General features: G+C 42.4%; 1 protein-coding gene across 2 annotated transcripts; it reads left to right on the top strand.

Annotated features, from left to right (window-relative positions):
* The first annotated feature begins 39,378 nt into the window (after window positions 1-39,378).
* LOC135548814 (gamma-aminobutyric acid receptor subunit gamma-2) lies at window positions 39,379-106,219 on the top strand. 2 transcript variants are annotated; one of them, XM_064978759.1, is made up of 10 exons: window positions 39,379-39,791; window positions 46,567-46,709; window positions 50,893-50,960; window positions 61,318-61,538; window positions 62,149-62,231; window positions 63,974-64,111; window positions 92,377-92,529; window positions 96,801-97,006; window positions 101,258-101,281; window positions 103,841-106,219. In XM_064978759.1, the coding sequence occupies exons 1-10, from the start codon at window positions 39,676-39,678 to the stop codon at window positions 104,117-104,119; spliced, it is 1,431 nt and encodes a 476-aa protein (XP_064834831.1). In that variant the 5' UTR covers window positions 39,379-39,675; the 3' UTR covers window positions 104,120-106,219. The 2 variants fall into 2 exon arrangements, with proteins under 2 accessions (XP_064834831.1, XP_064834829.1); XM_064978757.1 differs by having other exon boundaries at window positions 103,838-106,219.
* The last annotated feature ends 34,073 nt before the right edge of the window (window positions 106,220-140,292 follow it).

Genomic DNA, 140,292 nt, shown 5'->3' with positions numbered 1-140,292 from the left:
TAACCCAATGCTGTGTCGGATTAACCCACTGCTGTGTTGGATTAACCCCAATGCTGTGTTGGATTAACCCCAATGCTGTGTTGGATTAACCCAATGCTGTGTTGGATTAACCCACTGCTGTGTTGGATTAACCCAATGCTGTGTTGGATTAACCCAATGCTGTGTTGGATTAACCCAATGCTGTGTTGGATTAACCCAATGCTGTGTTGGATTAACCCAATGCTGTGTTGGATTAACCCAATGCTGTGTTGGATTAACCCACTGCTGTGTTGGATTAACCCACTGCTGTGTTGGATTAACCCAATGCTGTGTTAGATTAACCCAATGCTGTGTTGGATTAACCCACTGCTGTGTTGGATTAACCCAATGCTGTGTCGGATTAACCCACTGCTGTGTCGGATTAACCCACTGCTGTTTTGGATTAACCCACTGCTGTCTTGGATTAACCCAATGCTGTGTTGGATTAACCCACTGCTGTGTTGGATTAACCCAATGCTGTGTCGGATTAACCCACTGCTGTGTCGGATTAACCCACTGCTGTGTTGGATTAACCCCAATGCTGTGTTGGATTAACCCCAATGCTGTGTTGGATTAACCCAATGCTGTGTTGGATTAACCCACTGCTGTGTTGGATTAACCCAATGCTGTGTTGGATTAACCCAATGCTGTGTTGGATTAACCCAATGCTGTGTTGGATTAACCCAATGCTGTGTTGGATTAACCCAATGCTGTGTTGGATTAACCCACTGCTGTGTTGGATTAACCCAATGCTGTGTTGGATCTCTGTGAAATAACTTAATTTAAAGTTATATGTGATTTGGTTTTTGTAGATACATTTCAATGTTGTTAACACACAGTAACCAAAAACCTGTTCTAATTTGCATATTTATACAGAGTTTGCAGCAAACTTTGTTTGCCACAAAGTTTCCCATAATTGATTGCCAGAAGTTCACAAGTTGCCGCAAATATATTGCAACAGCTTGCTGCAAATTTGCCAAAGGTTTGCCACAGCTGTTTGCCAGAAGTCTGTTCTTTTTTAATCAGTAAGGGAAGTAGAATCGTAATATAATTATCATCATAGTACATTACAGTAGATATACAGTACCAGTCAAAAGTTTGGCCACACCTACTCATTCAAGGGTTTTTCTTAATTTTTACTATTTTCTACAATGTAGAATAATAGTGAAGACATCACAACTCTGAAAAAACATATGGATTCATGTAGAAACCCAAAAAGTGTGAAACGAATCAAAACATATGTTTATATTTGAGATTCTTCAAAGTAGCCAACCTTTGCCTTGATGACAGCTTTGCACACTCTTGGCATTCTCTCAACTAGCTTGCATTTCAATTAACAGGTGTGCCTTGTTCAAAGTTAATTTGTGACAAGGTATGGGTGGTATACAGAAGATAGCCCCATTTGGTTCTACGGGTTCAATCCAAGTTTGGAGCCCGTTCTGCCATTCACATTACCTGAAGGCGGCACAGCCTTCCCCGAAACGACTGCCTCAGGGAGTGAGTACGGCGTCGGATCTCTCTACCATTCCCGCAGAGTACCATGACCTCCTGGAGGTTTTCAGCAATGCTCGTGCTACCTCCCTTCCCCCTACATTGTCCTTACTATTGTGCTATTGACCTCCAGGGCACCACACCGCCTCGAGGTCGGCTGTATTCCCTGTCTGGTCCTGAGACCAAGGCCATGGAGGAGTACATCGAGGACTCTCTGGCTGTTGGGAGCGTTCATTCTTCTGCCTCTCCTGCTGGAGCAGGATTCTTCTTTGTGGGAAAAGGGACAAAACCCTGCGTCCATGCATTGATTACCGGGGCCTCAATGACATTACGATCAAAAATCGGCACCCTCTACCACTTCCCTCCTCGGCTTTCAAACCTCTCCAGAGGGCTACCATCTTTTCCAAATTGAACCTTCAGAATGCCTACCACCTTGTGCGGATACGTGAAGGAGACGAGTGGAAGATGGCTTTCAACACTGCCAGTGGACACTATGAGTACCACCAACAGGCCGTCTGTCTTCCAGGCGCTGGCCAACGATGTGCTCTGGGACATGTTGAATCGATGACATCCTGGTTTTCTCTCGTTCAGCCCAGGAACACATTCTCCATGTTCGACAGGTCCCTTCAGCGCCTCCTGGAAAATCAGTTGTTTGTAAAAGCTGAGAAGTGCAAGTTCCACTGCTCCAATTTCTCTATTCTGGGATACATCATCGCTGAAGGGAATGTTCAGATGGATCTGGAAAAGGTGAGAGCGGTGGTGAATTCGCCCCAGCCCACGTCCAGTGTGCAGCTACAACGGTTTCTGGGGTTTGCTAATATCTACCGTGTCTGCATCTGGGTCTTGCCCTGTATACATGTTAAGTTAATATACGGGGCGGCAGGGTCGCCTAGTGGTTAGGGCGTTGGACTAGTAACCGGAAGGTTGTGAGTTCAAACCCCCGAGCTGACAAGGTACAAATCTGTCACTCTGCCCCTGAACAGGCAGTTAACCCACTGTTCCCAGGCCGTCATTGAAAATAAGAATGTGTTCTTAACAGACTTGCCTGGTTAAATAAAGGTAAAAAATAAATGACTTTAACAGAACTAAATAAATCTAATTCCATTTCAAATTATCAGCATGGAAATGAAGGACATAGCAAAGACTGGATATTTCCCAATATTTTTATGTAGCTGCACCAACACTTTTTTGCCCACTACATGATTCCATATGTGTTATTTCATAGTTGTGATGTCTTCCCTATTATTCTACAATGTAGAAAATAGTAAAAATAAAGAAATATGAATGAGTAGGTGTGTCCAAACTTTTGACTGGTACTTTATATACTGTACATGCAGTATATCATACTATAGTATACAAGCCAATTTAAAATCTATAGTTTTACCAAACAGATAAGTCATTATCAATTAAGAAATGCCAGATTAAGTCATAGCAAAATGATCTGTTTACAGTTTTGTGCTTAGAGTTGTGAAGATATACAACATACTAGTGAAGACTGCACCAAAGTGATTAAAAAAAGTTAAGGTATGTATAGAAAAGAAACAAAAAAAAGTATACACCATAATGTTACTTCAATACAAAGCAAACATACAATACCCTAACATTTTCACATTATTAGAGGATCCTATAATATAGTCTATATAGCAGTAATCTCAGCGGGTTGGGAAAGCCTTTCCAATCCAGTATAAATGTGTTAGGGGTCTAAATAGTGAGATGCCCCAAGGGTGTTATCATGGCAATAATGCTACAGTACATACCACACAAAATGAAATGCTGGACGCGGATGTCCCGGGCAGTGCAAGACAGCAGCATTAACCTAAGAGCAGCTCTACAGTGGTTGTTGCATTAGAGATAATGTTAGTCAGACAATAGATGCTGGGAAAGCCACCGTGACAGGTTCCCTCTAAATGGACTTGCCATTACTTGGTTGAACTTTGCAGCGCATAATGATCAAATAATGAAGCAAAAAGTTGCCAACAGCAAGACTCGATAGTTTGGCGGAGAGGGGAGGAGAGGGGAGGATGGGGATTCATCCGCCAGGCCATAATGATGTCATCAGCAGATTGTATGTCCTTGGTGCCTCTCATTAGAATGCATAGACCCTCTCTCACTCTGGTCCCAGTGCTTTGTTCTTGAAGTTGTCACCCGGGTCAACCTGACCGCAGGCAGATCTCATTGATCCTCTACTCAAACAACTCATCTGTTTCAACTTCCGTAATTGACTTTTGTCTCTCTGGAGAGGGAGGGGGGTTGGAGAGAGGGAGAGGAACGGAGAAGAGGGTGAGATGAAAAATGTAAATAGAGAAAAGGAAGGAATCCGTGTGCTGCAACCTGCCGTTGACTTCACATCCTGTTCAAAGAGTACTTACTTACTGTTGACTTTTTGTTACCCTTTGTGCGAGAAAAAAGAGAAGCTTGTGAGATCATGGATGTTTTTTATGTGTATGTGTGCGTGCATGGCTGTGTGTGTTGTATAATGCTAATTTGTTATTTTCCCGCGATTCTGTGTGGAAAATCACTCTGGTTTTGATGTTCCATTTATGTAACCAACTATGTGGATAGGATTAGGAGTAGGCTGGGTGTGCATGGATGATGACCACTCATTTGGCTGTCGTGTACAGGAACGCTGAGAGATGGAGATAGGCGGAAGACCTTGGCATCACACCGCCCCTGCCTCCTTTGTGTCTGCATGTGGCGGATATCACAGGCATCCATCCTCAGGGAACGATATGACACATCCATTGCTTAATTTGAGCCGTATCCTGCCGGAACAGGATCTGCCACCTCTCCGTTTTGGACTGTTCCGTTCCGGAACCTATTTGGCCGTATCTGGTACCTCTCCTAGCATGAAAATAATTGTCACTTTTTGCAATGTAAAAAAGATAATAAACACTATCAAAGTTCATTCGAGGTGCCTCTTAGTTAATTCTCCTGCCACAGAGGATAAATTGCTTATTTTAAAAGTAGCCTAGCTGTGGAGTGTGGCCCAAGAACAAGGCACAGTCTACAGTCGGGAAAAATCTGTCAGTCAACAAACAGCATGCAGATATAACTGGCCGTGTTTAAAATTATATTTAAAATAGCCTTCCTTGTGGGAAAACACAGTTCGGAAAGCAAATGGCTTCCGCTGAAAAGAGAAGACTATAATCTGTCAGCTGTAGGCTACCCAAATATTGTTGTACAAAGTAAAACAAGAGTGAGAGAGGCTTTTGGCATGAGCGCATAGGCCATCACCAGCTAGCGAGCTGCGCATCATTGGGTGTGTCAGTGAAACTGGAAAGCATTTTAAGGACTATCATTTCCTTCTCATATTGTAGCATACAATATGTCTCTCCACACACCTAGGCCTCGGCTATTGATGGATTCAAGCCAAGGTCGTTTTCATTGATCTCAGAATCTCTGTTTGTCCGTGTCAAAGTAGCCTGTCATTTCAATAATTTGTGCGGTATTATGGTGTTTTCAACACAACTGGGACCTCTGAAATAAAAGAGGTGGAATCATGACGTCAGACGTCTTCAGGTCTGAAGGTCGACGCTTTGGAAAGAGGCCAGAGTTCCCCACTTGGAATTCCGAGTTGGATGACCGTTCAAAACACATTTTCCCAGTTGCAGCTTGTTTCATCCCGATTTCCCAGTTATCGTGAACACACTGATATTGGAAGTCAGAGATTTTCCAGCTCAGAGTTTCCAGTTGTTTTGAAAGCCCTATTAACGAAGGTTATGCCAAAATCTCCAGTTACGTAAAATGGCGCAGAATTACATGAAATGCGTTTATTAAAAGGACATACATTTTCAAAAGCATGTGGTGATGTCTTCACGATTATTATACAATGTAGTAAATAGTAAAAACAAAGAAAAACCCTGGAATGAGTAGGTGTGTCCAAACTTTTGACTGTTACCATATTTGGGGCGGCAGGGTAGCCTAGTGGTTAGAGCGTTGGACTAGTAACCGAAAGGTTGCAAGTTCAAACCCCCGAGCTGACAAGGTACAAATCTGTCGTTCTGCCCCTGAACAGGCAGTTAACCCACTGTTCTTTGGCCGTCATTGAAAATAAGAATTTGTTCTTAACTGACTTTCCTAGTAAAATAGAGGAAAAAAAAAAGATTGCTATTTTCATTGCATTGTTGGGAAAGAGATCTCGAGGTAAGAATTTCCACTGTACTGTTTAAAACCAGTTGTATCCTGTACAGATGGCGAGTAAACTTGATACAAAAAACAATGGGAATGGTCATTCTGTCATCCAGGACCAGAAATATATTATTTTTGTGAGCTGCTAGACCTATGCTGTGTGTTTACAGACCATTATATAACAGAGGTTACGTAACATAATTAGAAATTCATTTTTTTTAGGATCATTGCATTACATTCATTTATTTTCCTTGTGCCAGCTGTGAATCCACAATTCTGACGTCTTGACCCCTTTCCTTGTGAACATACATCTCTAAGACAGAACAGTAAATGTTAGTGCTTTATCCCATTGAATTGCAAGTGTAAGCGATCATGCGGATAAATAACGAATTTTCACAGTAATTGGGGCACTTTGGATACTGTGTAAAACTGTAAAATAGCACCATTTCCTTTTTTTAATGAGGCTATTAGAACAATGCTGAACATGTTAGAGTTAAAGCTTTGAATACTGCACTGGGTTTGTATGTGAGTGACCAATGCCTTAAACATGAGGGTTGTCCCACCCTCAGGGCGATACATTCGTAGAATTAGGAATTAGAATACTAGCAATAATAGTAATTAAATAGGATCTCTTTGGATATCTGACTCAGCTGGCGGGCAGTCAGCATGGGAAACGGTCCTTGGCCCAGTGCATTTGTCCAGCCTGGATCTTTAGCATGGCAGGCATGTCTGGTGCCAAAGAGCTCTATTTTCATGTCATGTGACCAAAGCACAGCTTCCAATCAAGGTGCCAATGCCTTTTCACAAACTCCAGGCGTTTACATTTGTTGGATGACAACAAATCAAATCAATAAAGCTTTATTTATATAGCACATTTCAGACATGGAATGCAACATAATGTGATTCACAGGGGGAAAAATGAATAAAAACATAAATATTTACTACACAACAAACATAAGAGGATTTTTAAAACTAAAGAATAACAAAAACTGAACGACTAAAAAAAGCTAAGCTAAAAAGGTATGTTTTAAGATCTATTTGAAATATATCTACAGTTTCGGCCACCCTCAGGTTGTCTGGCATGCTGTTTCAGAGGCTGGGGGCATAGTAACGAACGGCTGCCTCTCCATGCCTCTTGGTCCTGGGCTTTGGGATACTTAAAAGGCCAGTGCCAGAGGACCTCGGACATGGGACTTACTGGGTACATAACTCAAAAGCATGTCTGACATGATTGGGGTTCAACAATTGTGGATTGATTTAAAAACCAATAGAATAATCTTAAAAATGATTCTAAAACTCAGCCAGTGCAGAGACTTTAAAACCAGTGTAATGTGTGATCTCCGTCTGGTCTTGGTCAGTACCTGTGCTTCAGCATTCTGTGTGTTTTGCAGTTGATCAATAGCTTTCCTGGGTAGAACAGACAGGAGAGCGTTACAGTAGTCAAGCTTACTTGTAATAAAAGCATGAACGAGTCTCTCTGCATCCGCCTGAGAGAGAAACGGCCGCAGCTTGACGGTGTTCCTCAGGTGGTAAAAAGCTATTCTGGTCACATTCCTAATGTGTGAGTTCAGAATCTCAAATAACACACTATGATATTTACCTGGTGTTTTATCTTTATTTCTCGTGAATTCAAATGTGCGGCCAGATTATCTCAACAATATGTACCTCGGTCTTGTCTTGTTTTGTTTTAGCTGGAGGAAGTTGTGAGCCACCCAAGTATATAAATCACTAACACAGTCTAATAATTTATCCATGGAGCAAAATTCCTCAGGTGACACGGAAATGTAAAGTTCTGTATCGTGAAAATCAATAATGTGCTTTCTGATAACACTGCCGAGGGGTAACATACTATATAAACTGAACAGTATCAGACTCAAAATAAAACATTGTGGAACATGCAATGTATTGTGTGATATGCATTTTCCCTGAGTCATGTTCACCAAGGGTGACAAAAAACTCTCAAATAAATAGGTCCTAAACCAATTCAGAACTGGACCGGAGAGGCCAACCCAACTCTCCAGTCTGGCCAGAAAGACATCATTGTCGCTAGTGCTGAATGCAGCACTTAAATCCAAGAACAGAGAGCTGTTTGGCGTCTGTGTTGACTCTAAGAACATTTATCACTTTAACTAAGGTTGTCTCTGTGCTGGGCCCGAAAACCAGATTGGACTTTTTCAAAAATACAATTGGCACTTATAAAAATCATTTAGCTGTTTGAAAACCAATTTCTCCAGAATTTCGCTTAAGAATGGAAGGTTGGAGATTAGCCGAAAATTGCTAAAAGGTGAATAATCTAAATGATTTTTCTTCAAAAGGGGTTTCACGATAGCAGCTTTCAGTGCAGTGGGGAAAGTGCCAGTGAACAGGTAGTGATTATTAACAGCTTGCACTTCTTTAGATGTGCAATTAAAAACTGTTTTGAAGAAGGTGGTGGGGAAAGGATCGAGAAGGCAGGTAGAAGATTTAAGTTGTGATATCACTTTCCTCAGCATGTCTGTGTGTCAACCAGGGAAAATAAATCCATAGTGCCTTTGCTTGGTAGGCTGGGCACATGTCATCAAACTTCTCGTCAGGTCTTGCTTGACTGATACCCTAAAAAACTGTTCATTTTATGTGATTATGCCAAGTTGCTCTCTCAGCATATCATAATGGACCTGCAACTTTGACTATCTCTGCCTCCTCTCTGCCGTTCTACAATTTCTCTGTAATTGATTTGTTTCCTCACTCATCCAAATGGACTTCGCCTTTTTCGACTTTACTGGAGCTTTAGCATCAAGGGTTGCCCTTAATTTGCTATAAAAATGATCAACTAAATCCTCACAAGAGGATGGCAGAATAGGTGATGGAGTATTGTTCATACACTAAATAAAATCTGTAGCAACTTCAGAGGTAAGATAGCGTTTAATAATAATGCGTTTCCTATTACCCTTTGATATGGGCAACAAGGTAGTAGAAAATATACAGTGTTGATCAGATAAAGCAAAATCAACAATATAGGTTGGGCAATAGAAATCCCCTTGGTAATAACCAGGTCCAGGTTATGGCCGTTGGTATGGTACGTTGGGAGTCGGGAAGCAAGTACAGGGAGTGCAAATGTAATAATAAATAGAACATAGTACAAACAAGGAACACGAAATGTGTACATACATGAAACAGAAACAGAGTCAATAATGCCTGAGGAAAGAACCAAGGGGAGTGACAGATATTGGGGAGGTCATTGGGGAAGGTGATGGAGTCCAGGTGAGTGTCATGAGGCGCAAGTGCGCGAAACGATGGTGGCAGGTGTGTGTAATGATGATACAACTCTCGACGTTGAGCGCCAGAGCGGGAGTAAACGTGACACCGCGGTTATGGGTGGGCCCAGTAACTTGTTGGATAAAGTCCATAGAGTTTAAAATATGAATAACTTCAATTGCCTTGGAGTCAGTCGCTTTGCCAACATGAATATTAAAATTGATTTCATCATAGTTCTCTAAGAGTTTAGAGGAATCAGTAAAGAAAGTAGGGCTGTGCTTATGTGGCCTATACAGGGTTATGGCCAGCACTGGTGGCTTATAATTAAACAGTATAGAATGATGTTCAGAAGACACAAAGTCACCAAATGAAATGTCCTTACAGCTGAGAGCAATAGTAAAAAAATAGAGGCTGCCCCCCCCACTCCTTTTCCCTTTATTGATAGAGTATGAAAAGCTGTAGTCCAGGGGGAGGCTTCGATAATGATAATAATGGCTTCAATGATGACTCCTTGTTGTCCCCAGTACACCTGGCCATGCTGCTGCTCCAGTTTCAACTGTTCTACCTGCGGCTATGGAACCCTGACCTGTTCACTGTGATTACTATTATCTGACCATGCTGGTCATTTATGAATATTTGAACATCTTGGCCATGTTCTGTTATAATCTCCACCTGGCACAGCCAGACTGGCCACCCCTCATAGCCTGGTTCCTCTCTAGATTTCTTCCTATGTTTTGGCCTTTCTAGGGAGTTTTTCCTCGCCACTGTGCTTCTACACCTGCATTGCTTGCTGTTTGGGGTTTTAGGCTGGGTTTCTGTACAGCACATTGATATATCAGCTGATGTAAGAAGGGCTATATAAATACATTTGATTTGAATAAGAGCGGCACTACAGTCTGGAGACAGCCATGTTTAAGTGAGAAACATGCAATCAACTTTCGGCGCAGTAATGAGGCCCTTCATGAGAAAGGTTTTACTAGAGATCGCTCTAACATTTAAAAGTGATATATTCAACAAGTGTGGGCCACTCTGCCCCTGCTGGATCTGCTTAGAGGGAACCAATGGAATAACAACCACATTATGAATGTTGCAACCACGTTTTAGGAAGTGATAGATCACAGTTTGTATAAACTCACTAGAAGGTGGAGTTAATTAGGAAGTTTTGGTTGGGGGCAGGAGGGGGAAAAGGGGAGCAGGAAGCTGACTAGTGGTGGATATTCAGCAGCCTGATGGTCTAGTTGTAGATGCTATTGGCCAGTCTTACAGTTTTTGCCATGATGCTCCTATACTGCCCGCATCTGATTGATAGAAATGGGGAGAACAGGCCATGGCTTGGGTGGCTGGGGTCACTGATTATCTTCTTGGCTTTCCTGTGACATCTGGTATTGTAGGTGTCTTCGGGGGCAGGCAGTGTGCTCCCAGTGGTGCGTTCGACTGAGTGTATCACCCTCTGTAGCAGCTTGCGGTCCATGGCGGTGGAGTTGCCATTCCAGGCTGTGATGCAGTCCATCAGTTTGCTCTTGATGGTGATCCTGAAGAACCCTGTGAGGGTCCCTGGGGACAGGACACATTTCTTCAGCATCCTGAGGTTGAAGAGTCGCTGTCGTTATGTCTTCAACACGGTGTCCGTGTGGTTTGACCATTTCAGCTATTCAGAGGGGTGAACGCCGAGGAACTTAATACCTGGCACCACACCGTCAGAGGGCCAACTCCTCCCTGAAGGCTGTACCGTCCTTGGTTGGTAATCAAGCCTACTACTGTCATTATGTCAGCAAACTTGATGATGGAGTTGGAACTGTGTGAGGCCATGCAGTCATGGGTATACAGGGAGTACAGGGTTGGACAGAGGACACACCCTTGTGGGGCCCCGTGTTGAGAATCAGTGTCAAGGAGGTAATGTTGCCTATCTTCAACACCTGGGGGCGGCCCTTCAGGAAGTCCAGGACCCAGTGGCATAGGGAGGAGTTCAGTCCCAGGGCAGTGCACTTTGTGGTGAGCTTAGAGTGCACTATGATATTGAAGGCCGAGCTGTAGTCGATGAACAGCATCCCCACATATGCATTATATTTGTCCAGGTGGATGAGGACAATGTGCAATGGCGATTGTCATCTCCCTGTGTTTCTGATATTTTCACCTGCTTCAAGATGTCCACTATCATCCCCCTGCCCAAGAAAGGGAAAGTAACTGAACCTTGCTCCACTGATCCCTCATCTACTGGGTGTGCAGATGTGTATTCCAGCCCAGAAATCTCAAACCTGATTATCAACTCATTAGTATTGAAACAGGTGTGTTGGCCTGCTCCAGGGTTGGCCTGCTCCAATTATAATAGGTTCATATACTGAACAAAAACATAAATGCAACATGTAAAGTGTTGTTCCCATGTTTTATGATCTGAAATTGCTCTCAAAATGTGTGCACAAATCACTGTTAGTGAGCATTTCTCATTTGCTAAAATAATTCATCCCCCTGATAGATGTGGCATATCAAGAAGATGATTAAACAGCCTGATCATTACACAAGTGCACCTTGTGCTGGGGACAATAAAAGGCCACTCTAAAATGTGCAGTTTTGTCACAACACAATTCCACAAATATCTCAAGTTTTGAGGGAGCATGTACTTTGCATGATGACTGCAAGAATGTCCACCTGAGCTGTTGCCAGAGAATTTAATGTTAATTTCTGTCTAACATAAGCCGCCTCCAATTTGGCAGTATGTCCAATCGGTCTCACAACTGCAGACCACATGTAACCACGTCAGCTCAAGACCTCCACATCCGGCTTCTTCACCTGCGGCATCGTCTGAGACAAGCCTCCCGGACAGCTGATGAATCTGTGGGTTTGCACAACCGAAGGATTTCTGCACAAACTACTAGAAACCATCCCAGGAAAGCTCATCTACGTGCTCGTTGTCCTCACCTGTGTCTTGACCTGACCACAGTTCGACATCGTAACCACCTTCAGTGGGCAAATGTTCACCTTCGATGGCCACTAGCTCGCTGGAGAAGTGTGCTCTTCATGGATTAATCCCGGGTTTGAACTGTACCGGGCAGATGGCAGACAGCATCGTGTGGGTGAGCGGTTTGCAATGTCAGCGTTGTGAACAGAGAGCCACATGGTGACGGTTAGGTTAGTATATGGGCAAGCATGCTACGGACAACGAACAGCTGCATTTTATTGATGGCAATTTTAATGCACAGAAATACTGCCGCCGCCATCACCTCATGTTTCCGCATGATAATGCAAGGCCAAATGTCGCAGGGATCTGTACACAATTTCTGGAAGCTGAACATGTCCCAGTTCTTCCATGGCCTGAATATTCACCAGTATACGGTCCAGAGCATCCCATGTACGGGATGCTCTGGATCGACGTGTACAGCAGCGTGTTCCAGTTTCCGTCAATATCCAGCACCTTCGCACAGCCATTGAAGAGGAGTAAAAATGTCCTTAACAAGTCTCATAATATGTTGCACAAACTCCCTTTCTGTGCAACAATCATGTTTAACATGATTTTTGAATGACTACCTCATCTCTATACCCCACACATACAATTATCTGTAAGGTTGTTTAGTCGAGCAGTGAATTTCAAACACAGGTTCAACCACAAAGACCAGGAGGTTTTCCAATGCCTCGCACAGAAGTAGTTGCCAGAGAGGAAGGAAAATGCTCAGGGATTTCACCATGAGGCCAATGGTGACTTTAAAACATTTACAGAGTTTAATGGCTATGATAGGAGATAGCTGAGGATGGATCAGCAACATTCTAGTTAGTCCACAATACTAACCTAATTGACAGAGTGAAAAGAAGGAAGCCTCTCAGAATAAAAAATATTCCAAAACGTGTATCCTGTTTACAATAAGGCACCAAAGTAATACTGCAAAAAATGTGGCAAATCAATGACCTTTTGTCCTGAATACAAAGTGTTATGTTTGGGGCAAGTCCAATACAATGAATTACTGAGTACCACTCTCCATATTTTCAAGCATAGTGGTGGCTGCATTATGTTATGGGTATGCATGTAATCATTAAGGACGGGGGAGTTTTTCAGGATGACATTTTTTTATGGAATGGCTCGAAGTAGAGACAAAATCCTAGAGGAAAACCTTGTTTAGTCTGCTTTGTACCAGATACTGGGAGATGAATTCACCTTTCAGCAAGACAACCTAAAACACAATGCCAAATTGACACTGGAATTGCTAACCAAGAAGACAGTGAATGTCCCTGAGTGGTTGAGTTACAATTTTGACTCATCAATTTGCAAACATTTCTAAAAAAAAAACATTTTAATTTTGTCATTATTGGGTATCGTGTGCAGATGGGTGAAATATTTTTAATCAATTTTCAATTCAAGCTGTAACACAGCAAAATGTGGAAAGAATCAAGGGGTGTGAATATTTTCTGAAGACACTGTATAACGCATGTCATATAGGATATACCCTTAGTCTCTTTGGACATTCATTGGGACCCCTCACTCTTCATCTGCAAGCAGGCTTTCACAGCTTTCCATATCTGAGGACAGAAAACATTACAAAGAAACAATATATGCTGCTATTATCTCTCCGTCCTCAAAGTTGAACCCTCTAGAGACTTGAACTGGATAATCTTTTTATAATTTCCTCCCACAAAAGTACCTGCCCTGTGCAGTAGCCTATACTGTCCCTTTAACTGACAGCTGGAGCTGCAATGTCACCCTCTTCCATGGCTGATATCTCAAAATGCATTTGGAGCCCATTTCTATTTTACAATGATCACATTAAGAAAGCTAGCTAGTACAACGTTAGCTAGCTGATTACATTTACTTCACTTAGCTAAACAGTGTGTAAAGCTAGCTAGCTAACTAGCAGCTTAGTTGAGTTAGCCTACAAAGTGGCCTACATAATGTTTTTACATGCATTTACTTACTTGAATAGGCACTCCCACTGCCTCCATTTTCTGTGCCCCTTCAAAAACTAAATAATGAGCAATCTTCACAATGTTTTTTTGTGCTAACAATGTAAAACCTGCAGCCATGCAGACGAATGGAGACAAGGAAAAAAGGTGTGTTTATCACCACAGCGGTTTAGAACGTGTTGTGACGTTTGACTTTACCAACGTAATCCACTTTCAATTTCAATAAACATAAATCGCAGACCGTCGGCCACACTTGATAACTTGAAAAATAGCATTTGAAACTAGCATAGGCAACAACTACCCGGACGGAAAACAGTGGCGCACATAACACTCAGAACCCCTTCTGCGGTCATGTGGGGGAGGGTTCTGGAAATGTAACAACCAGTCGACATCTTTCCGCGGACCATTCAAACTGACGTGGTTTTGGAGGTGTGGCAATGCGAGACTATCTCAATATGACATTCTACCTGTGGACTCAGGGCATGAAAGCCTTCCTTATTTTTTTGTTGAAGCACTGAAGCTCCAGTTGATTCAGAACACACCTTTTCTCCTTCTTCTTTTGAAGATGCAGGAACTTGGCTGGGGTTTATAAATTAGATGTAAATGAAATGTCCTCAATCACATGTCATTGACCTGTGTGCTCTGCTGCAGGCAACCCTTTACACACTTGCCTGTTTATGTTGATGTTATTGTTTTTTCTTCCCCCACAGACCTTTTCTTCATCTGTTTATTTACATTGTTTGATCTGGCTCACAGCTCGAGCACCCCTGACGTGACGACAGCCACTGAAAGAGTCCGACTTGGAATCTTCAAGTCTTTATCGTGAAGCAAAAATCACATTTAGTTTGGTTGTCCTTTGACTTTGTGTGTGACGCTGCACACACTGTTAGAATACTGATGGCTGACTTTGAGAAGGATGCCAGTCCATATTGATTCATACCATTGCAGTTGGGTGACATCAACTCTCATAAATATTCAAATTTCAGCCGTATGACCAAACCGTTCCAACACTATTTGAGAAATGGACAAATACTGTCGTTGAGTATTACTCAGAATGCCTGGCGACCATTCCCCCTCTCTTCCACAGTTTATTACCTTTAGTGAAGGCTATGCTTTACACTGCCAAATAAAAGAAACGTCGTAAGAGTGAAGTAACAAATAAAGAGGGGGAAAAAAGGCAAGTTGATGTAACAAAATGAATAGAGAGGGGGAGAAATAGGGAGAGAGAGAAATAGCAAAAAAGGAGGCCAGAAAAAGAGACAGAGTGCAAGATTGAGTTTAAAAGAGTGTGAGTGCGAGAGAATGAGAAAAAGAGACGAAAGAGAAAGAGGGAGCAAGAGAGAGAGAGAGGGGGGGGGGCGTGGAAGAAAGAGTGGAAGAGAGAGGGAAAGAGAGGAGGAGAGAATCTCAGCAAACGCTCAATAATTCATCAGCTCATCTCACTGCAGTAAAGCCAGCAGGGGGAGTTGTTGTAATATTTGGTGGTGTGTGAAGCAATGCGTCAGGCAGGCAGACACGTACAGTCAGAGACAGCCGAGCTCCATCAATCCAGTCAATATTACCAAGCGCAGCAAGGGACTGTCAACTCAGAGGAGTTCTGTGGCAGTAAATTAACCAGGCCGTCACTGACTGTCGTAGCTCACTGGAGGTGTGCAGCCCATCTTGGCCCACAGCTCCATGAAATGTTTCCTGCACTTGGAAGGCACTGACATTTTGCCTGCTATAGTTCTCTGGTCTCACAGGTGAGACTAGCTGAGAGTCTGAGCTGAGGTGTCTTTTATGCAGAGCTGTGGTGAAGGATAGCTTGGCAGTATGGATATCTGCTTGTTTGAGTTGCAGGGCCGAGTTTGCCTCTGAGCTCATATGATGTGTAATTTCTTCACCCATGGTTTAGAGGAAATAGATGATATATTAATACTGCATACTGTAATGAATGACATATATCTGTGTTGTTGTTTCTTTCGGAATCATAACAAAAACATTATGCCCTGGGGTGGTTATTGTGGGGTGATATGAAGTCTTATTTTCTATTGCATTAATAACACATGCCCAGTCTCAGGGACTCTGCTGCAACCAGGGACTCTGCTGCTATTGCTCACTGACACTACAGCGGCAGAAGTAGATTTTTCAGCACTGAATAATGTCCCACTGCCATGTCCCAAAGGCATAATGATCACTGACATTGCTGCTTTCAACTCGATTCCAACTAAATTCAGGTCATAGGGTTTACATTGGTAAAATGTTAGCTCTAAATATTTCATTATCGCTATGAAACCTGTGAGGAGGAGACACAAATAGCCGAGTGGTGTGACGGGGAGATAACGATCTGTAAATGCATGTGTCAAAGCTGAAATGGAGCACAAGGCTTCATTTTTAAGCTTTACCAACACAGACTAGGCAGCAGAGTGTGTACTGTGGGTCCGCTGGGGCCAGACTACGGTGGGTTAGCTGCTGATTGACAGGGGATCAGATACGCCCCTGACAGGGGAGGCGAGGGCAGCGCTATCTCATGGCCCCCTCTGTTGACACGCCGCCTGTTCCCACCCAGCCCACGGAGCCGGAGATGCTAAATGCTGCACTCAACGCTGGAGTACGAGTAGTGGAGGCAAAGAGGCGGAAATATTCTAATCCAGGTTTGAACGCTCTCCATAAAAGTTCTTACCTAAATCTATTATGCTCAAGTGAGAGGGTTTCCTTTCCACTAAATTTAATCATATGGCCGAGTAATTGTTTTTTTTCCAACGGAAAAAAGGGCCCCCTGACCGAGACAGTAGACAGCTGAGGGTTAGGCTAAGGTGTGGACCAATTAAAATAAGTGCATCTAATGCGGAGAGAAACGCTGCATATCTCAGCCAGAGCACTTTTCAACCAGACAGAGATATTGTAAATTAGGCTTAATGCATATTTGATTAACTCATAAATAACCCAATACAGCACAAATCAGAAGTTAATACACATTGTTGCCAGGGTGCATTATTTGTCATTCGTTCTGGCCAAGTACAAAAAATGACTGTGCAGCTCCAGATGTATGACTCAAACCTTCACAGTGTGAAGCTGAAATGTACCTTTACATGTGGGCATAAAAGGGGTGGTGCATAATTGAAAATCTTTCAAATCAACATTTTGGCAGAATTTCATTTGTAAGCATTGTGCAAATGATCAGTTCTGACTCTAACAAATGGAGTCTGCCATTTATTTCTTTACTGTATCAGTACATGAATTGAAGATGAATAGAACACACTGCTAGAAAAAAAAAGGTTCTAGATAGAACCAAAAAGGGTTTCATCACTTGCTTCATATATGGCATATATGACACAAATGGTTCTATACCCCCAGGTGTTCTTCTTCAACAGAACACTTCATATAGAACACTTGGGTTCCATATGAAACCAATTTTGGTTCTATATAGAAAACGAAGGACGCCATAAAATATATGAAGTAAGCAGAGAACCCTTTTTGGTTCTATCCAAAACCTTTTTCCTAAGAGTGCAGTGTTCACTCACATTGTAAAGCAATAAACACAAATGTAATATCAATGCTCTGTGCCTCAGAAGCCTTGACATGGACTATGCAGTTACTCAGGCACACTCCGTTAGGTGGACAGAGTCTAAATCTGAACACATGCATCACATGCCGCCTAAGGCACTTCTCCAAAATTAGACCCAACATTGTCTCGGCTTGCCAGGTGATACATGGTGGCCTGGGGTAAGGCGGCAGGCATAATAAAGACACTCATCGTGACATATCTTCAACAACGTCAAGTGCATATCTTCTCCAAAGTCAAGTTTGAGATGTGTCAAAGAATTATTAAAGTACAAACCAGTTTGTGACCCCTGGCCTTCTCAAGAGCAAAAAAAAATCAGTCAACCTCTGTCATCTAGACGTCTAGACTGTCCATTCTCTACTGGGCCAACTAGTGTATTCAGGAGCCTGGAGGTGTATCTAAGGTCATGTCAGAGCCAGTCCTGACGTGTTCCACTTCTTCGCACCGGCACTGTAGCCAGTGATGCAGTGTTGACAGTTGGCAGGTGAAGCGAAGCCCAGGGGTTGAGGCCTCAACAAGCCAGCTTTAGCTGTACTTCTCGCATGGGGTCTTTGAAGGCCGCTGAGCACGAGGCCTAACCTTTCCCCACCTCCTGCTGCTGCACCCCCAGGGATAAAGAGCCCTTGTTACACACAGCCTAGCACATGGAGCAGCAGAGACCGAGAGAGACATACAGTATACTGCATATTTACCTAAGATGACACAGGGCCATACTTAACATTCTGGATTTAGCACTAACCCATTCCATTTAACTCTCTGTTTTGTAAAAAATATATATATATATATCTGTGATATTCTTAATTAAGTGTTCTGCGTCATGGTGATGAGTAAGTCAAATAGTTGGCTTGGCAGGTAAGAAATTAAGTAATTTTGTCTGCCACCACAAAAAGAACACAACAGCTGATTATTACCTTAGCTCAAAACCCAAATCATTCCAATATGTTGTGAAACATACAAATATACATCCAACCTTGCAATTCATGAATTGAGTCCTCAAGGCGGTCTAAATTGCACTGATTAAAAAGTCACATGAAAGATTATTAGAAATGCAATTTGATATTCAAAAATCAGAAATATTAAATTGTGCAGTCTCTAACAATCAGGTACTAATCCATGAATTGCAATACATCTCTTCATCTTCCAGAATTCACAAATGTATGTGGTACAACCTCCAGACATATGAGGGTGATTTTGCAATGATGGGCCGTCTTAGATTTTTAAGAGAAAATGTGCATTTAGATTTTTTTTCTCCACATCCATTTTTTTCTTTCTTCAACTCCATTAAGTGGAGACGAATATAACCTTAAACTTTTTTTTCCAGCTTTCAATATGTTTTCTGATTTAATTTCCAAAACCATTTCATGTCTGGATTTCACTTTTTTGCTGTGTTTTGGTCCTGTCTCACACCCAGACTTTTGACATTCTGCTATGTACCCCACTTGCAAAATTCTTGATAAATAGATATTTAATGCACCTGTTTTTTTTTAAATTGTCAAATAAATGGAAATGATATACGTATTGAATGTGCATAAGCCATTTGTTACTTTTTTTACTCCAAAAACAGTGGTCTCTAAGTATTGTGTCAATGCCACCACGACAAGCCAATTACACGATAATAACCTTTTATCAAAAGTTTGTGTACTTGGTTACCATTAATATGAATAGTGACATGGATGTCATGAAGGGAAATAAAACAATTTGCTGCCAGGATATGTCGTGGAAATTTCCTCTATTTACCAAATCATGAGAGCAAACCATACACAAGTCAGAGTTAGTTATCAAAGTCCATCTTTAATTATATGAGCTCTATCACAACCCTGTGACTCTCAGATCAATTCAGTTTCTATCAATGAATTCTCTGAGAGTCCCTTCCACATTTCAACTGAGATCCTTTATAGCAAAGACACACACAGGATAAGACAGCATCGGCATAATTCATTGTTCAGCTTTGTCTCCTTTCTCAAACTCAGAACCATAAACCAATCCTTCCATATCAACAATCATATATCTAATCCATCCTATCTTGACAAGATCACAGAGACACACTGACTGGCACACAGACATTGTGGAGCCAAGAGATACACGCTTGACCTCTCCCCTCTCTCCGGCCCAAGCAACTTAGTCTTGACATAGAACAGATACTGCAACCCAGCCACAGTATTATACAAAAATAACATTCTGATGAGAAGTAACTTACAAACATATGATGAATATAATCCTGGGATTTGCTATGGAACCTACGGAGTCCAAAGGACTCTCTGGCATGCCGGATTGGGCGTTAAGGATGTGGCAGCGTTTTTCTGCGTTTGTGGGGCTCACAAACTTTTACCGCAAGTTCATCAAGAACTTGCAGCTCCTCTCTCTTTTCAATGCAAGGTTTTTGTGGGGAAGAGAATCTTACCTGATTGACTATACCTATGTTACCACCTAATTCTGATTATTCCCCAACAGATATCATAGCAAAATAAAGGTAAATAAGACCATTGTACATCATTAACAAATAGACTATAATTTCTTTAAATTATGTTTTAATTCTGTGTATTTAGGATACATTGTATGGTAGCTGTTCAAGTAGAGTTGGCATGCTGGAATCCCTGCTATTTATTACCAAATGCCATAAGAATGTAATTCCCACCACATAATAAACTGTAATGTTAAGGACAGAATTTGGTGGTAATGGCAAAATGTATTTTTTCATACATTTTTACTTATCTTAAGATCTGAAAAGACACACAAATGACATATACAATCATGGTTATGTTGAAATTGAACACTTAATTGCTAAATAAGACCATCACATTTTGTAATATGTTAGGATGATTGAGTGATTTTAATATCTATCTATGTGACTTACTACCTCCACTATATATATATATATATATATATATATATATATATATATATATATGAACACGCTAAAATAAGACATCCATTTTGTAATATGTTAGGGTCCTGTCCTGACTAGTGGTATATATATATATATATATATATATATATACACTACCGTTTAAAAGTTTGGGGTCACTTAGAAATCTTGTTTTTGAAATAAAAACACTTTTTTGTCCATTCAAATAACATCAAATTGATCAGAAATACAAAGTAGACATTGTTAATGTTGTAAATGACCAATGAAGCTGGAAACGGCATATTTTTTATGGAAAAATGGTCTTTCAAAAAGAAGGACATTTCTAAGTGACCCCAAACTTTTGAACTGTTGTGTATATATAAAAGTTTGTGGACACCCCTTCAAATTTGTGTATTTGGCAGTTTCAGCCACACCCGCTGCTGAAGTTGTATAAAATTGAGCACATAGGCATGCAATCTCCATAGACAAACACTGGCAGTACTATAGCAATAATGAAGAGCTCAGTGACTTTCAACGTGGCACCGTCATAGGATGCAACCTTTCCAGCAAGTCAGTTTGTCAAATTTCTACCCTTGTAGAGCTGCCGTGGTCAACTGTAAGTGATGTTATTGTGAAGTTGAAATGTCTTGGAGCAACATTGGCTCAGCCACAAAGTGTTAGGCCACACAAGCTCACAGAACGGGACCTCCGAGTGCTGAAGTGCGAAACGCATAAAAATTGTCTGTACTCAGTTGCAACACTCACTACCGAGTTCCAAACTGCCCCTGGAAGCAATGTCAGCAAAATCACTGTTTGTTGGGAGCTTCATGAAATGGGTTTCCATGGCAAAGCAGCTGTACACAAGCATAAGATCCCCATGTGCAATGCCAAGCGTCAGCTGGAGTGGTGTAAAGCTAGCCGCCACAGAACTCTGGAGCAGTGGAAATGTGTTCACTGGAGTGATGAATCACGCTTCACCATCATTCCGATGGATGAATCTGGGTTTGGCGGATGCCAGGAGAAATCTACCTACTAAAATACAGAGTGCCAACTGTAAAGTTTGGTGGAGGAATAATGCTCTGGGGCAATATTTCATGGTTCGTTAGTTCCAGTGAAGGGAAATCAAAACACTGCAGCATACAATGACATTCTAGACAATTCTGTGCTTCCAACTTTGTGGTAACAGTTTTGGGGAAGGCCCTTTGCTTTTTCAGCATGACAATAACCCCATGCACAAAGCAAGGTCCTTACATAATAAATGGTTTGTTGAGATTGGTGTGGAAGAACTTGACTGGTCTGTTCTCACCTCAACCCCATCGAACACCTTTGTAATGAATCGGAACAAATGGTCTGGTCTAAATCTTCAATAAAATTAAACATGTACAACTGTGACATTTAATGGTATTTTTTACTTTGGTTGTTTAATATGAAATATAATTTCCACCACACTCTGTTGAATGGTATTTTTCATTGGTTGTTATATATGAAATGTAATTTCCACCACACTCTGTCATTACCACAATATAAAACCATTACCAACACAGTACATATTTTTGAGGCAAAGTGTTAAATTACAATTGATATTGATGATTTTTACCATGTGTGAACATTATAATATGAGGTTCACTTGTTCAAGATATTTCCTCAAAGAACGTAAAATATTAAGATTTTGATGTGATAAATACATGTTTCTCAGTATCATCAAAGGCATTTATGGACATTTAGACATTTAACATTGAATACATATAATTAAGAAAACGTCCAAATTGTAAAAATAATAAAAATTTCAAAAAACTGGTGAAATGTTATATAAAATACCTTAGGCACAAGTTATGTAATTTCCTTTTCAACTAAAATAGCTAATTTTAGGACGTGGTGGCAATAACATTTCCCCTCAAGGTATTTGGGGGAACTGATAAACATCTTTATATTATTAAATAGCATGGTTTCAGCCACTATTAAATCTTGTTTCCAGACAGTGAAGAAAATAGTTTGTTAGATAAAAAGCCATTTCAAGAGGTTTCATTTTCAAAAACATTTAACTTCTAATTGTGCTGTATTCGCAAAATCAACCATAAATACATCTACAGTGCCCTCAGAAAGTAGGCATTGTATGTATTCCACACTTTGTTGCATTGGAAAACCTCCCTGGTCTTTGTGGTTCAATCTGTGTTTAAAATTCACTGCTCGACTGATGGTGGGGTACAGAGATGAGGTAGTCATTCAAAAATCATGTTAACATTATTATTGCATACAGAGTGAGTCCATGCACTGTATTATGTGACATGTTAAGGACACTTTTTACTCCTGAACTTATTTAGGCTTGTCATACATAACAAAGGTGTTGAATACTAATTGACTCAAGACATTTCAGATTTTAATTTTAATACATTTCTTAAAATTCAGAAAAACATAATTCCACTTTGACATTCACAGTATTGTGTGTAGGCCTGTGACACACAATCTCAATTGAATCTATTTTAAATTCAGGCTGTAGCTGTAACGGCGTTCTTCGTTTGTTGAAAGAGATTCGGACCGAAATGCAGCGTGGTGGTTACTCATGTCTTTAATGTAAAAGATAGAGATACATGAAATAACTTAAATAAATACAACACAACAAACGGAACGTGAAAACTAATTACAGCCTATCTGGTGAACACTACACAGAGACAGGAACAATCACCCACGAAATACAAAGTGAAACCCAGGCTACCTAAATACGGTTCCCAATCAGAGACAACGAGAATCACCTCAGGCAGCCAAGCCTCAGGCAGCCAAGCCTATGCAACACCCCTACTCAGCCGCAATCCCTATAACTACAAAACCCCAATACGAAATACAACAACATAAACCCATGTCACACCCTGGCCTGACCAACTAATTTAACGAAAACACAAAATACTAAGACCAAGGCGTGACAGAACCCCCCCCCCTAAGGTGCGGACTCCCGGACGCACCTCAAATCCATAGGGAGGGTCCGGGTGGGCGTCTGTCCATGGTGGCGGTTCCGGCTCGGGACGTGGACCCCACTCCATAAATGTCATAGTTCCTCCCCTTCGCGTCCTGGGATAATCCACCCTCGCCGCCGACCATGGCCTAATAGTCCTCACCCAGAACCCCACTGAACTGAGGAGCAGCTCGTGACTGAGGGGCAGCTCGGGACTGAGGGGCAGCTCGGGACTGAGGGGAAGCTCGGGATTGTGTAGTTTAGAGTGTGTAGACTTAGAGTGATTATCTTAATTTACCGAGGTTAGCTAGCCAGCTATTTGTCGTCCTTAACGTAGGAGATGCTGCTAGCTAGCTAGCCAACAGCTAGCCAACCTCTACCGAATAGAACTTTAACTAACTTCCGCTTCGCTCCACAGGTAGTATCACATTTTCATTTCACTTCATTACAGTACAACGGTTTGATTTGTTTGATCGTAGCTAGCTAGCTACATAGCCGTCTTTGTATCTAAGACAATTGTGTAGTCTAGAGCGATTTTCTAGGTTAGCTAGCCAGCTATTGTCGTTCTTTTAACGTAACGTAACGCAATCAACACTGCTAGCTAGCCAGCTAGCCCCCGAATAGCAGCACTGTAGAAACTATTACAGTACAACGGTTTGATTTGTTTGATCGTAGCTAGCTAGCTACATAGCCGTCTTTGTATCTAAGACAATTGTGTAGTCTAGAGCGATTTTCTAGGTTAGCTAGCCAGCTATTGTCGTTCTTTTAACGTAACGTAACGCAATCAACACTGCTAGCTAGCCAGCTAGCCCCCGAATAGCAGCACTGTAGAAACTATTACACTCGACGGAACGACTTGATTAGTGTAGTGTCAACATCGCAGCCACTGCCAGCTAGCCTACAAAGTCAACAACGCAGCCACTGCCAGCTATCCTACTCCAGCAGTACTGTATCATTTCAATCATTTTAGTCAATAAGATTCTTGCTACGTAAGCTTAACTTTCCGAACATTCGAGACGTGTAGTCCACTTGTCATTCCAATCTCCTTTGCATTAGCGTAGCCTCTTCTGTAGCCTGTCAACTATGTGTCTATCTATCCCTGTTCTCTCCTCTCTGCACAGACCATACAAACGCTCCACACCGCGTGGCCGCGGCCACCCTAATCTGGTGGTCCCAGCGCGCACAACCCACGTGGAGTTCCAGGTCTCCGGTAGCCTCTGGAATTGCCGATCTGCGGCCAACAAGGCAGAGTTCATCTCAGCCTATGCCTCCCTCCAGTCCCTCGACTTCTTGGCACTGACGGAAACATGGATCACCACAGATAACACTGCTACTCCTACTGCTCTCTCTTCGTCCGCCCACGTGTTCTCGCACACCCCGAGAGCTTCTGGTCAGCGGGGTGGTGGCACCGGGATCCTCATCTCTCCCAAGTGGTTATTCTCTCTTTCTCCCCTTACCCATCTGTCTATCGCCTCCTTTGAATTCCATGCTGTCACAGTTACCAGCCCTTTCAAGCTTAACATCCTTATCATTTATCGCCCTCCAGGTTCCCTCGGAGAGTTCATCAATGAGCTTGATGCCTTGATAAGCTCCTTTCCTGAGGACGGCTCACCTCTCACAGTCCTGGGCGACTTTAACCTCCCCACGTCTACCTTTGACTCATTCCTCTCTGCCTCCTTCTTTCCACTCCTCTCCTCTTTTGACCTCACCCTCACACCTTCCCCCCCTACTCACAAGGCAGGCAATACGCTCCACCTCATCTTTACTAGATGCTGTTCTTCCACTAACCTCATTGCAACTCCCCTCCAAGTCTCCGACCACTACCTTGTATCCTTTTCCCTCTCGCTCTCATCCAACACTTCCCACACTGCCCCTACTCGGATGGTATCGCGCCGTCCCAACCTTCGCTCTCTCTCCCCCGCTACTCTCTCCTCTTCCATCCTATCATCTCTTCCCTCTGCTCATACCTTCTCCAACCTATCTCCTGATTCTGCCTCCTCAACCCTCCTCTCTTCCCTTTCTGCATCCTTTGACTCTCTATGTCCCCTATCCTCCAGGCCGGCTCGGTCCTCCCCTCCCGCTCCGTGGCTCGACGACTCATTGCGAGCTCAAAGAACAGAGCTCCGGGCAGCCGAGCGGAAATGGAGGAAAACTCGCCTCCCTGCGGACCTGGCATCCTTTCACTCCCTCCTCTCTACATTTTCCTCCTCTGTCTCTGCTGCTAAAGCCACTTTCTACCACTCTAAATTCCAAGCATCTGCCTCTAACCCTAGGAAGCTCTTTGCCACCTTCTCCTCCCTCCTGAATCCTCCTCCCACCCCCCTCCTCCCTCCCTGCAGATGACTTCGTCAACCATTTTGAAAAGAAGGTCGACGACATCCGATCCTCGTTTAAGTCAAACGACGCCGCTGGTTCTGCTCACACTGCCCTACCCTGTGCTCTGACCTCTTTCTCCCCTCTCTCTCCAGATGAAATCTCGCTTCTTGTGACGGCCGGCCGCCCAACAACCTGCCCGCTTGACCCTATCCCCTCCTCTCTTCTCCAGACCATTTCCGGAGACCTTCTCTCTTACCTCACCTCGCTCATCAACTCATCCCTGACCGCTGGCTACGTCCCTTCCGTCTTCAAGAGAGCGAGAGTTGCACCCCTTCTGAAAAAACCTACACTCAATCCCTCCGATATCAACAACTACAGACCAGTATCCATTCTTTCTTTTCTCTCCAAAACTCTTGAACGTGCCGTCCTTGGCCAGCTCTCCCGCTATCTCTCTCAGAATGACCTTCTTGATCCAAATCAGTCAGGTTTCAAGACTAGTCATTCAACTGAGACTGCTCTTCTCTGTATCACGGAGGCGCTCCGCACTGCTAAAACTAACTCTCTCTCCTCTGCTCTCATCCTTCTAGACCTATCGGCTGCCTTCGATACTGTGAACCATCAGATCCTCCTCTCCACCCTCTCCGAGTTGGGCATCTCCGGTGCGGCCCACGCGTGGATTGCGTCCTACCTGACAGGTCGCTCCTACCAGGTGGCGTGGCGAGAATCTGTCTCCTCGCCACGCGCTCTCACCACTGGTGTCCCCCAGGGCTCTGTTCTAGGCCCTCTCCTATTCTCGCTATACACCAAGTCACTTGGCTCTGTCATAACCTCACATGGTCTCTCCTATCATTGCTATGCAGACGACACACAATTAATCTTCTCCTTTCCCCCTTCTGATGACCAGGTGGCGAATCGCATCTCTGCATGTCTGGCAGTCATATCAGTGTGGATGACGGATCACCACCTCAAGCTGAACCTCGGCAAGACGGAGCTGCTCTTCCTCCCGGGGAAGGACTGCCCGTTCCATGATCTCGCCATCACGGTTGACAACTCCATTGTGTCCTCCTCCCAGAGCGCTAAGAACCTTGGCGTGATCCTGGACAACACCCTGTCGTTCTCAACCAACATCATGGCGGTGGCCCGTTCCTGTAGGTTCATGCTCTACAACATCCGCAGAGTACGACCCTGCCTCACACAGGAAGCGGCGCAGGTCCTAATCCAGGCACTTGTCATCTCCCGTCTGGATTACTGCAACTCGCTGTTGGCTGGGCTCCCTGCCTGTGCCATTAAACCCCTACAACTCATCCAGAACGCTGCAGCCCGTCTGGTGTTCAACCTTCCCAAGTTCTCTCACGTCACCCCGCTCCTCCGCTCTCTCCACTGGCTTCCAGTTGAAGCTCGCATCCGCTACAAGACCATGGTGCTTGCCTACGGAGCTGTGAGGGGAACGGCACCGCAGTACCTCCAGGCTCTGATCAGGCCCTACACCCAAACAAGGGCACTGCGTTCATCCACCTCTGGCCTGCTCGCCTCCCTACCACTGAGGAAGTACAGTTCCCGCTCAGCCCAGTCAAAACTGTTCGCTGCTCTGGCCCCCCAATGGTGGAACAAACTCCCTCACGACGCCAGGACAGCGGAGTCAATCACCACCTTCCGGAGACACCTGAAACCCCACCTCTTCAAGGAATACCTAGGATAGGATAAGTAATCCTTCTCACCCCCCTTAAATGATTTAGATGCACTATTGTAAAGTGGCTGTTCCACTGGATGTCAGAAGGTGAATTCACCAATTTGTAAGTCGCTCTGGATAAGAGCGTCTGCTAAATGACTTAAATGTAAATGTAAATGACTGAGGGGCAGCTCGGGACTGAGGGGCAGCTCGGGACTGAGGGGCAGCCCGGAACTGAGGGGCAGCCCAGTACTGAGAGAAAGCCCAGCACTGAGAGGAAGCTCAGTACTGAGATGAAGCTCAGGCAGGTAGCAGGCTCCGGTAGATCCTGGCTGGCTGGAGGATCTGGAAGATTCTGGTTGACTAGCAGATCTGGAAGATTCTGGTTGACTGGCAGATCTGGAAGAGACTAGTTGACTGGCGGATCTGGAAGAATCTGGTTGACTAGCGGATCTCGAAGAGTCTGGTTGACTAGCGGATCTCAAAGAGTCTGGTTGACTGGCAGATCTGGAAGAGTCTGGCTGACTGGCAGATCTGGAAGAGTCTGGCTGACTGGCAGATCTGGAAGAGTCTGGCTGACTGGCGGATCCTGGCATGCTCCATGCAGACTGGCAGCTCTAGCTGCTCCATGCAGACTGCCAGCTCTTGCTGCTCCATGCAGCCTGACAGCTCAGGCTGCTCCATGCAGACTGGCAGCTCTGGCTGCTCCATGCAGACTGGCAGCTCTGGCTGCTCCATGCAGACTGGCAGCTCTGGTTGCTCCATGCAGACTGGCTGCTCCATGCAGACTGACAGCTCTAGCTGCTCCATGCAGACTGGCAGCTCTAGCTGCTCCATGCAGACTGGCAGCTCTAGCTGCTCCATGCAGACTGCCAGCTCTTGCAGCTCCATGCAGCCTGACAGCTCAGGCTGCTCCATGCAGACTGGCAGCTCTGGCTGCTCCATGCAGACTGGCAGCTCTGGCTGCTCCATGCAGACTGGCAGCTCTGGCTGCTCCATGCAGACTGGCAGCTCTGGCTGCTCCATGCAGACTGGCAGCTCTGGCTGCGCTAAACGGGCAGGAGACTCCGGCAACGCTGTAGAGGCGGAAGGCTTCGACAGCGCTGAACAGGCGGGAGGCTCCGGCAGCGCAGGAGAGGAGGAAGGCTCCGGCAGCGCTAAACAGGCGGGAGACTCCAGCAGCGCTGTAGAGGAGGAAGGCTTCGACAGCGCTGAACAGGCGGGAGGCTCCGGCAGCGCAGGAGAGGCGAGGCGCACTGTAGGCCTGATGCGTGGTGCTGGCACTGGTGGTACTGGGCCGAGGACACGCACAGGAAGCCTGGTGCGGGGAGCTGCCACCGGAGGGCTGGTGTGTGGAGGTGGCACAGGATGGGCTAGACCGTGAAGGCGCACTGAAGATCTTGAGAGCAGTGTTGGCACAGGACGTGCAAGGCTAAGGATGTTCACAGGAGGCCTGGTGCGTGAGGCTGGCACCAACTTCACCAGCTGACTAACACGTACCTCAGGACGAGTATGGAGCGCTGACCCAGGTGCCATTAAATCCCACATTCAGTCGGGCGAAATCCATGCAAAAAGCACCAACACAGCAACTCCCTCATTTCTCTCTCCTCCAATTTCCCCATTAACTCCTTCACAGTCTCTGCTTTGCTCACCACCAACACCGGTTCTGGTCTCCTCCTTGGCTCCTCACGATAAACAGGGAGAGTGAGCTCAGGTCTGACTCCTGACTCTGCCACACTCTCCCTGAGCCCCCCCCCCCCAATAATTTTTTGGGGCTGACTCTTGGGCTTCCATCTGCGTCGCCGCGCTGCCTCCTCATACCGGCGCCTCTCAGCTCCCGCCGCCTCCAGTTCTTCTTTGGGGCGGCGATATTCTCCAGGCTGATTCCAGGGTCCTTCTCCGAACAATTTCTCCTCCCAATTCCAGAAGTCCTGTGATCGCTGTTGCTGCCTTTGTTGCTTCTCCTGTGGCTCCTGCCCGTTGACATGCTGCTCGGTCCGTGTGTGGTGGGTGATTCTGTAACGGCGTTCTTCGTTTGTTGAAAGAGAGTCGGACCAAAATGCAGCGTGGTGGTTACTCATGTCTTCAATGTAAAAGATAGCGATACATGAAATAACTTAAATAAATACAAAACAACAAACGGAACGTGAAAACTAATTACAGCCTATCTGGTGAACACTACACAGAGACAGGAACAATCACCCACGAAATACAAAGTGAAACCCAGGCTACCTAAATACGGTTCCCAATCAGAGACAACGAGAATCACCTGACTCTGATTGAGAACCGCCTCAGGCAGTCAAGCCTATGCAACACCCCTACTCAGCCGCAATCCCAATAACTACAAAACCCCAATACGAAATACAACAACATAAACCCATGTCACACCCTGGCCTGACCAACTAATTTAACGAAAACACAAAATACTAAGACCAAGGCGTGACAGTAGCACAACAAAATATGGGAAAAGTCAAGAGCTTTTTAATACGTTCTTTATTTCATCATTTGACTTGACACGCTTTTCATTAAATGCTTTCTTCAAGTATTATTTTGACATAGCAGCTAAACTTTAGGATAGATCTCTATATTCAGCAGTAGAAACAGTTGTAAAGGTTATTTATCACATTTTTCCACTGGTGACGACAAGTGCACTCACCTTTATCCCCTTAGTCAGGGAGAAAATGTTGGACACTCAAAAAAGCTGGATGAATGAACAATTGTTGGCTGAGTAACTATTGCTGTCTGTATTCACAGTGAGAGAAATCTATGGGTTTGGGTTAAACAAGAGTTATATAACTGCTTGATGAGAATGCAGAAAAGGCTTGGGATCTACCAAACATCTCTTGGGCAATAAATTGGATTTTCATCACATTTCTGCAGCGTTGAGAAATACTGAACACAGAGGTATGTGTCATCCTCTTATTTCAGGGGCTGGTTGCCACACAGGTTGGTTGTCACAATGCTCATAACTCAACATTTGGAGGGTGCTGTGAATGGTGTGTGCCCACAGATCAGCCATGTTGGTCATGCATGTCAATTTGGATAAATATTGCTGCAGAATTATTTTCCTGTTTGGAGACATGCCGTGTTTTTCAAAGATACTGTATTGTATCAGCTCAACCCAGGGACAGCAGTGATCTGCGGACCGTTTTGTGGTGTTCTGACTTCTATGAAGGACATGCCGTGTTTTTCAAAGATACTCTATTGCATCAGCTCAACCCAGGGACAGCAGTGATCTGCGGACCGTTTTGTGGTGTTCTGACTTCTATGAAGGACACATTTTATTGTTATTAATTAAATGAGACACAAACAATTGCAGGCTCTACAAATTGAATTCCTCACCATTATCTCAATGGCTTTGATGGCACATTCTGTCTTTGTACTGATTGTGGTAACATTTCAAGGCTAAATGACTTTATGATTGTCCCTCATGCATTTCCAGGCATTGGGCTCCATTTGTCATTAAAATCCAAAGCAGATGACAGTGTATGTGGCTAAATGTTTGCTGGCTATAAAAACCCAGTTACTGGCATGGGTAGAATTCATCCTCACTATTACATAAACATTAGGAAAGATCAGGGACTCATTATTTCATTTTGGCGTCATCCTACAGAATGGTGCGAAGGGTTGGAGATCATGGCTTCACAAGCCAAGAGAAATCTAACTTTTCAATGATTTTTGATGGCAGGATGCGATGTGTGAACAAGAACAAACTGTTATAGTTTCTGGAATAAATAATAGCCATTTCTGAGAGCCTTTCGATATCATCCTGTCCCACTATCAGAGGGGGTCAAGAGGTTAGTGGAGGCATGGGAGAAGAGTGGGGAAAACTAAATAATTCACCATAACTTGGCAGAGCAATACCATCTCAGAGATTGCTGCTCCAAGAAACCTGAAATGAGTCACGCTGCTCTCGAGAACTACTCTGCTGTTTTGTCGTGAATAACAACTAGGCCATACATACATGGGCACCTCATGTTCACCTCAAGAAATAGAAACATTATTATTTGACTTTAGTTTGATTTTGTCACGTTCTGACCTTTATTCCCTTTGTTTTGTATTTATTTAGCATGGTCAGGGCGCGAGTTGGGTGGGCAGTCTATGTTTGATTTTCTATGATTTTGGATTTCTACGTTTCGGCCTAGTATGGTTCTCAATCAGAGGCAGGTGTCATTAGTTGTCTCTGATTGAGAATCATACTTAGGTAGCCTGGGTTGCACTGTTTGTTTGTGGGTGATTGTCTATGTTAGTGGCTTGTGTCAGCACAGGTCTCATTTGTAGCTTCCGGTCGTATTTGGTTGATTGTTTTTTTGTTACTCTTTTGTATAGTGTTCAGTGTTCTCTTCATTAAAATTCACTATGAACACATACCACGCCGCATATTGGTCCTCTGATCCTTCTCGCCTATCCTCTTCAGATGAAGAGGAGGAAGACCGTGACAGATTTAGTTAGTTGATTAGAGACATTTACAGGGAAATGACCCTAAACCTCACTGGAACATGGCTCATTTTCTTCCATAGTAAACAGAAGTTGAAGTTATATGAATTATTTTGGGCTCTCGAACCTGAGAGCAGAAAGAGAGCAGAAATTGCATTGTACTGTCAAAGTCACTGTTTTGTGTTGGTCTTGGGTATAGTCTCTATTTAAATCTGTTTGTTTTTTCTATCAGGTCTAATTGGCCCAGTCTCGGTACTTGAATGAAGCAAATACTGTACGTGGATATGAAGTTATACCTCGCATTTTCTCACTTGGTAAAAGAGTGTTGATCTTTGCAATAATCACGTATTCTTGGCAGGGGAAGTCATTTTTTTTTTAAATATCAACAGACTCCTATTTTTTACCATTTGATTAGTAACTCTTCTCATTTACATATTTATCCACATCAAACATATCTTGCTGCATGTGATGAAAGGGCAATTTAGTTCAGAGGATTATTTAGTATTATTTATGGAGGCGTAAATACTTTTGGATGACAATTCAAATAAAAGATTCATGCTGGCATCTTATTAGAAAATTAGATTGGCGTTTCATCAAGCAAACAGTTTAGTTTATGTTTCGTCATTTAGGAGAGAGTGTGGATAAAAACAAGAACACGAGGAGTTGAAGATTTAAACTCGTAATCAGAGAAATCCATAGGGTGTCGAGGAGTTTGCAATCTGCCGGAAGATATGCTAATCTTGATTATACAGACCATGAATGATCGGGAGGGAAAAAGCACTTTGACGACATCCTAAAGCAACATCCTAAAGCAGCTGAATCTTTTGACAACAGAATACTGTTTGTGTGTGTTGATATTACTTATACTGTATATCAGATTCCATCTTTGATTAATTAAGGGTTGGTGTAGGACTGAAAAGGCCTGCTATAGACACAGTTATTTTTTTGTTTATAATATTCTAGTCACCGAGACTATAAAACGTTAATGTGGCTAATCACCTGTTCCCCATCTGTAATTTCCTTTTGGGTATAGCTAAAAAGCCTCACATACAAGGCAATAGTTATGATGTCTATTTGAATTGCTACCTCCCTACAGAGATGCCCCGCAAATAATATCTAAGCCGGAAGGAGAAACTCAACATGATCTACCTTAGGGAGGAGAGATTTTACCTGCTTAATTTAAGCAGCACAAATACTGTATCAGAGCAGCAATTAAATCATCCTGCTGACGTCTCTCATAATCACAGCAAAGAAAGAGATAGAGAGGTTAGAAATAGCAACGCAGGCGCCCCCACTGCTCACAGTCCAAAAGGAAGAGCTGCCAGCCTTGCAGAAAGAGACATAACGTAGCTTTAGTGTGCTAACAAGATGTGCAATTTTTCATTCAACTCCAGTTTAGGAACTTTTTTGGTCATCAACCTCTCATGGCATGATTGTGTTCTTATGACTACAGTACGATCCTTGTTGTGATAGGCTACTTGGCAATTTCCAGTGGCCTAGTGGCCTCAATGTTATAAATGAACAGTAAAACATGATATTATATTATTTTGAAAATTGTGTGTTTATTTTACCTTTATTTAACTAGGCAAGTCAGTTAAGAACATATTCTTATTTTCAATGACGACCTAGGAACAGTGGGTTAACTGACTTGTTCAGGGGCAGAACGACAAGATTTGTACCTTGTCAGCTTGGGGATTTGAACTTGCAACCTTTCGGTCACTAGTCCAGCTCGAACCACTAGGCTACCCTGCCGCCCCAGGGTTTATGTCAAACGGCTTTTATTTTATTTCAGTCTATAAAATGCAACATTAGGATGCAAACTCAAACTTTCACCTCTGAAATGTATATCTTCTTTTTTAAGCCCATAACCATGTTTGTGAGACTTTCATTTCAAAGTAGATCTGTTTAAGACTGTCAAGAAGAGATGCATTGAATTTATTTAGTTTGGATAGGTTGGACCAGAGCAATACATCAACCTAGATATAGGGTGGTGTAAATACACTTCCTGGGTATCATGATATGGGTTAACAGTCTTGGGAGCAGGTTTGTTTGTGTGGCACTGCCAAACTACTCTAGGTGCAGAGACTTAAAACTGTAGCCCAGTTTGCTGTCTATGCCCGAAACAGGCAGAACTCTGTGGCAGAAAAACAAATGGAATATGTACTTTTTACCTGATGGTTAGGAAACAAGTACATATTCCTCTTGATTTTATCTCAAATTTTAGTGCCTCCATTGGCGGCCCAAAAACATAAATAGTTTTTGAAAACCAACATAAAAAATGTGACATGTCGTGATCTGCAATTTTAAAGGCGGTTGATATGTTCAGAGATGAGTTTTCATAACCCGGACTGCTCAAAGATTTTGAGGTAAACTCTGTCTGACAGACAATGCATGGTCTAGTATCTCTAATGGCTCCATAAGTCCATGTACATAAGAAAGCACTCACTGGAGACAAATATGTCTGCTCCTCTCTTACCAATGGTAATTCTGGCTTTACCTTACTTTTTAAAACAATGCTCTGACTTGAACAAACTTAGTTGTGTATACAGAGCATTCGGAAAGAATTCAGACCCCTTTACTTTTCCCACATTTTGTTATTACAACCTTATTCTAAAAGGGTTTGAATTCATTTTTTCCCTCACCAATCTACACACAATACCCCATAATTACAAAACGAAAACTGTTTTTTAGACATTTATGCAAAAAATACCTTAGTTACATAAATATTCAGACCCTTTCCAATGAGACTCGAAATTGAGCTCAGGTGCATCCTGTTTCCATTGATCATCATTCAGATGTTTCTATAACTTAGTTGGATTCCATCTGTGATAAATTCAATAGATTGTACATGATTTGGAAAGGCAAACACCTGTCTATATAAGGTCCCACAGTTGACTGTGCATGTTGGAGCAAAAACCAAGCCATGAGGTCGAAGCAATTGTCAGTAGAACTCCGAGACAGGATTGTGTTGAGACACAGATCTGTGGAAGGTTACCTAAAATGTCTGCAGTATTGAAGGTCCCCAAGAACACAGTGGCCTCCATTGTTCTTAAATGGAAGAAGTTTGGAACCACCAAACTACAGAGTAAATGATTCAGAACCGATTACCCTCATTACAATGATCTAAGTATATCCGCCTGAATGGCTAGTGGTGTAACCTAAGTGTGGCATCTTCGCAATGGATTCAAACTGCACAGTCTCCAAAATGGCAGCCTATCAAAGATGCATAAGAATCCCTTTAAAAGAATGCCCTTAAAAATACATGATACAAGAAAGAAAGAAAAAAACGTTTTAAATATTGGTGATGCACTTAACATGGTAGGTTAGGAACACTAATGCAGCAGGTCACTAATGCAGCTATGACTGGTGTTCAAAGATGCACATTGAACAGGAACAACAACCGAACACAACAATTGACCAATTCCTTCAGTTAATCTAGTCAATAGACTGTGAAGGGGTGGTGTAGCTAAGAGGAGGCTGAAATGTAAAGTGGTTGTTGCTGAGGTGCATATCTAGGTGAGTATTAGGGAGAGAGTACAGGGAGGCACTCTTCGGAGGGAGCCCAGGGAGAGAATCCAGGGAGGGAGTACAGCACAGGTGTATGCGTGACAGGACAGATGAATGCGTGTGGAGGGAGCATTTCCTGAATCACTCTCCTTCTGTGACCGTTGAACCAACTCTTTCACCATGCAACCTGCCTCTCTTAAAATCCAAAATAACCTGTGCTTGACTTGACTGAGTGCCCAGACAGTGTTACGAGGTAAATCCTATCTTGGTCCATCTTCAATGGTTATTGTGTGCTATGCAACTGCAGTTGGCCTGTTTAAACCACTGTAACTACAATCACTCGTGTTCATTGAAAGGACACAGTTACAGTTGTGTGCATTGATTTTCATACACATATACACACGTGCTAGTGTTACATAAAAGGTAGCTGTCAAAGTGCATAAGAGGTTACTTTTCCCTAAATATTGAATGAATTAAAATGAGCAGCAATGACCGCTGGAAAATAAGCATCTAATCAACATCCAACCAAATCAATATCTCTGTATCATCTTTGGGGATTAGCAGTGACCTGAGCAGTGTCCATGACAGTACCAATGACATGGTGGCCTGCCTGGGAGAGTGATGCTGATGCATCAGTCCCTGGGGTACGTGCTATTATGGATGTTTTCAGATGAACAACAGACTATAGAGACTAGGTCCATGTGAGCAGTCAGCCAGACTCACATTAGCATACTGGTGCCTTATTATATTGCGTTTAATGATGACAAATAGAGAGGGCTCTGACGACCTCAGAACATGGAGGCTGGGTATAGGAAGGAGTGGTTGAGACTGTACTAATACTTTTTAGACAAAGACCACAGTGGAAGTGAGTTATGCCGTGGCTGATTCTACTGAAGCTGATAAAGAATTAAGTCTATCAGTGATCTGTACAAAGGATGTTTCCCCCACTATGCAAATTAAACAAATGTTCCTATTTATACATTCATGTATAAATAGGGCCCATGTAGATAATTAATTAATCCCTCTGATATATGAAAATGCAAACAATGTATGTGACCAACTATTGGAATTCGTGCTCCACCAGTATGGTACACAGATTAGTTGACAGAAAATTGACATAAAGCCCTAGAATCTGTAAGTAAAATCCAGCAATCATTCCAAGCTGTTGTAAAGCTCTTTGTTCATCATGTCTGTTCATGTGAGGTGACCAGGAGAGCTATGTCATTTATATAACACCGAACTAAACAAGAAGAGTTGAATTAATCTGTAGACAACTGATTGATAAAGCCCTCAACCTGGGCTGTGTACTCAGGTTGTGTAATCTGCCTCCCCTCAAGAAATAAATACACAGGCTCATACCGGTATTATCTGGTTTGTTCTGTTGTTCCAGGTGACATTAAATGCTTATGGACTTTACACCCACTAGTTGTAAATGTATTATAATTAGCCTCCAACAGAAGTTTTATTCTACACAGGTTCAAAGCTAAGTATAGACTTCTTCACTCTCCATTGGATGTCAGTGTACCATGTGTTGGCTACGGGCTAAAGGGGTCATTGCGAGAATATAAAGTAACAACGACAGTAGGAGATGAATAATAATGCTGTCCTCTGTCTTCTTTGCCCTTGTAGATCAAACCAAGACCTCCCCTCTGCACATCGCAGAGCTCTTTCACTGTACCACATATAATCTACAAAGACCTCTTTTACAGATGTAACTATGTATTTAGTCCAAAAACAAATGGAACAATGAAGAATTATATTGCACTGGTACCATTCAATTGTATTTATCTGGGGTTATGATGTGTAAAAGAATTCAGAATCTCCCTTCTTTTTTAAAGTCATCGAATAGAAACACAATGGAATGTGTAGGAACAAAACAGATCCAGTGGTGTTATATGGCCGGCGTTGCTGGGGAACATGAGGCTTGCCTGAGACTAGATTCTGTATTTAATTAAATCCCAATTATTTTCCAGGTCAGTGCAAAAAGCACACGTTTGCTGGGTTATATAAACATGGGCATGTGAGGTTTTTGTTATCATCGCTCTAAATGTAGTTCCTCACCAGTGTAGATATGTGGGTGGCGATGAGACTGAAACGTCTAGCTTTTCCACGTGTCGCATGCAGTACATTGCTTGTGAATCTGATAACTTAAGCATCAGGCGCAGCTGAGAAATTGGGTTCGAAACCATTCATGTGGCGATAAAAAAATATGACAGCATACTCTCTTTCTTTTCAATAAAGGTGCTTGTTGAAGATATTATTGTAGACCTGGTGAACCAGCATTCAAATTTCCCACAGATAATTATATCACTCCAAGCTTCAATTGTTACAAACGAGTACATGGTTTTGATTAATAAACCAAGGCACCTCACTATCTATGCATGACACAGGCAGCTGGTAAGGCTAGCCATTCAATAGGATGAATTTTAACCACTGATTTGTCATTGCTAATATGTATATGGGTTGTTGCAAGGAGACTGGATCCTGATGTGTATCTGAATGAAACAGTATTTACTATGCAACGTGGAATTGATACATGCAAACAGTTAATCACCGCTATCCTCATAGGACACTCAGCGATGCGTGTCTGTTGTTGTGTATGCGTGTGGGCTAAGTGTTCAGAGGGATTTTGGCAAGCATCCCATTAAAAGATGTAGACTACTGGATACATCTGTGCCTGTTGAATTCAGATGAGAAAGATTATCTTTTTTGTGACAAAGATTTTGTGACAATGTTTGTTTTCAATTCAGCATATTTTCTTCTTTGGAAACACTGAGCATGTTAGTGCTGGGCAAAAGTATTTGTTTTGTGAAGGGAAAACATAAGACAAACCCGAGGGCAGCACATGACATCAGGGTCAAATGTCATGTGTTGTCTCATGGTGGAGGCTATGCATTTGGTTGATTTAAATACACACCTTGTACTTTAATTGAAGCAATTTCCCATGGAATACATTCTAGAAATCTATGCTACTGGATATGCTGCTTAGATGTGCCAATGTTCCACAAATTAATTTATGCATATAGTGTACTGTACATATTCTTCCAAGGAGCACAATGCTGCTTTAGATCAGAGCCAAAGTGCCAACCCTCAAAGGACTGCTAAGCACATGTGATGCCTTTGATGACATCACAAACTTGCAGACACTTCTCAAACACATTTTTTGAACTTTTTTTTGTGGGGGGGGGGGGATCTTCCCCCAGGTATGAGTAAATGGGGACTGACCATTTAGGTATAACTGTCTCCCATCAGATACTTTGTCAGACAAATTATATTATCTGATTTTATGTTATAGTAAATTACCCAAGGTGACCTCAGAATGAATTACAGCAAATAAGAATAAGAACATTAATCCCTGTGTTAAACACATTTGGAGACTCTAAAAGAGAGCAGTGAACACCACAGTGTTCATACATTACAGCGAACAAGACAGTTGTTAAAATAGCACTGAGCTACAAACCTCCAGGACCAAATACACTATTAGAAAAAAGGGTTCCAAAAAGGTTATTCGGCTGTTCCCATAGGAAAACCCTTTTTGATCCAGGTAAAACCCTGTTTGGTTCTAATAAGAACCATTTTGGGTTCAATGTAGAACATGGACTCCAAAAGGGTTCTACTTGGAACCAAAAGGGCTCTACTAGGAACCAACAAGGGTTATTCAAGAGGGTTCTCATTAAGGGACAGCCGAAGAACACGTTTAGGTTCTACATAGCACCTTTTTTTCTAAATGTGTAACCTGTATCAAGCACCTTGACAACTAAAACGTGTCATACATTTTCTTACCTATGGAAATATACCCATTTGCAAAAAAAAACATTGTCATAGTCTAGCTTCCATTTTGAAGATTAATAAAATAAAATAAAATCTTAATTTCACAACCATCGTAACGTAATTCTTGATAATAGGTTTGCAATCGCAAGCGGAAACCTGGGGGGGAGCTGTCCGTGGTGCTGAAAGCAAAACCGTAGGGGATCTGTACATGGTGGCAACGAGTCGCGTAGGCTATAGCCTAGATTACATTTTCAGCTCAGTAAAATACATGTTGCTACCATTGTTTACTATGTGAAAGATTTAGCTATAGCATACTTCTTACCGCCATATCAGCTGTTTGCTGAATCTATTTAGTACCACCCAATTGAATACACGTCTGTCGGACGCTCAAACCTGCCAAACTAAACATTTTATGCGGCATTTCTAGTCTAGCAAAATAGCAACCAAAACGATTTAGGGTGCATATTTTAAGGATAGTAGCAAGCTAAGGTTTATGTTCATCTCTCCACATATCTTCTTCCGCGCGATGAAACCACGCATGTGTTGATCTGTGCTGCAGCAACGTGCATCCGTTCCTCTTTGACCCCAGAGTTAATCTGCATTCAGACTGACGATCCAATATAATTCTCAGATTTGGGATATTAGGCTATTCCGGAACCGTTGTATTTATGTAGTTGTTACTATTATTTCGTATGATCGGTCAAGCTTGCTTCGATTCAATCAGTTTTGTGACCGTTTTCCTAAACACTGCAGCAGGTCTACAATTTCCCAAACCGAATGCTAACGCGAGCCGCTTATGCTATTCGCGTAATGTATCACCGTGAGGATAGACAGTGAATAAGGGGACCCGTCCATCTGCAATAAAAGAAGAGGAAAAGAAGATGGTGATAATGGCTCCTAAAAATGTAGCATCTAAATGTTCGACAGCGATGGTGAATGCTTCCTTCCCTGTGAAGCTATTTCTCTGGGTGTTTTTATTCGCTCATCTTCCTACAAGGTAAGGCTTTTATTAAAATGCAGACACCAGATACATGTATGGCCGGGCGAATATGTTTTTTTTTGCTTCCTAGAATGAGAGCCCAGCCCAGTTATTTCAATATGTTATGTTTTCTCGAATCTTCGTCTTATGCTTTCTCTCAGACACGATCATACACTGTCGCTTATTCTAGGGGCTTGTTACAGAACCAGAACTCGTTTAGTTAGGCTACGTGTCAACCATTGTTTTCACACATTGTAATGATATGTTAACAGGTTGGTTAGGTAGTGTTGGTCCCGCCATACGAGTTCACTGTAATGTTTAACGTGATTCCAATAGAGCCGTTTCTGGGGAGGATCTGCAGGATGTCCATTATTTCCATGGGTGTATTCGCTGTAGAAGGAATATAATCACGGTTCTGTGGGCTACTGGGCAATGCTATTCAGATCTGAATAATATTTAAAGCCATTGCCATGAACAAATATGTATTAAATAGCATACTATATCTATATATTGAACCATTGTAAATGTAAGCTACTTTTTGCATGTACTGTGTACCCTAATTGCACATGTGAAGACCTGGTGAAGGCATAGTCTATTGATGTATGTTCCTTATGTTCCAAGATCCAAAGCATCACCATTCCCAGCATGTTTTTAAGGTGATGGACTGTGACTACGACCACCCTGATGTCTTAACGTTTGAGAATATTATACTGATTCACTGCCAACTCCTGAATCTGTGGAAAGAAAATGCTCAGTTGACTTGTCACGAAAAGGCAGCCATTTGCACCAAGAGAATATGAACACTTGAGAAGGAAGCAGATGGTTTAAGGGCTCACATCGCTTCTGTCTTGTGTGCTCCTTGAGGGTGAGAAATGGAGGGTGATAGATCAGTGTTCATTCAATCACCATCGTGGAAAATGTGACCATGGAGCTCTCTGGCCCAGATTAAAATGTCTGCACTGTGTGCGCAATTGTATTCACACATATTTCAGCCTTTATTAACGTGATTCAACCCTAATTTAAAAGGATTCTGTGGTTAAGAGTTCCGAAATGTACAGTAGGATCTGTATATGCATCTGGGTACTTTGGTTATGTCATATCACAGATCACATGAGCATGTTAATTAGATGCGTGACATGTAATGAACACCTTGATTGCGGCTCATGTTTATCAAAGAAAGACACCGTAAAGATGCATTCTAGTTAGTAAATTCTAGGAGGAATACTTACATGTTACATACATAGACACCTGTGAAAGAACAACACTGTATTGGCTGTCAAGGCTAGGTACAACATAAGGTTTGGCCTGTCCCTGCAAAAGGCATAGGGATTTTATTTTGACACATTTATTTGAAGGGTATAGTTGCTACTACAATTTCCTTACTAGCTATTTGAATTTCAATACTGACTATGACCTATGAAACCACTGTTAGGATCAATAAGATATTCATAACAATAAGATACTCATACAGTAAGATACTCATAACAATAACAAACTTCCGATCCAACTATTTGGTTTACAGTATACTGGGCCATGCTCCACGACCACCCATAGTTCACTGTTGGTAGAATCGGCACCCAGGGGAAACAAATGCCCTCTGATGTAATCCCCAGGAAGTATCTGTAAACCCAGGAAATGCCAAGGCCTTGCCAGCATGAAGTAGTGTCACAATGAGAGACTACATGTAGCCTAGTGGCCCTCCCTTGGACCCCACCCCACCCAGGCATTTTGTGTTGTGATGTCTCTGATTTCAAAAGGCCAATAGATCATCACAGGTCAGGTAATCTGTGTTGAGTGGATTATCACAATATGATTATTAAGCCATGCCCTTACAGTGCTGGATTAAGGTGGGCCCTAGGCCAGAGGCATAGAAAACAATAGGTGTATTAAGCTGTATCACGTTGGTGTGCCTTATCAAATAAATGTGTCGTGTTTGATACATTATGCAACCATTTCAGGCAATCACACTGTTCCTACACCATGTACTAACTAGATGGTCAAGTCAGAGCTCCAGTACAGCAAAAACTCAGCATGGCGCTACTGTCAAAATATCTATTGTTAATTTGCTCCTCTCAATGTGTCCTCTCGCTGTATACTCTCTTTCATCTCACTTGACATAGTCAACAATGCTGGATGTATGTTGGACAGGTTGAATAGCCTTTTGTTAAAGATGACAACAATACACAACTACAGTATGGCATATGGAGGACATTTGTCAATGGGCTAATAGGAACCAAGGGCTTAAGTCAAGTAAGTCACTGTATGGGCATGCCAGAACCAATGCCCTGGGTTGGAGCCCATGTTGCCCATTGTGTTAAACTGGCCCTGATCATAGCATCTGTTGCTATCAGAATGTCTATGTTATAATGACCTACAGGTGTCTCACGTCTCTACAGGGCAAAACTTCAATGAAGTGGCTGGCTCTTTCTGTTTTCTTTGATGGGAGGAATTGGAGATAGAAAGGCCTGTAGGTTTGGCCATGCACATCTATTTATGTGCTTTGGGTATGTCTGCCTTATTTTGGGAACACATTTTTACAATTGTTCACAAAATATTAAGAGATGAAGCTTCTCTCTCCCTGGTTGAAAGCATTTATATGTGAAGAATGTAATGTCATATATAGGTAATGTAATGTAATATATAGGTAATGTAATATATAGGTAATGTAATGTCATCTAATGTATAGGTAAAACCTTTACTTCTCCGCCATGACTCAGAGTTTGTTCTCTCAGATACCCATGGGGGAAATGTGAGGACAATTTTAGATTCTGGGATACGACTGTGATTTGGGTCTCAGTGTTGAACTGATAACACATGTAGCCAGGACCTTCCAGTCAGTATTAAAATAATCCTGAAGTAGGACCATAGGGATTTATATATGCTTTTACATTAGACACTTCATTTTCCTGGTGCATAAGATACCGCTGACTGTGAGGTATCTCAGGATGGTCACTGCTGTGTTAGCCTGCGGGTAGTGTTTTACAATGATCCTGAAAGACACTGAATACGGGCCGCTGGTCCTATTCTTAATCCTAAAAAGCAAGTTTATTTTCAAAGGGCACAGGGCATAAGCCTACTGTAGTGGGTAAACTGAGGATGATACTGGGAAAAGCATTTATATAACCTACTTCCTTAAATTCCCACCTGCATGACACTTAATGTGTAGGGAATTACAGTAGGCCTACGTAGTCCCATCTTTCAATTGAACTGTTCTGTTTTAACCTATCAGCTTTCAGGCCTTCCAGGATTCTGCTATCACTTTTGTTTTGTTTCAGAATTCCCTGCATGTTATGGGAGGGCTTGCACATTCTACCCGTCACTGTACTATTTCCATAAAAAAATCTGTTAGTCACAATATTATCGCAGAAAACTGACAAAAATAAAGCTTGCAATTTCAACCAATCGCCGCACATTTACAGCAGAACATGGTTCAATCAAGCGACTCGTCAACAAACGTTTTCCTTCATCAACGCATTTTTTGCGACAAATTGGACAAAACCATTGCATATTTCCATGCAAAAATGTCAGAATTGCTGCAGCAAAAACATTTTTGCCCGCAAATATCACAAAAAATCCCAGAGAAATCCTGGAGGGACTGAGCTTCAGTGTGTTATTGGATTTTGTCTTGGATTTGCCATCTTCTGCTAGCTAGTTGTCACGTTCTGACCTTAGTTCCTTTGTTTTGTCTTTGTTTTAGTCTGGTTAGGGCGTGAGTTGGGGTGGGCAGTCTATGTTCCTTTTTCTATAATTTGGGATTTCTGTGTTTGGCCTGGTATGGTTCTCAATCAGAGGCAGCTGTCAATCGTTGTCCCTGATTGAGAACCATACATAGGTAGCCTGGTTTCACTTTTGAGTTGTGCATGATTATTTCCTGTTTAGTGTTTTTGTCATTCACCTTACGGGACTGTTTGTTTGTTATTTAGTGTTTTGTTCAGTGTTCTAGTACTTAATTAAAAGCTATGCACACTTACCACGGTGCGCATTAGTCCTCCGATCCTTCCTACTACTCCTCTTCGTCAGTTCCCTCACAAACCTATGTATAAGTCTTCTGGTGCTTTTTTCTTATCTGAACTGTTTATACAAATGAAACCAAGCGTCTTGTGCCTCTCAAATTGGCCTAATCTGCCCTAGGTTTTATATCATCATTGTTTATTTAGTTATTTAACCTTTATTTGTCCAGGTTAGTCTCATTGAGAACATCTCTTTTTCATTTTTTTTTATTGTTGGTAAAAAAATCCTCATGTTTCTAATCGGTCTGATTCCATTTAGTTAGGATCATCTGAGTCCACGAATATCGCTGCTGCAAGAGGTGAGCTAATCAGGGCAGGCCACCACAGGTCAGTTGATCTGTCACTAATAGCTCTGTGTCCTCAGGACAGGGCACCGGGTGGGAAGCCATTTTACAAAATCTCTGCTAAACTGCAATCTCACTCTCCATGAAATGAACAAACATAGGCATTTTCACCTTGCTCCACCAGGGATATCCTAGTACCTTCACTATAGCAATAACACAGAAAGTGGTATGAGGACCTCCATTAAGGCAGTTTGTGTTATTGTATTTCATTAAGATTGTGCTAGCTAGCATAATGAGTCTTCATTAGGTGTAATGATTGTAAGAATGGCGACTAGTGATTGCCTAGTGTCTTGTGTGTGGTTGGCTGCATGGGAAGAGAGTTCGGAGGGCCGTGCCAGCATTAGCCACAGTCACAAACACAGGGAAATGATAGTTTACGGAAATGTGACATACTATCAACAGGGAAGCAGGGATTTTTCAACATGATAGTATTATGCTCAAGAGACCATTTTAAGTATACATCGAAATTACCACCGCCTTTTTGTGACATTTGAAATTATGGTTTAGTCACTGATTTGGGTGTCATAAATGTATATTGGTATTTGATTAATTATTGGTTCTGATAAACATTTAATCAGGCAGCATATTTAACAGTACTCAAGTAACCTGCATTTTCAAATACATCCTAAATGGTTTCACGAAGACCGTGTTTCACATGCTGACATTTGAGTTCTCTTTTCATCATATGATGCAACCACCGTAAAGGACAATTTAAACATTTGAGTATACAATAGGAAACAGCCCTCTTGTGGTTAGCTAGGCCCTTCTCAATAGAGGTAGCTACAATAACATTAGTGCACTCCAGTGCACTCCAGCATCACACTCTAGCTTGGACATATGATGGGCCTCCCTTTACCAAATGAACCACTGATACTTCAAATCTGTCTGAGGTACATGCACAGATTTCTCTGTCACCCAGCCACTTCTGGAGGACTTCCATTGACAGCACAGAGTTCTGTTAAAACCGAGCAACAGCACCTGAACGCCATTGGCTCAACTCTGTAGTAGATTAAAACCCACAGATCTAAAATGTTCATTCTATTTCAACGTACATTCTAGTTCTATGATTTGAATCAGATCCATTTACAGTGTCCAAGATAGCCCAAAAAGATCCAAGCCGTCCTGAATCCATCTATGACGTTTTAATGTGAGGGTGGTGACGCCATATAGGAATATTGAGCACTTAACGCTGCCTGAGGAAGACTGGTAGTCAAAACTCGATATCCTGCACCATACCTAAGTACATGAAAAAGCCATTAGAGAGATATGTGATGTGTGTCTTTTGTTTTTGCACCATGGAAACATTTTTCCAAGCTCAAAAGCCTCTCTGCTCAAAGGGCTTCCGGTGGCTGGCTGTTCTCAAGGTTGTTTTATTATATATCCCTCAGATTCCATGGTTACTGAGTTGGGGTGAGCTCTGGAGCTGTGAGTTTTGATACAATCTATATCCTTCATATTCCATCGTATTGTGCCATTGGCAGTAACAACCTCCCAGAACCCACAATCTGTGTTTGTTAGGCTGATCACACACTTCATGGCAGTTTGTTGCCGTTAGCACTTCTAGATCAAGCTCATCTGTGGTGTACTCCAATGCACCATTATTAGCCTATGCATGTATCCAGCCTCAGTTTCCCAGACCCATTGCAAAACACCTTTTATTCTGCATGCAATTCAGTTAGCTGACTCTTGGCTGAGTGAAGCAAACGTTTATTGTTGATTGTTGAGACATCTTAATGCATTGAGATGTTTTACAGATGTGAGCCAAGTCACAAGACTGACCCTTCTGCTTGAGCACTGAAAAGAGGGCAGCAAACCAAAGAATCCTTTTACAAAATCTCGCAAATGAACACTGTCTGTACCTTGCATTTCGTCAGGGTTCTGGAAGGGTTTTGATAACGGAATTATCTCTCCCCAAACTGGGTTTTTGGGGACTACGGGCACTCTTGGTTGTCTTTACAAAATCTCAGAAGTGGAACAACAGATCAAATGTTTGTACCTTGCATTTATTCAATGTTTTATGAAAGGGTTTTGGTAACGGAACGTTCTCACGTCCAGTTTTTTCCCACAACTGTGTTTTTGGGGACTGTGGCACTATTCATTGCCGTCATCCTCAGTTCCAGCTGCGCTGTGGGACTGGTGTCAGTTTGTGAGGACGTTCATGTAGGGCAACACATAGAGATCAGTGGCAATCAGCAGGAGTTCTGCCCTTTTATTCCGTTTCTGGCTTGTCCTTTGATTTCAACCAGAGGGAAGTGCACATTTGTAAGAACGGAGCCTAAACGCATAGCAAGCTTAGCCTGGCGTGATGTCGTGGTCTTTGCTGTGCTGATGTTGTGGAAAGTTTCTGATTTTCCCTCTTTTCATTTGACCTCGCTGCTTATAGTGCTGGTGGAAAAATAATTTATTCATATTTCCTCTGTTCCCATTTTCTCTCCTCAGCTCCATCCAGACTGAAAACGACGATGATGAAGTGACAAACAAAACTTGGGTGTTGACTCCCAAAGTGTACGAGAGCGATGTCACCAACATCCTAAACAGCCTACTAGATGGCTACGATAACAAACTGCGACCAGATATAGGAGGTAGGTGTCATATCAACGCACATTGATTGGCTGCTGCTGCTGCTATGGCTGCCCTCCCCGTTACCAATCTCCATTCTCATCAACATCGTCAACACAAGCTAATGAGGGAAGAACAGACACCATCATCACTGATAGCATCGTCAAAGACAGCCTTCTCATTTCAATGAGCCTATTCAGACTACAGACCATAGGCCCACCACAGTATGACTCATGTAGCATTGTTATGCAGAGGCAGCGTCAGCTGTGAAACCTGGACGGGCTGGTAATGCATCATAGGCCTATTAGCATTGTCCGTCACTGCACTGCTGTGGGCCAAGTATAGAGCCAGTGAAGTAGCTTTCTCTCCCTTCACTTTGACTGGCAGCTGGGCTCAGCTCCCATGTTCAGACAGAGAATGCATATATACGGGTGTAAGATCTTAATTTGACCCGTATCGTCGCAGGAAAATTATTCTGCAGCGACAGGATTTGAATGTTTAGTCCATAATGTTGCATGATCAGTGGTTAGGCTACGAGCTGACCAAAATTAGGCTACGAGAAAAGTGCAATAATGTTAATGCAACTGTGCGTTAGTGTAGGTGTTCAGTGAATTTGTGTATATATATATAACAGAGTGATCAATTAAGATCCTACATCTGTAGCTGTAGTATATCTACACTCTTAGAAAAAAATAGTTCTAAAAGGTTTCTTCGGCTGTCCCCATAGCAGAAACCTTTTTGGTTCCATGTAGAACCCTTTTTGGTTCAAGTTATAACCTTTTTGGGTTCCATGTAGAACCCTCTGTAGAAAGGGTGGATCCCAAAAGGGTTTTACCTGTAACCATAAAGGGTTATTCAAAGGGTGCCCTTAAAGGTTCTAGATAGCACTTTTGTGTACTGAGGCAGCCGCCACCATCTTACCATCAAACATGATCTGATTTTGCACCCTGTCATGTTCTCCCATACTGTCAGAGTTACACAGATACAGTGGTGGAAAAAGTAACCAATTTTCATACTTAAGTACAAGTAAAGATACCTTAATAGAAAATGACTCAAGTAAAAGTGAAAGTCACCATTAAAATACTACTTGAGTAAAAGTAAAAAAATATTTGATTTAAAATAATAAAATATTTGATTTAAAATAATACCCGTATCAAAAGTAAAAGTATAAATAATTTCAAATTCCTTATGTTAAGCAAACCAGACCGCACAATTTTCTTGTTTTTGTTTTATTTACGGATAGCCAGGGGGAAATTTACAACAAAGCCTGTGGGTTTAGTGTGTCCGCCAGATCAGAGGCAGTTGGAATGCTAGCACATACCCATAGACTTCCAGTCATTGTGCTAACGCTAGTTAGTCATTTCTCTAGCGCTAGTCAGCAACTTCCTTCAAACTGCACACGGAGACATAAAAATGGTCTCCACCAGTTCATCTGACTCTGGGGAAGTAGATAAAGGGCTTCATTGCCAAAATCCCGAAGTATCCCTTTAAGTACTTGAAACCACTGCACAGATACAGTGGGTTATAATTAGCTAACAACAACCAAGAGCGCTTTTTCTCCTCCAAGCACTGAAAACTGGGATTTGGATTCATTGCAGATTGTGCCACAGTTCTTTTGAAGTCCATTTTGCAGCTCATTCAATTGTAATGCTGCTGCAGTCTATGTATAGCAATAGAGCAAACAAGAGAGGTGGACGGGAAAGATATTTTCCTTTCCTCGATTTATGATATCACAAGGGCACAGGCTGGATTGTCGTTATGGGTGAAAATAAATGGTGTGGTTCATGGAGTGCAGGTATAAACAAGATATAATATGGAACCATCCTGGAGTGAAATGAAATCAGACATCCAAATGGACGTACTGATAGTTTGCTTCATTTATATTGTTTTGCTTCGGGCTTTACACGTCATTGCACCTTTGATGAGTATTCCCAGGATGTAGAAGTATAAGTTTGTTTATATAACCACATTAATGTTATCATTCTAAAAAGTGGTGGGGAATGTCTTTATTTAATTTAGTGTGCCACCATATTTTGAGTGTTTTTCAAAGACTCTCTCTCTCTCTCTCTATATATATATATATATATATAATACTGCTCAAAAAACACTAAAATAACACATCCTAGATCTGAATGAATGAAATGTTCTTATTAAATACTTTTTTCTTTACATAGTTGAACGTGCTGACAAATCACACAAAAATGATCAATGGAAATCAAATCTATCAACCCATGGAGGTCTGGATTTGGAGTAACACTCAAAATTAAAGTGGAAAACCACACTACAGGCTGATCCAACTTTGATGTAATGTCCTTAAAACAAGTCAAAATGAGGCTCAGTAGTGTGTATGGCCTCCACGTGCCTGTATGACCTCCCTACAATGCCTGGGCATGCTCCTGATGAGGTGGCGGATGGTCTCCTGAGGGATCTCCTCCCAGACCTGGACTAAAGCATCCGCCGACTCCTGGACAGTCTGTGGTGCAACGTGGCGTTGGTGGATGGAGCGAGACATGATGTCCCAGATGTGCTCAATTGGATTCAGGTCTGGGGAACGGGCGGGCCAGTCCATAGCATCAATGCCTTCCTCTTGCAGGAACTGCTGACACACTCCAGTCACATGAGGTCTAGCATTGTCTTGCATTAGGAGGAACCCAGCACCAACCGCACCAGCATATGGTCTCACAAGGGGTCTGAGGATCTCATCTCGGTACCTAATGGCAGTCAGGCTACCTCTGGCGAGCACATGGAGGGCTGTGCGGCCCACCAAAGAAATGCCACATGACTGACCCACTGCCAAACCGGCAGGGTAGCCTAGTGGTTAGAGCGTTGGACTAGTAACCGGAAGGTTGCGAGTTCAAACCCCCGAGCTGACAAGGTACAAATCTGTCGTTCTGCCCCTGAACAGGCAGTTAACCCACTGTTCCCAGGCCGTCATTGAAAATAAGAATTTGTTCTTAACTGACTTGCCTGGTTAAATAAAGGTAAATGAAAAATAAATAAAAACCGGTCATGCTGGAGGATGTTGCAGGCAGCAGAACGTTCTCCACAGCGTCTCCAGACTCTGTCACGTCTGTCACATGCTCAGTGTGAACCTGCTTTCATATGTGAAGAGCACAGGGCACCAATCTTGGTGTTCTCTGGCAAATGCCAAACGTCCTGCACGGTGTTGGGCTGTAAGCACAACCCCCACCTGTGGACGTCGGGCCCTCATACCACCCTCATGGAGTCTGTTTCTGACCGTTTGAGCAGACACATGCACATTCGTGGCCTGCTGGAGGTCATTTTGCAGGGCTCTGGCAGTGCTCCGCCTGCTCCTCCTTGCACAAAGGCGGAGGTAGCGGTCCTGCTGCTGGGTTGTTGCCCTCCTACGGCCTCCTCCACGTCTCCTGATGTACTGGCCTGTCTCCTGGTAGCGCCTCCATGCTCTGGACACTACGCTGACAGACACAGCAAACCTTCTTGCCACTGCTCGCATTGATGCCCCATCCTGGATGAGCTGCACTACCTGAGCCACTTATGTGGGTTGTAGACTCCGTCTCATGCTACCACTAGAGTGAAAGCACCGCCAGCATTCAAAAGTGACCAAAACATCAGCCAGGAAGCATAGGAACTGAGAAGTGGTCTGTGGTCACCACCTGCAGAACCACCCCTTTATTGGGGGTGTCTTGCTAATTGCCTATAATTTCCACCTGTTGTCTATTCCATTTGCACAACAGCATGTGCAATTTATTGTCAATCAGTGTTGCTTCCTCAGTGGACAGTTTAATTTCACAGAAGTGTGATTGAATTGGAGTTCACATTGTGTTGTTTAAGTGTTCCCTTTATTTTTTTGAGCAGTGTATATGAGAGAGAGAGAGAGAGAGAGAGAGAGAGAGAGAGAGAGAGAGAGAGAGAGAGAGAGAGAGAGAGAGAGAGAGAGAGAGAGAGAGAGAGAGAGAGAGAGAGAGAGAGAGAGAGAGTAGGTAGGTAGGTAGGTAGGTAGGTAGAGCATTCAGTTCAGGGTATGGTAAAGTTTATTTTCAGCACCATGGGCAGCTAACACCATACCATAATTTCAAACTCATACACACTAACTGCTACAGCACCACAAGCTAAATAGCCTTGACGTAAGATAGACAGAAAGATAGACATCAACAACACCTAAACACAGAATACCCGTATCGTTCATCGAATGTGCATCATTACACTTGTTTTTTCTTCTTTCAGTCAAACCAACCGTGATCCACACAGACATGTTTGTGAACAGTATCGGCCCAGTAAATGCTATCAATATGGTGAGTATACTCGTCCTCTCTCTCAAATTGCACTCTGATGCTACAGTAATATTTTATCTCGGTAGCTGGTGAATTGTTTTTGTTTATCGTCTCATCATTGCACTTCGATACATTTGATACATTTGGTGTCAATGAATGACATAATTGTGTTGTGCGTGTGTTGCTTTCATGTCATAACTTGAGGTGTAGCATACATAAAACTTGAGATAATATGTCCTCATTCCTGCTCAAGGTAAAATCATGGCTTTTGTTGCATTTCCTTGGCTATGGTTGTCGGATAAACATATAGAATTAAATGGAGTAGGCCCATACAAACTTGACGGAATAAGCTATTTGTTGCTATTTGTAGACGGAGTACAGGCATTAAGCTGGGCTGTAAAAATAGGACAGGATGGGTATGGCTTGAAGAGCTTGTACTCTAACTGAAATCCCTACTGAGGATCATATTTCATTGTAATTCTGCACAACAATCTCTCATCTCCATCATCGGCGAGCACCAGGCCACAGAAAGTCTTAACACAAGTGTGGCTCTTTTACTCTCATCACAGGGTTAAGTCAATGTCTTGATCTCCTGTTAATCACCTTGAGGCTGTGTATGTGTGCGTTGTGTGTTTGTGTGCATGCACATGCATGTGTGAAGACCACATTGATTACTGTACATTTCGAGGTAATCAGTGCTGTAGGTACGTACACATTAAATCACATGGCTGTTGTTGAGGACATTGTGGTGAGGATACAAGCTTTTCTAAAGAGAAGAGGATAATGGGTCGACTGATGATGCAGGGGTGTCTCAAAGCATGAACATAATGGTGAATAGTATGGTATGCACTAGGACTACTCACTCTGCCAGAGCTCTTAGGATCGTCCGTTTGGAGCGAGGCCTGCTTGGGTGGGTTGTCAGTTGAAATGTCCTGTACAAAGATAGTTTCAATGTTTTTGTTGTCATATGAATGCTTTCTTCCAGGTTCATTCTCGACAATGCAACAACAATAATAAATAATAAAATAAGAATATCAACATAAAGTAAATGGCTAGTAGAATAGAATAGACATTGTAGCACAAGTATAATTACAGGAAGACACCATTTATAGTCCAATATTTACACGTGTCAGGGGGGATTGGGTGAAAAAGGTTTAAATTGTACGGTATTAGTAATAGTAAATAAGAGTCTGATGGCTGTAGTTGTGATGTGTGTGTAACATGCATGTATATATGGGTGTGTGCGTGAGTGAGTGCATGTGAGTGCATGTGTGCTAAGGTGGTCAGTCCAGTTCAAGTGTTTAGCAGTCTGATGGCTTGTAGATAGAAACTGTCTCTCAGCCTGTTGGTATCAGACCTCATGCTCCAATATCGTCTGATTGGTGGTAAGGGAGTGAAGAGCTCATGGCTGGGGTGTGTCGGGTCTTTGATGATGTTGGGGGACTTCCCAACACACTGTTTCGAGTAGCTGTCCTGAATGGGTTAGAACACATCCCCAGTGATGTACAGGACCATCTTCACCACCCATACCAGACCGTGATGCAACTGGTCAGGACGCTCTCCATGGTGCAGCTGTAGTATTTGGAGAGGACCAGTGGCGGCATGCCACATTTCTTCAGCTGTCTTAGGAAGTAGAGGCGCTGTTGCGCTATGAGAGAAAAATGACAAGATTATGTTATAATGCATTGAATAGCTACGACGAGTACTCTCTCACCTGTGTCTATGGGACTGAGTTGGGCCTCTGGGGGCTTGCGCTGACAATTGAGTTACAGCCTGCATTCCATAGACAAGATGTGGTGGGTATAACCGAGATTGCGATAGCCTAGGAGCAGAACAATCCCTCATTGTTCCTCTTCATTCTTGTATTTGGGAAACTAAACCGGATGGGGTTAAAACAACACCATGTGCAGATAAGCACGAGATGAACCCAAAGTGGCATATGATGCCCCATGATCTGCGTGGGAGGGGTGGAACCAGCCATGACTAAGCATTCTTAGTGTCAGCTATATAAGAACCCGGATTGCTCTGTAAAGTTTAAGCTCTCTGCAACACACACTTTGGAGTGTGTGGTCGACCAGCTACATTATTGCAATAATTTATCAATATTAAATAAAGATGATTTTTTAAATAATTGACAAAGTCTCAGTATACATGACTTTCACGGTTTTGCCCTCTTGACAAAAGTGGTGGTGTTGTTGGTCCATGTTAAGTGGATGCAGAGGAACTTAAAACTGCTGACTCTCTCTACTGCAGTCCCGTTGATGTGGATCGGGGCGTGTTCCCTGCTCTGCTTCCTGATGTCAACAATCGACTCCTTTGTTTAGCTGATGTTGAAGGAGAGGTTGTTGTCCTGGCACCAAAAGCCAGTTCACTTACCTCCCCCCTATAGGCTGACTTGTCATTATTGGTTATCAGACCTACAACCATGTTGTCGTCAGCAACCTGTCATGGGTGAACAGGGAGTACAGCAGAGGGCTGAGGACACACCCCTGGGGGCCCCTGTGTTAAGAGTTAGTGTGGAGGAGGTGTTGTTGCAATCCTCACAGCCTGTTGTGTTCCCATCAGGAAGATCCAGTTGCAGTGTCCAGACCCAGGGGTCAGAGCTTGGTGTGGAGCTTAGACGGAAGAATAGTGTTACATGCCGAACTGTAGTCATTGAACAGCATTCTCACATAGGTGTTTGTCTTCTCCAGATGTGTTAGGGCTGTGTGAATAGCAATGGAAATGGCATCTTCCATGGATCTGTTGGAGCAGTGGGCAAATTGGAGTGGGTCCAGTGTGCCTGGCATGCTGGCCCTGATGTGGGCCATGACCAGCCTATCAAAACACTTTATGGTGACAGCAGTAAGTGCGACAGGGCGATAGTCATTTAGGCATGTCACCTAGGTTTTCTTGGGCACTGGGACAGGGGCAGGTTTAAGATGTCCGAGAAGACGCCAGCCAGCTGGTCATCACACACTTTGAAGACGCGGCAAAGGATACCATCTGGGCTGGAGGCTTTGTGAATATTTACTCTTTTGAGAGCGAAAGCACCTTGTTGTCCAGAGCAGCGAGAGTCTTCCTGGATTGCTCAATATTGTCTGCCTCAAAGCGAGCATAGAATGTGATAAACGGGTCTGGGAGGGAAGGTTTGGTGGGCACCACACAGCTGGATTTGCCTTTGTAATCCGTGATAGCCTGTAGTCCTTGCCACATGCGTCGTGAGTCTGACTTGTCGGACATCGATTCAAGTTTGAGTTTGTATTGTTTTTTTGCATCTCTAATGGATTTGTTGACCTCGTACCTGGTTGCCTTGTACATTTTGCGTGCCAGCGAGTCATCAGGGTTCGTTCTGATGACATTGAATGCTGCCTTACGGGCTCTCAGCATGGTACGGATTTCTCTGTTCATCCAGGGTTTTTGGTTGGGGTATGTCCGGATTATTGCGAGTACAACATCATCAACACATTCCCTAATGAAGCCTGTGACTGATTATGTATTGTATATTCCTCAATGTTGATAGATGAGTCCTGGGTGGATGAATCTTACAATTAGTATTCTCAAAACAGTCCTGAAGCATTGAGTCTGCCTTCTCCGTCCAGCATCTCAATATTCTTTGTGTTGGTGACTAATACTTAGGAACAGGAACAGAGAGACGTGACCTGATTGGCCAAAGTGGGGGCGGGGGATGGCTTTGTACACATCACGCATGTTTGCGTACACATGGTCCAGCACATTGTTTCCTCTCAAAGGGCAGGATACAGTTGGTGATACTTTGGAAACATTTGTTTTCAATTTGCTTGACTAAAATCTCCCGCGGCAATAAAGACTGCTTCCAGGTTATACATCTAGTTTTGTGTTTAATGTGTCAATGTATAGTTCATGTACATGAATAATCAATTCATTTAATTACTGTTTTACCTTAGCCATGGAATCCCTTGTTTGATATGAGACGGACCTGTTTTTTAAGCAGACGTTTTTCCAACCTAAGTGTCATACGGAATCTGGGCAAGCCCCTTGCCATTTGATTGACAGCCAGCAAGCAGCACCACAAGCGGTGTGTTTTCCCTTTATGAGACAGACAGCCTACAGTATTCGACCTAATAACTATCAGTAGTTAAAACAAATATTTTCAAGAAAGAAACATGTTAGCCGAACAGGTAATGTAGAGGTTATGCATAATACACCACATTACCAAAAGTATGTGGACACTTGTTTGTCAAACATCTCTTTCCAAAATCATGGGCATTAATACGGTTTTGGTCCCCCATTTGCTGCTATAACAGCCTCTACTCTACTGGGCAGGCATTCCAATAGTTGTTGGACACATTGCTGCAGGGACTTGCTTCCATTCAGCCACAAGAGCATTAGTGAAGTCGGGCACTGATGTTGGGCGATTAGGCCTGGCTCGCAGTCGGCGTTCCAATTCATCCCAAAGGTGTTCGATGGGTTTGAGGTCAGGGCTCTTTGCAAGCCAGTCAAGTTCTTCCACACCAATCTCGACAAACCCTTTCTCTATGGACCTTGCTTTGTTCACGGGGGCATTGTCATGCTGAGACAGGAAAGGGCCTTCTCCAAACGGTTGCCACAAATTTGGAACCACAGAATCGTCTACTGCCAATGTTTGTCGATGGAGATTGCATTGCTGTCTGCTCGATGTTATATACCTGTCAGCAATGGGTGTGGATGAAATATCTGAATTTGAAAGGGGTCCACATACTTTTGTATATATAGTCTATGTTTTCATTCCAAATGTAGAGTATTGTTTATGAACACGTATTTATATATTGACGTATATTTTACACCAACAATTGTTGTGTATAGAATGCTTCTTTGCTAAATAAAGTAGCTTATTCTTAAAAAAATAAATGCTACAAAGTATGTGATATAAATGTTATACTGATGTACAGGATCAGCAATGCAGGATGGACTGGATTGATTTCTGAGGCTTCATGTACAGTAGGCCTCAATATCCTGACTGTTTGATTATACTTGTTTTTTAGACTGTGAAAGACCATTAGCTCTGAGACATAGATCAGGCTGGGGTGGAATGAGATGGACCCCCCTACTGTGTTGAGAGACAGAGGTGGGAAAGGGAGCAAATTTGAGCTCCCTCTTGGCAAGGCTCAAATGAAAAGGCATGAGAGCCATGTCATTGGCTTTGGGCTGTCTGTTGATTTATATCTTTTTTTATATAGCCTATTGAATTGGCATACGTGTGTTCTGGGTAACAGAGTTGCTTTTTATCTCATTTATGACTCTTTGGTGTGGATTTTGGCTTTATTGTTGGGCTAAGCTTTGTAGAATATGTAATGCCTCTATGCCCTCTCACACACACACAAGTCCCCAGATTTTTCTCTACCCGCACATCACTTTTGAACCTCAGGGCTCTACCGTTCCATAAAACATAATGAAAAAAAATAAAACTGTCAAATATTAATCAAATAAGATACCCCCTCTCTGCCCATCTCTATATTCTCTTTCGCTTTCCCTCTTTTTCTGCCTTTCTCTCTCTCCTCTCACGCTCTCTCTCTCTCTCTCTCTCTCTCTCTCTCTCTCACACTCAATAACACACACACACACACACACACACACACACACACACACACACACACACACACACACACACACACACACACACACACACACACACACACACTGCTCTCCCCTTTCTTCAGTGCTCTATTGAATACCCTTCATATACAGTACCTTCAGAAAGTATTCACACCCCTTGACTTTATCCACATTTGGCTGTGTATGAATTTAAAATGGATAAGATTTAGATTTTTTTTTGTCACAGGTTTACACACAATACTCCAAAAAGTCATAGTGGAATTGTGATTGTAGATTTTTTTTAAATGAAAAGCTGAAATGTCTTGAGTCAATAAGTATTCAGGAGTAAAAATAGCTTAACAAGTCACGTAATATGTTGCATGGACTCTGTGTGCAATATAGTGTTCAACATGATTTTTGAATGATTACCTCATCTCTGTACCCCACACATACAATTATCTGTAAGGTCCCTCAGTCGAGCAGTGAATTTAAAACACAGATTCAACCACAAAGACCAGGGAAGTTTTCCAATGCCTCTCAAAGAAGGGCCCCTGTTGGTAGATGGGTTTAAAAAAGCAGACATTGAATATCCCTTTGAGCATGGGGAAGTTATAAATTACACTTTGGATTGTGTATCAGTACACCCAGTCACTACAAAGATACAGTCATCTTTCCTAACCCAGTTGCCAGAGAGGAAGAAACCCTCTGAGGGACTTGACCATGAGGCCAAAGGTGACTTTAAAACAGTTACAGTTTAATGGCTGTGCTAGGAGAAAATTGAGGATGGATCAACGACATTGTAGTAACTCCACAATACTAACCTAAATTGCAGAGTGAAAAGATGGAAGCCTGTACAGAATAAAAATGTTCAAAAACATGCATGCATCCTGTTTGCAACAAGGCACTAAAGTAATAATACAACAAATGTGGCAAAGCAATTAACTTTTAGTCCTGAATAAAAACGTGTTATGTTTGGGGCACATCCAATACAATACATTACTGAGTACCACTCTATATTTTCAAGCATAGTGGTGGCTGCATCATGTTATGGGTATAATTATAATTGTTAAGGACTGGGGTGTATTCCAGGGTAAAAAAAATCTATTGAATGGAGCTAAGCACAGGCAAAAAGAATCCTAGAGGAAAACTGGTACAGTATACTTTCCACCAGACACTGGGAGATGAATTCACCTTTCAGCAGGACAACAATCTAAAACACAAGGCCAAATATACACTGGAGTTTCTTACTCAGAAGACAGTGAATGTTGCTGAGTGGCCGAGTTACAGTTTTGACTTAAATCTGCCTGAAATTGGTTGTCTAGCAATGATCAACAACCAATATTACATTGTTTGAAGAATTTTGAAAAGAATAACGGGCAAATGTTGCAAAATCCAGGTGTGGAATGCTCTTAGAGACTTACCCAGAAAGAAACACAGCTGTAATTGTTGCCAAAGGTGCTTCTAAAAAAGTATTGACACAGGGGTGTGAATACTTACGGTACCAGTCAAAAGTTTGGACACACCTACTTAATACAGCGTTTTCCTTATTTTTACTATGTTCTACATTGTAGAATAATAGTGAAGACATCAAAACTACGAAATAACACATATGGAATCCTGCAGTAACCTAAAAAAGTCTTAAACAAATCAAAATATATTTTATATTTGAGATTCTTCAAAGAAGCCACCCTCTGCCTTGATGACAGCTTTGCACACACTTGGCATTCTCTCAACCAGATTCATGAGGTACTCACCTAGAAAGCATTTCAATTAACAGGCGTGCCTTGTTAAAGTTAATTTGTGGAATTTCTTTCCTTCTTATTAATGCGTTTGAGCCAATCAGTAGTGTTGTGACAAGGTAGGGGTGGTATACAAAAGATAGCCTTATTTGGTATAAGACCAAGTCTAGATTATGACAAGAACAGCTCAAATAAGCAAAGAGAAATGACAGTCCATCATTACTTTAAGACATGAAGGTCAGTCAATACAGAACCTTTCAAGAACTTTTACATTTTCTTCAAGTGCACTTGCAAAAACCATCAAGTGCTATGATGTAGCTGGCTCTCATGAGGACCACCACAGGAAAGGAGGACCCAGACCCTGCTGCAGAGGATAAGTTCATTCGAGTTAACTGCACCTCAGTTTGCAGCTCAAAAGAAACCACTAATAAAGGACACCAATAAGAAGAATAGACTTGTTTAGGCTAAGAAACACAAGCAATGGACATTCGGCCGGTGGAAATCTGTCCTTTTGTCTGATGAGTACGAATTAGAGATTTTTGGTTCTAGCTGCCAGATGATCTCAGCATGTGTGGTTCCCACCGTGAAGCATGGATGAGGTGTGATGGTGTGGTCGTGCTTTGCTGGTGACACTGTGATTTATTTCGAATTCGAGGCACACTTAACCAGCATGGCTACCACAGCATTCTGCAGCGATACGCCATCACATCTGGTTTGCACTTAGTGGGACTATCATTTATTTTTCAACAGGACAATGACAAAAAACACACCTCCAGGCTGTGTAAGGGCTATCTGACCAGGAAGGATGGAGTGCTGCATCAGATGACCTGGCCTCCACAATCACCCGACCTCAACCCAATTGAGATGATTTGGGATGAGTTGGATCGCAGAGTGAAGGAAAATTAGCCAACAGGTGCTCAGCATATGTAGAAACTTCTTCAAGACTGTTGGAAAAGCATTCCTCTTGAAGCTGCTTGAGAGAATGCCAAGTGTGTGCAAAACTGTCATCAAGGCAAAGGGTGGCTACTTTGAAGAATCTCAATTATAAAATAGATTTTTATTTGTTTAACACTTTTGCTTACTACATGATTCCATATGTGTTATTTCATAGTTTTGATGTCTTCACTATTTGTCTACAATGTAAAAAATAAAGAACAACCATTGAATATTTTTTAACCTTTATTTTACTAGGCAAGTCAGTTAAAAACAAATTCTTATTTACAATGACGGCCTAGGAAAAGTGTGTTAACTGCCTGTTCAGGGCAGAACGACAGATTTGTACCTTGTCAGCTCAGGGATTTGAACCTTCAACCTTCCGATTACTAGTCCAACTCTCTAACCACTAGGCTACCCTGCTGCCTAGTGAATGAGTAGGTGTGTCCAAACTTTTGACTGGTCCTGTATGCACATTAGACATTTCTATAGATATGTTACATTTCCAAAATGTATGGGATATTATGGGATTTTGTGTGTAGATGGGTGATAACAGAAATATGTTAAATCCATTTTGAATTCAGGCTGTATCAAAACAACATTTTGAATAAGTCAAGGGGTATGATTACTTTCTGAAGGCCCTGCATGGATGTAACTGACAAAATAAAGGAAACACTTGTGTAAATTAAGGATTCAATGTATATTGAAAGCAGGTTTTTCCACACAGGTATGGTTCCTGAGTTAATTAGGCAATTAAAATCCCATCATGCTTAGGATCATGAAGAGTTCTCAGTGACTTTGAAAGAGGGGTCTCAAAGGCTTATAGGGGTGTTCAAGGGTGTGTGTGTGTGTGTGTGTGTCTCGGTCACCAGATCTCAACCCAATTTAGATTCCGGGGTGGATCTGAGACAGACTTTTTCCACAACCATCAACAAAACATAAAATTATGGAATTTCTCATTGAAGAATGGTGTCTCATCCCTCCAATAGATTTCCAAACACGTGTAGAATCTATGCCAGGGCGCATTGATGCTGTCCTGGCAGCTTGTGGTGGCCCCAAGCCAGGAGGATGAGAATGAGGGGAGGAGGAGAGAGAAGGACTGGAGGAGTTGTGAGAAGCGGAGGATGTTACCTGTATTTCCCTAGCCCTGTTGAATGGGAGACAGTGATCACTGCAGAAAACACTTTTCAGGGAGGTTATGAGGCTAGATAATGTTACTGCTTTACAATGGAAAGTTAAGATCACTTTATTTGTCAATTGCACACAAGATCCAACCGAAATGTGACTTTCACTTTTAAACCAACCCCTCCGAAAGACACACACAGGTTTTGGAGAGATCCAGTGGGCTGCCACACTGGGCACCCAGGGAGCTGTTATTGTGGGGGCTTAAGCGCCTTACTCAAGGGCACAACAGCAGGCAATGACTTCTAGGATTTGATACCCTCTGGTTGCCAGCTCACTTCCCAACAGATTTTTTCCTGTCAGACTCAGAATTCAAACTGGCAAGCCTCCAGTTGCTGGCTCGCTAAGCTACCTGCCACCCCAGGGAAGCCATTCTTTGCCCCGTTAAACATTTCAATTTCAGGTTGAGATGGTCCAGTTCAGCACCACTATTTCATCAGGACAAAGGATTCATGGCCTGAAAGGAAGCCATTTTTCTTAGAGAAAGTGCTCTTCCAACATATGGCAGGCAGCATTACGCTTCAATGTCGTTGTCAAACTGCCCCCAGAAGAAACGGTTTTGGTGGAACCTGGAGAGTGATTTGTAGTAACAGTTCTGGATGACTCTCGTTCCTGTTCAGGGTCTCAGGGCACTCGAATCTAGTTAAGGATCCCAGGGTGCTCAATGGTCATGTTTTTATTTCAACACAGACATTAACATGTATATAAAGGATGACTGTGGATGGAATTCATTCAAAACTGCCATAGTGATGGGCTTTGTGTCTTTTGGCACAAAGCCCAATAGTTTATGAACTACTGCCTGTGCACGTCGTTCTGATTCTGAAATGGGATACATCTACCAGTGAGGGTTGTCTACATTGTGGTAGTAGCAGGTTGTTACAGTAGCAAAAACATTCTCTGATCTCATTTGGCCTTAGGAGAAATAGCTACTGCGTAATACCGCGATGCCGGTTTGATTGAATCGAGCCTGTGTTGTTGTTCTTTTTCCGCAGGAGTATACCATCGACATCTTTTTTGCCCAGACGTGGTATGACCGGAGATTGAAGTTCAACAGTACCATGAAGGTCCTGCGTCTCAACAGCAACATGGTGGGCAAGATCTGGATCCCCGACACCTTCTTTCGCAACTCCAAGAAGGCCGACGCCCACTGGATCACCACGCCCAATCGCATGCTTCGGATCTGGAACGATGGACGGATACTTTACACACTGCGGTGAGATTTCCAATGAAGAATCACCGATGGATGACCCTGACACAAATGAGGGAACAGAGACTGTTTCCAGTTGACTGTATCTGACAGGCGGTAGTTCTCTATCGGCACTGGTTGAGCTTTGGACCACGTTAATTATCCTAATTTGGTGCCCCCGGTTAAGGAAGAAGAGTAGCTTCAGCCTGGCAGTACTGATGTGGTCTAGTCTAGAGAATGCAGTGGTCTAGGATGAACGGTATCTACTATCTAGCTAGATAACTCTCTCTCTCATACTGTCTAATTAGTGGAGGAATTATGCTGGACTGTACTCCTCAACCCAGCTGTGATTGATGTTCTCCCAGAATGCAACCACAGTTCATTAATTCGTTAGGGAACTCCAACCTCATCAATGGCTAATTGTATCGTCCTAATGCTGAATAGAATGATACATGACAAAAGTGGATGGATGAGTAATGTCATTATTGCCCATTTTGTCATTTAGAAGGTTTAATGAGCCTGACTTTCAAGTCCACTGAATGGTAGAAATCAGACAGGATTTGTTACAAAACAGAGGTATGACGCTTTGTTGACAACCCCAACCAGCACAGTAAGTGGTGTGTCTTTCTGTTTGCAGGTTGACTATTGATGCCGAGTGCCAGCTTAAACTGAACAACTTTCCAATGGATGAGCACTCCTGTCCCCTGGAGTTTTCAAGCTGTGAGTCTGGCCATATGCTTTCCACTACCCCACCGTCTCGCTCACTCTCTCTCTTGCTCACACACACTCTATATATCTCTCTGCATGGCGTCCACATGCCCACTTCCAACTGCAACAGCAGTGGCAGCCAAGAACAAGCACCATGCCATGCTGATGAAGACATCAGCACAGTGGACATAATGCTCCCATGTTTTTTCCCCACCTTTTTACTATTGTGAGAAAGGGGGAAAGGAAAGAGACAGCAGTACATTTTGAGAAGGGAGAAGCGATACGTTTTTACATTGACCTCCAAACCGTAGAAGTTTAGATCCAGTGCAGTAGCAGTGGTGGAAAAATTATTCAATTGTTGTACTTGAGTAAAAGTAAAGATACCTTAATAGTAAATAAGTAAAAGTGAAAGTCACCCAGTAAAAAACTGCTTGAGTAAACGTGTAATTTAGAAGGTTTAAAGTATTTGGTTTTAAATATGCTTAAGTATCAAAAGTAAAAGTATAAATCATTTCTTATTCCTTATATCAAGTCAACCAGACGACACAATTTTCTTGTTTTTTACATTTATGTATAGCCAAGGGCACACTCCAACACTCGGACATCATTTGCAAATGAAGCATTTGTCTTTAGTGAGTCCGCCAGATCAGAGGCAGTGGGGATGACCAGGGATGTTCTCTTGATAAGTCTGTGAATTGGAACATTTCCCTGTGCTGCTAAGCATTCAAAATGTAACGAGTACTTTTGGGTGTCAGGGAAAATGTATGGAGTAAAAAGTACATCATTTTCTTTAGGAATATAGTGAAGTAAAAGTAAAAGTTGTCAAAAATATGAATGGTAAAGTACAGATACTCAAAAAAACAGCTTAAGTAGTACTTTAAAGTATTTTTACTTCAGTACTTTACACCGCTATACAGTAGCCAGGCAGGCAGGGTTGGTGAGAGAGACCACAGCCAGAGAAATCAATGTTCCTCATGAGGAGCTGGTGGGGATGGGGTTCGTGGTAATGAGCCTGTAAGTGAGCTACAGATGCACTATGGGACGGTCTTGGGAGAGAGAGAGAGACGTTCCTAAATAGCTCCAGGGCAACAAGAAAGAGAAATGAGAGTTGAAGCCCTAAAAACAGAAGAGAAAAACACATTTAAAATTGATGAAAGCCACAGATGATTCCAGTGGCTGAAATCAGTTTGAAGTGCATTAGCTTCCCTCAGTTGCAGCACACGATGCATATTTTTTTCAGCACGCACTGAGAAAGAGTGCCACATTCACTGCAACCATTTTGTAATGTATCCTGAAAGCATAGCCATGGAAGCATCTTTGGAAGGATAGAATGGCCTTAATGTGGACAGCAGATAAAGACCTTCAAACCTTCAAACCTATGTGTTTAAACATTTAAAAACCCACTACAGCTTGCACTTGGGAAAGTTGAGATGCATTAAATCACCCCATTTAGCATGATGTAGCCCTATGCATTGTTGTTTTCTTCTCTGGACAGAAATCAACAAAGACTTGACTCAAGGTCAGTCGCTATTAGTGTCCAGTCACTATTTAGGATTGCACCGTATGATGTTACTGAATATTCATTGTCCACTTTACATTACAGTGGCCTTAAACCTAATAACCATTGGAGTGTGACAGAAATACATCGTGTAACACATCACCTGTGCAACACATTTTAATATGGGATGAATTCAGTCATAGACCACCAGGTAGTAATGTCCAGAGCTAACGGTCAACCCCTCCCCCCTGTTCAGATGGCTACCCCAGAGAGGAGATAGTGTACAAGTGGAAGAGGAGCTCCGTGGAGGTGGGAGACATCCGCTCCTGGAGGCTCTACCAGTTCTCCTTTGTTGGCCTGAGGAACACCTCCGAGATCGTTAGGACCGTGTCAGGTAATGGTCTCGTTCCTTTTCTCTTTCTCTTTCACTCTGTCTCTCTGAGCTTCCCTGTTCTGAATGTGCTGTGGTTTACCCAAGGAGCCCCCCTTTCTGGCGCATGCAGAGTGCATGATATGTGCACCCTGGTGAATTACTAGGCACCGAGTATTTTAACAGAGGAAAACATCCGCATTATTTTAGGAGACGGTCTGATCCAGAGCGACTCACAGCAGTGAGTGCATACATATTCGTATTTTGTTTTGTGTTGGTCCCCCATGGGAATCAAACCCACGACATTGGCAAGTGCCACGATCTACCTACTGAGCCACACAGGACATTTTGCATGCACACATTGTCTGTTGGCGCATTCCGCTAGAAACAAAGCAGGAAATGAATTAACCTGAGGAAAATGGCTCCTCGGCAGCTAAAGTTTATCAGATGCTGTTTTTAGTTGTTGAATGCTTGATATATGTGGCGGTGTGTTAAGAGGCTTGTATAGAAATGCGTGGATTGGTTGGGTAGTCACTGTGATATTCTTTGGTGTACAGCCTGACAGGGAGCTTTACCTTTGGCCCACACAAAATGGCTGACAAGTTTCCTCTAAAAGGCCAAACCTAAATAGTGACAGTCATGAAGATATAATGCCATTTTAGCAGTTATTTCCCCTAAATGGCAGCTACAGAAGAAGAAGTGATAACCAGAGGAAACACAATCTGTTACAATTATCATGAAACATGGCAAGAATCTTTTTGGCTTCTGGGGGGAGGGAATGCAAATTAAGAAAGATCTTAAAAAGATACTCCATTTATTTAGATGTTTCGCTTAAATGGATATTGATCACGCAGAATGGATCTATATTTCATCTGTTTAGGACTATCTCCCTGGCCTAAAGAAACAGACGTGATTGTATCAGACATGCTTTAGTAGAGCAATTAGGTCTTACATTTTCTTCAGATTACATCTCTGTATATTTCGAAGGCAATTGTTGTTGTACTGAAAGGTACACATGTTGCTATGCTCTAAGACACTTCCGGTTAGTTTTCCATTTACTGCAAAGGGGACATGAAGTACCATTTGAATTACACATATGATTGTTAGGCTACACTCTTAGAAACCTAAACGGGTTCTTCGGCTGTCCCCATAGGATAACCTTTTGAATAACCCTTTTTGGCTCCAAAAGGGTTCTCCTATGGGGACAGCCGGAGAACCCTTTTGGAACCCTTTTTTCGAAGAGTGTACAGATGTTAGATGGCCTATTCATTTCTCAAAAACTCTGTGCCGTGGTCCTAGCTAGTGTTGTGAAAGATGAACTGAATGTCTTTGATGACAACAGATCCAACTCCTTTCGGCATATAGCCGTTATCAGGGAGTTCTGTTTTGAGGCACTCTTTTAAGTAGCCTGTATATCATGTCAACTATTGTAAAGTGGCTGTTCCACTGGATGTCATAAGGTGAATTCACCAATTTGTAAGTCGCTCTGGATAAGAGCGTCTGCCAAATGACTTAAATGTATGTAACTATTGCATGTATAGATAGTGAAATGTAACCCGAACTGTTGAAAGTGTAAAGCTGTGTATGGAGGAGATAAACTGAATGGGCAACCACAGTCATTCAGACCTGTCAGTGTCTGCATGCAGTGTGACAACCTGGCACACCTCATTTTCGTAGATTAAAAACAAATAATAAATGACAAAGCAGCGCTCTATATCTACCATGCGCAGCTGCTCCGACAGCTGTTGCCTTTTATATTCACATGCTAGCCTCAGATCCCTGGGATAACACTTTCTCTGAAGTCAGTGAACAAAACAGAGGTACGATACAATGTCTTGGAAAGTCACTCACTGTCGATGCAACTGAGAGGTAATTACATTGATTGGAAATAGTATACCGTAATCAGACTGAGTTTACTTTCAAGCAATAGATGCTGTGTGGGGGAGGACTAAGTGGAAAGTATCTGTCTATTCTTTTGACGTATTGGTTAGATAAACAAAATAGGTGTTCTGTTACATAACAAGGGAAAGTGAATGCCCCTGTTGTAATGGTGTTGTCCATTGTGGAGTTTGCCTTTGTAAGATTCTGGAACACACCATCTGGTGAAAATGTATTCAGTGGTAGCAGAGGAGGGATCATGCCCTTGCACTCTGTATTTTAACTACCGTTCCATTTGTGCTGATATGGGAAATGTTGACTACTGGTAGGGCATTAGGTATATTGTACATTCAGTGCACATAGCTGGAGTTTTATTTTAAGTTTGGCCATAAGCACATAAAGGCATTAGAGTCACTTGATTAGCGTGATTTTTGAGTTCTCTACCGGTTGTCAAATAGGTCAGTTAAGGGGAGCACAAGGACACAGAGAAACAAGATGTTTGTTTCTTACTAAGGTTTGCTTTATAAGGAGGCTGTGTCTGCTTTGATTTGGTGTTCATCCTCTGGCAATGTCAACAAACTTAGACCTTTACTATGTCACATCACATCAAGTCCCCTCGAGGGCCACCAGTCTACCTGCGGATCCCTACGTCCCCCTCAGACAGTGTCCTGATCTAGCCCCCTGCTGTTGTCCATTGCTGCTGACAACTAAGGAACTAGCTTTACACGGGCAAGCAGTCCGAGAATGAGAACCAGACAACACACTAGAGGATTTGTCTGTAAGTCATTGCAGTGTCTGCCTCCATACTTGGGTAACCTTAATACAAACTCAACCTTTTAGTCACTGGGTTAAGCCGTGGGTCCAGTGCTGCTAAACAGGCTGTTTCAGAAATCAATGATGGAGAGGTGGGGGCGGGGGGTGAGCAGAAAGAAAAAGTTGTTTGGGAGCAAGTTGTCAGACATTGTTGTTTTCTTCCATTTGATTTGTCCCATGCCAAACACAAGCATTCATTTCTGAGCATTTGCGTTGACCCATTTAGTCCCATTGGTCACCATAGTGAGAGAACATGTTTCGTTGTACTTTACAGGCTCCAGAGAAGATAAAGTTGTACTTATCAACAAATAAGTCCTATACTATGCATTATTAAGGTTATCACAATCAAAAAGCTGCAGTTTTACAGACTAATTTGGCACCGCAAGTCACTATTCAACAGCTTAAAAAATAAATAAATTGTTGACATTTAAAAAATATTTTCTTTGTAAATACAATGTTTAAAGGGTCTAGTTTACATACGGGCCTTCGTGTTCAATAAATTATGAAAATATAATTGTTGCCAATGGGAAAATACAGTGGCTCTAATTTATTATATGCAGTATATTTAATCATAGCAAATTCTAAAAAAATTGAAGCTGGGTTATGGATATACAGTATATTTAATCATAGCAGATTATTTTTATTTTTTTATGTTGGGTTACGGATATACTTGATCAAGATGATGTTACAGATGATTGTACCATTAACCATTTGCCTTTACTTTTGTTTAAATCAGTGGTTTTGACCATGTATAGACCCATAAACTGATCTTGGGTAATAACTAGACACATATTTACTGTAATGTCAATAGGTTTCTTTAGTGTCTTTTGCACAATGTTAGATCTTGCTGAATAGCCACAGGTGTAAACCTGGTTCGTATGGGTTTTGGGGGCTGAGATATGTAGATTGTAGATTGAGTTCAAGCTCAGGCGCAGACTTTGTAGGTAAGTAACTTGGAGCTGAAATACAAGTGTAGACCTGATTTGTATGAATATTGGGGCTGAAATGCAAGAGTACTCCTATTTTTATGACAATTGAGGATGACATGTCACAGTTGACCTGTTTTTTTGTATATTTGTTGTATCAATATTGGGTTGGACGTGCAAGTGTACACCTGGTCTGTAAGAATACTAGGGTAAACCTCTTCTATATGAGTGTTCCCATGGATTTACCTGGTTTATATGAGTAATGGGGTTTAGTGATACACAAGGCTCATACAGGTAAAGGGTCTGGATGGATGTCTATGGGACATGTGTTATACCACCGTGCTATGAGTTATCTATAAAATGATTAGCGTATACAGGTCGGAGGTCACGGGACTAAGATATGCAAATAACAGGATTAGGATGTGCAGCAAATAGCTGAATAGATGAATTGGAAAACCGTTGTTTAAACAGAGCCCGGGTTGGAGCTATACTCTCAACCGTGAAAAGAATCAGCTGCATCCGGCAAGATGAATCATAGTATGGTTTTAAACAGAGTAGCTGATGGTTAATTTGTTATGTATTTGTGTGTGTGTTTTTTTGGGGGCGAGTGCTATTCTTAGAGTGACCTTTTAGATGCTGTGGCGTGCAGCTCTGTTGTCAGTGTGCGTCAGTCTGTGTGATTTAGCTGGAGTCAAAAAAGCCTCGGGACACATCATCATCCTCCTCCGATTATGGAGCCCCACAGTTTGCAGATGAAATCCGGAGGCATTGTGGATGAAAGGAAGTGGTCGGGTCGAAGGGTGAGGGACGAGGGACAAGCACAGCACACAGGGCATAACGCCGCCCGCCCGCCTGGTTAATGCGTCATTGTTCTCTCCCCTCTTTAGCCCTTCAGTCCTGCAATGGGGGCCCGGCAAAGAAACAAACAAAACCCAAATACCAACACGGGATGTTTTCTGAGGCAATCCCCACTTAGGGTGAAGAGACAAACCTTGTGGAAATATAGTGACTGTGGTGGGGAGAGGTTTGGGAATCATCCCAGGGGCTCTGTGGTAATGGCCTTGCACCAGGTTCGATAGGAGTAATCAAAAGCAGATTAAGGAGAGAAGGTGCCAGGCTGTTAAAGAAGATGACCAAGAAGAAGTGAAAGCTCAAAGTTGCCATTCACAGGGCAGTGGAATGAATGAAGTAGAAATAAAAGAACATATTCCTGCCAACAGATATTTCCACGTGGAACACAAGTGCATAAACTATACTTACAGTACATCTACACTATTTGAGGTTCTCCTTTCCAGATAAAAACATTTACTCAGCGATGGCAGTAATGTGCTTAGCACATTTATCTATTTAGCATATTTATTTGCCTTTAATCTGGTAAAAAATCACATCAAATCAAATGTTATTGGTCACATACACATGGTTAGCAGATGTTAATGTGAGTGTAGCGAAATGCTTGTGCTTTTAGTTCCGACAGGGCAGTAATATCTAACAAGTAATCTAACAATTCCCCAACAACTACCAAGTACACACAAATCTAAAGGGGTGAATGAGAATATATACATATAAGTATATGGATGAGCGATGGCCGAGCGGTATAGGCAAGGTGCAATAGATGGTATAAAATACTGTATATGCATGTGATATGAGTAATGTAAGATATGTAAACATTATTAAAGTGGCAATATTTAAAGTGGCATTGTTTATAGTAACTAGTGATACATTTATTAAAGTGCCCAGTGTGTAACGTTCTGAGTGTGGTGGGTGAGAAGTCAGGCGCAGGAAGCAGAGAGTTCAGGGGAGTGCTACTTTAATGCACAAAAAAAACGGCGAACATAAGCCAACCCCACGAAAACACAGGGCGTATAAACAAACAAATGTCCCAAACAGGGGGACTTAAACTGTCCAGCAAAACCCACGAAATGGGAAAACACGTAACCCACAGACGTGCACACAAGTTACACAAAACTGAAGGTCACAATAATTAATCCCGCACAAGGAACCAGGCGGGCCGGCTGACTAATAAAGCCTCACTAATTATACCCAACTCAAAACAGGTGCACTCAATAAACACATAAGGAGGGGGAGGAAATAATCAGTGGCAGCTAGTAGGCCGGCGACGACGACCGCCGTGCGCCACCCGAACGGGAAGGGGAGCCGCCTTCGGTCTGAGTCGTGACAGTACCCCCCCCTTGACGCGCGGCTCCCGCAGCGCGCCGACACCGGCCTCGAGGTCGACCCGATGGACGAGGCGCAGGGCGATCCGGATGGAGGCGATGGAAATCCCTCAACATTGACGGATCCAAAATGTCCCCCACCGGTACCCAGCACCTCTCCTCCGGACCGTACCCCTCCCAGTCCACGACGTACTGCAGGCCCCTCACCCGGCATCTCGAGTCCAGAATGGCCCGTATCGTATACGCCGGGGACCCCTTGATGTCCAGAGGGGGAGGAGGGACCTCCGGCACCTCACCGTCCTGTAGGGGACCAGCTACCACCGGCCTGAGGAGAGACACATGAAGCGAGGGGTTAATACGATAATAGGAAGGGAGTTGTAATCGATAACACACCTCGTTTATTCTCCTCAGGACTTTGAAAGGCCCTACACACTGCGGCCCAAGCTTCCGGCAGGGCAAGCGGAGGGGCAGGTTTCGGGTCGAGAGCCAGACCCTGTCCCCCGGTACAAACACGGGGGCCTCACTGCGGTGGCGGTCAGCACTCCTTTTCTGCCGTCCACTAGCTTGTTGAAGGGATTCCTGGACGGCCCTCCAGGTCTCTTTGGAGCGCTGCACCCATTCCTCCACCGCAGGAGCCTCGGTCTGGCTCGGATGCCACGGTGCCAGGACCGGCTGGTACCCCAACACACGCTAAAAGGGGGACTCATTAGTAGAGGAGTGGCGTAGTGAGTTCTGGGCCATTTCGGCCCAGGGGATGTATCTCGCCCACTCCCCTGGCCGGTCCTGGCAGTACGACCACAGAAACCTACCCACCTCGTGGTTTACTCTCTCCACCTGCCCATTACTTTCGGGGTGATAACCGGAGGTCAGGCTGACCAAGACCCCCAGACTCTCCATGAACGCCCTCCATACTCGGGACGTGAACTGGGGGCCCCTATCAGAAATGATGTCCTCTGGCACCCCGTAGTGCCGGAAGACGTGGGTGAATAATGCCTCCGCAGTCTGTAGGGCTGTAGGGATACCGGGCATCGGAAGGAGACGGCAGGACTTAGAGAACCGATCCACAATCATCAGAACCGTGGTGTTCCCCTGAGACGGGGGAAGATCGGTCAGGAAATCTACGGATAGATGTGACCATGGCCGTTGTGGAACGTGGAGGGGTTGTAACTTCCCTCTAGGAAGGTGCCTAGGAACCTTACTCTGGGGGCATACCGAACAGGAGGAGACATAAACCTTAACGTCCCTAGCCAAGGTAGGCCACCAATACCTCTCCTTAAGGCTCCCCACTGTCCTACTCACCCCAGGGTGACCCGAGGAGGGTAGGACATGAGCCCACCGAATCAGTTGGTCCCGAACACCAAGCAGCACGTACTTCCGCCCCGCCGGACACTGAGGAGGCGCGGGATCAGCCCGTAACGCCCGCTCGATGTCCGAGTCCACCTCCCATACCACTGGTGCTATCAGCCTTGAGGCGGGAAGGATGGGAGTAGGTTCGGTGGACCTATCCTCCGTGTCGTAAAGGCGGGACAGTGCGTCCGCCTTCACGTTCTGGGAGCCCGGTCTATATGATAAAGTGAATCGGAATCGGGTGAAAAATATGGCCCACCTTGACTGACGCGGGTTCAGTCTCCTAGCTGCCCGAATATACTCCAGATTTTGGTGGTCGGTCCAGATGAGAAAGGGGTGCTTAGCCCCCTCAAGCCAGTGTCTCCACACCTTCAGAGCCCTGACCAGCGCTAGCAACTCCCGGTCCCCCACATCATAGTTACGCTCCGCTGGGCTGAGCTTCCTCGAGAAGAAAGCGCAGGTGCGGAGTTTTGGTGGCGTACCCGAGCGCTGTGATAGCACGGCACCCACCCCAGCCTCGGACGCGTCCACCTCCACTATGAATGCTAGAGAGGGGTCCGGATGCGCCAACACGGTTGCATCCGTGAACAGCACCTTCAACTTGTTGAAAGCTCTGTCCGCCTCTGCTGACCACCGCAACCGCACCGGGCCCCCCTTCAGCAGTGAGGTAATTGGAGCCGCTATCTGGCCAAAACCCCGGATAAACCTCAGGTAGTAGTTGGCAAAACCTAAAAACCGCTGCACCTCTTTTACCGTTGTCGGAGTCGGCCAATTACGCACGGCCTTACTGTGGACACCCTCCATCTCCATCCCTGAGGTGGAAATGCGATAACCCAGAAATGAGGCGGCTCGTTTGGAGAACACACACTTCTCAGCCTTGACGTATAGGTCATGCTCCAGCAGTCTACCAAGCACCTTGCGTACCAGAGACACATGTGCGGCGTGAGTGGCTGAGTAGATCAGAATGTCATCGATATAAACAACCACTCCCTGCCCGTGCAGGTCCCTGAGAATCTTGTCTACAAAGGATTGGAAAACGGCTGGAGCATTCTTAAACCCATACGGCATGACGCAGTACTCATAGTGGCCCGATGTGGTACTAAATGCGGTTTTCCACTCGTCTCCCTTCCGAATATGCACCAGGCTATACGCGCTCCTGAGATCCAATTTTGTGAAGAACTGCACTCCCTGAAATGATTCCACTGCCGTAGCAATGAGAGGTAGTGGGTAGCTGAACCCCACTGTGAAGGCATTTAGACCTCTATAATCAATACACGGACACAAACCTCCCTCCTTTTTCTTCACAAAAAAAGAAACTTGAGGAGATGGGTGAGATGGAGGACCGAATGTACCCCTGTCCCAGAGACTCCGTGATATATGTCTCCATAGCCAACGTCTCCTCTTGGGACAATGGGTACACGTGACTCTTGGGAAGCGCAGCGTTTATCTGGAGATCTATCGCACAATCCCTTCCCGGTCGATGTGGTGGTAATTTAGTCGCCTTCTTTTTACTAAAAGCGATTGCCAAATCGGCATACTCGGGGGGAATGCACAACGTGGGACCCTGGTCTGGACTCTCCACCGATGTGGCACCGACGGAAACTCCCAGACACCTTCCAGAACACTCCTCTGACCACCCCTGGAGAACCCCCGTCTCCACGAAATTTTAGGATTGTGCCGGGCCAGCCAGGGAATCGCTAGCACCACTGGAAACGCAGGCGAATCAATAATATAGAGACTGATACGCTCCCTATGATTCCCCTGCGTTACCATGTCCAATGGAACCGTGGTCTCCCTGACCACCCCTGACCCTAATGGCTGGCTATCTCGGGAGTGCACAGGAAAGGGAGAATCTATCGGCACAAGCGGAACACCTAATTTAATAGCGAGTCCGCGATCCATAAAGTTCCCAGCTGCGCCTGAATCGACTAGCGCCCTATGCTGGGAAGAGGGGAAAAATTTAAGATAAAAAATCAAGACAAACATGTGACCAACAGGGGGTTCTGGGTGAGTTTGGTGCTGACTCACCTGTGGTGATCGAGAAATGTTCCGCCTGCCATCTCGACTCCCAGACGGACCCCCACCAGCACCTATCGGCCGTGTGTCCCCTCCGACCACAGCTGGTGCAGAGGGAGCCTCCTCCTCCGGTACCCCTCGGCACAGCGCCTCCCAACTCCATCGGAACAGGAGTGGAGGTGCTGGGTGGTGGAACACAAAGGACCCTCACCGAACGCCCGCGGGCAGCCAGCAGATTGTCCAGTTGGATGGACATGTCAATCAGCTCATCCAGGGAAAGAGCGGTGTCCCGACACGCTAGCTCCCTGCGGACGTCCTCCCGGAGACTACACCGATCGATAGTGGTCGATAAGGGCCCTGTCGTTCCACCCAGATCCTGCTGCCAAGTTCCGGAACTCAAACGCGTAATCGTGGGCGCTCCTCTTCTCCTGCCGGAGATGGAATAGTCGTTCTCCCGTCGCTCGGCCATCTGGAGGGTGGTCAAACACGGCGCGGAAGCGGCGGGAAAACTCTGGGTAGTGCTCCTTCGCTGAGTCTGGGCCATTCTAGACTGCGTTCGCCCACTCCAGAGCACGACCCGTGAGGCAGGAGATGAGGACACTCACCCTCTCCGCTCCCGAGGGAGTGGGTCTGACGGTGGCCAGGTACAGTTCCAGCTGGAGTAAGAACCCCTGCCGCTCCATCATAGTCCCTCGGGAGCGTGAGACGGAGGGTGCTGGAGTCGGGAGATGGGGAGTCCTGAGGGGGGGGAGCCGAAGTTGGAGAGAGGAGACCACTTCTCTCCCATCGGTCCATTCTCTCGGTCCATAGCCGTTCCAATCCGATGGAGAACGGTGGTATGATGTAGAACCCTTTCCTCCATCGATGGGAGGGGATTGGCTGTTGCTCCTGCTGACTCCATTCCTCAGCGTGCAGGATTCTGTAACATTCTGAGTGTAGTGGGTGAGAAGTCAGGCGCAGGAAGCAGAGAGTTCAGGGGAGTGCTAATTTAATGCAGAAAAAAACGGCGAACATAAGCCAACCCCACGAAAACACAGGGCGTATAAACAAACAAACGCCCCAAACAGGGGGACTTAAACTGTCCAGCAAAACCCACAAAAAGGGAAAACACGTAACCCACAGACGTGCACACAAGTTACACAAAACAGAAGGTCACAATAATTAATCCCGCACAAGGAACCAGACGACTAATAAAGCCTCACTAATTATACCCAACTCAAAACAGGTGCAGTCAATAAACACATAAGGAGGGGGAGGAAATAATCAGTGGCAGCTAGTAGGCCAGCGACGACGACCGTCGAGCGTCACCTGAACGGGAAGGGGAGCCACCTTCGATCGGAGTCGTGACACAGTGATTGGGTGATTGGGTCTCAATGTAGCCTCTCTGAGTTAGTGATTTCTGTTTAGCAGTCTGATGGCCTTGAGATTGAAAAACAGCTTCTATCTCTCGGTCCCAGCTTTGATGCACCTGTAGTGACCTCGCCTGTACCCGGCCTGCACCTGTACTGACTTTCCACCTTCTCCACTGCTGTCCCTTCGATGTGGATAGGGGGGTGCTCCCTCTGCTGTTTCCTGAAGTCCATGATCATCTCCTTTGTTTTGTTGATGTTGAGTGAGAGTTTTTTTCCTGACACCACACTCCATGTGCCCTCACCTGCTTCCTGTCTCGTCGTTGTTGGTGTTCAGGCCCACTACTGTTGTGTCATCTGCATACTTGGTGATAGAGTTGGAGGCGTGCATGGCCACACAGTCATGGGTGAACAGGGAGTACAGGAGAGGGCTGAGCACACACCCTTGTGGGTCCCCAGTGTTGAGGGTCAGTGAAGTGGAGATGTTGTTTCCTACCTTCACCACCTGGGGGCGGCCCGTCAGAAGTCCAGGACTCATGTACCCTTGTGTTAAAAGGGTTAGGAAGGATACACACTGTATGCAGTGCATTGGAAAGTATTCAGACCCCTTCCCTTTTTCCACATTTTGTTACGTTACAGCCGTATTCTAAAATTGATTAAATCGTTTTTTTCCCTCATCAATCTACACACAATACCCCATAATGACAAAGCAAAAACAGTTTTTTTATGTTTGCAAAAAAAAATGAAATATCACATTTTCATAGGTATTCAGACCTTTTACTCATTACTTTGTTGAAGCACCTTTAGCAGTGATTACAGCATCGAGTCTTCTTGGGTATAACGCTACAAGCTTGGCACACCTGTGTTTGGGTATTTAACATTCTTCTCTGCAGATCTTCTCAACGACTGTCAGGTTGGATGAGGAGCATCGCTGCACAGCTATTTACAGGTCTCTCCAGAGATTTTCGATCCGGTTCACGCAAGAACATTCAGAGACTTGTCCCGAAGCCAGGCATGCATTGTCTTGTCTGTGTGCTTAGGGTCGTTGTCCTGTTGGAAGGTGAGCGCTTTGGAGCAGCTTTTCCTCAAGGGTCTCTCTGTACTTAGCTCTGTTATTCTTTCCCTTGATCCTGACTAGTCTCCCAGTCCCTGCCGCTGAAAAACATCACCACAGCATGATGCTGCAACCATCATGCTTCACCGTAGGGGTGGTGCCAGGTTTCCTCCAGACGTGACGCTTGGCATTCAGGCCAACTATTTCAATCTTGGTTTCATCAGACCAGAGAATCTTGTTTCTCATGGTCTGAGAGTCCTTTAGGTGCCTTTTGGCAAACTCTAAGTGGGCTGTCATACATTTTACTGAGGAGTGGCTTCAGTCAGGCCAGTCTACCATAAAGGCCTGATTGGTGGAATGCTGCAGACATGATTGTCCTTCTGGAAGATTCTCCCATATCCCCAGAGGAATTCTAGAGCCATCAGGTTCTTGGTCACCTCCCTGACCAAGGCCCTTCTCCCCTGATTGCTCAGTTTGGCCGTTAGGCTAGCTCTAGGTGGTTCCAAACTTCTTCAATTTAAGAATGATGGAGGCCACTGTGTTCTTGGGGACCTTCAATGCTGCAGAAATGTTTTGGTACCTATTCCCAGTTTTGTTCCTCAACACAATCCTGTCTCGGTGCTCTACCGACAATTCCTCCGACCTCATGACTTGGTTTTTGCTCTGACATGCACTGTCAACATTGGGACCTTATATAGACAGGTGTGTGACTTTCCAAATCATGTCCAATCAATTTAATTTACCACAGGTGGACTCTCTAGGATGATCAATGGAAACAGGATGCACCTGAGCTCAATTTCGAGTCTCATAACAAAAGGTCTGAATACTTATGCAAATGAGATATTTATTTTTAAAATTTGCAATAAATTTGCAAAAAAATCTAAATGCCTTTTTTCGCTTCGTCATCATGGGGTATGGTGTGTAGTGTCACGTTCGTTGTAAAGAGGAGACCAAATCTCAGCGTGATTAGAATACATTTTTCTTTAATGAAAAGGAAGAACACTTAACAAACTTAACTTACAAAAACAACAAAACGAACGTGAAGCTATAATAAACCGAGTGCAGACACAGGCAAGTATACATAGACAATAACCCACAAAATACCCAGGGAATATGGCTACCTAAAAATGGTCCCCAATCAGAGACAACGATAAACAGCTTCCTCTGATTGAGAACCAATCTAGGCAACCATAGACATAAAAACACCTAGACTCGAAACAACCCCATGAACATACAAAAACCCTAGACAGGACAAAACACATATCACCCTCGTCACACCCTGACCTAACCAAAATAATAAAGAAAACAAAGAATACTAAGGTCAGGGTGTGACATGTAGATTGCTGAGTAAATGTTTTATTTAACCCATTTTATAATAAGGCTGTAACATAACAAAATGTTTTTAAAAAAGTCAAGGGGTCTGAATACTCTCCGAAGGCACTGTATGTATTTTTTAAAAATTGATGTAGTTCTGTTCTTGTCTATTAATGTTCTGTATTATGTCATGTTTCATGTTTTATGTGGACCCCAGAAAGAGTTGCTGCTGCTTTTGCAAAAGCTAATGGGGATCCTAATAAAATACCAATACCAAACTCATATTCATTATATAAATAAGCATGTTTTATTTTGTCTGGCTTGCCATTCCAAATAAAGTGAAAAAGGGAAGAGTTCTGAATACTTTCCGAACGTACTGCATAATCAATTTACCAAGGCGGAACAGCTGTGCTTCAAAAGGAGCAGGTCTCTGAACCTCTGTCTTCCTCCTGGGTGATGCCAGTGATGAGAAGAGTAGATGAGTGGGAGTGGAGACTGAGGCTGTGATTCAGACACAATCCTCTCTGCTGAGTAAAATACCTCCCTATTACATCCAGCTTGTGACAGTCTAATAAGCCTATAATTAACACCTGGACATTGATGCTCCTGATAAACCAAAGAAGAGATTGAATTGGGAAAATAACCGCTTTGTTTTCCTCACTATTGACTTACACCTGCATATCAGGAGCTCCTGTAGCGCCAGAGGGGGGATATCGTGAAACAGAGAGTAAAGGGAATAGTGAAATAGAGAGAGAGTGGAACAGGGAGCGGGGGGGGGGCTTGAGAGAAACAAACAAATTCAAATTTGAAATTCCAAACAGTTTTGACTTTCCACTGATTCTCTCCCTCATTTTCTGAAGTGCAACCGCAGCATCCTGCCTCGACGCGAGTCAGAGAGGTAAACTAGGACACAGGAATACATTGAGCAGAAATGAAATCATTTGTGAGTGTGGGACATTTTGAGGCTGCGTGACAGTTGTTTGTTGCTGGCGCGAGATGGAGGCTGCGAGGCGAGATGGGTATAGTGTATAAACAGGCCAGGCTGTTAGGGAGCTGCTGGTTGGCCCGCTCCCCAGTGTCTTCTGGTGCAGTCTGCAAGGCAAGCCTGCCATGATGCCACATCCTTGCATATCATTATCTTAGCTGGGAGAGCTGCACTGGGGACCATCAGGGGGCTAGACTAGCCCAGCCAGCACACACTTTAATATCACTTCATGTAGCAAGGCTCATGCCACACAAACCTGAGATTACACCTCTCTAAGCCATCATTTGGCTGATTCAGAAGTGAATAATGAAAGAAATATAAAACAGAACATGCAACAATTTCAACGATTTTACTGAAATTCATTAGGCCATAATGACTGGTGAGGGCAGCAGCCATGGGGAGCCAGGCCCAGCCAATCAGAATGAGTCTTTCCCTACAATAGGACAGAAATGCTCCTCAGTTTCATCAGCTGCCGAGGTGGCTGGTCTCAGACGATTCTGCAGGTGAAGAAGCCAGATGTGGAGGTCTTGGGCTGGCGTGGTTACACGTGGTCTGAGGTTGTGAGGCCATTTGGACGTACTGACAAATTCTCTGAAACAACGTTGGAAGCAGCTTATGGAAGAGAAATAAACATTGAATTATCTGGCAACAGCTCTGATGGACATTCCTGCAGTCAGCAGGCCATTTGCATGCTCCCTCAAAACTTGAGACTTCTGTGGAATTGTGTTGTGACAAAACTGCACTTTTTAGAGTGTCATTTTATTGTCCCCGGCACAAGGTGTACCTGTGTAATGATCATGCTGTTTAATCAGCTTCTTGATATGCCACACTTATCAGGTGGATGGATTATCTTGGCAATGAAAAATGCTCACTAACAGGCACAAAATTTGAGAAAAATAAAAAATTTCTGGCATGTTTTGTTTCAGCTCATGAAACATGGCACCAACACTTTACACGTTGCGTTAATATTTTTCAGTATATTTGTCAACTAATTTTCAATTCACGGTTGCGTTCAAAATAGAAACTGACAATATTCATACTATTACCTGTGCAAATCACCTTTTCTCCTGGACTTTACTATTGGGAAAAGTGTGAAACGATGTCACAAAAGAATCGGGGCAGTCATCAGAAATCGTAGATATAAAAGTTTGATAACACTTTATTTGAAGCATCATAAAACCATGTCATAATATGTCACAACAGCTGACATGACTTGTCATAATCACTCCTAATATTGTCATAACACTGTCATGACAAATATTTAGACATTTAGACCTATTTAGACCTATACTGGCTACCCCACAAGGCAAGTCATACCATTATACCATAGCCTACATGTAAACAGTATGTTTGTTATATAATATTTTTTCTTGACAGTGTCATAACGTGTATTTACTTAGTCCAATTAAAGTGACACGGGATGGTCATAATGCTTCTTAACAGTGTCATAACGTGTATTTACTTAGTCCAAGGAAAGTGACACAGGGTGGTCATAATGCTTCTTAATAGTGTCATACAGTGTATATACTTAGTTCAAGTAAAGTCACACATGAAGGTTATAATGCTTCATGACTGTGGCATAAAGTGTATTTAGCTAGTCCAGGTAATGTTGCACAGTATGGCTATGGTCATAACACTTTAATGCCTTTCTATGGCACAGTCCTGAATCTACACTAACATAAATTGACATAATGTTAACAGCATGACTGTTAAACAGGTGTTTACAGCATAAAAATAAAACATGTAATGATTTCAGTTAAATAACAATGTTTACAAATGGCAGTTGTTTCCCTGTGTAAACTTTATTCAAAACTAAAATCTATGTTTTAAGTGAGAATAGGCATTGGTCTGAAGTGGAGAAAGAAAGGAAATTCACATGAGCACCACAAGGCCTATTCCACCCATGCTCTACCAAGGTTTTCCAGCACACAGCTTTCACCAACTCCAGTAGCTAGTGGCAAAGTAGCTAAAAAGTAGTAAGTAGTTGCAATTAGCTAAAAGGATCAAGTTTTCCATAATGAGATTGGAAAACTGAACCTTTGGGTTACTAGACTTTTGTGTGATGTGCCCACCCTTCCTTCCTTCCTCCCAACCAACCACCCTTGTTTATGCCTTAAGTAGCCTTCTGTCTTAAGTAACCATACCAAAGGTAATATAACTACTAATTTCAGTGTCCCGGATTTACATTTACTATGCTACGTCTAGTCTATGGGATCAGGCTGCAACACAGCATGTTGCGCATGCAGTGATTTTGATGTTGCTGTTTTACACTGGTGCACTTTGTGCAGGCTCCTGACTACTTTTTACTTGTGCATGGTTACTTCAGATTTTCTGTGAACACAGTGAACAGTATCTTGACACTGTGTTGACCAGTCACATGTTTGGATTATAAGAATGACTAGAGAGCAGAAGAAATAGTTTATGTCGGAGCTGGAATTTATTCTACACATGTTTGAAATAGTGATGCTGTCAGTCAAGTCTGCACAACTGAGGTTCTGTTTACGTGTGCATTTGGGGTTCAGCCGTTTACTATGTGGTTCATAACTAGCTTACCGTTTCTTAACAAAACTATGTACTTTCTTGACTATGGTTTGAGTGGTCTTGGTTGTTCTTCGAGGAAATGTAGCGTAGCAAACTGCAGTGTTTGACCTGTCTGAAATCTGGCTACCTCATCTTACCGTGCTTAGCTTGGTCTGTGCAATGCAAATGAACGTGAGTAGCATGGCAGCTTCCCAAAGTCTGGTGGTTTTAAACTTAATGCTTTGTGTAAGAAAGTAAAATCTATTGTGGTGCATACACTGGCCAGACACATTAGCTAATGTTCCAATCCTATAATGGATAAGGTTACTCATAGCAGCCAATGACGTTCACAAGTTTATTTGTACATATTTGTTTGTGCTCCAATTACACACAAGTGTCTAGATCAGCAGTTTACACAACGTTAGCTCTCATCTGACTGGTATAACGTTCCATTAGCTAGCTAATCAAAACAAAAACCCTTCATTGGCTAGTTACCTTTATTTGCCTGTGTGTTAACTAGCAAGCTTTCAACTGACTACTGTTAGTGAGGTACATAAGCTATCTGCTAGGCTTTGTACAATCAAGTTAAGGTTAGCTACGTAAAATTAGCTACCTAGTTAATCAAAATATCTGTTTGCCTTTATTGATTCACCTAAGCTTGAATGCCACCATATAGCCAGATATTAACAGTGGCCTAGGTTTGTTCGCATACACTTCTTATGACTGGCAGTGGCATGGTTGTGCAAGCAGCTGTGTTGTTGCCGAGCAACCAACCCCATGTTAGAGTTTTGGCTAAAAGAGATATTAGCATTTTCAGAGATGCTACAAAAAGGTAGCACATAGTTGGTTCTTAACGGACAGAAATGAGCATGTGAGAGCAATAAATTATACATTTAATAAAAATGTTGCACCTACAAATTTAGTAAATCTGCCATTTTTTTTGTCCAATGGTCACTTTATGGATGCTATAGTCTCGTTTTAATCTGAAGTCTAGAATTTGAGCTGGGTAAGTGCAAGAAATACTCAATTGCTAATGACCCTGTGAAATCAATTGCAAATGACCCTGCTAACAAATACGGTATGTGGTTCTTGGTAACGGCTGAGCGGCGCATGAGGAGTGTGTTGTGTACCTCTAATCAAATTGATTCGGATTTTTCATCGAGATTGGTGTCATATGGGTTTAGGGGCGGCAGGGTAGCCTAGTGGTTAGAGCGTTGGATTAGTAACCAAAAGGTTGCAAGTTCAAATCCCTGAGCTGCCAAGGTACACATCTGTCATTCTGCCCCTGAACAGGCAGTTAACCCACTGTTCCTAGGCCGTCATTGAAAATAAGAATTTGTTCTTAACTGACTTGCCTAGTAAAATAAAGGTTAAAAAAAGATATGGTGAAAGGAAGATTTTAATTCAACACTGAGCTTCATCCAATCCCTATAATTGACGTGACTATCTTCACATCTTTAATTTTTCCATGTGGCTTGTCTAAAAGAGAACAGAATAATGTATCAAAAAATGAAATGTTGTTGAATGAATGAAAGCATCAAACACAGTCACAAAATAAATATACTGCTTCAGAAAGAGTGTTCAAGACCTTGGCTCCTTGGATGCAGATTTCCAAATGCTCTGGATTTTGATCCCTCGTCCATTTGTTGACCACAAAGACCTTCAACGCATATTGATAAAGGTCCTCTTGGATCATATAGTCTCCAGCATCCTGATTAGTTAAAAAACAAAGTAAATGCACATAGGGAAAGCTACTAGATCCATGATATCTCAGATCACTACAACAAAGAATAATGATCAATCATTACATTGATTATTGAACTATTGTAATTCTATGTGAGTGGGCTGGAACATGCCTCACAGGAGGTTAGATTCAACGTTTGTTTCTAGCATTCTCCCTCAAGGTCTTCACCTCCACCCCTGGATGCAGACACAACTAGCTACTTTCTCAAAGAAATAGCTAGCTAAGTAAAGAACAGAAATTACAATAATGCAGTGTTACCGCTAAAGAAATATACACTGAAAGCTAAGACTAGATAACAATAGCAAACACATGCACACATTCTTAAATACAAATAAGTGTTTTTCTGAATGTCTTCATGACATATAGCTACTTTAGCTCTCAACTATTAATTTAGCTAGCTCGCTAGTGTTTGTTAATCACTAAAGATGGTGGTGTCCAATACCACCTGCTAGCTAAATATACACCCATGCATTGTATAGGCAACAACAGTACATCTAATTAACTTTATTTATGCAGTGATAATTGTACAAACAAATTGTAAAAGACACCTATGTATTCAATGTATCAAAAACCCATGGACAGCTAACAACAACATAACCTAGGGCGAAATGGTAGCTAGCTAACCTTAGCAGTGCACCGTTAGATAAACATTTCATGAAAAGTAACCTTCTAAAGTAGATATATTTAGCGTGGTTCATATATACACATGTAAATACACATAAAATGAGCCATCATTTGTCAAATAAAACAATGTAAGAGCTAAAACGCCATTTGCGTTGACTTAGCGAGCTAGCTTGGCTACGCTCATATGAATGGGAATGTCTGACAAGTTTTTCACTCTGTCAAACATCTAATATAGGCTTCGAAATGACATGAAAACTCACAGTTAGATTAACAAGTTATCTCTAGATTTTGAAATTGAAGAGTTGTCTTTTTTTCAATGGACTTCCCTTTCTATCTCTTTCCATGTGTGTGTGTGTGTGTGTGTCTCAGTCACCAGATCTCAACCCAATTGAACACTTATTGGAAGATTCTGGAGCAGCGCCTGAGACAGTGTTTTCCACCACCATCAACAAAATCTCAAATTATAGAATTTCTTGTGGAAGAATGGTGTCGCATCCGTCCAATAGAGTTCCAGACACCTGTAGAATCTATGCCAAGGCGCATTGATAAGGCGCATTCTGGCGGCTCTTGCAGTTCGTGGTGGCCCAATGCCCTATTAAGACACTTCATGTTGGTGTTTCCTATATTTTGGCAGTTACCTGTATATATTGTAGCGGTCCTCACTATATGAGCCACGTTGCAATTCCCACCAAGTGGGTTAACCCTATTGGTGCGATGCATAAGAATGTTTGCCCGTCAAGCCAGTGACCCGGGGTCACATCCCTGCCCGTCGTTCGCTACACTGGTGTCAGAAGTGGGATTGTGGTCATGGGCATCGGAATGCATGGCCCAGACATGTAAGAGGGCTCAGTAGTCAAAGCAAGTGGACTTGTTTTCCCTTTCAAAAGGGGCAGGTTAGCGATCCTTGCTATATGAGGCATGTTGCAATTTCTACCAAGTGGGTTAACCCTATTGGTTCCATGCATAAGGTGTTAGCTTTTCACACCAGCGACTCGGGGTTCAACACCATAGTGCCCACAAAGCTGATCACTAAGCTAAGGACCATGGGACTAAACACCTCCCTTTGCTACTGGATCCTGGACTTCCTGACGGGTCGCCCCCAGGTGGTAAGGGTATGGCACCTGTTTGAACTTGTTATCAGTATAAAAGACACCTGTCCACAACCTCAAACAGTCACACTCCAAACTCCACTATGGCCAAGACCCAAGAGCTGTGAAAGGACACCAGAAACAAAATTGTAGACCTGCACCAGGCTGGGAAGACTGAATCTGCAGTAGGTAAGCAGCTTGGTTTGAAGAACTCAACTGTGGGATTATTAGGAAATGGAAGACATACAAGACCACTGATAATCTCCCTCGATCTGGGGCTCCACGCAAGATCTCACCCTGTGGAGTCAAAATGATAACAAGAACGGTGAGCAAAAATCCCAGAACCACACGGGGGAACCTAGTGAATGACCTGCAGAGAGCTGGGACCAAAGTAACAAAGCCTACCATCGGTAACACACTACGCCGCCAGGGACTCAAATCCTGCAGTGCCAGACATGTCCCCCTGCTTAAGCCAGTACATGTCCAGGCCCGCCTGAAGTTTGCTAGAGAGCATTTGGATGATCCAGAAGAAGATTGGGAAAATGTCATATTGTCAAATGAAACCAAAATATAACTTTTTTGTAAAAACTCAACTCGTCGTGTTTGGAGGACAAAGAATGCTGAGTTGCATCCAAAGAACACCATACCTACTGTGAAACATGGGGGTGGAAACATCATGCTTTGGGGCTGTTTTTCTGCAAAGGGACCAGGACGACTGATCCGTGTAAAGGAAAGAATGAATGGGGCCATGTATCGTGAGATTTTGAGTGAACACCTTCCATCAGCAAGGGCATCGAAGATGAATATGTGGCTGGGTCTTTCAGCATGACAATGATCCCAAACACACCGCCTGGGCAACGAAGGAGTGGCTTCGTAAGAAGCATTTCAAGGTCCTGGTGTGGCCTAGCCAGTCTCCAGATCTCAACCCCATAGAAAATCTTTGGAGGGAGTTGAAAGTCCATGTTGCCCAGCAACAGCCCCAAACATCACTGCTCTAGAGGAGATCTGCATGGAGGAATGGGCCAAAATACCAGCAACAGTGTGTGAAAATCTTATGACTTACAGAAAACGTTTGACCTCTGTCATTGCCAACAAAGGGTATATAAGAAAGTATTGAGATAAACTTTTGTTATTGACCAAATACTTATTTTCCACCATAATTTGCAAATAAATTCATTAAAAATCCTACAATGTCATTTTCTGGATTTTTTTTCTCATTTTGTCTGTCATAGTTGAAGTATCCATACCTATGATGAAAATTACAGGCCTCTCATCTTTTTAAGTGGGAGAACTTGCACAATTGGTGGCTGACTAAATACTTTTTTGCCCCACTGTATATAATTTCAAAGAAGAAAAAATAATAATATTTGACATTCAATTGAATACATGAAGTCCCACCAAAATGTCTGGAATCCATTCATTTTCTGTCACTCATTATCCAATAGTTCATGTGCTATAATACTGTCAATATTTCATGGATTTTTAAATAAAAAAATAGTTGAGTATCTTACTCCATTATGCAGCTGTTACATTTATCAGACCTGTATTTTTGACCATTTATACATTTTTATGATCGTTGCTACTGAAATGTCCTCTCTCCACTCCTAACCCTACACTGTTGAGAGAGCACAGCAGCCAGCCCGGTACCAGTATCCTCAGTACATTGTGTTTTAAGCTGCAAGAAGCAGTGCAGTCAAGGTTGGAGGAGAGGAGAGTCGTAGAGATAATTATCAATTTATCCAGGCAAACAAAGTCTATGAGAGCTCAGTAAATTGCCATCAAATTCCCGAGGAGAGGAGTCCAGGGCTCCCCTTTTTGCTCTAAATCAAATCAAATTTATTTATAAACCCCTTGTACATCAGCTGATATCTCAAAGTGCTGTACAGAAACCCAGCCTAAAACCCCAAAGAGTAAGCAATGCAGGTGTAGAAGCACCTGTCATCATGCACCCACTGTTTTAGAGAGGCAGGAAGTACGTGAGGATGGGGGGGGGGGTGAGCATTTTTCAAAGACCTGAAACAGCTTTTTTCTTGCATTCTAGAACCATAATCATTATGTCTCTTTTTCCTCAAAGTTTGTCTAAGCATATCTCTTTACCTTTTTTAATTGTAATTTTTAGCCCTCATAGCTCTCCAAGCTAATAAACAAAGAAATGATGAGGCAAGAGGAGACTTGCCGGTCTCACTAATGGCTGATTAGTTTATGATATCATTTTTTTAAATTGTTTACTACAAAAGAAAGTGTGCTCCGTTGTACTGTGATATAGTATGTCATCTCTTCCTCACATTTCCGAGACTATACATTAGATGTCAGATCACTTAGACTGCAGGCAATGAGAGGATGACCTTTCTCTAAGATAGTGGTACCAGGTACATTCAACGTGAATCTCTGTGATATAATTCCACGACTACAGCTGAGCTGTCGTGTAAGCTATTTTGCACCTTTCCCATGTCCAAATGAAATGTGAAATGTTCTCAGCTTGTAGGAGCTACTCAAAAAACCCCTCTAAATGTATTACTCTGTGAGGATTGATCCGTGCGTAGAGAAAATATTGCTATGACAACTAGAAAATGACAGCATGTGCAGTACAGTATGAGTCTGATTGAACAGACCCCATGCCTTCTGTTTTGGGTTTGGAAAGCCTGCCCTAATTGCACTGTGTGCTGCATACCTCTAAGCTATAAGGGTGCTTACTGGCGAAGCTCCAGGTCTACCGCCGACCACCGCAATGGCTTGCCTTCACTAATTAGATCTTGTCTTTTTGAATTGCAGATGATCTTATTTTTCCTAGCACATCTGGGATTAGAGTTTGCTCATCAGCGCTCTGATTGTTCTGTGAAGGCGATAAGTCTCCCCTAAACCAGTTCAAATGGGTAGCAAGCGGAGGAAGAAAAGGAAATAAATGTATTAGATATGGGGAGTGGGGTCTGACTGGACTGGGAGTTAAAATTCAGATCTGGGTGGTTACGTAAACCCCAGATGTGGTAGTCCGATCCTGGACCTGAGACCATGGTGGTAATCTCTTTGAACAGCGGGCACACTATTCCCTGACTAAGACATGCTGTATAATCCTCCGCACATAGGCATTAATAAAGACCCTAGACAGACACTGTAACGGCTGTGTCCCCACTCCCCAGTGTATTGTGCTGCTCAACATCCCCTCTTATAGTGTGGCTGAGCCCACAGTCATGCTTACCATCCTTTCTCATAGACTGTGCTCTGTGGTTATGCATACCGTCTCCTCTCATAGCCGACCCTTGACAGCGAGGCTGAGGCCCTAGCAAGACATCATGCCATCCTGTCACCAGATGCCTCTGACCGTGGGACGGCCAACATGTGCCGCAGGTCCAAGCCTGCCTGTCTCCATCATGCCAATTTATAGGGGGTGAGAGAGATTCTCCTGTGGCAGCAGCTTTTCTACTAGTCAGCAACCCAAGCTGGGATTACCATATCCCATCTCCTGAAAGCAGTCGCCCCGGCAATATGCAGCCAGCAACATTCCAGGGACTGATGTTTCAGCATTTCCTCCACCCATCCAAAGACAATATTTCTTTCCATCTACAATAGGAAATTTAACTGCTTTTTTACCACAGTAATCTTGTTGCAGTGGGATCTCGGATGGTAGGAGTACGAGCAGAGCGAGGCCTGTGTTGTGTGTTTAATTCTATCTAGCAGTCCCAGAGGTTTTAACAGTGTGCTCTGAATGATCTTCCTTGCCAAAACATTATTGCATTCCATAAATCTTTACAGGAGGAGACGATTACATCTGTGAGGTTTCTTACTAAATTGCCTGCATCAGGAAAATGTGCAACTATACTAATACAAACACAGAAAGCAATATCTCAATATAAACAATGAGTTCGATTTTGAGTCATTGTTTAGGCAATATGGTGGATTTTTCACAGCATTATAATTTTTTCGAAATGTTTCTGTTTTATAGAAGAGGAAGAGGTCTATTTGAATAGAACAAAACAGAAAATCTCCAACCAATAGCCCACCGGTTAGGCTAACCACTAGACGAGGGACAAATATTTTAACCCACATAGGCTAAATGGATCCAAGATCTACTGTATCTCAACCTGCACATGGAAGAGGCTTCATCTTCATTGGCATCATCCAACCAAAACCATTGAGACGATTTCCAACCATCTTTAATGTTCCTGGATAAGGGCCTTGCATTTTCTAGCGTCAAAGAGAAGTAAAAGAAATATTATAAATATATTAGGTATAATCCCACCAGAAGAGTTGCCTGCCTGTGAGAGGGAAGCGTTGCTTCATGCATTCCCACGGTGTGAAGATTAAAGGAGGACAGGCATTTCTACACCTACGCCATTTGTTCCATTATCTTGTGTGCTGACAGATCAGATCTTCTGACAGAAAGAGAGGAGCTTTGAGGTGTGTGTGTGTGTGTGTGTGTGTGTGTGTGTGTGTGTGTGTGTGTGTGTGTGTGTGTGTGTGTGTGTGTGTGTGTGTGTGTGTGCGTGCGTGCGTGCGTGCGTGCGTGCGTGCGTGCGTGCGTGCGTGCGCGTGCATGTGTGTGTGTGCGTGTGTGTTCGTGCGGACATTCATGTGCACACGCTAGGCTGTCATTAGGGAGAAGCAGACAGGGCCCTTTGATGTCCTGGAGTGCACTGAGAAATGCATTGGGATGAGCCGGCAACTTCTCTCACAGAAGCTTTGTAGATTCTGTGGAGGGAGAGAGAGAGAGGGAGACCTATGCAGCACATGCCAAGGACACAATATTACATTTCACTAAATAATTTGGGAGGGCTATTTTTAGGGCTTTTACTGAAACACAGAAAAAAGAAAAGAGGAGAGCCAGGAATGGTGAGCCGTGGGCCATGATAATGTGTGATGTGTCACTGCTGCCGTGCCGTGCGCAGCCCCATCAAAACATGATTGGGTTGTGTTGATCAGTGGTGTGTGTATCAAACGTTACACCCTATGTACTTTGTTCATCACAATGTCTACTGCACTCATGCAATGCATAAATGGGATTAACCAGATACAGTTGAAGTTGGACGTTTACATACACCTTTGCCAAATCCATTTAAACTCAGTTTTTCACAATTCCTGACATTTAATCCTAGTAAAAATTCCCTGTCTTAGGTCAGTTAGGATCACCACTTTATTTTTATAATGTGACGTTTCAGAATAATAGTGGAGAGAATGATTTATTTCAGCTTTAATTTCTTTCATCACATTCCCAGTGGGTCAGAAGTGTACATACACTCAATTAATATTTGGTAGCATTGCATTTAAATTGTTTAACTTGGGTCAAACGTTTTGTGTAGCCTTCCACAAGCTTCCGACTATAGTTGGGTGGATGTCGGCCCATTCGTCCTGACAGAGCTGGTGTAACGGAGTCAGGTTTGTAGGCCTCCTTGCTCGCACACGCTTTTTCAGTTCTGCCCACCAATTTTCTATAGGATTGAGATCAGGGCTTTGTGATGGCCACTCCAATACCTTGACTTTGTTGTCCTTAAGCCATTTTGCCACAGCTTTGGAAGTTTGCTTGGGGTCATTGGCAATTTGGAAGAGCCATTTGCAACCAAGCTTTAACTTCCTGACTGATGTCTTGAGATGTTGCTTCAATATATCCACATAATTTTCCCTCCTCATGATGTCATCTATCTTTTGCACTAGTCCCTCCTGCAGCAAAGCACCCCCCAAAAATGATGCTGCCACCCCGTGCTTTACGGTTGAGATGGTGTTCTTCAGCTTGCAAGCCTCCCCCTTTTCCTCCAAACATAACGATGGTCATTATGGCCAAACAGTTATATTTTTGTTTCATCAGACCAGAGGACATTTCTCAAAAATGTACAATCTTTGTCCCCATGTGCAGTTGCAAACCATAGTCTGGCTTTTTTATGGTGGTTTTTGTGCAGTGGCTTCTTCCTTGCTGAGAGGCCTTTCAGGTTATGTCGATATAGGACTCGTTTTACTGTGGATATAGATACTTTTGTACCTGTTTCCTTCAGCATCTTCACAAGGTCCTTTGCTGTTGTTCTGGGATTGATTTGCACTTTTCGCACCAAAGTACCTTCATCTCTAGGAGACAGAACGCATCTCCTTCCTGAGCAGTATGACAGCTGTGTGGTCCCATGGTGTTTATACTTTCGTACTATTGTTTGTACAGATGAATCTGGTACCTCCAGGAATTTGGAAATTGTTCCCAAGGATGAACCAGACTTGTGGAGGTCTACAATTCTTTTTCTGAGGTCTTGGCTGATTTCTTTTGATTTTCCCATGATGTCAAGCAAAGAGGCACTGAGTTTGAAGGTATCCTTGAAATACATCCACAGGTACTCTTCCAATTGACTCAAATGATGTCAATTAGCCTATCAGAAGCTTCTAATGCCATGACATAATTTTCTGGAATTTCCCAAGCTGTTTAAAGGCACAGTCAACTTAGTGTATTTAAACTTCTGACCCACTGGAATTGTAATAGAGTGAATTAGAAGTGAAATAATCAGTCCGTAAACAATTGTTGGAAAAATGACTTGTGTCACGCACAAAGTCGATGTCCTAACCGACTTGCCAAAACTATAGTTTGTTTAACAAGAAATTTGTGGAGTGTTTGAAAGGATGGTTTTAATGACTCCAACCAAAGTGTATGTAAACTTCCGACTTCAACTGTATATCTAGCTATCATATCTCCATTTTACCTCTCATTCATTTGCTAGCTCCACTCTTGTGTTGTCCATTGAAGGAATAATAATGTTTGCCGTGGTGAGAGATAATGGGGTTCTGAGCTACACAAATTAACAAGGTGATAAACAAGAAAGCTGAGTGTTTCATGACAACAGGAAGGCATTTTTGAATTGCTACTGATACATTAGCCTTGATCCCTAATGGAGGAGGTTGTCGATATCCTCACCTCAAGTCTCTATCAGGAGAGCACTGTTCTCTGTAATGACTGTAGGAAACACTACCAGAGATGTTCTGTACTGTTGTGTAGCGGGGGTGTCTTGCACTAAGGTAGTATTTGAGTCCGTTGGCGAAGCCCATCATTATAAATAGTGGAGGGTAATGCAATGTGGCTAGGCCACTGCTGACCAAGCTCAATAAATGTATTAACTGGCAGTTTCTCAGCTGCCAGGGGCTCTCTGTGCAACTTCCAGGCCTTAACTTATGTAATGTTAATAAAAAACAAATAGTGGACCACAGACCCCTCAGATCATCCTTCATGTCTCTCTCTCCTCCTACCAACTGCCTCATCGGCAGAAAATAGCATGGAGATATGAGCGGTAATGGTGCTCTTTCTCCCTCTCTACCGCTGTACTCCGCTATCTAATGATGCCATCAGTGTGGAGGTGAGGAAAGGTGTAACCTGGGATTGATCACAAAGTCCTGCTGTGTGCACACACAGATGTTGGTGTTTTGCAGAAATGGCAGACAACGTGTGTTTCTTTTTTTTCTCTTTTTTTTTTACTCGTGAGATAAATTACCAGGTTGCCAAATTGCTTGGTGCTTTATTAATAAAGCCAGCTGTTCTCATTCCATCCGAGAAGCAGCGCTGCCCCACTCGCCGAGCAGAAAAGGGGCTAGGAGAGTATGCTCGATGCCTCACAGGCTTACGAGCACAAAACTATAGTAGGGGACAGGGGGGTTTCTGACACAGCTTACATCGTGGTGTTAATCAATTAGTGTACAACATACGGTGAGCTCTCTGTAAACCTACACATGCAAGGTGAGCTGCTTGGCACTCTCACGAACTTTGTAACTCCATATAGCAGACAGAATAGAGCAGATCCCGGAAGGTGTAGGAGGCAGGGATACCCTGTGATAAGGGGAGATGTAGTCTTCAGGATGGATGTTGTGATGTTATGTGCAAATCGGATTTCCAGTATACGCAATACTAAAATCCCACATATTTACCTACTCCTGTCTACTGTTTATGTGTTGACTGTATGGCATTTATGTATTTCTCTATGGTGATTCAAGTTGTATTGACTGCATTGCCTTCCTGCATATTATGTTTACTGAACAAAAGAATACATGCAAATGTAACAATTTCTAAGACTTCACTGAGCTACAGTTCATATAGGGAAATCAGTCAATTGAAGTTAATTCATTAGGTCCTAATCTATGAATTTCACATGACTGAGTAGAGGTGCAGCCATGGGTGAGCCTGGGAAGGCATAGGCCCAACCACTTGGCAGCCAGGACCACCCAATGGGGAGCCAGGCTTTATTACAGACATAAATACTCCTCAGCAGCACATACCCCCCCTCCCCCATACACATTGGCAAAGGACAAATGCTCACCAATAGGGATGAAAACACATTTGTGCATAAAAAGAAGCTTTTTGTCTGTATGGAAAATGTCTGGGACGTTATATTTGAGTTCTTGAAACATGGGACCAACACTTGTTGCGTTTATATTTTAGTTCAGTGTAATTTCCATATGGTGATTCAATGTTCTGCTTTCTCTCTTGTCGTCTCTCGTCTTTAGGAGACTACGTTGTTCTGACAGTCTTCTTCGACTTGAGCAGGAGGATGGGTTACTTCACCATTCAGACCTATATCCCCTGCACCCTCATCGTTGTCCTCTCCTGGGTCTCCTTTTGGATAAACAAGGATGCTGTACCTGCTAGAACATCCTTAGGTAACAACAAAGCAATACAAATCTCATCAATCGAATTCATCATAAATAAACAGAGAATAGTGATAATTCTGCCTCTCCCCTGTATTTAATCTCATCAGATTCACAATCAGCCAACCTAGCCCCAACACAAACATAGGTTTTTGCAGCTTTATCACTGGAGTTCATTAGCAGTGTGGTCCCTAATTAATCTCGGTCTCTCATAAAATAGGACTTGTTGTGGTCCAGACCGACCTTTAGCGCCCAGAGAGGGCAGCTGCTTCAGTAACTAGTCCATCTTGATTCTATGAGCCCAGCCAAACGCATATGTTTTATGCAAAGCTCAGGGGAGATGCAGCCTCTATGTAAAAATGCAGAGGCCAAACTTTGCTTAAAGCAAAAGGGGGGATGTGTGAGCTATTGAACCTGCCCCTGTCTCCGAAAGGGTGGCCATCTTCAGAGAACGTTGTCTTTTAGTTACATATTCCTTAGTCAGCTGCTTGTGCACCTCCAAGCCTCTCGACCCTGACCACAAGCACTCACACCAGGATCTTTGAAAGTATTGCTGAATGTAAATCAATCCAACGTTTTTCTTCCGTTGAAGGAGAGGAGGACCAAAATGCAGAGTGGTTAGTGTTCAACATATTTAATAAGGACAATAAACGTGAACACTACAAAATAACAAATGTGAAAACCGAAACAGTCCTATCTGGTGCAATGACACAAAGACAGAAAACAATCACCCACAAAATACCCAAAGAACATGGCTGCCTAAATATGGTTCCCAATCAGAGACAACGATAAAAACCTGCCTCTCGTTGAGAACCAATCTACGCAGTAGCGTGCCGTGGTTCTGGGGCCTGGGCCTTCAGTGAAGTCCTACACAGTCCCACCCAAATTAATCCACCTCTTATTACCATCATTATGATGCCATGGCTCTAGACACTATACATTTAGACAGAAACGCAGTATAACCAGATGTTGCGTCACCTTGAAATTGACATTTTTATTCAGAGAATTGCAGGGGAAGAGTACAATACCTGTTCATTGCGCAGCTTCATTGCCCTGTGCGCTTGTTCGTTGAGCTGTAGATCCACTCGGGTGTCCCCAAAGGTTTTCAAAAGCACCATTGTTTGTAAGTGCCCAGCCGTACTTTGGTGTCTCGTTGCTGCCTTAGTTAGACAACTCAGGTTTGCAAAGCCAGTGTGGCTCCAAACACCAAATCGACCACTTGCAAATAATAGGCATTCCCAGCAGTACAGTTTGCAGTGCTTCTCGGAGCCTGTCTTTGTAGCGTCGGCTTTGTAGCGTCGGCGTCTACCTCTCCTGACAATGTCTAACTTTTCTTGAAAAGTTTGTCTTGAGAATGGCGTTATAATTATATCCTCGACCAAATCGATATCTTCTCCTTCTGCCATTGTGGGTTGAAAAAACAGCTTAGTAGTACGCGAATTAATTCGTTTATCAATTTCAGTTTCCTAGTCCTGAGACCTGCCCATATAGGACCTGCCTCTCAATATTGGTAATCCAATCAAAAGACTTTAGACTTCAGATTTTAGACCCCTGGCAACACATGATGGCTGAATATGATTGGATAAAATATCTAACATAAAGACCAGCCCTCCAAATCTCAACCTGGGGCTGGAAGCAGTGCAACCAAGAGGAACGCTATGAAATGAAGAGTGTAAATCTTAATCTGGGGAATAATTGAATACATATTTGTGGGAAAATATATTTAACAAAAAAATTATATTCTGATGATGTTTAGGCCAGCAGAGAAGGCCTTGCTGGCCCTGACGGCCCACCACTGAATCGAGGCAACCATAGACTTCCATGAACACCTAGACTAGGTAACACCCCATAAACATACAAAAGCCCTAGACCAGACAAAACACATAAATCCACCATGTCACACCCTGACCTAACCAAAATAATAAAGAAAACAAAGATAACTAAGGCCAGGGCGTGACACACGGACATCCACTTCTCATCATAGAAAAGCTTTTTGACTTTTAGAAACAATGTTATACCCTATTACTGTGAGAGGTTGATTTATTATTAAATGTACTGCCAGTGTCTATATCTTATATGTATATATATATATATATGTTATTTTTTATAATCTTCATAACATTTTACTAATATCATGACAAATTGAGTTGCCTGCCAAAATGTAAATGGAGTCAAATAGCTTAATTTCCTTCCCAAAAATAACAGGGAGGTAAATGTTGGTTCGCTAGCTGGAAGGATTAATGGCTGTGACATAATTCTTAATCCTTCAGTGCCATCCAACCAAATATCACAATCACTCCAGGCACCCCTATGGATATTACAACATTAATCTTGAGGCATGATGATGTCTCTCGTTTTGAATAAAAAATAGATAAATAACAACCAGATTAGCCTAAAGCCCTCATGATATATTAGAGTGACTTGTTGAAGAGCTGGAGTGTGTGTTTGAGGCAGGGATGTTGGAAGATGTACACTATAAACAGATATATGTGCTATCTGTGTGCTTCGTTAAAGGGTTTCCCCCGATGAAGTATCTCCCTCAACATCATCATGTCTCTTACATGCACCAGATGGCTGGTGGTAAGGCATGGTATGAACATATTGGCTGAATTCGAAAGCATGGATATGTTGTGGATCAAGCGAACCAAAACAGCTGGTCCCTATGCCATCCGTTATGGGAGACTACACGTCATACTGTGTCAATTGGTTGCAATTAAACAGACAGTGCATTTCATAATCCTTTAGTTTTGTGTAATCCAGTAATCTAACCCTTCCAGAATATTTTTTTCTGATCACTATACTAAATGATATTGTTTCATTGGGTTCCTTTTTATTTGGGGTATAAGTATGATGTGGATTATGTGTCCAGATAAAGCACTTTGGTATAACCTGCTGGAATGAAGTATGTAATGCATTTTAAACCCATAAGGATAAAATAGCAAGCTCTAGTCATTTGCAGAGTGCTAAAATTGTTCAACCATCCCCACTGTATATCATGCATATTTTATTTTGTTCAACCAGTCTGAGATTCCTCCATTCTAATAATCTCCTATGAGAATACATTTTTGTCCAGAAAGTTTATTTAGAGTTTTTGTATCTTTTTTTCCTCACATCTGTGAGACCATTGAATAGTAGATAAATCCTCAATAAACAAAGGCATACTCTCTCACAACTTATCATGTTAGTCTTCTATATCTCCTACATTGTTTAATGCCTCCACTGCACAATATCCCCAAATCCTAGAAAAAATGATGCTGCCACCCCGTGCTTTCACATTTGATATGGTGTTCTTCGGCTTGCAATCCTCCCCCTTTTTCCTCCAAGCATAACGATGGTCATTATGGCCAAACAGCTCTATTTTTGTTTCATCAGACCAGAGGACATTTCTCCAAAAAGTACGATCTTCGTCCCCATGTGCAGTTGCAAACCATTGTCTGGCTTTTTTATGGCGGTTTTGGTGCAGTGGCTTCTTCCTTGCTGAGCAGCCTTTCAGGTTATGTCGATATAGGACTTGTTTAACTGTGGATATAGATACTTTTGTACCTGTTTCCTCCAGCATCTTCACAAGGTCCTTTGCTGTTGTTCTGGGATTGATTTGCACTTTTGCACCAAAGTACGTTCATCTCTAGGAGATAGAATGCGTCTCCTTCCTGAGCGGTATGATAGCTGCGTGGTCCCATGGTGTTTATACTTTCGTACTATTGTTTGTACAGATGAACGTGCTACCTTCAGGCATTTGAAAATTGCTCCCAAGGATGAACCAGACTTGTGGAGGTCTACAATTCTTTCTCTGAGGTCTTGGCTGATTTCTTTTGATTTTCCCATAATGTCAAGCAATACAATACATCCACAGGTACGCCTCCAAATGACTCAAATGATGTCAATTAGCCTATCAGAAGCTTCTAAAGCCATGATATCATTTTCTGGAATTTTCCAAGTTGTTTAAAGACACAGTCAACTTAGTGTATGTAAACACTAATTCTCACTGTAATTGTGATACATTGAAATATAAGTGAAATAATCTGTCTGTAAACAGTTGTTGGAAGAATTACTTGTGTCATGTACAAAGTAGATATCCTAACCGACTTGCCAAAACTATAGTTTGTGAACAAGAAATTTGTGGATGGTTGAAAAACTAATGACTCCAACCAAAGTGTATGTAAACTTCCGACTTCAACTGTACGCCAACTGCCCAATTGCAGCTTCTTAAATAGGTCATAAATGGTATATGTAACCCTTTGCTGCTATAACGTCTTCATCTTGACCCTCTTGTCCATTGACAGGCATTACCACTGTGCTGACCATGACTACGCTGAGTACCATTGCCAGGAAGTCGCTGCCTAAGGTATCCTACGTGACGGCCATGGACCTCTTTGTGTCCGTGTGCTTCATCTTTGTTTTCGCCGCTCTGATAGAGTATGGAACACTGCACTACTTTGTGAGCAACAGGAAGCCAAGCACAAAAAAGGACAAGAAAAATAAAAACCCGGTGAGTGTTGTATATCCAAAATAAAGTAGGCCCACAAGTGGTAAATACAAAATTGTCAGATTTTCTGTCAGGGAACTTATAGCATATGTGTACATTTCTCCTCAAAGAATTTAACATTTGAGCTTAGAGTGTTTTCACAGAGTTCTAACCTTATTTCCAGCCTCTGAAAGCTTTACCAATCACTCTCACTGTATCACTGTAATGTTTAGCCAACTACTACTAGGTTCCCTTAAGGGAGAAGTCATTGTGAGTGCCATGCAGTCTGCGTGAGAGGCACGGGATAGATTGAACCTGTACTTAATCTACACCACAGCTGTGCAGTTGTAATTTAGACCTTTGTCACATGACCAGACGTTTTCTTAGGGGCTTCAAATCCCCACAACATCATGGTAGCTAAAGTGAAAGCACCTGAGTTAGCTAGCAAGGTACTTAACAGGCTGTGGGATGCTGCTGTTTCATCTTCTTTGTAACTAAGATTTGCTTTTGGATATAAATGTGTGCAGGATGAATGAGTAATGATCTGGATGTTCTCACCGAGGTTGTTCTCACTGAGGTTCTTCACATGGTCTGCCAAGATGTGATGCAGAAGCCTTTGACTGAGCTCCTTTTGATCTTCATGAATAGTTAAGAATAAAACAGGAAATCGAGGAAATTACATCCTTTAATTTCTCATAGGCTTTGGGTGTAAGGGTCACTCAGTGAGGGTGATGTGTGCTACTTCCGGCGCCAACAGAGATGGCCGCCTCGCTTCGCGTTCCTAGGAAACTATGCAGTATTTTGTTTTTTTATGTGTTATTTCTTACATTGTTACCCCAGGTAATCTTAGGTTTTATTACATACAGTCGGGAGGAACTATTGGATATAAGAGCAACGTCAACTCACCAACAGTACGACCAGGAATACGACTTTCCCGAAGAGGATCCTCTGTTTGGCCTACCACCCAGGACAATGGATCGGATCCCAGCTGGCGACCCAAAACAACGACGCCGTAGAAGGGGCAGACGGAGCGGTCCTCTGGTCAGGCTCCGTAGACGGGCACATCGCGCACCGCTACCGAGCATACTACTACCACAAGGTAGACAAAATCCGAGCAAGGGTAGCATTCCAGAGAGACATCCGAGACTGTAACTGTAAACCACATATCCTGAGGCTGCATTTATTGTAGCTGGGGATTTTAACAAAGCTAATTTGAAAACAAGGCTCCCCAAATTCTATCAGCATATCGATTTTGCTACCAGGCCTGGCCAAACCCTAGACCACTGTTATTCTAACTTCCGCGACACATATAAGGCCCTCGCTTCGGAAAAGCTGACTACGACTCCATTCTGTTGCTCCCAGCCTATAGACAGAAACTAAAACAGAAAGCTCCCGCGCTCAGGTCTGTTCAACGCTGGTCCGACCAATTGGATTCCACTCTTCAAGATTGCTTCGATCACGTGAACTGGGAAATGTTCCGCATTACGGCAAACAACAACATTGACGAATATGCTGATTCGGTGTGCGAGTTTATTAACAAGTGCATTGGTGATGTTGTACCCACAGCATCTATTAAAACATTCCCCAACCAGAAACCGTAGCATTCACGCAAAACTGAACGTGCGATCCAATGCTTTTAATCAGGGCAAGGTGACCGGAAACATGACTGAATACAAACAGTGTAGCTATTCCCTCCGCAAGGCAATCAAACAAGCTAAGCGTAAGTACAGAGACAAAATGGAGTCACAATTCAATGGCTCAGATACGAGAGGTATTTGGCAGGGTCTACCGTCAATCACGGACTACAGAAGAAAAACCAGCCCCGTCGCGGATCACGATGCCTTGCTCCCAGACAGACTAAACAACTTTTTTGCTCGCTTTGAGAACAATACAGTGCCACTGACATGGCCCGCTACCAAAACCTGCGGGCTCTGCTTCACTGTAGCCAAGTATAACATTTAAACGTGTTAACCTTCGCACGGCTGCAGGCCGAGACGGCAGGCCGAGACGCGTCCTCATAGCATGCGCAGACCAGCGCCTGCCACCATTGTTCCTGTTCCCAAGAAAGCTAAGGTAACTGAACTAAATGACTACCGCCCTGTAGCACTCACTTTTGCCATCATGAAGTGCTTTGAGAGACGAGTCAAGGACCATATCACCTCCACCCTACCTGACACCCTAGACCCACTCCAATTTGCTTACCACCCCAATAGGTCCACAGACGACGCAATCGCAATCACACTGCACACTGCCCTAACCCATCTGGACAAGAGGGATACCTAAGTAAGAATGCTGTTCATCGATTACAGCTCAGCATTTAACACCATAGTACCCTTCAAACTCGTCATTAAGCTCGAGACCCTGGGTCTCGACCCCGCCCTGTGCAACTGGGTCCTGGACTTCCTGACTGGCCGCCCCCCAGGTGGCGAGGGTAGGTAACAACATCTCCACCCCGCTGATCCTCAACACTGGGTCCCCACAAGGGTGCGTTCTCAGCCCTGTACTCCCTGTTCACCCACGACTGCGTGGCCATGCACGCCTTCAACTCAATCATCAAGTTTGCAGATGACAGTACAGTGGTAGGCTTGATTACCAACAACGACGAGACGGCCTACAGGGAGGAGGTGAGGGCCCTCGGAGTGTGGTGTCAGGAAAATAACCTCACACTCAATGTCAACAAAACAAAGGAGATGATCGTGGACTTCAGGAAACAGCAGAGGGAGCAGCCCCCTATTTTCATTGATGGGACATTAGTGAAGAGGGTGGTAAGTTTTAAGTTCCTCGGCGTACACATCACGGACATACTGAAATGGTCCACCCACACAGACAGCGTGGTGAAGAAGGCGCAACAATGCCTCTTCAACCTCAGGAGGCTGAAGGAATTCAGCTTGTCACCAAAAACACTCAACGTTTTACAGATGCACAATCGAGAGCATCCTGTCTGGCTGTATCACCGCCTGGTACGGCAGCTGCTCCACCCATAACCGGAAGGCTCTCCAGGGGGTAGTGAGTTCTGCACAACGCAAGCTATCTGCCCTCCAGGATACCTACTGCACCCAATGTCACAGGAAGGCCAAAAAGATCATCAAGGACAACAACCACCCGAGCCACTGTTCAACCCGCTATCATCCAGAAGGCGAGGTCAGTACAGGTGCATCAAAGTGGGGAACGAGAGACTGAAAAACAGCTTCTATCTCAAGGCCATCAAACTGTTAAACAGCCATCACTAACATTGAGTGGCTGCTGCCAACATACTGACTCAACTCTAACTACTTTAATAATGGAAAAATTGATGTAATCAATTTATCACTAGCCACTTCATATTATATAATGTTTACATACCCTACATTACTCATCTCATATGTATATACTGTACGCTATACCATCTACTGTATCTTGCAATCTTGATGTAATGTATCACTAGCCACTTTAAACAATGCCGCTTCATATGTTTTCATACCCTACATTACTCATCTCATATGTATATACTGTACTCTATACCATCTACTGCATCTTGCCTATGCCGTTCTGCCATCACTAATTTATATATTTGTACGTACATATTTGTATTCATTCCTTTACACTTGTATGTATAAGGTAGTTGTTGTGAAATGTTTAGGTTATATTACTGTATGGTCGCTACACTTGCATTAACATCTGCTAACCATGTGTATGTGACAAATACATTTGATTTCTAACCATTTTATGAAAAATAAAACATAATAATGTCCTATTTCATATTATGATGGTATTTGTTCAGATATCTTCATTATGCATGAGGACAACAACAGGTAATTTATAATCAATCTACTAAATGTATGCGCACTGGAACTGATTAGGTAATCTAAGGTATTTTAAGTTAGATGGAGAAAGAGAGTATAAAGCACTACAAATCCATATCCAATGTGTTTTATTTAGATACAAATGCCATTAACTGTACAAAAAAATGACATTGTCTTGTTTTGGTGTAACGGGTCAACTTTGAGCCTTACTAGGATCAATATCACCCCTAAACCATTGATGTCAAGTTTGTTTTTATCATGGATATAGCACATCTCTAAAGGTAGATTTGGCTGGAGATCAACCTGGTCTCCAGTGTGATGTGTCCTGTCATGCACCTTCCTCTCTCCTGTATGTGTGTCTCTACAGTATACTGTTCTCTTTCTACTTTTGATGTTCTTTTGATGTTCTCTATGTTTTGTTTATTACATGTGTTCTTTTCTGTGTTGTTCTCTTTTAATTCCACATATTCTTTGTTTCCTGTTGGGACAAAAGCTCCTCCGGCTCTTTTCCTCAAAGGTATATTGCCTTCAGTTTCAACTATTGACTGCATGTGTCTGCTGCATTTTTGCCTCTTTCTGGCCCCAGCTAGCGCATTGCACTGCTACTTGTCTGTTTTAAATACCCTTTATTTACCTTTACCTTAGAATCTCTTTCCGCAATACTATCAAACAAAGTGCTCACAGGAAAGTGCGGAGGCAGCCAGACGTACTTGTGTCGTGACAATATTGCGCTCTTTCAACCAGTCCACACGTCGCTAGTAAAAAGATGTCACGCAATGGTTTCATTCTGGCTTTTTTTCCATTTCTTTCTGCCTCACACTGTGCAATTTTGACTGTAAACCGGTGGCATCATTTTCTCCGCTATCATTTAACCTACCCGTGTATTTGTGGGGCTTTTAACCTGACGCTTCCTATAGAGTCAGCAGAGCCTTAACAGACTGAAGTAGACAACCCCTACACTGTGCTAGGCCTCATTAGTAGTGATCATCTTAACGGCTACACACGCAGCAGAGTAGATTCAGCCCCAGTAATCTTCAAACACTCACAGTGCAGAGGGTGCTACTGAAGAGCTATATTTAACACTCAAGTAAAGAAGATGGTGTGCTTTCAAAACCTGAATCACCCTTATTCTATGGTATGAAAGAACATTTCTTAATGGGGTCATTTGACTGAATTTAAATACCATTAGTCAGAGAATACTGTAAGTCAACATTTGAACCAGCCATTTATAGGAAGGGCATTTTCTATAGATATTTTAAATGGACAAACAATCAACAACAAAAATGTACTACAGCTGACACTTTAAGCTTAGATTAAAGTGGTACGGATCCAGAGCAGATGCCTGTGTTTCCTTCAATCATTCCTCCCTAGAGGTTGTCTACTTTCATCTGGTTAAAGCTGCAATGCCACTGTTTTGTTTCGCAAACCCCGGCCACGCTGCAGTATCTGTGTTTGTTACACTGCTTGAGCTAGCTCCTACCACACCCTTCCTTCTCCCGTGCAACGCCACTTTGAGAACCGGGTCACATGACCTGATGCTGCTCCCTGCTGCAAATCCCCCGGCGGCTGTCAATCAATCAGGCAATATTGTGGAACCAGCCATGTATCGTTTTCAAAGGGACGACAATAACTCTTGTGTTCTAGTGCTGGGCAAATTTGAGCTGCAGGGAGCGAGTTAAAGTCAAGCTTTTATGATGACACATGCCTTAAACAATTTACCCCAATGCTTATGGCATTTGAGAAGTGGTACTTGACACACATATGATTCATTTTATAAAGACCAAATATTCGGAAAACAGTATGATTACCTAAACATAGTACTGGCACGGCATCACATTGTAAATATAGCTACAGTAAAGGCTCATGAAGAGCAAAAAGGCTTTTGAAAGAGGCGTTGGTCTCCGTTCAGTCAGTAGCGATTCCATTCAGTTTATTTTCAGCGGGGCAATACATGTAACTACGTCATTATATTTCTAAGTGACTCATACAGAAAATATGATGCTGGGTCAGAGAAAGCTCATTCTTAAAGTTGCGATAAAAGCCCATGAAAATGCCCTGTTTGAATGCTAATTGTGCCTCTTTTGACTGATGGAGCAAAGGACTCGCTGATGTCACTGACCTATTTTAGGAATCATCCGAAATAAAACGCTGTGCCCTGAAGTGGTGAGCAGGCTTAAATGGAAGTTGATTTAACCCATTTAGGGACAGGAAAGGGAGGATGGAGGAACAGTGAGTCCCTGCTCAGGAGTCTTTCTTATCATACAGCTTAAATCATGAGCGATTTACAATAAATTCCGATTTCCTCCCTCTGAAATCCATACAAGGGCATCCACGTACAGAACAAGAATTGGTCCCGCTTTATTTGAAGTGCATCTCATGAAGTCTTCATAAAGCCTTCATATAGACTTCATAAGCACTACATAGATGCTTCACAAATAATCTATTAACAAATGTCATGCTCTATAAAGATTCATAAGGTGGCATACGTGTGTGACATAACCATACAGATATTTGTTCACATTTGCATGAAATACGGTTAGAGATGATTTGTGACCCATTTATGTAGTGCTTACAAAGCCTATTTAATTGCTTTATGAAGCCTTCCTAATATTCACTTCAAATAGTGCAGGACTGATGTAATTTGAGTGAATCGTAATGCGAAAGGGGACTATGGTTTAGCTTTGGGACTAATGATAACCACGATACTCCTCGTGTTTTCCCATGATGTGCAACAGCAGAGCTTATAATGGGTTGCCCAGCACTAGCATCATCTTTCTGCTAAACAAAGCAAAACTACACAATGTTTCTGACAGAAGCTAAACTTCTTTACCCTAAGGTGTAATTTGCATTACGTGTTCCAAAGGGAATAGTCCATTGTCATCTTTAAGCCACTCTAATTAAATGCAGGTGCCACTGATATGTAAACATGTATTTGCTGACATGCTTAAAAAGATCCCATCGGCAAGTGAAGGTGCAAATTACATTTTGTATACTAACATAAAGAGAGACTAAATTAGGTCCCCTGTGCTGCCTCTTAGACTCTAGTCGCTAACTGTGCTCTCTCTGTTATAAGCAGACACCTACGGTGGACATACGCCCTCGCTCAGCCACCGCCATCCAGATGAACAACGCCACCCACATGCAGGAGCGGGATGAGGAGTATGGCTACGAGTGCCTAGACGGCAAGGACTGTACCAGCTTCTTCTGCTGTTTCGAGGACTGCCGCTCCGGGGCATGGCGGCACGGGCGGTTGCATATCCGTGTCGCCAAGATAGACTCGTACGCTCGCATCGGTTTCCCCACCGCTTTCGGTCTCTTTAACCTGGTTTACTGGATCTCCTATCTCTATCTCTAGATCCAGCGTGTAGCCAGACTTAGAATATATGTTCTGCTCCAACTTGACCATTTTTTCAGAAGGGGACCCACTGAAATGTTTTCCTTTTGTTTCTGTTTGATTTTTCTATGTTTGTTAATTCATATTTCTCATAATTTCTTTATATGGTTGAAGCAAAAGTTGTAGCAAAACCATTAGGCATGCAGGGATCTGGAGTCCGATAGTGGGGACTACGACTGTGCTTTGAGTAAGGCAAGAACCTAAGTTCACCGTAGTGATTCTGCAGGACTACATTTTCCAGATTCCCCTTGATCAGATAATTGGTTTACGTAGAAGGTCATCGCAGTCAGGGCCGCTTCAATGTTGTTGTTTTTTGTATCTGCCCTTAGTCAGTATATTTGATCACAGTAAACATTTTCACGGTAAACAAACTTCATTCAAACTGAAAAAGTATTAAGGCATGTTCAAGATTTCTTGCATTAACAAGTCACGCATGCGCCGCAGAAGACAAACGGAAGATTTGACATCAGCTTATTTTCCCCATCTTTTAAAATATGCATTTACTTATTGCTGTATTCCATCCATCCAAAAAAACAAAATAAGCTAAATCTCAAGCACTTTAATAGCTATGTAGGTTGAACAGTAAGTATGATTTTCAATGATAATTTGATAGCTAGGTTTCTTTCATCTAACTGTGAAACTTTACTTTTACACAGTTAAACATGCATTTATTGAATGTGTGGTCAGGAGCGCTAGAAAATACTGTTTATGGTCAATGGTCAACTGTACAGACACTGTATATATTTTATTATTATGTAGTGGATTTCATTTATTGCATGCACCTTTCAGGCCCAAAATCAACACGTTTTAAAGGGGCAATCCGCAGTTGTTACATCCATTTACCGACACATAAATTAATGATATTCTCATTGATACTTGAAGTTATAAAGGCCTTATGAGCTTACTTCAACTGTCCTACCCCATCCCAACCCAGCATATAAGCTTGTTTTACTCCAATGTTTATGAACATTGTAAATGTAAACAAACACTGTTTAGCCGTCAAAATATGTTTAAATCCATAATTTAGATTTCATGGATGGTCAGTCCTTGCATCAATAACCCTGTCTGTAAAATTTCTTCAGGCCCATCCCTCAGCTTTTTACAAAGACAGAGGTGGGGTATCTGTTTGTTATTGTTTAAACTGTGGATAGCCCCTTTAAGGTCTTCTATTGTTGGCTATGGATACAAAAAAAGAACACTGCTGATTATCCATCTGGATTCCGTCTTACTTTTTAGGAAAAGTCGAAAATGAGACAAAGTCAGATTTTGTCTTATAAATTAACGTTAATCTCGACCAGTATGTATTACAAGAGGATCAATCCAGACCTTACAGGGAAAACGTTGTTACATCAACTTTTATTAACTTTTATTATTGCTCTGAGAAACTCTTCCCTTTCAAACACTTTGCTATTGATGGCTATCTTCAATTGACACACAAGTGTGCTGTCTCCTTTGGGAAGTGTGTAGATAAGAAATAGGCATCAAAAACAAATGTATGGTTTTCTTACATCAAAACATATTTTCTTACATCAAAACATATTCTGCTCCCTTTCTCTCCCCCACAACCACTTGGTGGAAGTGAATTTCATGCAAACACATCAAGCAGTGTTTTACTTCATTCAGCTGGCACATTTGAGGGTCTACAATAGAAGCGGCTGTAGTTCTGAATGCGTACACCCATCAAAATGCCAAAACTCTCAGTGACAGAAAACAAACTCCCATTTGTCATAAGACTGAACTGCATTACTTAGTCACTGCATTAAAACAGGATCCATTCCATCTGTCTCAATGGGTGGTTTAGAGGGACTTAAGGCAAAAACAAACCATTTAACTTGAGGAATATTGATGAACATGACAGCTCCGTGGAGAAGAAAGCATCTGCTTGTGACCCGACCAGATGCATAAGCCTTACTCTCTTTGAAGAGAAACACTGTGGAAATTACAATGATCTGACGCTGAAAATGTATTGAAAGATCTGGGAGAAGTTCAGGAATTTTTTTTTTGTTTGTTTATTTTGCTTTTCTGTGTTTACAATGGATCATTAAATCATTAATGTGTCAATACATCATTACTCATTTATAGTGTGGCACATTGTGAATGTCAACATAAGTACTCAAACTATTTGTGCTTCACATCATATGCTAATGGAACGCTTACAATGCAACTTATGGGGTACTTGTATACCCAAATCATGGCCAACGTGTTCCAAAAGAGTACCTTAGCTAAAGGCAGCCAGAGGATGTTAAAGCAGTGCTTTAATCTAGACCAGGGTTTCCCAAACATGGTCCTGGGGCCTCCCATGGGGGCACGTTTTGTTTTCTGCCCTAGCACTACACAGCTGATTTAAATAACTCATCACCAAGCTTTGATTATATGAATCGGCTGTGCAGTGCTCAGGCAAAAAACAAAACTTGCCCCCCTGGGAGGACCCGGGACCATGTTTGGGAATCCCTGATCGAAATGAATAAGTCATTTTACTGTACATATTGTAAATCACATGATATTGTGTACATAGTAGATCACAAAAGGAAACAAACACTTATCAAACCCTTCAATTTGTGAAAGGGGCAATGATATGTTTCATTTTCTTCATGTATCCCCTTTCATTGATATCATTATTATCATTGCATTATGCTGGACTGTGTGGGATATTGAAGGGCAGGTGTATTCTACGAGGTCCGGGGCCTGCTGGTTTTCTGTTCTACCTGATAATTATTAGCACCCACTTGGTGTCCCAGGTCTAAATAAGTCCTTGATTAGAGGGGAACAATTAAAAAACTGTCTTTGAGGTCCAGAGTAGAGTTTGAGTGTTGTAGGGTATTTTTCAAGGAAATCATTGTGTTTCCCTATTTAGAAAGCCCTCAACGAAACAGAGATGGAGAATGTCCTTTGTCAACAATATCATAGAGACATAATTTCGTTCTATAATGAATTTATCTTGTTGTTGTTGTATTTTCTATGTTGTGGTCTACATAGGCTCTAAAGACCAGTTATAGTCTGTTCACTGAATGGTATGACTAAAAAGGTAGGTGGCGAAGTTACTTACTAACCAGCCTCAATTGACAATATCTTTTCAGACATTCAACTGTGATATTAGCTACTCCCTGAGGTACTGAACAGACGTGCTACTCTAGTCTAAAGTGACCGTCAGAGTTTCTGCATTAAATTGTAAAGTTTCTTAGCAACAACTGTACTACCCATTGTCAGTTGAATGAAGTGGAAAGTGAGTGGAATTTGAAGCTCTTCCCCTTGTGCATTCACTAGTGGTCCTCTATTTTGTACCTGTTGCGAAGCTATCACTCAGTACAAGGTTTTGTCTTAAGGGTGTGTGTGTTTTTTTCTCACTTGAACAGAAAGGAATGGATTTTTTGGCCACTTGGTAGTTTACTTCAGTTGAAATGGAGAGGAATGTAAGGGTGTGGAAGAACAACTTTAAGTGCCAAACTTTGACACAAATGTGATACATCTATTCAGAAACCCATAATGTTCAATGATCTCTTAGTCAAAATGAACTGTTATTTTGCGAAATATGTGCGAAATGGGAGAAACGCGTTTTGTGTTCTTCGAGAAATAATATTTAACAGATATCATTTACTATTAACACATACATACACAAGACATTATTTGTATACCTTCATTTACCCTTATTACATTTCACAGACACTGTTATCCAGATCAACTTGCAGTAGTGAGTGTGTACACTTTCTGTACTGGTCCCCTGTGGGAATTGAACCCACAACCCCTGGTGTTGCAAGTGCAATGCTCTACTAACTGAGCCATACGGAACATTATCTCATGGTCTATAGCTTATGAACAAATATCAAAGCACAAGGACCAAACCGTGCATTAGCTTTATCTTAATGCCTCTGTCTCAGAGACACACTTTTCATCCATTCAAGTATAACCTTTGATAAAGAGAATGAGTTAGCATCTTTTTTTGTTTGTTTGAAAGAAAGGCTGAACGAGCACATTCAGAAAGTAGAGATGTTTTTAACTGTGAGAAAGTAGTTACTGAGGTATCAAGTGTATGTATGTGGTTTATAAATACCCAATGACCAACCAGTCATATTGAACGGTGCTGGCATACTAAATTTGATTATTTATACCAACTATTTAAATGTTGCTTTACTATACACAAAAAACATTATATTGTATTTTTGTGATTTCTTTATTTTCTTATGTTAGTTTACACACATATGGTATGATACATACAGTATTACACATAGTTAAAGGTTTTGGAATTCTCCTGGTACTTTGAAGGAGATAATCATAAAAGATAGTGTGCACACGATGTATAGGTCAATCACAAATATGAATATATTTAAGATTTATTTCATGTGGTATTGCTCAGCTTATTTTAATTTGGCCTCCATCTATTCGACCATCTCATGACCTAATTTAAATTAGAGGAGGACAGAGCATTCAAAGATAAAAGAAGACAGAGATATTTTATTTTGGGGAAACTACAAATAAGACCTATTTGAAGAGCACATGTAAATAATTTCTATAGTTATATACTTTGTCAGACTGGAGTAAAAAAATACACCAGTCAAAATTTTGGACACAGCTACTCAGTCCAGTTTTTTACCCCACTATTTTCTACATTGTAGAATAATAGAGAATACATCAAAACTATGAAATAACACACATGGAATCATGTATAAACAAAAATATATATTTTATATTTGAGATTCTTCAAAGTAGGCACCCTTTGCCTTGATGACAGCTTTGCACACTTGGCATTCTCTCAACCAGCTTCACGAGGTAACCTGGAATGCATTTCAATTAACAGGTGTGCCTTGTTAAAAGTTAATTTGTGGAATTTTTTTCCTTCTTAATTTGTTTGAGCCATTCAGTTGTATTGTGACAAGGTAGGGGTGATATACAGAAGATAGCCCTATTTGGTAAAATACCAAGTCCATATTGTAGCAAGAACAATTCAAATGAGCAAAGAAAGATGACAGTCCATCATTACTTTAAAACATGAAGGTCAGTCATTCCGGAACATTTCATGAACTGTGAATGTTTCTTCAAGAGCAGTCGCAAAAACCATCAAGCTCTATGATGAATCTGGCTCTCATGTGGACCGCCACAGGAAAGGAAAACCCAGAGTTACCTCTGCTGCAGAGGATTTCATTAGCGTTACCAGCCTCAGAAATTGCAGCCCAAATAAATGCTTCACAGCTTTCAAGTAAAAGAGACATCTCAACTGTTCAGAGGAGATTGTGTAAATCAGTCCTTCATGGTCGAATTGCTGCAAAGAAACCACTACTAAAGGACACCAATAATAAGAAGAGACTTGCTTAGGCCAAGAAACATGAGCAATGGGCATTAGACTGGTAGAAATCTGCCCTTTGGTCTAATAAATCCAACATTTTGATTCCAACCACAGTGTCTTTGTGAGATGCAGAGCAGGTGAACGGATGATCTCTGCATGTGTGGTTCCCAACATGAAGCATGGAGGAGAGGATTTGATGGTGTGGGGGTGCTTTGCTGGTGACAAAATCAGTGATTTATTTAGAATTCAAGGCACACTTAACCAGCATGGCTACCACAGCGTTCTGCAGAGATATGCCATCCCATCTGGTTTGCGCTTAGTGGGACTATCATTTGTTTTTCAAAAGGACAATGACCCAAAACACACCTCCAGGCTGCTTAAGGGCTATTTGACAAAGAAGGAGAGTGGTGGAGTGCTGCATCAGATGACCTGGCCTCCACAATCACCTAACCTCAACTCAATTGAGATGGTTTGGGATGAGACAGACCACAGAGTGAAGGAAAAGCAGCCAACAAGTGCTCAGCATATGTGGGAACTCCTTCAAGACTGTTGGAAAAGCATTCCAGGTGAAGCTGGTTGAGAGAATGCCAAGAGTGTGCAAAGCTGTCATCAAGGCAAAGGGTGGCTACTTTGAAAAATCTCAATTAAAAAATATCTAATAGTTTAACAGTTATTTTGTTACTACATGATTCCATATGTGTTATTTCATAGTTGTGATGTCTTCACTATTGTTCTACAATGTAGAAAATAGTAAAGATTAAGAAAAACCCTGGAATGATACTTGTGTCTAAACTTTTAACTGTTACTGTATACAGTATACCACACCATAATTGCAGTACTGGGTACCTGGGTTCCAAAAACAAAATACATCTATTATGAATTCCATTCATATCTTAGTTGTTTGCCATCTCTGTATATTTATTGAGTATTGTACAAAAGGGACACTGATTAATTATTGTTAGGGTCTGCATAATATACTAAATGTACTGAAAAAATCCTTTTCATAAGGGAATTGCACACAGTTGTGGAATTTTGCAATAAAATGATTGCATTATCAATGTGTCTTATTTGTCACATTTAATGACTTGTGTTATTCTATGGAATGGCATGCTATAACAAAACAAATGTGGCCATACATCAAACATGACAAACTAACATTTGCTGCTGATTTCTCATGCTGTATAGACCATAGAATACTTGTGAGAACAGGTTAAAATCCTCATTGAACTGCGATAAAGTGTTTGGTGCTGTCCCTGAACAAAACAAGATGAATATTTGGAGGCATGTGAACCATTTTTGGGGGTTTGCGAGTTGAGGTGTGGTTGACTGTTCAGTGATGTAATGGGAGCATTAGCAGGAGCCCAGTGTTTGATGTGTTTCAGGGCAGCAGCGTGCTCGGCTGGCTGGTGCAGGGAGACCTCTGCTTTGGCACCTCACCCCCTGGGTTGAGTCGCAGCTGCTGGGCCAGAGATGGCAGCGAATCCCCCTGGTTATTACACAACGCACTATCAAAAGGTAGCCTTTCATCTGCAGCGGTACAAGATCTTCTGAAGAAAAACTGGAACTACAAGGGTCCACCATTAATAATGCAACACAGCCACTCATTTTTTAATTAACATTTTTATCATCTTGGTGCCAAACATTCTGCTATCTGGTCCATGGCAAGGTGAGGCAATATCCAGGATTTATGCTGCTGGAGTTGCATTTCACTCTTACAGTACGTTGATTGAAGTGTGCATATCCCTGGAATGTTGTCATAAACTCACCCCTATAGGACTTGCTTTTCACCGGGATTGTAGCTTTCCATAAGCTTGGCAAGCCAAGCTAGAGGTTAACTAACCTACATAAGCCAGGTGGTTGGAGAGCAAAGTATTTCCAGGGACATAACAAAAGAGGGATTCTAGTCATGTGAAATATAAGACATGCTGAAATTTAAAGAAGTTTGTCCAAAAAATAAATGTCTCTGATCCTACAGGCTACCTATAAAATACTATATGGGCCTGGAGAGTCAATAACACAGCATTTAGATTTAAAGATTAATTAAACATGGTTGATAGCTCCATTGAGCATGTTTTAGTCAACGATGTTGCTTAATCTATGTCCAGGAAAAAGTCCACTGGACATAAGTTGTTTTGAGTAGATCCCTCCCAAAATTGGGGGGAGATCACCCTTTCCCACTAGCACTGACTTTGCTGATAAAAACTTTGTTTGAGGGAAAATTTACATGATACGATTCAGATATGTTGTTGTCTCAGCTAGCCATCTTAAGATGAATGCACTAATTGTAAGATGCTTTGGATAAGATCGTCCACTAAATGACTAAAATAAAAAGTAAATAATAAACCATTGCATGCATCCATGCAGACTAACAATAAAATACAATTCCTAAAGTGATGAGCAGCCTAAGCAAAGGACCAGATTTGGTAAAATATTTTAAAGCCTGCTGTGAACAGCACACACATTTCATAGTTATTACAATGGGTGTGTATGAGAGAGAGAGAGAGAGAGAGAGAGAGAGAGACTCTCGCACATTGACTCTGTACCGGTACCCCCTGCATATAGCCACCCTATTGTTATTTACTGCTACTCTTTAATTATTTGTTATTTGTTATTCTTATCTCTTACTTTTTTTGTATTTTCCAAACGGTGACCTAACTTAGTTGATGATCTAGTACCGTGATTAACCATTTGTTTCAAACCACAGCTCTCGTCATATCTCATTAAAGTAGTTATATTTGAATTATTAGGATCCTTCCAATTGATATAAAAATCACCCTCAATAAATATCTGTTACTATGTGTGGCCTGGTCAAATCCAGTGCATAAGTCATCCAGATTGGACATCTTAGACTAGAGCTAGGAGGTCTATACACACATCCTACCAATATGGGTGCCTGGTGAGTTAGATGTACTTGAGCCCATAGTGCATCTATTGACATACATTAAGGTCATCCCTCCTCTTAAAAGGTATATGATTCTGAATGCACAGTGCTACACCCCCACCATTCCTATTCCTGTCCCTCCTCAGTAGACTATATCAATGAATGTTAATTTGCCCATCATTTACAGATGCATCCAACATGCGTTCCGGTTAAAGCTAAAATATGAATATCATTTATTTATTTATTTGAAGTTAAAAACCTCATGTATTTTGTTAGGAAGGCTACATACATTGACCTGAGCTATATGCAGCCCTTTTCTTGTCAGGTGAAGATAAATAGATGATGTATTCGTTATAGTTGAAGTTGTCATGATACACTGCAACAAACAAACTCAGATTTGAAAACTGGATTAAAATAGCCAGGGAGTTACTCTAGAGTCCCGATACAGTCAGATGAAAATAGCCAGGGGGTTGCGCTAGAGTCCTGATACAGTTGGATGAAAATAGAAAGGGGGTTGCTCTAGAGTCCCGATACAGTTGGATGAAAATAGCCAGGGGTTGCTCTGGATACATGATTAAAATAGCCAGGGAGTAACTCTAGAGTCCCGATACAGTTGGATGAAAATAGCCAGGGAGTTACTCTAGAGTCCCGATACAGTTGGATGAAAATAGCCAGGGAGTTACTCTAGAGTCCCGATACAGTTGGATGAAAATAGCCAGGGGGTTGCTCTAGAGTCCCGATACAGTTGGATGAAAAAAGGGGTTGCTCTAGAGTCCCGATACAGTTGGATGAAAATAGGGGTTGCTCTAGAGTCCGATACGATACAGTTGGATGAAAATAGCCAGGGGTTGCTCTAGAGTCGATACAGTTGGATGAAAATAGCCAGGGAGTTGCTCTAGAGTCCCGATACAGTTGGATGAAAATAGCCAGGGGTTGCTCTAGTGTCCCGACAGTTGGATGAAAATAGCCAGGAGTTGCTCTAGAGTCCCGATACAGATGAAAATAGCCAGGGGTTGCTCTAGAGTCCCGATACAGTTGGATGAAAAAATAGAGTCCCGATACAGTTGGATGAAAATAGCCAGGGGGTTGCTCTAGAGTCCCGATACAGTTGGATGAAAATAGCCAGGGGGTTGCTCTAGAGTCCCGATACAGTTGGATGAAAATAGCCAGGGGTTGCTCTAGAGTCCCGATACAGTTGGATGAAAATAGCCAGGGGGTTGCTCTAGAGTCCCGATACAGTTGGATGAAAATAGCCAGGGAGTTGCTCTAGAGTCCCGATACAGTTGGATGAAAATAGAAAGGGGGTTGCTCTAGAGTCCCGATACAGTTGGATGAAAATAGCCAGGGAGTTGCTCTAGAGTCCCGATACAGTTGGATGAAAATAGCCAGGGAGTTGCTCTAGAGTCCCGATACAGTTGGATGAAAATAGCCAGGGAGTTGCTCTAGAGTCCCGATACAGTTGGATGAAAATAGCCAGGGAGTTGCTCTAGAGTCCCGATACATTTGGATGAAAATAGCCAGGGGGTTGCTCTAGAGTCCCGATACAGTTGGATGAAAATAGAAAGGGGGTTGCTCTAGAGTCCCGATACAGTTGGATGAAAATAGCCAGAGAGTTGCTCTAGAGTCCCGATACAGTTGCCCGTTGGTGTACATTTGATCCATCACCAAGGAGACTCGTTGGTTCAGGCAATGCTTTTCTTTCATGATGGGATACAGTTTTTTCTCCTTTCATTGATCTCCATGGGGAAGTGATCATTCATTCAAAAATCAGTGTTTCTGAGTTTTCTGCCCCCGCTCTTCACCACTTCTGTCAGTGTTCGAGGTGAATGGAATAAGGCGGAGTCAGGCGCAGGACACAGGTATGAGTAAAGCCACAATATTTACTCAAATTCAACAATAATCCAACAAGGATAAACATCAGCGATCCAGATCACGTACACGGAACCACTTGACAAAAACAATCACGCACAAAACAACAGGGGAAGCCAGAGGGTTAAATAAGGAACACTGATTATGGAATGGTAACCAGGTGAGTATAATGAAGACAAAACAAAACAAAAATGAAACATGGATCGGTGGTGACTAGAAAAACGTCTAACAAGGAGAGGGACAACGGAATATTTCTTTGCTTAAAATGTTCAAAACATGCAATAATAGCCCAAATGCCTTACCCATTCTATGGACTCTGGAGAAAGTGACATAACGCACAACATCTGTGAGCAGTTTCAGTTGAGTTGACATAAAATGTTGAACAGTGTTAGATATCAAGTTTGGCAAGTTTTTTCATTGATGGATTTCAATAAGTCAACATCTATATCAGTGACTTGTTTCTTTGAGCTCATAAGTATCTCTCGTCGATGAATCGTTCGAGCTCTTCAATGGATTCTGAATAATCCAATTTTATTGGTCGCATAATGTAAGAAATAATACATAAAAACTAAATATTGCACAGAATCATCCAGCGTGTTTGCATGCAGAGTAAAACAAAAAATAACAAAACAACGGATCTTTCCGGATCTATACAGGCCGTTGGTAGATACACCTAATACAACAACACAATCAAATGATTGTGTACTCACTCCTGCCTGTTATATTGAAATATTTGCCGTAAACAATTAACCAAGTCTGAAAGACGTGTTTGACATGGACCGGAGGCGAGGGTGAGAGAGTGCCATGCTCCTTATTTAAAATGGTTCCCATTTTCTTTTTGCAAAGTTATAAGAAAAAGGAAGTAATAGAACTAATAGAAAATAGAAGTAGGAGACTATTGTGAGCACTGCTCCAGATCACCACAAGAGAGAGAGTGAGGGGGAGGGGGACAGGGAGGACGGAGAGAGACCCGACTCAAACTAAACTGTCTATTGCACAGCAGAGCATGTGTCTAACTCCTAACCCCCACAACTGAATAGATAAGAGCATAAATCATGACCACACCGCTTAAACAACAGAGATGTGAGCTCTCCATGCAGAATCAGGCTGGTGCCACCCAACTAAATCAAGCAAAGTGGACTCACTTATCACCTGAAACTCCCACCAACTCCCAAGCACACAATCATTAGAAATAATTGCTAAACAAACCATAACACAGCAGCTTTCAAGAGGAAATGCACTAATTTCAATAGCTAACACCATACTTTCAACAAGCTATTGTGCATGGTGCACAAGAGTAGCCAACACATTAACATTGTAATAATATGACAGTTTGTAACACAGCAAAAGAATAATAATATTCATCCTCAAATAAAGAATATTAACCGCACGGCGCAGATGATTCAACTATTGCAATTACCATGCGCGCCAGCAGTCATAAAACAGTTAAGTTAGTTAAGAACAAATTCTTATTCACAATGACGACCTACCCAATTGTGCGCCACACTATGGGACTCCCAATCACAACTGAATGTGATTCAGCCTGGAATCGAACCAGGAACTGTAGTGACGCCTCTTGCACTGAGCTTCATTAAATAGCACCCTCAACACACGTGTCAACGTCAAAATTGAAGAGGCGACTCCGGGATGCTGGCCTTCTAGGCAGAATTGCAAAGAAAAATACATATCTCAGACTGGATGGGCAAAATAACAGACACTGGACAGAGGAACTCTGCCTAGAAGGCCAGCATCCGGAGTTGCCTATTCACTGTGGACATTGAGACTGGTGTTTTGCATGTACTATTTCATGAAACTGCCGGTTGAAGACTTGTAAGGTGTATGTTTCTCAAATTAAACACTCTAATGTATTTGTCGGGGCCTCCCACTCTTCTTTCTATTCTGGTTAGGGCCAGTTTGCGCTGTTCTGTGAATGGAGTAGTACACAGCCTTGTACGAGATCTTCAGTTTCTTGGCAATTTCTCACATGGAATAGGATTCATTTCTCAGAACAAAAATTGACTGACAAGTTTCAGAATATTATTTTTTTTTCTGGACAATTTGAGCCTGTAATCGAACCCACAAATGTTGATGCTCCAGATACTCAACGAGTCTAAAGAAGGCCAGTTTTATTGCTTCTTTAATCAGGACAATGGTTTTCAGCTGTGCTAACATAATTGCAAAAAGGGTTTTCTAATGATCAATTATCCTTTCAAATTATAAACTTGGATTAGCTAACAAAACGTGCTATTGGAACACAGGAGTGATGGTTATTGTTAATGGGCCTCTGTACTCCTATGTAGATAGTACGTGAAAAAAATCTGCCGTTTCCTGCTACAATAGTCATTTATAAAATTAAGAATGTCTACATTGTATTTCTGTTCAATTTGATGTTATTTTAATACACAAAAAAGTGCTTTTCTTTCAAAAACAAGGATATTTTTAAGTGACCCCAAACTTTTGAACGGCAGAGTATATACACTGTATATATATATATATATATATATATATATATATATATATACAGTTGAAGTCCGAAGTTTACATACACCTTAGCCAAATACATTTAAACTCAGTTTTTCACAATCCCTGACATTTAATCCTTGTAGAGATTCCCTGTCTTAGGTCAGTTAGGATCACCAGAAAAGTAGAAGGGAGAATGATTTAATTCAGCTTGTATTTCTTTCATCACATTCCCAGTGGGTCAGAAGTTTACATACACTCAATTAATATTTGGTAGCATTGCATTTAAATTGTTTAAATTGGGTCAAACGTGTTGGGTAACCTTCCACATGCTTCCCACAATAAGTTGGGTGAATTTTGGCCCATTCCTCCTGACAGAGCTGGTGTAACTGAGTCAGGTTTGTAGGCCTCCTTGCTCGCGCATGCTTTTTCAGTTCTGCCCACAACTTTTCTATAGGATGAGGTCAGGGCTTTGTGATGGCCACTTCAATACCTTGACTTTGTTGTCCTTAAGCCATTTTGACACAACTTTGGAAGTATGCTTGGGGTCATTGTCCATTTGGAAGACTCATTTGCGACCAAGCTTTAAGTTCCTGACTGATGTCTTGAGATGTTGCTCCAATATATCCACATAATTTTCCTCCTCATGATGCCATCTGTTTTGTGAAGTGCACCAGTAACTCCTGCAGCAAAGCACCTCCACAACATGATGCTGCGACCCCCATCCTTCACGGTTGGTATGGTGTTCTTCGGCTTGCAAGCCTCCCCCTTTTTCCTCCAAACATAACGATGGTAATTATGGCCAAACATCTCTATTTTTGTTTCATCAGATCGGAGAACATTTCCCCAAAAAGTACAACCTTTGTGCCCATGTGCAGTTACAAACCGTAGTCTGGCATTTTCATGGCAGTTTTGGAGCAGTGGCTTCTTCCCTGCTGAGCGGCCCAGGTTTTGTCGATATAGGACTCGTTTTACTGTAGATATAGATACTTTTGTACCTGTTTCCTCCAGCATCTTCGCGAGGTCCTGTGCTGTTGTTCTGGGATTGATTTGCACTTTTTGCACCAAAGTACGTTCATCTCTAGGAGACAGAACGCATCTCCCTCCTGAGTGGTATGACAGCTGCATGGTCCCATGGTGTTTATACTTTCATACTATTGTTTGTACAGATGAACGTGGTACCTTCAGACATTTGGAAATTGCTCCCAAGAATGATCCAGATTATAGAGATTTTTCTGAGGTCTTGGCTGATTTCTTTTGATTTTCCCATGAGGTCCAGCAAAGAGGCACTGAGTTTGAAGGTTGGCCTTGAAATACATCCACAGGTACACCTCCAAATGACTCAAAGTATGTCAATTAGCCTATCAGAAGCTTCTAAAGCCATGACATAATTTTCTGGAATTTCCTACACTGGTTAAAGGCACAGTCAATTTAGTGTATGTAAACTTCTGACCCACTGGAATTGTGATACAGTGAAATAATCTGTCTGTAAAGAATTGTTGGAAAAAATAGTTATATATATATATATATATATATATATACAGTGCCTTGCGAAAGTATTCGGCCCCCCTTGAACTTTGCGACCTTTTGCCACATGTCAGGCTTCAAACATAAAGATATAAAACTGTATTTTTTGTGAAGAATCAACAACAAGTGGGACACAATCATGAAGTGGAAAGACATTTATTGGATATTTCAAACTTTTTTAACAAATCAAAAACCGAAAAATTGGGCGTGCAAAATTATTCAGCCCCTTTACTTTCAGTGCAGCAAACTCTCTCCAGAAGTTCAGTGAGGATCTCTGAATGATCCAATGTTGACCTAAATGACTAATGATGATAAATACAATCCACCTGTGTGTAATCAAGTCTCCGTATAAATGCACTTGCACTGTGATAGTCTCAGAGGTCCGTTAAAAGCGCAGAGAGCATCATGAAGAACAAGGAACACACCAGGCAGGTCCGAGATACTGTTGTGAAGAAGTTTAAAGCCGGATTTGGATACAAAAAGATTTCCCAAGCTTTAAACATCCCAAGGAGCACTGTGCAAGCGATAATATTGAAATGGAAGGAGTATCAGACCACTGCAAATCTACCAAGACCTGGCCGTCCCTCTAAACTTTCAGCTCATACAAGGAGAAGACTGATCAGAGATGCAGCCAAGAGGCCCATGATCACTCTGGATGAACTGCAGAGATCTACAGCTGAGGTGGGAGACTCTGTCCATAGGACAACAATCAGTCGTATATTGCACAAATCTGGCCTTTATGGAAGTGGCAAGAAGAAAGCCATTTCTTAAAGATATCCATAAAGTGTCGTTTAAAGTTTGCCACAAGCCACCTGGGAGACACACCAAACATGTGGAAGAAGGTGCTCTGGTCAGATGAAACCAAAATTGAACTTTTGGCAACAATGCAAAACGTTATGTTTGGCGTAAAAGCAACACAGCTCATCACAATGAACACACCATCCCCACTGTCAAACATGGTGGTGGCAGCATCATGGTTTGGGCCTTCTTTTCTTCAGCAGGGACAGGGAAGATGGTTAAAATTGATGGGAAGATGGATGGAGCCAAATACAGGACCATTCTGGAAGAAAACATGATGGAGTCTGCAAAAGACCTGAGACTGGGACGGAGATTTGTCTTCCAACAAGACAATGATCCAAAACATAAAGCAAAATCTACAATGGAATGGTTAAAAAATAAACATATCCAGGTATTAGAATGGCCAAGTCAAAGTCCAGACCTGAATCCAATCGAGAATCTGTGGAAAGAACTGAAAACTGCTGTTCAACAATGCTCTCCATCCAACCTCACTGAGCTCGAGCTGTTTTGCAAGGAGGAATGGGAAAAAATTTCAGTCTCTCGATGTGCAAAACTGATAGAGACATACCCCAAGCGACTTACAGCTGTAATCGCAGCAAAAGGTGGTGCTACAAAGTATTAACTTAAGGGGGCTGAATAATTTTGCACGCCCAATTTTTCAGTTTTTGATTTGTTAAAAAAGTTTGAAATATCCAATAAATGTCGTTCCACTTCACGATTGTGTCCCACTTGTTGTTGATTCTTCACAAAAAATACAGTTTTATATCTTTATGTTTGAAGCCTGAAATGTGGCAAAAGGTCGCAAAGTTCAAGGGGGCCGAATATTTTCGCAAGGCACTGTGTATAGTACCAGTCAAAAGTTTGAACACACCTACTCATTCAAGGTTTTTTTATCTACATTGTCGAATAATAGTGAAGAAACTGTGAAATATCACATATGGAATCACGTAGTAACGAGTAGCAACCTTTGATGACAACTTTGCACACTCTTGGCATTCTCTCAACCTGTTTCATGAGGAATGTTTTTCCAAAAGTCTTGAAGTAGTTCCCACATATGCTGAGCCCTTGTAGGCTGCTTTTCCTTCTGTGGTCTGACTCATCCCATACCATCTCAGTTGGGTTGAGGTTGGTTGATTGTGGAGGTCAGGTCATCTGATGCAGTACTCCATCACTCTCCTTTTGTCAAATAGCACTTACACAGCCTGGAGTTTTTTGGGGTCATTGTCCTGTTGAATAACAAATGATAGTCCCACTACTGGATGGGATGGCGTATCGCTGCAGTGTGCTGTGGTAGCCATGCTAGTTAAGTGTGCATTGAGTTCTAAATAAATCACTGACAGTGTCACCAGCAAAGCACCCCCCTCCCACCATCACACCTCCTCCTCCATGTGGGTGGTAACCTCACATGTGGAGATCATCCGTTCACCTACTCTGCGTCTCACAAAGACACGGTGGTTGGAACTAAAAAATCTCTAATTTGGAAAGGAGAGGGACAGATTTCCATCGGTCTAATGTTCATTTCTCGTGTTTCTTGGCCCATGCAACTCTCTTCTTATTATTGTTGTTCTTTCGTAGTGCTTTCTTTGCAGCTTTTCGACCATGATGGCCTGTTTCACGCAGTCTTTTCTGAACAGTTGATGTTGAGATGTGTCTGCTACTTAAAATCTGTGAAGCAGCAGGGCCTGGCCTAAAAGTACAATGTTTTGTTTGGTGTTAAACTTGTGTTAAAAGATGCTTAAAATGATTACAAGACAAAAAAGTGAACGTGATTGTGTTGAAATGTGTTTGCTTTTAAAAATGTAGTGGTAACATTTAATTCAGTACAGAAATGTGTAGGCTGCTTTACTTACACAGTCCCGAGGCTCAATTTACCCTGGGGAAAGCCATGTTTTCACAATTTTGCTGTTTACATGAATTCTGATTATTTCCAGGGATACACAACATTGTGAAATATATTGTAGCAGGCACAAGGGTGTGGGGTTTCCACATCACCAAGCTCAATAACCAAACACGCACAAGAAGCACAACTAGAATGCAAATGGGAAATTTATTAGGGATATTTGCACACTGCGGGAATCCAGCAACCAGCTCACAACGGGTAAATGTACAGATAATTATCTCGCTTCTCACACTCTCCATAACACTTGTTTCCCTCTCGGTCCTCTCCCCTTTGTGCAGCCCGCTTCCTCTTTTATCCCCATGCACTCAATGGCATAACGACCACCGGCTTGCCTCGATGGGGCAGGAAGTCCATATAAGGCTCGGGGGTGAAGCCAGCGGGCTGCAAGATATCTTTCTTCAATCACCACTCCCCTCACCTTTCCCTACCGTCTGCCACAATATGTAGATATCTTTGTTTGAAATAATACTATATTTCCCTTGACGGAGTGATGCTGAAACAACTTACACCACTCTCCCCTACGGTGCATTCGGAAAGTATTCAGACCCTTTGACTTTTTCCACATTTGGTTAAGTTACAGCCTTATTCTAAAATGGCAGTCCCATAGGATGGCGCACATTTGGCCCAGCATCGTCCGGGTTAGGGTTTGGCCGGGGTAGGCTGTCATTGTAAATAAGAATTAGTTCTTAACTGACTGTAACGGGTTTCTTCCAACTCCTCCTCTGACGAAGAGGTGGAACAAGGATCGGACCAAAATGCAGCGTGGTTCGTTAGATACATCTTTAATGATGAAGAAAACACGAACAATACAAAACAACAAACGTCGAAAACCGAAACAGCCCTGACTGGTGCAACAAACAGAGAGACAGGAACAATCACCCACAAACACACAGTGAAACCCAGGCTACCTAAATATGGTTCCCAATCAGAGACAACGATAATCACCTGACTCTGATTGAGAACCGCCTCAGGCAGCCATAGTCTAATCTATACACCCCACACAACCCCAAGACGAAACACACTACAAATAAACCCATGTCACACCCTGGCCTGACCCAATAAATGAAGATAACATAATAAATATAGACCAGGGCGTGACACTGACTTGCCTAGTTAAATAAAGGTTAAATAAAAAATAAATAAAATATTATGAAACTTTGTAATTGCCTGAGAACCCATTTAGGTATAAGATCAAAGCCCACAAGATACTTTCCGTATGCCCTTAATTTCCCTCTAAATGTCTATTTTTGAAAGCAAACACATTTGGAAGTTCAAAGAGGAAACCTGTGGCACTCTCCAGTTATTAAGCCTTTCATTTTTACATACTAATTGAACCTCTGGTGATTATGTTCACGAAAACAACATCAATTTAATGGTAGGACATAGGACGCACCAGCCACTCTAGCCACCATGCCATAGGCAGTGATCGTACATTATGATAAACACATGATAATAGATTGTTTCCTCCAGAAGACATAGTGCACAGTAGGTGAAGACACTTGAAGGGAGAGAGCGTTAGTGCTTTTCTATTTATAGACCCACCTGACCCGAATCCAGATGGTAGAGTCCTCTGCTCATATACCATGAGAGCCAGGCATGATGCTTTCTCACCTGTGAACAGAATTTTCCCAGTCTCCTAAAGCACTCAAGGGCCACAGAAGTTAAATGAACCTTAACTGAACAAAACTAACTCTGAGATCCGTGAGCTATTTAACTTTCCACTTTCATTGCAGTTTCCAAATGTTTTCCCAACGTGTTTGCTCGTTGTTATTTGTTCATTTGATTATGATTAGTACCATACTGTGCAGTATGTGTTGCGATTAGGGCAGCAGTTAGCCTTGTGGTTTGAGCGTTGGTGCCAGTAACCGAAACTTTGCTGGTTTGATTACATGACAAGGTGAAAAATCTTTCGATGTGCCCTTGAACAAGGCACTTAACCCTAATTAGCTCCAGGGTTGCCATACTATATTGGCTGAACTTGTAAAAACATCTTTGATGCAGTTAATATTGATGACATCAGCTGGTGTTTTGTTTTGAACTTGAATGTTTACGCGTAGGGTGATAGTCAGAAAACAGTCGATGCTGCTTTCCCCTGCTGAATGACTTGGCCAATCCAAAGTTTGTCACATTATAATAAAATAATAAAAATAAGATCCCATTAAACTTCGGAGTGAAAAATGGGATGTGGAATTCATAGCTTTTTTTAAACCTTTATTTAACTAGGCAAGTCAGTTAAGAACAAACTCTTATTTTCAATGATGGCCTTTCAATGGTGGGTTAACTGTCTTGTTGAGGGGCAGAACGACAGATTGGTTTTACCATGTCAATGTCAACGGCATATACACCTGTTTGTATGTCAGCATCTCAAACGTATGTTATTCCATCTTGCTTTTGGGGAAGTTCATAATTTATCCAGTTTAATATTTTATGAAAAATGTGTCCTCAAAAAGAACAGGATGAAAAGAGACCATGGAGGGGACTGACAACACTGCCTTGCAAGCATCAGCTGCCACCCCTCACGGAGAGACACTTGGGAGTTGCAGAGAGGCAGACTTTCTACCTCATTGGACTTGCTGTTTGGATGCCAAACATGCACATTTGAATTATTATATAATTCAAAGGCAAATAGCTGTGATAAACTTTGGATACGATTTCATGGTGGGTTGGTCTTGTGTATATTTATATCATGCTACTATGGTGGCAGCTGACTGACAAGTACACTACTATGTCCAAATAACTAACATCCACGTCTCATCATGTCCAGATCAAAACTACAGACCAGATGCCATCAACACTCCCATAGATAGACGTATGCAATATTGTCCATACAGTGCATGGATATCTTATTCTTTAAACAAGAAGCATCAACCTGTAAAGGGAGTCTACCTGCCATGTTTACTTTGCAAAAAAGAACAGTCTGTGAATTTTATGTGACATGGGGGGAAAAAAAGTGTTTAAATATGGGAGGTGTGTGTTTGACTTCATTGCAACCTATATCCCTAAGCCATGAAAGGTGTTGAACAGGCATCATCAGATACAGTTCACATGTTGAAAATAAATGAATGAAACCATATGTCAAATACATATGAAATGTCTATTCTGGTACCGCACACTTTTACAGTTCTTTGGTATGAGCGTTGGTTTTACTTTGACACTTTGACACTTTGTGAAAGATACATCTCTGGGAATAAATAATATAAAGCGGTGTTTCATTTTCTTCACATCTGAAGGTCCACCCATTTTTCTGATATGCTGCTTACATAGAGATAGATAGCGTCCATGACAACATGGGCAGCGGCATTAAGGCTATCTCCATTTTGAAGTAGTCCATTTTGTTTTTCAGGATTGGCTGATCCCTCCTGATAAACTGGTTGGACATAACTAGAACAGGGTTACCAGGAGGGATCAGCCAACGAAGTTGGAAGTCCCATCCAGTTGACTACATAAAAATGGTGGAAGCTCTCAATGGCCCTGCCTATGCTAACACAGGCTTTAGGACACTAGAGGCCTCTATCATTCTCTATGGCTGCTTATTATGCAAATGTTTTAATCCAGAATCTGCCAGACTGCCAGCAGTGACTTCCTCACTATGACTGAACCTGGAGAAGTTAGAAGTTACAGAACACAAGCTCTGGATCAGTCAATGCTAAAGAGGTAATGTTATTACAGTACATTACATACAGTCAGCGTAATGTTAATTACTGCACACTACCAAAATGTTTTCCAATGAAAACTAGAGTTTCTTAGTGGACAAGTTCATAGTTCCTCCTTGTTTCGGTAAACATTTTTCTATTTGGTTGCTAGTGAATATGACCCAGGTGGGAAGATCACTGCACTGTTTCTTTCCTGTGAGAGCAAGCACTTCCAGTTGTGTCTGTCTTATTGTTGTTTATAACTAATGAAATAAGACTCACATGGTCTGGGCTGCACATCATTTCATGCTCAGCATTGGGTGACTATTAAAGATAATCAAAGTTGGATAAGGCAGGCAGACACCATTACCAACCGTTTCACATGTTGGGTTCCAGATGAACTATGGCAATGAGCTTTGGCAGGATTGATGGGGCGTGAGGCCAGGAGTGACAGAGCGCTTTACACCCCTGTAGCAGCCGCCCGGGCTCCACGTCAAAGGGGAAATCAAATCTGCAGCACAGTGAAACGGTAAAGGCCTGTGTTTACTGCCCATGCACCTGGGAGTGGAGAGTAAACATAGGGCTCTATTCAATCCGTAGTGCTAACAATCCACTTTATTGCACGATTGATAATTAAGGGCAATGTTCCCGCAGTAGTGGAGACTGCATTCATGATAAATGCTGCATACCTCAGCTCAATCGGAAACTACCTTTACATTTTAGCTTGGACCTTCCTCGAAACTTCAACAATACGGATTTTAATCCAACCTCTAGTTACTGGCACCACAGCGACATCAGACAGGGCTGCATTGTTAACCTACTGTAGGTTCTAATCTATGCAGTCTGGATCCTGTAAGCAGCCATACCACACAGGCTGAGGAGATCCGCTAATGTATTCATACACGTATTTTGTCATATCAAATCTTATTGCTCACATACACATGGTTAGCAGATGTTAATGCGAGTGTAGCAAAATGCTTGTGCTTCTAGTTCCAACCATGCAGTAATATCTAACAAGCAATCTAACAATTTCACAACTGCCTTATACACACAAATGTAAAGAAATGTATAAGAATATGTACATATAAATATATGGGGGAGCGATGGCCGTACAGCATAGGCAAGATGCAGTAGATGGTAAAGAGTATAGTATATACATATGAGATGAGTAATGTAGGGTATGTAAACATTATATAAAGTGGCATTGTTTAAAGTGATACTTTTATTACATCCAATTATTAATTATTAAAGTGGCTAGAGATTTGAGTCAGTATGTTGGGAGCAGCCACTCACTGTTAGTGATGGCTGTTTAACATTCTGATGGCCTTGAGATAGAAGCTGTTTTTTAGTCTCTCGGTCCCAGCTTTGATGCACCTGTACTGGCCTTGCCTTCTGGATGATAGTGGGGTGAACAGGCAGTGGCTCGGGTGGTTGTAGTCCTTGATGATCTTTTTGGCCTTCCTGTGACATTGGGTGCTGTAGGTGTCCTGGAGGGCAGGTAGTTTGCCGCCGGTGATGAGTTGTGCAGATCTCACTACCCTCTGGAGAGCCTTGCAGTTGTGGCCGGAGCAGCTGCTGTACCAGGCGGTGATAGACCCCGACAGGATGCTCTCGATTGTGCATCTGTAAAGTTTGTGAGTGTTTTTGGTGACAAGCCAAATTTCTTCAGCCTCCTGAGGATGGGCTGTTGCACCTTCTTCCTCACGTTGTCTGTGTAGGTGGACCATTTCAGTTTGTCCGTGATGTGTACGCTGAGGAACTTAACACTTTCCACCTTCTCCACCACTGTCCACCTTCTCCACTCCCGTCGATGTGGATAGGGGGGTGCTCCCTCTGCTGTTTCCTGAAGTCCACGATCAATCCCTTTGTTTCGTTGACTTGAGTGTGAGATTATTTTCCTGACACCGCACTCTGAGGGCCCTCACCTCCTCCCTGTAGGTTGTCTCGTTGTTGTTGGTAATCAAGCCTACCACTGTAGTGTCGTCTGCAAACATGATGAATGAGTTGGAGGCGTGCATGGCCACACAGTCATGGGTGAACAGGGAGTACAGGAGAGGGCTGAGAACACACCCTTGTGGGGCCCCAGTGTTGAGATGTTGTTTCCTACCCTCACCACCTGGGTGCGGCCCGTCAGAAAGTCCAGGACCCAATTGCATAGAGCGGGGTTGAGACCCAGGGTCTCGAGATTAATGACGAGTTTGGAGGGTACTATGGTGTTAAATGCTGAGTTGTAGTCGATGAACAGCATTCTTACATAGGTCTTACATAATTTTGCACGCCCAATTTTTCAGTTTTGATTTGTTAAAAAAGTTTGAAATATCCAATAAATGTCGTTCCACTTCATGATTGTGTCCCACTTGTTGTTGATTCTTCACAAAAAATACAGTTTTATATCTTTATGTTTGAAGCCTGAAATGGCAAAAGGTCGCAAAGTTCAAGGGGGCCGAATACTTTCGCAAGGCACTGTATTTGCTTATATTTTTCTTTAAGCACTGGCTTTTTTCTGGTCACTCTTCCGTAAAGCTCAGCTCTGTGGAGTGTACGGCTGAAAGTGGTCCTATCTCCGCTGTGGAGCTTTGCAGCTCCTTAACTTTATTGGGTTAGGGGGCAGCATTTTCACGTCCGGATGAAAAGCGTGTCCAAAGTAAACTGCCTGCTACTCAGGCCCAGAAGCTATGATATGCATATTATTAGTAGATTTGGATAGAAAACGCTGTGACGTTTCTAAAACTTCTCTATCTGTGAGTATAACAGAACTTATTTGCCAGGCGAAACCCCGAGGACAAACCATTCAGACACTTTCTTTTGAGGTCACTCTTTTGGGTTTTCTTCGGTAATCCAGATTTCCAGAGTTTCCTTTGATAAATGAAGAAGTAGCACTGTTCAGAACGAGGGTAGAGAGAAGTGTACTCTTTGTTAGAGGCGCCTGACCTAAAAGATTTCTACACTTTGTTTTCCTCCGGAATTGAACACAATTTATCCCGTGTTAAATTTGATCAATTATTTATGCAAAAAAATACATAAAGTTGTATTAGGAAAGTTGTTTGAAATGTTTGGACAAAGATTACAGGTAATTTATGAGATATTTTTTTGTCATGTTGCGCGAGTTGGAACCGGTGTTCTTCTGAATGAAACGTGCCAAATAAATGGACATTTTGGATATATATCGACGAAATTAATCGAACAAAAGAATCATTTGTGATGTTTATGGGACATATTGGAGTACCAACAGAAGAAGCTCGTCAAAGGTAAGGCATGAATTATATCTTTATTTCTGCATTTTGTGTTGCGCCTGGCGAGTTGAAATATGATTGTCTGTGTTTGTTTGCTGGGGTGCTGTACTCATAAAATATCATCGCTTGCTTTCGCCGTAAAGCCTTTTTGAAATCTGACACGTTGACTGAATTCACAACAAGTGTAGATTTAATTTGGTGTATTGCGTGTGTGATTTCATGAAAGTTACATTTTTATAGTAATTCATTTGAATTTGGTGCTCTGTATTTTCACTGGATGTTGGCCAGGTCCCACATATCCCAGAGAAGTTAAAGGTTACCTTTGGTCACTTTTTTGCATCTCTGATTAATGCCCTCCTTGCCTGGTCTGTGGTTTTGGTGGGCGGCCCTCTTTTGGCAGGTTTGTTGTGGTGCCATATTCATTCAAATCTTTTAATAATGGATTTAATGGTGGTCCGTGGGATGTTCAAAGTTTCTGATACTTTTTTATAACCCAACCCTGACCTGTACTTCTCCACAACGTTGTCCCTGACCTGTTTGGAGAGCTCCTTAGTCATTATGTTGTCGCTTGATTGGTGGTGCCCCGTGCTTAGTGGCGTTGCAGACTCTGGGGCCTTTCAGAACAGGTGTAAATATACTGAGCTCGTGTGACAGATCATGTGACACTTAGATTGCACACAGGTGGACATTATTTAACAAATAATGTGACTTCTGAAGGTAATTGGTTGCACCAGATCTTATTTAGGGGCTTCATAGCAAAGGGGGTGAATAGATATGAACGCACCACTTTTTATTTTTTTTTTAAACCAGGTTGTTTTCTGTTTTTTTACTATTTTACATGAAATACAAATACAAATCCATTCAAATGACAGGTTGTAATGCAACAAAATAGGAAAAACGCCAAGAGGGATGATTAATTTTTACTGTAGAATGATAGACAGACAGACAGATATATGTAAAAATATATACCGTTTTTTATAGTTGTTCTATTTTCTACATTGTAGAATAACAGTGAAGACATCAAAACTATGAAATAACAAATATGGAATCATGTAGTAAACGAAGAAGTGTTAAACAGATTCTTCAAATGGCCACCCTTTGCCTTGATGACAGATTTGCACACTCTTGGCATTCTCTCAACCAGCTTCACCTGGAATGCTTTTCCAACAGTCTTGAAGGAGTTCCCAAATATGCTGAGCACTTGTTTGCTGCTTTTCCTTCACTCTGCAGTCTGACTCATCCCAAATCATCTCAATTGAGTTGAGGTCAGGGGATTGTGGAGGCCAGGTCATCTGATGCAGCACTCCATCACTCTCCTTATTGGTAAAATAGCCCTTACACAGCCTGGAGGTGTGTTGTGTCAGTGTCCTGTTGAAAAACAAATGATAGTCCCTCTAAGTACAAACCAGATGGGATGGCTTATCGCTGCAGTATGCTGTTGTAGCCATGCAGGTTAAGTGTGCCTTGAATTCTAAATAAATCACAGACAGTGTCACCAGCAAAGCACCCCGACACCATAACACCTCCTCCATGCTTTACAGCGGGTAAAATAAAATAAAATGACACAAAAAAAAAAATCTCCAATTTGAACTCCAGATAAAAGGACAAATTTCCATGGGTCTAATGTCAATTTCTTGTGTTTCTTGGCCCGAGTAAGTGTCTTCTTATTATTGGTGCCCTTTAGTAGTGGTTTCTTTGCAGCAATCGACCATGAAGGCCTGATTCACACAGTCTCCTCTGAACAGTTCATGTTGAGATGTGTCTGTTACTTGAACTCTGTGAAGTATTTATTTGGGTTGCAATTTCTGAGGCTGGTAACTCTAATGAACTTATCCTCTGCAACAGAGGTAACTCTGGGTCTTAATTTCCTGTGGCGGTCCTCGTGAGAGCCGGTTTCATCATAGAGCTTGACAGTTTTTGCGACTGCACTTGAAGAAACTTTCAAAGTTCTTGACATTTTCCATATTGACTGACCTTCATGTCTTAAAGTAATGATGGACTGTTGTTTCTCTTTGCTTATTTGAGCTGTTCTTGCCAAAATATATACCACCCCTACCTTGCCACAACACAACTTATTGTCTCAAAAGCATTAAGAAGGAAAGAAATTCCAAAAATCTGTTAATTGAAATGCATTCCAGGTGACTAACTCATGAAACTGGTTGAGATAATTCCAAGAGTGTTCAAAGCTGTCATCAAGGCAAAGGGTAGCTGCTTTGAAAAATCTTGAAAGGAAAATATATTTAGATTTTTTGAACACTTATTGGTTTTTACCATTCATAGTTTTGATGTCTTCACTGTTATTCTACAATGTTGAAAAATTCAAAAATAAAGAACATCCCTAGTAGGGTCGTTGTCCTGTTGGAAGGTGAATCTTCGGCCCAGTCTGAGGTCCTGAGCGCTGTGGAGCAGGTTTTCATCAAGGAACTCTTTGTACTTTGCTCTTTTCATCTTTTCCTTGATGCTGACTAGTCTCCTAGTCCTTGCCGCTGAAAACCATCCCACAGCATGATGCTCCTACCATCATGCCTCACTGTATAGCTGGTGCCAGGTTTCCTCCAGACCGCACGCTTGGCATTCAGGCCAAAGAGTTCAATCTTTAGGTGCCTTTTGGCAAACTCCAAGTAAGCTGTCATGTGCCTTTTGCTGAGAGGTGGCTTCCGTCTGGCTACTCTACTATATAGGCTTGATTGGTAGAGTGCTGCAGAGATGGTTGTCCTTCTGGAAGGTTCACTAATCTCCACAGAGGAACTCTGTCAGAGGGACCATCAGTTTCTAGGTCACCTCCCTGACCAAGGCACTTCTGGCCCGATTGCTCAGTTTGGCAAGGTGGCCAGCTCTTGGAAGAGTCCTGGTGGTTCCAAACTTCTTCCATTTAAGAATGATGGAGGCCACTGTGTCCTATATTAGGCCCCACAGTTGACAGCGCATGTCAGAGCAAAAACCAAGCCCTGAGTACGAAGGAATTGTCCATAGAGCTCCAAGACAGGATTGTGTCGAGGGACAGATCTGGGGAAGGGTACCAACAAAAATCCTGCAGCATTGAAGCACCCCAAGAACAGGCATTTGTGTGCCTTTCCAAATCATGTCCAATCAATTGAATTTACCACAGATGGACTCCAAAGAAGATCTGGAAACATCTTTAGGATGACCAATGGAAATAGGATGCACCTGAACTCAATTTCGAGTCTCATAGCAAAGGTTCTGAATACTTATGTTAATTAATAAGGTATTTCTGTTTTTTATTTATAATACATTTGCAAAAATGTCTAAAAACCTGTTTTCACTTTGTCATTATGGGGTATTGTGTGTATTATTGCTGATTTCACACTCCCTTTCGTCTACTTGAGCACTGTACACTCTTAGAAAAAAGGTGCTATCTAGAACCTAAAAGTTTTCTTCAGCTCTTTCCCCATTGTACGATTCTTTGAAGAACACTTTTTGGTTCCAGGTACCCTTTACACATGGAACCCAAAAGAGTTCTACCTGGAACCAAAAAGTGTTCTCCTATGGGGACAGCTGAAGAACCCTTTGGAACCCTTCTTTCTAAGAGTGTTATCAGCTAGTAGTTTGAAGGCCTTGTTACTTTTGAAAGGTTGTGAAATTCATGAAAGTTTTAAACCATGTCATCAACCCAAAACTTCATATAATTTCTCACTTGAAGTGTCAAACCTTCATGAAATGTGATGTTCATTTGATTCATTCTGAAAAAAGGATTAAAGCTGTGTGATCCCAATGATATCTGACAGTGTGACAGCAAGTGTCAGCAAGTTGCATTAGTTTTTGGCTGATAGGCATACATACATACATAAAAGGGTATGACTCACAACCACACATATAGCAGAGACATACTCCTCGATTGGAGATGCTTAGATAATCTGTGTCTGTGATTTGATTATGAGCAAAAAAAAGGAATCCAGAAATGTCCGGACTCCAGGTTCACATTACATCTGAGCTCTTAGTTTCATCAGAACTGTTAATATGGTGGTTTTTCCACCACTGCCATCTTAAGTGCAGGTGACACATGACTCTAAAGCCTAGGGGGGCTCCCTCTCCTATCATTCACTCCCCCACCTCCGACAAAGCCATCCCTGCCAGCTGCCCCTCACTATCTGTCAGCAGAACTGACAGGTCCAGGCCTGATTATGGTGGGCTTTCTGGTCCACAGACAGCATGCTCACACCCAGTTCATCACAGGATCATGCTGCCTCTGGACAACGCGGGGTCTTGGCTTTGGTTATCTCAAGCCCATAACTGCAGAGACAGAGGAAAGCCCCCAGAGACATACACTAAATCCCCACCCACTGTCCACTTGAGGATAAACCACTGCTTTGAAAATGCACGTCCACAGAATTGGCCACTGTGGATGTTGCCCTTGCTGCTTCCTTGTACCATGTGAAAACAAGGGCCATGGGCTCTGTTGCTCCAACGCCATCTCTGTCTGCTTGTGCTGGACTGGAACTCTTCCCCGAGGCTAGGGTCCATGGTCGGGTGCTTTTATGTCTCCTCCACTTCCCGTCTGCTGCCCCCAGGACCTCTGAGTCACCCAGCTGACAGCTGAGTCACTTCTACAGGGTCCAGATAGTCTCCCAGAGAGGTGTGTTTGTGTGTGTCTGTGTGTGGATTTTGTGTTGTGTTTGTGTGCATGAGTATGTATGTGTGGGTGCACGTGTGTGTGCGCATCACACGCTTGTTATGGTTATTTTTACTTGACTTGCGTATGCATCAATATCAAATGAAATCGAATTATATTTGTCACATGCGCCAAATACAACAGGTGTAGACCTTACAGTGAAATGCTTACTTACAAGCCCTTAACCAACAATGCCGTTGTAAAAGTAACACATAATCAAAGAGCAGCAGTAAAATAACAATAGCGAGGCTATATATAGGGGGTACCTGTACAGAGTCAATGTGCGGGGGCACCGGTTAGTCGAGGTAATTAAGGTAATATGTACATCTAGGTAAAGTTATTTAAACTTCTTATGGCTGAGATCCCGCTAATGGGATCTATATGACAACAGCCAGTGAAAGTGCAGGGCGCCAAATTCAAATAACAGATATCTCATAATTAAAATTCCTCAAACATACAAGTATTTCACACCATTTTAAAGATACACTTCTTGTTAATCACAAAAAGCAGAAATATAAATAAATTAATCACTAACCTTTGATGATCTTCATCAGATGACTCTCATAAGACTTAATGTTACACAATACATGTATGTTTTGTTCTATAAAATTCATATTTATATAAAAAAATCTCAGTATACATTGACACGTTATGTTCAGTAGTTCCAAAAACATCTGGTGATTTTGCAGAGAACCACATCAATTTACAGAAATACTCATCATAAATGTTGATGAAAATACAACTGTTATACATGGAACTTTAGATAAACTTCGCCTGTAAATACTTTTGAGGATCTGAAGACCATTGATCTGAAGACCATTGCCAAATCTGTTCAGTCACCCGAGGAGGAATAGGTTTTGTCGTGCCCTCTTCACGACTTTCTTTTTGTGCTTGGACCATGTTAGTTTGTTGGTGATGTGGACAGATCTCAACCTGCTTCACCACAGCCCCGTAGATGAGAATGGGGGTGTGCTCGGTCCTCATTTTCTTGTTGTCCACAATCATCTCCCTTGTCTTGATTACGTTGAGGGAGAGGTTGTTGTCCTGCCACCACATGGCCAGGTCTCTGACCTCCTCCCTGTAGGCTGTCTCATCGTTGTCGGTGATCAGGCCTACCACTGTTGTGTCATCAGCAAACTAAATGATGGTGATGGAGTTGTGCCTGGCCATGCAGTCATGAGTGAACAGGGAGTACAGGAGGGGACTGAGCACGCACCCCTGAGGGGCCCCAGTGTTGAGGATCAACGTGGAGGATGTGGTGTTACCTACCATGACCACCGGGGGGTGGCCCATTGTGAAAGTCCAGGACCTAGTTGCAGAGGTAGGTGTTTCGTCCCATGGTCCTTAGCTTAGTGATGAGCTTTGAGGACACTATGGTGTTGAATGCTGAGCTGTAGTCAATGAATAGTATTCCCTCATAGGTGTTCCTTTTTCCCAGGTGGGAAAGTGCAGTGTGGAGTGCAGTAGAGATTGTATCATCTGTGGATCTGTTGGTGCGGTATGCAAATTGGAGTGGGTCTAAAGTTTCTGGGATAATGGTGTTGATGTGAGCCATGACCAGCCTTTCAAAGCACCTCATTGCTACAGACCTGAGTGCCACGGGACTATGGTCGTCTGCTTGAAACATGTTGGTATTACAGACACTGACAGGGAGAGGTTGAAAATGTCAGTGAAGACACTTTCCAGTTGGTCAGCTCATGCTCGAAGTACACGTCCTGGTAAACTGTCTGGCCCTGTGGCCGTGTGAATGTTGACCTGTTAATCCTCTTAAGGACCCACCCCTTTTTAAAATGTTCTCCTAACATGACATACCCAAATCAAACTGTCTCTAGCTCAGGACCTGAACCAAGGACATGCATTTTCTTGATACCATTTGAAAGGAAACATTTTGAAGTTTGAGGAAATGTGAAATTAATGTAGGAGAATATAACATATTAGATCTGGTAAAATATTTACATTTTAGACTGAGCCAATGAACTATTGCATTTCTGTTCAAAATGTTATATGAAGACTGCCCAAATGTGCCTAGTTGGTTTATTAATGTTTTCAAGTTCATAACTGTGCACTCTCCTCAAACAAAATCATGGTATTATTTTACTGTCGTAGCTACTCTAAATTGGACAGTGCGGTTAGATTAACAAGAATTTAAGCTTTCTGGGAAATGTTCTTGTTACTTACAACCTCATGCTAATCGCATTAGACTACGTTAGCTCAACCATCCCACGAGGGACCCACCGATCCTGTAGAGGTTTTAAACAACCACAATGGAAAATTGATATGAAGTACTTGTAACTTTGCAAGCGTTGCTTTTAAAAGGAGGAATTGTGTTAAATGTGTTTGTCTGTAGCTCCATGGTGCTAAGTTGCAAAATCATATTTTTTTCTGCTCAATGTTGGCATTTGTTGTGTTTATTTGTTGTGTTTGTCAAACCAAATGACATTGTATAAAGAACCAACCAACACCTACCGTCAAACATTTTACAGTCAGCTAAGAGTACATCAATTATTTTTTGAACCAAAATAAATTTTTTCCATACATGACCAAACTACAACCTTGTTGAAATGACCTTGCAGACTGAATTAAATGTTATCATAGTCCCAAAAATCCATTCCTTTTAGATTCAGAGAGAGAGGTTAAGTGGACCAGACAAAAGTGTAGGACAATACAGGGAAGATTAAAATGTGCTCCTTGCTCCCTCTGTCTGTCAGTCAATCCCCAAGGGTCCAGCAAACAGTGTCTGCAGCTGAGGCTCATGGTAGGAACAGAGAGGAGTGCTGTAGCGCTCCAATAAGCTTTCCATCATAGTGGTGTCATGGCAGACCTTCTTTCACAGCTCCCAAATAAGATCACAAACACATCAGACAGGTCTGAGTGCTCCTTCACCTCACACAGGCTCGCAGACAAGATGAAATCTCAAACCCACAAACAAGGTTACAAAGGTAAAACATGTACTTGACGTTTTGTGTGTAGTGCAGGCTTTTAAAAACAAAGTTGTATTTTTTAGGCGAGAGTTATTACTGAGTCTGCAAAAATAATTAGGCCTTCATCCTTTGTGTTTGTGTGTTTGCTTTATTTTGATTTCTGTAGTTCTATTTTTATAGGTAGCGTAGCACTGCTTTGATTAATGTTTTCTTGTCTATACCTACTGACTGTTTATTATAGCTATGCTCACAATCTAAAACGTCATGATTTCAAGCCATCTTCCTATCTGGAACATAGCTGGGAGCTAGCTAACAAATAATAGAAAAATGTGTTTTCTCATGGCCACTTGTGGCTCACCAAGCAACAAAAGACTTCTTGTTGTTTTGTCTGAGAGTAGCCTACATTATAGCTTACTGGGATTCTACATACAGCCATTTCATGGTGACATCTTAGAATGCACAGCAGCTGTGGTGTCCATTGGTCCAAAGGAGACAGAAATGTAATGTGAAAGCAACATCTGTGCCGAAAGGTCAGGGTTGTGAACGGTCACTGCCTCATTTTGCCTCGGACTTCATCGCACCTCATTTCACTCAGAAAAAGTGCAATAAACTGAATAACGATGATATAATAAACTGAACCATGCTTGCGATATTAGTTGACCGCAACAACTGGAAAGCCTTGAATTTCATTATGTGTTTGACATTTCCATCTACTGCATAGATAAACTCAAGGTACAGAGACATGTCTATATTTATAATCTACTCATATGTCCTCCTATGTGTCCATGTATCCATCCAGTTATATATCTTACATGTATTTCATGGTCCTAATGAGGAACTTATGAGTTGCAATAAAGGATCAGCATCTTTACAGTTGTGTCGATAGCCTATCTAACAGAATCTCATCACTCAGTGATGAATGCATTAAAGGTCCAATGCAGCCATTTTTATCTCAATATCAAAATTACTTGGTAACAAATATATATAAAGCACAGGAACATACATTTTTAAGACTGCACTGGGCCTATAATAATCTCCAAAAAGCCAGCAGCCAATGTACTGTACACGAACTGTTGACATGTAGAGTGAAGTGAGAATAAATAGCATCAGTCCCTCTGACCTTTACCAGATGTCAAGAGTCCCTGCTCTGATATGACACTCTGACACTCACTCATGCAATGCACAAGTGATTGACCATGACATTTATGGCTGCATGTAAATTATTATGACAGCTTATGATAACCCTCACTCTATGACAATAACTTCAAGCCAAATGGGACCTGAGAGAGGAGAGAGGATACCCATGTGAGAATCCTTGACCTCCTTACTATTCACTCATCCCCCCCCCATACACACACGCACACAGTTCAGACACAGCACACCCGGGAGCACACTACATGTATTTAAATCTTCCAGGAATTAGCCGTCCTGCAATCTGACTTGATGAAGACAGAAGAGGGGGAAGACATCTGGAGAGCAGGGCTTATATAACAATCAGGTTCAGGGAGGGAGGGATGTATGGAGGACAGGCAGGCCATGCACCCCCTGCCTACTGTATGAGACGCTGCCTGTCTGCCCAGTCACTTCCATTCCTCTGCACAGAAAAAAGGGTTCCCCCAGGGTTCTTTGGGAAGGGCGAACAATAATGACCCACAGAACCCTTTGAGCCCTTCAATGGTTCTTTGCAGTTCACAAAAGGGTTATTTGCAACTTTAAGCGATAATTAAAATGTATAGGTAGAGGTATATTTGGGGGAGTGGTTTGTACACAGCTCTTTTTGTGCAACCGTGAGTGAGTCTGTCATTCCTGTCATCTAATGCTTTGTGTTATGAAATCACATATTATAAATGACCATGCCAATAGTGGTGTCTTTGTGAAAGACTAAAGTATGCTCTTCTAGAGTAAAAAGACAGAGTAACCAGAGTAAAAAAAACAACCTGTATGGTTCTTAAGAAGGATCTACAAAGATCTGCTCTTAAGGAAAAACCACATGATTTCACATGCAAAACTGTCACATTTTGCACATTATCATTTTATTTCACTTGAAATTCCACGTGACATCATATGAAACCATGTATCTTTGGAACATTTCACACAATGATATTTCACATGAAGTTTCACATGTGATCACATGTGGATTCAAATTTTCACTTGTGAATATTATTCACAAGATTTCACAGATTTCACACCTAAAAATGAGTTTTTAGGATACACACACAAACAGTGCCTGTAGTGTTTTCAATGTACAAATTTGACTGTGTATGTTTATTTATAGAGTAATTACTATTCAACATGTCCTCAAAAGGGATTTTAACTGACATCCTTGAATCACAGTGTTCTGATATTCCTGCTACACCAGCATGTCTGTGTCAATGACTGAATTCACCACCTATGCATACACTTTGGACTTAATTCATGTAAACCTCAGCGTTGTTAGAAATACACTCAAGAAATTCTCTCATATTTATCATAGTGTTTCAGGAGTAACATTAACATAGAATAATATGCCCACCAACATTAAACAACTATACAGAAAACCCTTCATATTGCTGAAATAATTCATTTAGATCAATGATCAGAGAATAGTCAAATGAAGTGATAACTAAAATAGAAGTGCAGTTGACAGTGTGCAGAGATGTATTATTGGTAATGAATGTGTAGAGGAAAGCTGCAGACTTTGCAGTGCAGCAGAAAGCTCAGCATAAGCTCAGCATACCCCAAATCCAGATGTTGTCATTTCAAATCGCAGGTGGGGTCATGTTATTAAAAAGTCGGTACTAAGCGATCCTGTCAAATGTAATCATATTGTCATTTATTAAAGATTTTTTTTTTCACAATGTTAGCTGAACATCATACCACTTATTTTAAAAAACAACATAGAATTGAATTCCCTTGAAATGTACATGTCATTTGTAGTTTCACATGTGAACATTGCATTTTCCATGGTAATTGCATTTTCACATGTGAAATACTGCAGCTGTTTGCACATATTGAGCTGAAATTTGTTCATATGTGAAACCATATGTTCACATGTATTACATTTAGAGTTCACATGTTAACACCAACTTTTCATGAGGAGAAAAACATTCACATGTGAAAATCTAATTTGCACTTTCACATGGGAACAACTTTTACATGGGAAAATCTAACTAACACGTGGAATAGCATTTTCACATGTGAAAATCGAATTTGCACTTTTCCATATGAAAATTGAATTTGCACTTTTACATTTGAACGTTTTTCACATGAAAATCGAGCTTTCACGTGTGGAATTGCATTTTGACATGTGCCTTTTGTCACGTTTAATTCACAAGATGATATTTTCACATTTGTAGTTTCATGTTATTACATTTTTTTCACATTAACCTCACATGAGATCACGTGATCACATCTGAAATTTATGTGGTTTATCTGTATGACCCACACATTTAAGCATACGCAAGATTGAAAAGGTTCTTTATTAAACCATTGTCCCTAAAGGTTCTATAAAGAACCATAAAAGGGTTCTATATAGCCCGAAAAAGGGTTGTAACCATTATGCTATGCAGTGGAACCTTTTTTGTGTGCTATATAGGACCTATTTTTTAGATATATATAGGTAGCCAAGCAGTAAAGAGTGTTGGGCCAGTAACTGAAAGGTAGCTGATTTGAATCACCAAGCCAAGGCACTTAAACCTAATCACTCAGGAAAAGAGCCAGGAAAGAGTTCTTCATAGCACCACAAAGGTTCCAATTTGAGCTGTATGAGCATGGTTCTCATGGAACCTTCAAAAATAGGTTATATTCAGCACCAAAAGAGATCCGCTATGGTTGAAATCCAAATAACCCTTATTTGTCACTATATAGAACCATTTGTTTTTAGTGTGTGGGACAGACTGATCCTGCATGGAGAACCCAAGCTGGGTTTCTTAACTCCACGATATGTATACCACATTGGAGTTGGGTTGCGACGACTCGGGGCAGAGTGTAACTCTGACTACATTGAGTCGCTGTCAGACGACACGAGGAAGCAGTTGGTGGTTGTTTTTGACAAAAGTTGTATTAAAAAGTATGTATTTCAGCAAACAAAGAAAGGCAGGCAAGCTACAGAGGACAAACATACAGTGGGCACAAGGCAAGGGTTTAAAACATTTACAAGTATGGACTGACAGCGACTCCATGTGGTAGGAGGTTCAGTCCGCCCACAGTCATTTCCACTCAACTTCATTGATGTGATGTAAATGGTTGAGCTGAGAAAAGTTTGGCTAGGTGAATCCATGCACACTGACAATGACCGCTGTATTTGACACCCTATTTATCTTCTCATGTCAAATTCTAGGAAATGCATGAAACGATGTACTGTCCAAAATGTTGTAGTACTTTGGCTAGTTTTGCAAAATGACTTGGGTTCATAACAAAATGTAGACCCTGGTAATGACGACAAGATTATAAGAAAAACAAATGTTTGACCCACATATACAAAACTCTAAACCACCTTTACTCCACACACAGAGACAAGTACAAAGCCCTCCCTCGCCCTCTATTTGGCATATCTGACCATAATTCTAACCATAAGCACCAGTGACTCGTTCAATAAAAAAATAGACATATGAAGCAGATGCTAAGCTACCGGACAATTTTGCTAGCTAAAAACTGGATTATGTTCAGGAATTCTTCCGATGGCATTGAGGAGTACACCACATCAGTCACTGGCTTCATCAATAAGTGCATCGACGACGTCGTCCCCACAGCGACTGTACGTAGAAACCCCAACCAGAAGCCATGGATTACAGGCAACATCCGCACTGAGCTGAAGGGTAGAGCTGCTACTTTCAAGGACTTTGAAAAAGTCGCAAAAAAAGACATGTTCTGTTTCTTGTCTCGCTGCACATGCTGGGCATCCTTCACATGTGATAGGCTAATATTGTCACCTACTGTATCAGACTATTCTTAATGTAATCTTTACATATACTAAACAATAGATGTGTGAAATTTGTTTTGATTTAGAATGGACCATTATCAGGCA

Source organism: Oncorhynchus masou, chromosome 11 (assembly GCF_036934945.1).
Source record: "Oncorhynchus masou masou isolate Uvic2021 chromosome 11, UVic_Omas_1.1, whole genome shotgun sequence".
Classification (NCBI taxonomy): domain Eukaryota; kingdom Metazoa; phylum Chordata; class Actinopteri; order Salmoniformes; family Salmonidae; genus Oncorhynchus; species Oncorhynchus masou.
The sequence above is the reverse complement of the archived record's forward strand: the minus strand, read 5'-3'. Positions and strand labels throughout refer to the sequence as shown.

Excerpts from the sequence above, each read along its gene's own strand:
- LOC135548814 (XM_064978757.1), top strand. The coding sequence starts at position 39,676 with ATGGTGATAATGGCTCCTAAAAATGTAGCATCTAAATGTTCGACAGCG. Across the intron at positions 92,530-96,800 it reads ACCTGCTAGAACATCCTTAG|GCATTACCACTGTGCTGACC; the intron begins GTAACAACAAAG and ends GTCCATTGACAG. Across the intron at positions 97,007-101,257 it reads ACAAGAAAAATAAAAACCCG|CTCCTCCGGCTCTTTTCCTC; the intron begins GTGAGTGTTGTA and ends TTGGGACAAAAG.